Source organism: Podarcis tiliguerta (assembly GCF_965153285.1).
Source record: "Podarcis tiliguerta genome assembly, chromosome: 2".
NCBI classification, from domain to species: domain Eukaryota; kingdom Metazoa; phylum Chordata; class Lepidosauria; order Squamata; family Lacertidae; genus Podarcis; species Podarcis tiliguerta.
This window is the reverse complement of record NC_139535.1, coordinates 56,258,807-56,360,779: the sequence shown is the minus strand read 5'-3', so window position 1 is coordinate 56,360,779 and position 101,973 is coordinate 56,258,807. Positions and strand designations below refer to the sequence as shown.

General features: G+C 45.0%; 2 protein-coding genes and 1 long non-coding RNA gene across 10 annotated transcripts; 2 read left to right on the top strand and 1 right to left on the bottom strand.

Annotated features, from left to right (window-relative positions):
- The first annotated feature begins 5,124 nt into the window (after positions 1–5,124).
- On the top strand, positions 5,125–32,868 carry CDHR2 (cadherin related family member 2). 4 transcript variants are annotated; one of them, XR_014506969.1, is made up of 32 exons: positions 5,125–5,249; positions 8,568–8,632; positions 9,182–9,250; positions 10,318–10,457; positions 12,875–12,928; positions 13,443–13,532; positions 14,303–14,392; positions 15,118–15,243; positions 16,362–16,505; positions 18,458–18,533; positions 18,997–19,103; positions 19,205–19,438; positions 20,119–20,274; positions 20,782–20,949; positions 21,154–21,215; positions 21,344–21,584; positions 22,100–22,339; positions 22,827–22,896; positions 23,632–24,246; positions 25,311–25,382; positions 25,811–25,860; positions 26,351–26,502; positions 26,988–27,090; positions 27,185–27,273; positions 27,593–27,676; positions 28,120–28,197; positions 29,006–29,066; positions 29,529–29,595; positions 30,280–30,393; positions 31,011–31,085; positions 31,415–31,490; positions 32,355–32,868. XR_014506969.1 is itself a non-coding variant. In XM_083422542.1 (32 exons), exons 1-32 carry the CDS (start codon positions 5,140–5,142, stop codon positions 32,505–32,507), a joined length of 4,089 nt encoding a protein of 1,362 aa, XP_083278668.1. In that variant the 5' UTR covers positions 5,125–5,139; the 3' UTR covers positions 32,508–32,868. The 4 variants fall into 4 exon arrangements, 3 of the variants coding, with proteins under 3 accessions (XP_083278668.1, XP_083278667.1, XP_083278669.1); XM_083422542.1 differs by having other exon boundaries at positions 29,471–29,595; XM_083422541.1 differs by having other exon boundaries at positions 29,471–29,595; positions 32,352–32,868.
- Positions 32,869–34,549: 1,681 nt separating this feature from the next.
- GPRIN1 (G protein regulated inducer of neurite outgrowth 1) lies at positions 34,550–88,427 on the bottom strand. Of its 4 annotated transcripts, none has more exons than XM_083423225.1 (3): positions 88,074–88,427; positions 86,705–86,838; positions 34,550–39,954 (listed from the first exon to the last, which is right to left on the bottom strand). In XM_083423225.1, the coding sequence occupies exon 3, from the start codon at positions 39,901–39,903 to the stop codon at positions 38,140–38,142; it is 1,764 nt and encodes a 587-aa protein (XP_083279351.1). In that variant the 5' UTR covers positions 39,904–39,954; positions 86,705–86,838; positions 88,074–88,427; the 3' UTR covers positions 34,550–38,139. The 4 variants fall into 4 exon arrangements, with proteins under 4 accessions (XP_083279351.1, XP_083279352.1, XP_083279350.1 ...); XM_083423226.1 differs by lacking the exon at positions 88,074–88,427 and adding an exon at positions 87,922–88,066; XM_083423224.1 differs by lacking the exons at positions 86,705–86,838; positions 88,074–88,427 and adding an exon at positions 61,139–61,339.
- Positions 88,428–90,369: 1,942 nt separating this feature from the next.
- Positions 90,370–100,719, top strand: LOC310672455. Of its 2 annotated transcripts, XR_014508584.1 has the most exons (4): positions 90,370–90,422; positions 94,424–94,486; positions 94,694–94,780; positions 99,951–100,719. It is a non-coding gene; the product is annotated as an uncharacterized lncRNA (long non-coding RNA). The 2 variants fall into 2 exon arrangements; XR_014508585.1 differs by lacking the exon at positions 99,951–100,719 and having other exon boundaries at positions 94,694–95,081.
- The last annotated feature ends 1,254 nt before the right edge of the window (positions 100,720–101,973 follow it).

Genomic DNA, 101,973 nt, shown 5'->3' with positions numbered 1-101,973 from the left:
ATATTATATATTCCCCTTTTGAGTTAGAAGCCATGTGCTTTCTGAAAAGGATAAAGATACAGCTGATGCCTCAAAGAAGCCACTCTGAGCAGTTTGCCCAATACAATGAGCTGCCCAGCGCACATGCTATCCACTGCCACCATGTGCCCATGAGGGGACATTGCAGCACAGTTTTCCATCCCCAAGCAGAGGTTGCTTTGATCAGGGGTGAGTCTACTAGGAAGATCAGAACAAGATGAGATCAGAGGCTCTCATTGGTCAAGGTGTGAATAATGGGGCCAGTGTGGTCTGTCATATCAGATATCTTGTGTCACAACAGAGTAGCACCAGGTAAAAATAATACAGGCTAGTTCTGGAAAGTTACATTGAGTTAAACAGTTACAAATACCTAAAGAGTTACATTCCTAAACAGTACTACTTTAATTAATGTGGAAGCAAGTCCCACTTAAATAGATGGTATTTACTTTTGAGAATACATTTATTTAATAACTACTTTAAATATTTCTTACCCACCCTTCATAATAAGATCACAGGGTGTGCTACTACCATATCACCTTAAAATACAATCAAACAGTTCAAAGCAAACCAAATAATATACATCAGACAACAGCAGTGGTCCCACAAAAATCACAAACATCTTAACTATCCAAGACACACCTGCTGTTCGTTTCTGTTGTTCCTTTATTGCTGAAAGACAATTTGATGCAATTGCAGAGAGGCATGCCAAATCAAACATTTGACATGAATTGATTGATCCTGAGTGATTTTAATACTGATTTTATTGTTATTTTACTCTTTTTGTAAATTGCTCTGGGAATTGACTGAAGGCTTGTATCTAAATGTAGCAAAGGTATGTATGTATGTATGTATGTATGGGCAGGTATTTCAAATCAGACACCAGGGAAGGGCTACATGGGTGAGTGGCAGAGCTTTGCATACAGGTGGTCTTAGGTTCATTTCCTGCCATCTCCAATTAAAGGGACTTTATTTAGGTGACAGACTGAGAAAGACCTCTGCTAGAGATCATGATTACTGCTGCGTAGTAAATCACGGAGTCCAAAAGTTCAGAGAAGCTTCAGCATGTACAGAGGATACTAGTCCTTTTAGATGGGAGTGAAAATACTCTGCAACTAAAGGGCAGAAATCCCTCAAGTATGAAAACGACCACATGGCAGGAGTTCAGCAGGAAGCTCTTGAGGTTCCAGTGGAGAATTTCTTGTGACCATGACAGATTTCCCTTCGCAAATGAGAGCATAAAGCATAGCTGTATCACAGTCGAGATATAACAATGCCAATGTACATAACAGCATAAAACGTATCTCTGCCACGCACATGCACATGCATAAACGTTGGTGGCAAAACAGGTGATACAGACATGCTGCCACTAACCACTTATGCTCAGCTTACCACCTTACCACTAACCACTTATGCTCAGCTCTGCTCGTCCTAAAGTTGTTGCTGCCTCAGGCTGTGCACAAGAGATAGGTGGAGGAGGAGAAAGGGGATGTGCATAGGATGTACATGCCCTGTCTAGTTTTGGTAAGGAAAGGAATGTAGGGGAAGCTGCTCACAAAAACTGATGTCCGCAGATACACAATGGCTTTAAGGAGGGTGGAGAATAGTTACTGAAACAAGCAAAGTGGTATCTTTTGCTTAACAAGTAATCCAAAGGTGCTGCAGCACAAAGCCTCCAAATGTCTTCGATATCTATCTGACTGCAGTTTTGCCCCTGGCATATTTGAGCATCCTCTGGAAGCTCCAGCTTTCACTTGCCCCTTCTTCTATATCAGACCACTGAATCAGTCACTGACCCTTCTGTCTAGCCAGCAGATCCTGTGCTGAATCTCTAGGTGACAGTGCAACACCTAGGTGACAGTACATCACCCTTTATTGAGTTGAGGATTATTCCTAGGTAAGCATGCCTTGGACTGCAACCTTAGAATAGGTGCATTTGGCTTTGCTGGGGGGGGGGATGAAAACTGTCAATAAGGTCCGTCATGCACATAAATGACTTTGTCACCTTAGTTCAGGGATGGGGAGCCCCTGGTCCTGCAGATGTTGTTAGGCTGTACTCGTATCATCCCACACCACTGGTTATGCTCACAGGGCTGCTATCACTCAAAGACGGGTGTCACAAAATTCCACCATGTGGCTTCTACAACTTCTCCACCCGAAAAGGAGACCTCTGTGATACAAGTCATGCCCAGGGTCAGCCAGAAATAGAAGATTGAAGGTCATCAGTCTAATGTCAGTACCTTTTCACTTTTCAGGTGTACATTGTTTGAGAGAACTAGAGACAGCAGTAAGGTGAGTGTGGGGATTCAGAACAAAATCAGACTGCGAATTCAGACAATGTAATGCTTTGTATTCTAAATGTGTAAGTTTTGGCACATGAAAGGTCTCTGGGTCAGTACTCAGGAATTACTATTATGAGCTGACTTTCTAAGTCAGGCACCCCCAAACTCGGCTCTCCAGATGTGTTAGGAATACAATTCCTATCATCCTTGACCACTGGTCCTGTTAGCTGGGGATGATGGGAGTTGTAGTCCCAAAACATCTGGAGGGCTGAGTTTGGGGGTGCATCTTCTAAGTTAAAAAAACACCGCATTCTCCAGAACAAGAAATTATATTTCTAAAGACATACAAAAATTCTAAAGTGAGGTAGAAGTAATTGAGGCATTAGTTTTCAAGGTAATGAAACAACAGCTTATTATTTATTGTTTAGTTAAGATCAATCAGGTTTTGTTTTTGTAATAAATCATTCTATCTTGCATTCCTATTTTTGTTACTATATTTCATGCCTGGAATTTTAGTACAATTTTTAAATCTAATAACTAAATTTGACTTGATTGGTCTGGTTTTTTGTTTCATTTTTTAAAAGTAAGTAATATGCTGGGATCCTGCAGACTGAGAACTGGGAATGCTCTCTGCACCTAGAAAGCAGGAAGCTGTGAGAGGCCAAAGGCCCGCTTGCACCAGCAGTGAGCCTCATTGCCTGTCTCTTTGCCCTCCCCCACCACTGCTAAGGGTGCCCCTGCTGTGTCCTTGCTGGTCACAGCAACAGGAGTGACAGTACATTCACTAGCCCAAATAACACATCATCAGGCTGACACGCTTTCCTTCACTTCCTCCACCCTAACCCATCTTCTGCTTGAATGGAGATCGCACAATCCTCATTTGTTCCTGTAAGTAGGTCATGGGGGAGGCTGCAGCCACTCTCTCCCGCCTATGAACACACAGATGCCGGGACCCTGTCTGGTGAATCCTCTTGCTTGTCAGTTTCTTTCAGGCTGAAGTCAAAGGCATAGACCAGCAGCACCAGGAAAGGGGGTTCATCTGCCCTGCCAGAGCGCAGGCATCCCTGGTCCTATGCAGGGCTCCCAAATGCAAAACCTGAGTGTGGAAGGGACCATGAGGCAGGATCAAGCTCAGGAGCCTGGGGTAAGATGGTAGCTTTCTCCCTTGCCTGTCCCATGGGTATAGCTGTCGTCTTGATCTGCCTTGAACAGCTCCACAGCAGGTAGAAATCCAGCTGTTTCACTACATTCAAAAGCAATCATCAGGGAAGCTGGGGCTATTGAATTTCTGCCTGCTAGGCAGCTATGGAAAGGGAGAGGAGCCCAACCAGGAAATCAAACCCAACCAAGATGGTAGTCTTAGCAATGGTGACAGCAGCACTCACATCCTTCAGAAGTACCACAGGTGCGCATTTAAAAGAGCATACTGAGCCTGCACCTTTTTCTTACATCCTCTGCATGGGAAGGTCTTATGTGGTGAAGGGGAGGAGAGGGGCTCAAAGGTGGGCTGGTGACTCGGGGAAAGAGGGGTCTCTCCAGGAAGTCCCATCTCACAGGTTGGTGCTTTCATAGGTCACCTATAAATGTAGGGTTGCTGGGATGCCATATGGTAAAAGGTGATGTTCAGAAAAGCAGTTCACCTCCTCTCTGTGGTTCATCCCACACTTGGCCCTTCATTTCAGCAGCACGATAGATTAATACATCTCCCTCAAGTGATTCCCCGCCCAGTAGATCTTTCTACGTCCACTCTTCAGTGTGGCCTGGATGTCACACAGCAGCCAATGAAACAGATACTCCAACTGCTAATGAGTCATCATCATGCATAGGCAGCGGCTGGGCCATATAAAGTAGTCTGGACCAAAACCTCATACAGTAGTGGCAAGAATGGAAAAGCAGGCTTGTGTTTGTTTATTAAAGGCAGTGGTGGGGAATAAGGTGCCCTCTAGAGGTTGTTAGATGCCAACTCCCAACAGCACCAGCCAGCATGGCTAATGGGACCAGAATTACAAGAACTGTAGTCCCAACAGCACCCCGAGGGCCACAGATGTCCTCACCCTAATTTTATGTACAGTGGTACCTCTGGTTACGTACTTACTTTGTTCCGGAGGTCTGTTCTTAACCTGAAACTGTTCTTAACCTGAGACACCACTTTAGCTAATGGGGCCTCCTGCTGCTGCTGCGCTGCCGCCACACGATTTCTGTTCTCATCCTGAAGCAAAGTTCTTAACCTGAAGCACTATTTCTGGGTTAGCGGAGTCTGTAACCTGAAGCGTATGTAACCCGAGGTACCACTGTATTTATAAACAGTATTCCAGGCAGATCTCACAAAGTAAGTTTATAAAAGGTTATTACAAGCACTGAGAGACAATTTGTTTGTTTAGAATAATCTGTAGGCACTTCTTCTCCACTCCCCTTAGCAGTGGTGTCCAAACTTTTTTCAAAGAGGGCCAGACTTGATGGAGTGAAGGGCCGTGGGGACCGACCAAAGGGCCAACCAAAGTTGTTGAGCTTCTTTTAGGATTGAAGTTATTGAGGTTTTTTGGGATTTTACCCTAGGAAATAAACTGCCACAGGATTAGGCCCTTGAAACGGACTTTGGACATGCCTGCCTTAGAGTAAGGTGTTGGGAATGAGACCCCTCAGGGTGACAAGCTGTCAGTCATGTTGGATGTGGCCTGTGGCTGGGATATTTCCTTTCCAGAACACCCAGGAAGAATGACATCATGGACACCTTCTTGGGGGGAGGGGGGGACTGATGTCCAAGCCTCAAGCAAGATAGATGATTTGTGACGTTGAGATACCAGAAGGTTGGGCTGAACGCCTGATCCACTAATTTCAGTTAATGATTGATCAGCTAATTTGCAGCAGGAGCCAAAGTCTGAGCGAAGTACTCAGATCTCTGTCGCCTGCAGCAGAATTGAGCCGCTTTCTCATGGTCCTCCAGGAAACAAGGTAAGGGGAGGGGGCTGTTACGTGTAGCGTTAGTTGGCCATCAGTGCTGTGACCAGGGGAATTACAATGACATTAGGGAATTCTGCAGCACCATGTGCAAACATCCCTGGTCCACTGGAGAATGAGTGCTCTGCATAGATCAGCAGGTGCCAGGCCCTGCGAGCAGCTGTGGAGCCTGGAAAAGCCTTCTGCGTTAACAGGATGTGGTAACAATGAAAGCCAGAACTGAGGGTGAAAGGGCTGGATCATGGCTTCCTGCAGGCACCAGTGTAGACCGAAGGGCTGTTCATTTAGGCCACCCTAGAATGATGGCAAACAGTATATGGCTGCCCAAGCCTATATTTTGTAATGGCATCTTCTGTTTAAAGCAGATTCATAAGCTGTCAGTTTCCATCAGTTGTGCTGAAATAAGGCTTTCTGTGGCCTTTCAAGGGACGCAGGTGGTGCTGTGGGTTAAACCACTGAACCTAGGGCTTGCCGATCAGAAGGTCGACAGTTCGAATCCCCGTGACAGGATAAGCTCCTGTTGCTCGGTGCCTGCTCCTGCCAACCTAGCAGTTCGAAAGCACGTCAAAGTACAAGTAGATAAATAGGTACCGCTCCGGCAGGAAGGTAAACGGCATTTCCGTGCACTGCTCTGGTTCACCAGAAGCGGCTTAGTCATGCTGCCTACATGACCTGGAAGCTGTACGCCAGATCCCTCGGCCAGTAAAGCGAGATGGGCGCCGCAACCCCAGAGTCAGCCACGTCAGGAGTCAGGGGTCCCATTACCTTTACCTTTATGGCCTTTCAAACTGTGTGTCGGTACTGTTGTTTGTTACTAGGTTATGCATTTTTGTGTTTTTGTATTGTAAACTGCCCTGTAATCCTTGGATGATGGGCAGTATAGAAATTTAATAAATAATAACAACAAGAAGAACTTGCGGCTGAGCAGGCAGGGGAGATTTTGTAAATTGGAAGAGATTGAGGAGTTTTCTTCTTTTGGTGTCATTATGGAGCCATGTAGCACCTTGGAAAGCTCTATCTGAGCTCCTTGGGTGACATCTATGCCATACATTTATGCAACTTTAACATAGTCTGCCCGGTCATAACCTGTGGTGGTTATTGTGTGAGAACTCCTTCAAAAATCCAAATGTACCACCAGGCCCCAAAAGTTTGGCATCACTACCATACCATGTGTGTACAGTGAGGTTTGCTTAGTCCACTTGCGTACTTTTTTTAATACTTGGGATCCTTCAGGTCTTTAAACTTAAAGAACATAATTTCTTAAGTACATTTAAATGTCAGCATAGCAGCTTGTAGCATTATGAATGCTGGAATTATTATTATTATTATTATTATTATTATTATTACTATTATTATTTTGTGAGGATTATTTGGATGAACTTGAGCTAAAAATTGAACTGAAGTGAACCATGTGGGTTCATTTTTGTAAAGGGATGAACTGGAACAAGTTACTTTTTTGACAAGGCGAACTTGAAGTAGAACTAGTTACTTTTTAAAACGGACATTCCAAGCTCTGCCTAAAACTTTATGGGAGATGGTGAGACCAGCGTGTGTCTCCATAAATTATTGTGCGCAAAGCATTTTGGTGACATGTGGTGCATCTTTGGGAGGTTTTGGAAAGATGAGGTAGATTTACATGAGTGCGTAGAAATTCCACTCTCTAGCAAGTTCAGCATATCTCCCAGTACACAGTCAGTAAAGGAACTAGATTCCCGCAAGGCTCACAGGTTGGCAGCCCCATCCCTGTGGAGGAAGGATGTAATGCTTGACAGTCAAAGGGCCATCTATACAAAGTTATACAGTTCCTGTAATAGGTTCGTGGTAGGTCAGAGTCCAGCCCTAGCTGGGAAATAAAAATAGTGCCTTTATCTGGCCCCTAATCCAAAGAGCAATATTGTGGCTCAAAGTATGGTCTAAGATGGGGAACCTGTGGCCATCTATATATTGTCGGACTACAATTCCCATCATCCCTGACCATGGGCCATGCTTGCTGGGGCTGGTTTAAGGGAAGAGATGATAGATAGACTGACAGACAGATTTAATTCTATCAAAATTAATGGGTCTCTATAGACCTATTATTCTTAATGGAGATATAGTCCCATCTGCACTATACATGTAAAGCAGCATCATAACGCTTTAAATAGTTATGGCTTCCCCCAATTCCCAGAATGTTTAACAATCAATCCCTCTTCACAGGGAACTCTGGGAATTTAAGCTCTGTGAGGGGAATAGGGGTCTCCTAACAACACTCCGTACCCTTAAGGTTCTTTGTGGGAAGCCATGACTGTTTAAAAGTGGTATGGTACTGCTTTAAATGTCTAGTGCAGATGGGGTCATAAGGAGATGTGCAGCTCACAGAGTTCCCAGTCACTAAGAAATATCTTAACTTCCAGCTTCCACTGTTTGGTCCAGTGAGTACAAAGCCATCTGGCACATTTAAGCATTCTATTAACATTTCATTGTATCAAATACAGTCATTGAATATTGCACCGGCACACTATGCTTCACCACACCCTGGGGTCTCTGTACTTAGTCCAGCAATACATGGGCCCTCTCCTCAGCTTGCATGATGCACAGCGCCTGTCGTCAGTTTGGCTTGGTTATGCCATGTGATTTGATAAGAGGAGAAACTGAGTTCCTGGGATAAGCATAGACCTCCTCACTTGTTTATGAGTTGCTAAGATAACAAGAGATAGCAGGTTTCTGTTGCCACTTCCTGGATATGTTGCACTTTCTCGATCAATGCCACCTGCAGAACCAAGTCATTTATGGCACCCAAGAGGCCTAAATAAGCCTATAAAATGTGGTCAGTGAGGAAGTCCAGAGTATGAACAGTATTCTATTGGTATCCTCCCAGGCATGTTTTCCTCCCTGATGAGTGTTTGCAGTATGCACAGCACCATGTTTTCCAAGGGAAACCAAGCTCAACAGGCTTGTGGGACCATGCAGGCCACTAGGAACTTCAATTAAGAAACTCACTGCCACAAGAGGTAGTGATGACCACCAACTTGGATGGCTTTAAAAGAGAGTCAGACACATTCATGCAGTGTAAGGACATCAGTGGTTACTGGCCATCATGGCTCTGTTCTACCTCAACTCACAGAGGGTGTCTGTTTCTGAAGACCAGTTGCTGGGAATCACAGGTGAGGAGAGCACCATTGCTTTCAGACTTCCCACAGGCATCTGGTGAACCACAGTTGGGCTAGATGGACCTTTGGCCTGATCCAAGAAGGCTCTTCTTATGTTCAGTGATGGGGAGAAAGAAAGCATATTGTTACCAACAATTGATCCTTCTCTACGCTGTGTTTACAGGTCTGTTTGCCCTAGCAGGATGCTTTGGCTATCATGGGCGATACTCTCCATGTTTCTGGCAGTAGGTAAGATTTTCCATGTTGAGGGTTATCCATTTGCTATAAAGGCTTCCCTGCTCTCTGTGTGGAAACAGTGTGGTCTTGTGCCTAGTCATCAGGCCTCCCAACTTGGTGGTGGGTGGGATGACTACCTCAGAAGGCTAGGGCTGCACTCTTCAGTGCTGTAGCTTAAAACCAGTGGCATTTGCATACAAATTCATAGGACTGGGTTGTGGAGGTCTAGAACGGCACCTGTTTTGTCTACTGCTCATTAGTATTTGGGGGTGGAGATTCAGCTAGGTGGTACATTTTCCTAAGTCTTTTCCTAAGTTTTCCTAGTTAGGATTGGAGCATCGCTACTTGGGCTTCCTTTATTAAAGGAAATATTTTCCGACACTGAGTTCATTGGAAACCCAAACGGTTAGATTTTATGTAGTACGGGGAAAGTCAACAACAACAACAATGGCAGGAGATACTCCACAGAGATTGGGATGGGAACAAGGAAAGAGAAGACTGCAGAGGCTGTCTTTGGCTCTATGAAAAATGTTAATGTCCAGCCAACTGTTTTCCTTACAGCATCAGGGAACACAGCACCTCGCTTCGACATGAACAGAACCTTCTACTTGCCGGAGGACACACCTATAGGTGAGTAAAGGGAAGAATCCTCATCTGGAATGCAGGAAGTAAAGGGAAATGATAACACTTGTGAGAATGGTGGAAAGAGAAGTCCTTGGGTTTCCCTTTGCCTTACCTGCTCCTTGGCTTGGATGGGAAGATGAGAGATGGATCCTTGGATCCTTTTTACTGGGGAAGCTATCAGGTTTGGTGCTTGGAAGTAGTCCTGGATCTACTACTGTCACTAGAGGCACATGGGGCCTCCATAGCAAAGAATGCTTTTTACCAGCTTAGGTTGGTAACCTAGCTGCACCCCTTGGTGGATATAGATAACCTGGCATCACCATCACCAATCTATGTTCTGCTGCTCTCCCTCTTGGACTGAAGCAATGTGTTATATATACCCTTAGAAATGGTCTGGAAAGCCCAGCTAGTACAGAACATGGTAGTGAAGTTGCTAACATAGCCTGATTCAGTGGTGCTGATTTCAACTAATAAAAGCATTACTTTGGGACCTAAGTACCTGAAGGAACACTTCTTCCCATATGAATCTACCTGGGCTTGAAGATCCTCTATGGAGGGTATAGGTGTTTGCTGTCTTTTCTTTGCTGGTAGTTTAAGATGGTTCATTGGGATTATTATCCTCTGAATGGGGATCCTGTGGTTATTTGGTCTGTCTAAAGTGGGACCTCATTCTTGGTGTCTGCTTCGTGATGCTGATCACATGAAGCCAGATGGGCGGGAAATAAATAAATAAATAAATAAATTATTATTATTATTATTATTATTATTACCCATGGCATTGTCTGTTTTTGTTTCGATTGCAAATTTTCTAGAGGTGTCCTGCGTTAGGTGACACAAAATTTCAATAATAACAAATAATTCAAATATCCAGGCCAACGGATAGGAAGGGAAGAGGAGTGAAGGAAGCTAGAAAACATTCTGTTACTGGTTCTCCTTTGAAAGGTTTGTCCTTACAGGGATGAAGGTTCAGAGAAAAGAGGTTCTTGTTGTAATGATGTCATTCCGACCTGGGTGGTCTAGCAAATTCACCCTGCCTATCTCTCTCTACTTCTGGTACTCCTTTCTCATTGCAGATGCCTTTGTTTTAAGGCTGGTGGCTGTGGATGATGAAGGGGATGCTTTGACCTATAGCATAAGCGGCAGCGACGCCCACTACTTCAATCTTGACAGTAGATCAGGCAATGTGACGTTGAAGCAAAGAGTGAATTATGAGGTAAGAATGGGGCCAAGCAAATGAAGAAATTCAACAGGGAGAGACAGAGCAAGCAGGGAAAGCCAGTGAATTTCCCCCCATCTGAACATTTTGCAAATGAGCTCTTGTAAAGGTTGCATAGGTGTTAGTTAATGGTTGTTTACTGGAAGAAGGGCATGAACATATATCACTGGTTCTGGCCTTACCAAACTGGATGCTGATTTTGTTTCCTCACACAATTCGGAGTGCTGGCTTAGACCCCTAAAGCTTTATATGGCTGAGGAGGACCACTATACAGTACCTAAATGACCACCTTTCCCCATATGACTCTGTCTTGACAGTGTTTCAACACCAGCCAAATACTTTTTTTTTTTAATGGGCATTTGGGCAGCACCAATGCTATGATACTGTATTGTTAAATTTGTTTTTTTTATATGAATTTATTTTGTTTGTTCATTTGTTTGTTGGAAATTGGGAACTCTTTTAATGGGAAGTGATTCATCAGTTTAATAAACCTTAACCTTAACCTTCCTGTAGACCACAGAAACTGTTTGTTGTACAACAACTGCTGCTTGTTTTTCTACTACTTTTATCAGGCATAGGCAAACTTGGTCCTCCAGGTGCTTTGGGACTACAACTCCCATCATCCCTAGCTAACAGGACCAGTGGTCAGGGATGATGGGAATTGTAGTCTCAAACCATCTGGAGGGCTGAGTTTGCCTATGCCTGACTTATATGTCCCAGCAGTTTCCCCTCCCCTCCTGTACGAATGCTATGCCACGTTCTGTAACCTCCCAGCAGGTCTGATTGGGCAGAAAAAGAGATAATAGGGAAGGTATCCCATCAAGCATGGATGTGGGGATAAGACAGACAGATACTGACATGCATGCATGGGTCTTTAATATGACCATACCCAGAGTATAAGGCAAGGCTTCTTCAGCTGCTTCACCATTAGGTCAAGGAAAGCACCTATATCGTCCATGGAACTAAATTGCCTTAAACATCGTCTGCTGAAGATGTTCACCAAGCTAATATTCAAAAAAAGAGATGGGGGAAAAGGTGAGGGTAGCAGGAAGACTGGTGCTAGCAGAATCCTGTTGAGGAATGCTGATATTGTGTCAAGTGAACGTGGAATAAATGGACGTATGCAGTACATTTACACTGATATTTCCAAGACCAAAGAGCAGCCATGTTTCCTGAATGCAAGTCATTTTTTTTTGTAAGAGCAGACCTACAAGAACAAAAGCTTGTGTCCAGGCATTTGTTGCTCTGGTATAAGCAATGCATATATAACTAATTATTATAATTATTTAAATATTCTGATTTTGGTACTTCCTTGCAGACCAGACTCTGCAAGAATTTTGTAGATGAGTAATCACTACCACCTGGGCTCAAACCTACATATTAAATTAAATCTTTGCTGTAATCTGAAATGTAACCAAGGTGAGATATTCTCAAGAACACCTGGCCCATAAGCTTATCAGCTATATCTCAAAATAGAAGCTACCTTCCTTCCTACAAATGACATTATGGTTTTACCTTGGTTTTAGATTTCAGCGAGCAAAGATACTTGGTTTGTTCTCCAGCTCCCCATAAACAAAATGCCTTAATAATTTCTTTGACCCCTGAGAACCAATTGTATCTTGTCAAAATACAACAGTGATTTTAATATCCGCGTAAGTAATCTTCAACTATGACTTTCAAAATCTTCTCTTCTTTCCCCCCAGACTAACTTTTCCCCATGGTTTAACATTATCCATTTTGTAATGGAATATTCAGGCACACTAGCCAAGACCCATATATTATATAGTATATGTGTGTTTATGTGAGTATTTGTGCATTAGGGGTATATGTCAGATTTGGATAAGTTATGAATCAACCATGGGATAAAATGAGGCACTTCAGAAGGGATTTTGGTCTTGCATGGGCAAAGTGGAATCTGTACAAGGTTGCACAAGTCAAAGCAGGGACCCCTGAAGTGCTCTGTGATGCCTTGGTGATTCAGCTGATCAATATTTGCTAAAAGTGAAACTGAGTCTCTAAGCTTACCATTAGCCAACTTGGTTCCCCTCCAGATGTTGCAGGTCAGAACTCCCATCAGCTCCAGCAAGCATGGGCAGTATCCAGGAATGATAGGAGTTGTTGTCCAAAACATCTGAAGGGCACCACGTTGGCTCCTTCTCTAAATGGGGTGAACAAATTCCAGCATGGAGAGAGAGCAGAGGGAGCACTCCACTGTGATGGGCAGGTCAAGCTTGCAATTAACGGCAGTGATTTTATTCACCAGGTGGACCCCTTGCTTCAAGAATTCCCTGCCTCTTTCAGGCATGTAAGAAAGGAGGCATTCTGACTGTGGGGAAAAGTATATTAATAGGAAAGGTGGTGTTGTCATCATGCCTCTTTTCCAATCTGCTTCTGCTTTGCATTTTCCCTTCCAGGACACAAAAATTATGCTTCTGTATGCCCAAGTGACGGATGGGAAAAGTGTGCCGGTAAGTGAAGAAACATGCCGGGGAAAAGATAACACTGGTTCTAAGCAAGGAGCAGAGATCCATGTGGAATGGGATATGGAAGGTGGCTGCTGTCCCAGTTCTCAGGTGGTGGTGGTGGTGGTGGTGAGGAGGAGGAGCAACCACTGGACTAAACTGAGACTCACCAAGCAGCTTTCACTAAACCAATGTCTGCTGAGGTCTCATGCTCCTACTTACAAATGTAGGAAAAGCTCAGCACAACCCTGTGTCAGGTGACCAGAAGCAAAGGGGAACAGGACTCTTGTACCTTCAATAGTTGTGTAGAAGAGATGAACTTGTCTCCATGATGAGAGGTCCCTGATGAAGCTGCCTCTTCTACCCTACTATAGAAGGCTCAGGAGTCCCTGTCCTTCTTTGCATCTGGTAACCTTTTCCCTAACGCTCAGGTTTCCTCCATCCTTGTATGGAGTTCTTGAGTGCTGAAGCCCCCCTACCTTGTCTCTTCACATTACTGTCTTTTTTCTTCCTTCAACAGGTCGAAATGGGAATCACAATCATTGTAGAAGACCGGAACAACAATAAGCCAATATTCCAGAATGAACCCTATTTTACTGATGTCCCAGAGGTACCTTTGGCCACCTGAGCTCATGCCCAGACTTCTTTTCTTTGTGGTCCATGGCATTCCACAGCTGGCGGAAGACAGTGGAAGCAATTCAAATATCCCATCCGTTTTATAATTTAAGGAACCTGTCCTATCTGGGTGGATTTGCAGGGCAGCCCTCTCTGTGGTCATAAGGACAATTCACAAAGTGGCTCACTGCAACTGCATGCACCTAGTGGCACTTGGGAAACTACTTGGGAGGAGCAACTTCCCACCCAGTGTGGTTAATTTCAGCTGACCACAATCGTACTATTACCGCTTCCTAGGCCAGCATGCATGTACCAAGCTAACAGATCTGTATTTGTTTGGGTTATCCCTGTTTTAAGCAAGTGGGGTTCCAGGAACTGAAGTGCCAATAACTCATCTGATGGAAATGTCCACAGCAAAGGAGTTAAACTAAGGGATAAGGCAGAGGCGTTTGCTTTCCCCAATATTTAGGCTTGATCAGATTCCTCTGTGAATCAAAGCCAGAGTGTTCTAGCTCCTGCATAATGTTTGGTACTTTCACTAGTTCCTTCATCAAGTAGACTACAAGCAAACAAACTACTGAAGGTACCCAGTCTTGCCAGTAGTGTCAATAGTACTGTGTGACCAACTGAGACACCTCTCTGGTCAGGACAACCTAAGAATCAGGGAACCGCTGCAATTTGTGTCTGTGTGGAAACAGGAGCCGCAATCCTAGTACACAAGCACCAATTTATCTAAACAGAGTGGTCTGATGCTCTCTCTTTCAGAATACAGCAATTGGCTCCTCAATCTACACAGTCTTAGCTGTGGACATAGACAGTGGAAACTCTGGACGGGTATCCTATTCAATTGTGGAAGTGAGTGTCACATTGTAAATACAGATGTAAGGTAAAAGGAACTGCTTTACAAAGAATGAGCTGCCCCAGTGCTTTCTAGTCAGCCTAACAACATCTCCCCAGAGGCTCAGACAGAAATACTTTTTGCAGCCAGCTGCCTGAGATCAGTTGAAACCTGGGATTTTATACATGCAGATGCACTTACCTCATTTCTCTGTCCTGCTTGTAGTCCTCAGGTAAGCATCTGGTTGGCAACTGTGGGGAACAGGATGCTGGATTTGTACAGGCCTATAATCTGACGCAGCAAGACTCTCCTTATGTAATGGCTAAATGACAACTAAACATGTCGATTCCAGGGAAGGAGTCCTCCTTTCTGAGCAGGGTGAGGTATCCCACCTCAGGCAGCAGATTTAGGCTGCCATTAGAAGGCATCAAGTTTAAAATTTATTGAGGTTCCTCCTACATTTTTACCATCCCCGGAGAGAACCATTTGGATGGTCTTCCTTGTGCCTTCTGCTGAGTGTTCTTCCAACCACTCTGAGGATTTGTGTGTGTGTTGAAGCTGGGGTGTAAATGTACCAAATATATAAATAAAACCGTCACCACCTGATCTTTAACACTTGCAGGGATTTGCCACGAGGGGGAGGGTCCTGTGGGGGAGGGTCTGCTGTTTTGCTCTGGGAAAAGCTCCCCCCTTTTTTGTTCTCTCACACCTCACATTTTTATACTGCATTCGCTGTACACAGGTCAACCCAAACGATGCAGAGAATCACGACCTCTTCTACATCCACTACAATGGCACGGTGTTCCTGAATGGTTCATTGAGCTACAATAACAAGAGCACTTTCTACCGAATCAAGATCTTTGCCAGGGTGAGGCTGAGATTGTGACATGTTGGGAAGAAAAAGGGAGGAGAGGGGAGGGCAAACACCACCTTCTCTCTGTGGAGCATTTATCAGAAAAAGAGAAAGGCAGCTAGCTACCATGGGCAGAGCAGCCAGGCCCTACCATTAGGCAGAATGAGGTGGCTGCCTCAGGTGGCAGATTCTAGTAGGTGACGAGTGGCAGCAAAGTGTTGGAGGTTTGTGGAGGACACAGAGCCATCACCAGTGCTGAAGTAAGGAAGGTTCAGCTGGCAGTCCAGTGGGCAGGTGGTGGGATGCTGGTGGTGGCAGGAATCTTGTCCTTCGCCTCAGGCAGAAAAAGTGACAGGCCAATTTATATTTGTGGAGGCCCCATTAGCTGCTGGTTTTCAAGGCTTTGGGGATATGATTCCCCCTTTGAAAGCATACTTGGAGCCAATTCTTTTGTCATTCCAGTGCCAAGTAAAGGCTTACCTGTGGGTCAAGGCATTTTTTGTATGTTAGTGCAGTTCCAGCTTTTCAGATGCATGTGAGAAACATATCTTTTTGGTCTGGTACTCCCCATTTCTTAATGCTTGGTAATATTGTGCAGTATTTTGATATTTTTAGATGGTGATATTTGCATATACATTGTCTATCTTTGTCACGGTCCATAACTCCAGAAGTTCTACTCTGAGTAAAAATTAATTGAAACCCACCCAATGATTTGGCTAAAATTGGGAGGTGCTTTTCTGTTATTTCTTTCATAATCTAAGCACCAGTTGATCCAAAACCAGATTTTCAAGCAATGAAGAAAGATTACTAACAAACACTTCTGCATCAGCATGTGCTTTCCTCAGTATTTTCCATCCTCTTCCTTTGGTTGCTCTCCTTTTAAGATGCATTAGAAGACTTGGATATTTGTAGTACTGGTAGCAGTAGCAACAATTACATTTAAAGAAGTTGGAAGCAAATAAGAGTGTCTACCAGACAAGGGTGTTGTTTCTTTACTGTGCAATGAGCAGGAAGGGTTTACTAGGGACAAAACAGTATGTATTGCTGCAGAGAAGGGATACATTTTGGGTAGGTAGAAAGAACAGAGTTTAAGTGATCTTTCTATCTGTGTGTCTCTCCCTCTCCTTCTCTAGGATAATGGGGGATTATTGGATGGCCAGTTCATCTATCAGAACAACACAGCCTATCTGTCTGTGACAGTTGTTGATGTGGCTGACCTGGACCCTGTATTCTTGGGAGCACCATACTCAGGCTCTGTACCAGAGAATTGCCCTCTGGTAAGTGATGTCTTCAGCTCTCTAGTGTCCTCCTGACCCTCAAGTGATGAAATCCTGCAGCTTCTGTCATGGCTCTCTTTTGACATGAAAAAATTGGAGCCTTTTGGGGTTTCCCAGCCAATTGTACCTTGTTGCATCTGTCTGTCTGTCTGTCTGTCTGTCTGTCTGTCTGTCTGTGTTGGTCTAGGAGAAGCATATGAGTGTGGTAAATATGTGTGCTTAACCTTAGCATTTCAAGGGGAAACCGTGTCCTTCATGGCAGCAGTTCTCAACAAAGCAGCTTTTAAACTTGGCCAGAGCAAGAATGAAAGGAACATGGCATCAAGTGTGGAGTGAACACAGGTCACTTTTGCAACTCACTCAGGGACCAGACTAAGGCAGCTGGGCAGCCCCAATGGCTGATCCTTCTGCGCCTCTCCCAGCCTTTGGAGGGCAGAGCAGTGTGTGTGTGTGTCCCAGAGGCTGCCCTGCACCCTTTTAAGCCAGCCTGCTACATTCAGATGCAATGGAGGATGCTGCTGCATGACCACTGTTGAAGCTGAGTTGAAATGCCAGTCTAGTTGGCTTCTGTCCATAGAACTGGGTGGAAGTTGTGGTGGTGGCATCTTGTCCTTCGCTTTAGCTAGGCATAGGCAAACTCAGCCCTCCAGATGCTTTGGGACTACAACTCCCATCATCCCTGACCACTGGTCCTGTTGGATAGGGAGTTGTAATCCCAAAACATCTGGAGAGCCGAGTGTGCCTATGCCTGCTTCAGGCAAATTCCTTAAGGGGACCTTGAGTTCTTTTGGGGTCGTGAGTTGCCAAGCACTTGAAGTTGGCAAGCAGGAACTTCATACCCATCTAACATTTCTCCGATGAAAATAGGGACGTCCCATTCCATAATGATCATTTTACTATTTATACCCCACACATCTTATTGGGTTGCCCCAGCCACTCTGAGCAGCTTCCAACACATATAAAAACATAATAAATAATTCAACATTATATATAAAAAAACTTTGCTATTTGGGATTGCCTTCAGACAACTCGGTGGCTGGATAACTCCATACCCTCCAACATTTCTGCAATGAAAATAAGGACATCCTAAGGAAATATGGGACATTCAAAGATCAAATCAGAAACCAGAATGGCTTCTCTAAATCAGAGATGTCCCTGGAAAATAGGAACACTTGGGGAGTCTGGAACTTAGGAACACAGATAGCTGCCTTATATTGAGTCAGACCCACTGGTCCATCTAGCTCAGTATTGTCTGCACTGACTGACAGCAACTCTCCAGGCTTCCAGACATATGAGTCTCTCTCAGCCTTACCTGGAGATAGATAGATGATAGATAGATGATATATGATAGATGATAGATGATAGATGATGATAGATGATAGATGATGGATATATTTTTAAAACTATGTTTATATGCTGCTGTAATATAAAGATATAGCACAGCAGTTTATAGCAATATAAAAACATAAAATCAAGCAATAAAGTAATAAAAAGTTAAAAGCAAATATAAATTTGAAACAAACATCAATAGACCATTATGGGGAATGTATTCATAATTGCCTGCATAGGCCTGGTGGAGCAGAAAAATTTTCAGCAAGTGTTTAAAAGTTGGCACAGAAGGTGCCTGCTGAATCTCTTTTGCCAGGGTATTCACCAGGCTGATGAAATTAAAGGCTCAGTTTCTTGTCAAAGGAGCCTCCCCAACCCATTGAATGACCAAATATGGTCCTGCAGATAATCTCAGCGATTGCTCTGGAATACAAGGGTGCAGGCTATCCCTGAGGGACCCTGTACCCAAGTAGTTGAGATGTTGAGGACTGAATGTGGGGCCTTCTGCTTGCAAGCCAGATGCTCTGCCACTGAGCTTCGGACCTCAAGGCCTGTCCTTTCCCTCCTCACTGGGGGCTGGTACAAAGCAGGCCCAGCACTCACTGGCCATTTCCTCATCCTAGGGCACATCAGTGGTGAAGGTGCAGGCCATTGACCAGGACAAGAATGTGAATGACATCATCGATTACAGCATCATCAGTGAGTGATGGAAGGGTGGATCAGGGCATAATGGGCCATGAAGTGTGCAGTCGGTACTTAGAGTTCCTGAGATCCTGTATCTCTCTTTGTGTGTAGGTGGTTTATGTAATGGCGGGTGGTGCTGAGGAGGTGATTGATAGGGTACCAATAATGAGGGAGGGAAAGGCCAAAGAACGAACAGGCTCACAGCTCATAGCAAATGGTGAAAGGTCTGCACATCAGTTTAGATGGTCTTTCTGTTTCAGTGGATCACTCAAGCTCTTCCCACTGAGACTGACAGCATAAGCAGTCATAATGAGCTACCATGGGCTGGTAGCTACATCCATGGTACCACAACCCATCAGGTTGTGCTAGTGGTTTAAAGTTGTGTCTATGTAGAAAACAGCATGACTGGGGTTCCACTCGTGTGGTTGATGACGTGTGTCCCCACTCCCACCCCACCATTCTTTTCCCTCTGCCCTAGCTGCCACTAGCTTGTTCACAATCAACAATGCCACAGGAATCATCACTGTGAGCGGCCACCTGGACCGAGAGGGCATTCCAGGTGAAGAGGTGCAGCTGCAGGTTGTGGTGAGTAGCAGGCAGTTGTGGGAAGTGGTAGATCTCTCTGCCCTCTCTCCCCCTCGTCCAAGGCCTCAGTTTCTCTCTCCCTCTCTTGCTTCATTTCTCAGGCTCGGGAACGAAACCTCAACATTTACCAGCAGGTGGCGCAAGTGAACACTACTGTGACCATCCAGGTCACTGACATAAATGACAACAAACCTCAGTTCTATCTGTGTGAGGACTCCGCAACCTGTGACTTCACAGGCCCTCCAGAGGGTGACTTTTTCGGTGAGATTGAAGAACACGCTTCTTCCAGAACACCTGTGGCTGGCCTCAACATTGTGGCCTATGATCCTGACAAGGTGAGCAGGGGAGGAGAGTCTGTGAGGCTTCGTGTGGGTGGGATGCAAAGCTCAAAGGACAAGGAGATACCAGGGATGATTGATGCCAGTGCTATCCTGGGATGCTGCTCCCCTTTTCGCCTATAACTAGCATGTTAGCGTTGGGCCATTCATACCATGCAGTGGGAAGGTGGCTCCTTATGATTTTTGGCAAGCATCTGCATCGCTATAGAAGGAAAACAGGTGATGACAGAGTATAACTCAAAACATAAGCCAAAGGTCAATCTAAAATGTCTCATCCCATATTGTAAGATGTTAAATGTATATTCAGTAGTGTGCCACAGTCGGTCCAAGATCATTTGTAATGTTCTTCAATATGAAATTAATATTTAGAATATACTATGTCAACAACTGTAGTATTTTAGCTACTGGAAAATTCAACGGTTCTGTAGCTGCTATCTTCTATTTCTAGTCTAGGGCAAAAGACTGTAATATATCATTGTATGTGCCTCCGTGTGTGTATGTGTGTAGCGTACGTGTAGTCAGTATGTTCATTTGTGTGTGGTCTGTGTGGGTGCATGAGAGTGTGAGTGGGGGTGGGGGGACAATGGATGGTTACTTTTGCTTTGGCCATGCCCAGCACTGGGAGGCTGGCTATTCCTGTTTGATTATCTGAGCTCCCTGACTTCTTCCCTGAACAGGGCTCCAATGGCACCTTCCAGCTGTCCCTGCGGGGTCCAGATGCATTTGCATTTTCAGTCTCACCCCGGAAAATTGTGAATGAAGGCACCGTTCAGGTCCTCGTAAGCAATTCAAGTCTTGTGGACTACGAAAAGACACCTACTATGACTGTGGAGGTGAGTGAAACAAGGGTCAGGGAGAGTCCCATTCCCTTCCTGCCAAGAACTGGGATCTTAACTCAGCCATTTGTTCACTAAAAGTAACTGAATCTCCTTCTAGGCCATTTCAATGTAGAAGACCTAAGTGAGGATTATGATCAGACACCCCAGAAGGTAGCTTTAAAAGGACTTAATTCTGCTGTCTGCTCAGAGCCTGAAGCCGTCAGGCTGTGTGGGAACTGTGTGGTTAGCACTGTGTGACTGACCATCTTCTTGTAGAATCAAAGCATCCCCACCAGCTTTGGATTCTCATCAAGTATGAGCATCCTATTATACCTGGCTGGCTGCCAAGGAAATAGACCCACGATGTAGACAGCCTTTGAAGCCCAGTAGACCCTGTGTAGTTCCTTCCCACAAAAGGCGGCAGCATGGAGTTTAGTAAGAGTCACTCTGAAGCCACTTCTGCCCCCATGACCATGACCATGCTTGGGCTGAGGTTTACTTGGCTCCTTCTAATCCTGGCAGATTGTAGCAAATGACACTGGAAGGGACACCGATTGCTGCTCCTTTGCTATGGTCACCATCAATCTCACGGATATCAATGACCACAGACCTGAGTTCAACCAGAGCGAGTACAAACTTTACGTACTGGAGGAGAGTCCACCTGGTACCATTGTCTCCTCCAACATCACGGTAAGCAAGTTCCGCAGCTGCCTTGGGACCAGGAGGTGGGGGCAGAGAGCTCTCTGTCTGTGCGATCAGAAGGACCTGTTCTCTGTGATGTGGCCAGGTGCTTCATGGCTATGTTGAGAAGCAGGCATCTTGGGCTTCCTCCACATCCCCAATGGGGAAATCAATTAAAAATAACAGTCAATTTGATCCTTCTGCTTTCTGCAGGCTACTGATCCAGACAGTGGAAAGTATGGAGAGATCACCTACTATCTGCTTCCTCAGAGCATGTATGTACATGGGATTGCTAGAGAAACAGAGGGAGGAACAAGGAGAGCATTGTGGCGTAGGCCTCCATTTGCTGGGAGAGAATTAGAATATCTCAAAACTAAGGATGTGTCTTTTCTCTGTTACGCAGCCATTCCACGTTTACAGTGAATGCAACAAGCGGGGCAGTGCTAGTGGCGAATGGCTCTAATCTGGATTGGGGAAAGCGTGCTGTCTATTATGCCACCTTGCAGGCAGTGGATGGGGGCGGTCTGTCTGGATCCACACAGTTGGAGATCACAGTAGTTGACATCAACAACAACCCTCCAGTTGTGGTGGGCTCCTACAATGTCTTTGTCACGGAGGGCCAAGAAACCCGTGTCCAGATCCAGGTAATTTCAAGGCAACATTCCCCCCTTTATTGGACCTGGGCATTGGGCCTCTTTCCAAATTAGGCTGCTGTGCACTTTAAAGAAGTACCCTGGCGTGATTTACTCATAGGACAACAAGTAATTACTTACTCCTAGTACAGTGGTACCTCAGTTTAAGTACTTAATTCGTTCCGGAGGTCTGTACTTAACCTGAAACTGTTCTTAACCTGAAGCACCACTTTAGCTAAAGGGGCCCCCTGCTGCTGCTGCGCCGCCAGAGCACGATTTCTGTTCTCATCCTGAAGCAAAGTGCTTAACCTGAAGCACTATTTCTGGGTTAACAGAGTCTGTAACCTGAAGCGTATATAACCTGAAGATTATGTAACCTGAGGTACCACTGTACATGCACCTGAAAGTTTATGTGGCAGGAGACACCTTCACACTTAGGGCTCACCCACACTTCCCATTTGGCCGAAGCAAGCAGTATCTTACTTCTTCTCATTGTTGGCTGAAAATTCCCTCAACTCACTTCCCAGGCCACCGACCAGGACGATCCAGAGACCAATAATAGCCGCTTGCAGTTTGAGATTGTGCCTGGCGAATTCAGCAGCAACTTCACTATCGACCCGAACACAGGAGAGCTGAGCAGTGAAGGGCCCTTGGACCGAGAAGCCATCCCTGCAGAGCTGGAGGGCAAGATGGTGGTGGCAGTCCTTGTGCATGACTTGGGCATCCCTCAGTTGAACGACACAGTGGATGTCACCTTCATCGTGGAGGTAATGGTGCACCCTGTCAGGGCTCTGGAAAAAGGAGACTCATACATAAAGAGGCACCTTAGGCCCTGCTCAGGTAAGCTGAGCCAGGTTCCAGAGTGTCTGTCGGTGATGGAAACAGGCACCCTAAGAGTGTGTGTTTTGTGGCAGATGGCTAACCCATGGTATTGGGGTCTCAGAAACTGTGTCATCCCTGCTCTGTCATTGCTGTGAAGATGCCCTATATTATCTTGAGTACAGATGAAGCTGCCTTATACTGAATCAAATTATTGGTCCATTGAGCTCTGTGTGGTCTACACTGCCTGGCAGCAGCTCTCCAAGGGTTCAAGAAGGGTTCTCTCTCTCAACGCTCCTTGGAGATGCCAGGGAATTGAACCTGAGACCTTCTGCATGCAAGGCAAATAATCTACCATTGAGCTATAGCCATTCCCCTAAGTGGATGCTTGGATGTGGAATTGCCCCATTACCAGTTTTCCCCTTTTCTCTTTAGGACATAAATGACAACGCACCCAGATTCAACAGCTCCTTTTATGAATTTTCCGTTCCAGAGGGCTTGAAAGGTACGGTGAGCCAGTCATCTTTAGTCCAGAGTGGAAAGGAACTAGGATTAACCTGGGACAACAACATGATGCAACAAGGGAGTCTGGCAACAGTGGCGGACCTTGGGGTCTCAAATTTCAGTAGCCCCCAATGCATTGCCAAAATTTGGTCCCCTCCCTTCCATTCTACATCATAGTGCCCCCTGAGGCACTCTGAGGCCCTGCACTCAGTGCGCCCAAACCTGTCGCTCTCCCCTGAATCTGCCTCTGTTGACAAAAATAGTATGCACAACAAATAGGGGGACCCAACTTATATCTAAATAATACCTGCATTGTACTAATAGGTTTTCGACCATATACGAAAACATTATCTGTTTTGGCAAGCAGTCTTTTTCAAGTTCTTACAGATAAATGATAACTTCTGGTTCCTTTGGCAGGGTGGGATTTCCTTAGGAAATTATAAATTATCATTTATCTGTAGAAATTTGAAAACCAACCAATCCCTACTTGCTAAAACAGATGTTTTACCAGTGATCTGTAGTATTTATTGCATTGATTAGCAGTGGGGAACAGGAAGATGTGACAAGGCATTAAACAGGAAGCATATAATGGCATTTCCTAGTTAGGAGGTGTTGCTTTCCATGAGCATTAGAAGTGTAGAGAAGTGTAGAGGTTGCATTGCTTTTTAAGATCTGTGGGGCTGCGGCAATGTGATGAAAATGTTGTTATTCTTTCTAACTAACCTTCCATCTCTAGGAGTCTTTGTGGGGAGTGTGGAGGCTACCGATGCTGATCAAACAGTGATAAACAACCGTATCTCATTCTACATTGAAAGCAGCGCAGGTTCAAATAACTTTATGGTGCGTTCGAATCGCCTTGGCTCTGGCTGGTACCAGGGGATCTTGAATCTGGACTCCGATGTTGCTCTTGACTATGATCGGCTGCAGCAGAAGTTCTTCAATCTGACCGTGCAGGCGGAAAATTCAGACTTTGGGGGGACCGTGGATGTTGTCACCGCTGTGGTGAGGGTGAACGTGCTGGATGTCAACGACGAGTCCCCAACCATTGAGCCATCTCCACCACGAGACATTGAAGTTTTGGAGAACGTCACCCTGCATGAATTAGTTGTCACGCTAAATGCCACCGACATGGACACCAACCACTCGCTGGTATTCCAGGAGTTAGCTGTAGCCTGCTTCAATCGTTCAGTCAATGTGGGCAATGTGTGCCAGGAGTGGTTCCTTCTGGAGCCCAATGGCTCAATTTTTGTAAATAGTTCGGAGATAGACTATGAGGCCTGTGACCTGGTGGAGCTCACATTGCGTGTTAAGGATGAGTTCACTGAGAAGGGAAACCCCTTCAGTGGAAATGGTAAGACATTAGGGTGAAGACTTGGTTCTGCATCCCCTCTGAATCTTGAGCTTTACAGCTTCCTTCCTTTTCTCCATCGGTCCTACTTTCTCTTTGTGGCTAGGATGTAGCATTTGGTCCTAGCTGGAGATGCTTCAGGGAGCCATGCAGGACTGCTGCTTGGTGGGCATTGTAAATACCATATGCTCCAGTCCCAGCCTCCCCTCAGAGGCAGTGTGCATTGTATATAGAAAAGCTGCTGAAGGAAATGAGTCAGTGGAATAGAAAGTTGGTACCTGGGCAAACTTTCCAGAGTCTCATCTACCTTGTTGCACAGTTGACTTTAAAAAACATGTTGTCATTGCATGAGGAAGCAGCTAAGTGTGATGGTGGCACAACAACTCAACCTGTGTTCTGCTGGGTTTTTTAAAATAAAGCACAGGGTCCTAGACTGGGGAGATTGTGGAGGGGGAGGGGCTGAATTCCCACCACCTGCACTTCTCCTCCTCCCAACCCCAAATAATCTTTTATCTGCAGCCATTTTTCTCCCAGAAGGGGTTACTTGTGGTTTGGGAGGCCCACTGGGAGAAATATGGCTATAGAGAAGCTGTTTTAGAGGGGAAAGCATGGGTGAAAGGATCCCATTCACATTTTCTGTCCCCGCAAGCTATCTCTTTAAGTATCTGCCCTGATCCCCATTCTTTTAGATGGATTTAGTGACAAAGTGGTTGAACACTAGGTTCTGTCAGTGAAACGACTTAATTGCCATAAGCTTATTTTCTTATCTCTGTGGTTCTGCTGCTATTGCATCTACTTTGGATCTACTTTGTGGGAGGAATGTCATTGCTAATCTGGTCCCAGCATCTTCACAGCTGGAGGCTCCTTAGCATTGTAGAATGGAGGCAACAGAACAGTGAACTAATTTAGTAAGCTATGTGAATGGGCTGTTTGTTGAAGGACTTGAGAGACAAACCTTGATAGGTGATGCAGTATTGTGTTCCTCACTGGGAGCAGGGTGGAGTCTGCAGAGCCACTTCAGTCAGTAACTAGTGCCTCCTCTGTTGTGCCTTTTCTTCTTCCTGCAGAGACCCTGAGAATCTTAATCACGGATGTGAATGACAACCCACCGGAGTTTGTAGAAAGCACCACCACCTTTGGTGAGAGCAATATATGCAAGAGAAATGTGCTGCTACTGCCCCCTAATGGATAGATGGGGGTGTATGAGAGACTGCATCAAAGATTCTCCTCCAGCTTTGTCCTCTTTTGATAGAAATTCCTCTTGCCTGCTCTTTCGGGCTGAGATAATTGGAGCCCCCCCCCGAATGAATTAAAAGCAATCGTAGCTCTCAGAAAGCTCCTCCTTCCATAAGAAGGGTATCCTTTCCTCCTCCATTAGTGTCAAATAGCCGATCTTCCCCAGTCAATTGTTAAGGGAGGAGCAGCTGGTTGCCTTCCTGTCTAACATTAGCCAGGACAAAGGAGGCTGGAGCTAGAAGTGAGAGCAAGCTCCTAGGAAAGACCTCTGTCCAGCATGCCCTGCTCTTTGGCACCCATTCTTTGATCTGTATCTGGTGTTTTGTTGCAGTGATAATCCCAGAAGTCTCTTCTGTGAACCTGCAGGTGGCTGTAGTCAAGGTGAGAGAATGCAATGTTGGGGCACATGTGTGTATGGGTGTGTACTCATTTGGGTACACAGTGCTATGTATACTGTGGTCTGTATTTGCCTGAGCTTGAGTCTGGACTAAGGATTCTGAGCTCCTGTGTTCCGATTCAATACATTATGTCCAATCACAGAACATTTCAGGATTTGGGCCTCTGCCATTGGCCCTTGAACTCTGACTCGTGATTCGCAGCTTGAATGTTTAGACAGCCAGTCATGTTGGGAGTGGGAGTGGCCCAAGGTTTCAGGAATGTATATAAGCAGTTGCTTTGCACCTGTTTCCCAGTTATGTAGTTCAATAAAGGTTCTCGCTGTTATCACTGTGTCTTGCCTCGTGGGAACCTAACTACACTTCACACAGCTCCTTCCTTGTGGTGGGAACTGGCTCCTAGTTCCCACAAGCTATGTGATGTGGGGTAGTTCAAAGAAGCAGCAACAATAGTGTCCTCCTCCTCCTCCTTCCAGGCTAAAGACGCTGATTCGGGTGTGAACAGTGTGATTTCATTTGCCATCTCCAGGGTACTTTTCATCCCAGACAATGGACCTGAGCAGATCCGTGAAAATCTTTTCAAAGTGGAGACAACAACAGAGAAGGACCTCTACATTGGGAGCATCCAGTAATTGATGGGGTTTTGTTGTCTGGGAGCTTTGTGGAGACCACAAGGGTTGCCACTGTATTGACAGGGAGAGGAAATCCAGGAAGAATGGAAGCCAAGACGAAAGTGTAGCATTGCTAGTCATTTGATCTTGGGGAAATTCTGATAATAGCTTGAGCATGACCAATGCAGCTATACTCCTGGCATCCTATCTAGAAAGAGAGTGTTGCTTCTCAGCACAGACAGTGATAGCAAAATAGGTAGCTTAAATGTTAACACTAGCTTCTCACTTTCTCCTGTTCTGGGTCTAATACTTCACTATAAATTCCAGTTTAGTACATGTTTTATCTGGTGGTCTCCCTGTGATCTGTCCCCAAGCTTGGAGCAGTGTCCTAAGGGCCACATGCACAGACAGGGCATTGTGGAACTAAGGGCTGGTCTGTCCCTGTACAGACTCTGGGATCAGGAACTCAGTCCCTCTGATATCAATTCCTCTGTTTCTGCAGAGTTGCCAGCAGCCTTGACAGTTCATTGAAGGGTCAGTATCGGGTGACAGTGGAAGCCAAGGACCATGGGAACCCTCCACTGTATTCCTCAGTATCACTGGACGTAAGACAGCTTTCTGATCTACCCAGATTCCTTTCGCAATGCAGACATTCACCATGACTTTCTTCTGAGAACATTTGCCTCTCTCTTTCTCTAGATCTACACTGTCGACCAGAGCTACCGTGTCCGGCTGGTGTTTGATTCCTCCTTGCAGGACGTGCAGTCTAATTCGGATGAAATCAATGTGTATGGCATCTTTCCCTTCCATTCAGTGGTTTGATCCAGGGACATATTTATTGTATTGCAATTTGAATTCCATGGAAAATACAACTTAAGAAAGGAAAGAAGCACTGCAAATATAATTAAAAACTGAGGGCTTTGTGTGCACTAACAATTCCTATTCCGCTAATGGTTTCATATCTAAAGCCGGATTCTGAAACTTACTGGCACCATTACTATCTCATGCCCCAGGGTGCAGGGCAAGCCATGCACCACAGAGGAGCCGACCCCTGAACATGAAGTTAAAGAGACACTTAGAGACACTCATTTTCTGTGCTTTTTCCAGGGCTCTGACTATAGCTACCCAAGCAACTGTCCATGTAGCAAACATCAGGTCCATCGAGGATTCCGGGAGCTCCAGATCTGACAGGTGACTGGGACAGAACAAGATGAAAGGAAATGAGTGAAGCTAAAGGGAAGACAGTAGTGCCTGAGAAGCATGAACAAAGGGGGAAGTACTTGTGATGCTTACATCTATGGCTGGCCACAGGCATAGGAAGTATGCTGGTAGGAAGTATGTTTGAATGTCTGTAGAGTAAATGGAGAGGGGTAAAGAATATTTGCGGATTCATGTCCTCCTTGAGGTTCCAAGCACTGAGGTTGCATGTAACCAGTGTGACAGATGATGCTGTTGACTCTGTAGTGCTGATTCATCAGGGGTTGGCTGTGTTTGCAAAGCCAGTCAGGTTACCCAATAATTCCCTGGGGGTTGGCTCTTTGATCAGTAAAAGGTCTAGGAAGGGGCTTCTGGCAATACCCCTTTCCCATCCCCATACATGTCCATCTTACACATCACCATCTCAACTCCTCTAGGGCTGTGGTGAAGACAGCAATGGAGGCCTATTTCGTCTATAGCAATGGCACAGCTCTGATGTCCGGAGAAGTACGCACGTAAGTGATGCATCACGGTGGAGATGGGCTGGGCTGGGTTGAGGAGCCCAGGCAAAGGTCAGTGTGGCCTTCCCCAACCTGGTGCTCTCCAGATTAAAGCATTGTAGTCTAAAACATATCCCATCATCCCTGACCATTGACCAGGCTAGCTGGGGCTGATGGGAGTTGAAGTCCAAAATATCTGGAGAGTGCCAGGTTAGGGGAGGCTGAGCTTAAGAGCATGGGCAGGAGGAAAGAGGGGAGCATCAGAAAGGGGAAATGTGCATCTGCTCTGGCAGAAGTTTGCATGGCAAGGAAGTGTTTGAATTATGAGGGGAAAGGTAAGGATGGCTGATCCCCTGATTCAAACCCAGTTTGAATGAAATCATAGCCCTCCCCAGGTCTTCTAAAACCAGTAGTTAAGAGGCCAGGCTCCCTCTCCCCCCCCCCCCACTCCCAGTAATTTGAATCATGGGGAAAGTTTCCCCTTGGGGTGTAGTGGTGGCCACCAATTTGGGTGGCTTTAAAGAAGCACTAGCCAAGTTCATGGAGGTTAAGGCTATCAGTGGCTACTAGCCACCCCAATGGCTGTGTTCCATCTCCACTGTCAGATGCAACAGACCTCTTTATACCAGTTGCTAGGAATCCCAAGTGGGCAGGAGAGTCCTGTTGAACTCATTGTCATTCTCCTGCTTGTGGGTTTCTTATGAGCATCTGGTTGACCCCTGTGAGAACAGGATGCTGGACTAAATGGGCCTTTGGCCTGATTCAGCAGGGCTTCTTATATCCCAAGGAACACTTCATGGACACCTTTCTGTCTTCTTTCCAGACTCATCCAGAGAAACCCTGGGGAACTCTCTCGGTTGCTCAAGCTTGGCCTATCCATCATTGTGAGTGCACATTTCCTGCTCATACTCCCAAACACTGAGGAGCAGCTCTAGGGTCTCTTTGAAGTAAGGCGGCAGTGGTGGGATTTGTCAAAGCTCAAACAGGAGAGCTCTGTCGGAATGGGTGCATCGGTGGCTTGGTGTGTGCCCCTGGCAAGACAGCAAGCTCTACCTTGCCAAGGCAAGTGAGACGGCCATGGGAGAGATTGTGTGGCTGGAGCCAATGCTGGTGGAGAAACGGGCACCCTGGCAGAATGGCATGCTGGAAACCAATCTTGCACCACAGCTGGGACTGGCATAGAGAGAGGCTGTGTGCACTGAGGCTGTAGCCAGGGCATAACTGAAACATTATGTTGTAGACACATGCACTTGCTGAGCCAGTGTAGTGATACTCTTGTGTATCCCAGGGCCCAGTGGAGGTGACGCAGTCCAACAAGGAGAATGAGCTGTTCGCTGTCATTGCAGGGCTGGCTGTGGCTGCGCTTGTTATCCTCATCGTCATGATCCTGATAATCATAGGCATGAGGAAAAGGTACAAAAGTGCCCTTCCCCTTATTATGGCAGGTATACGAACGTCCTTGCTGCAGCTGGTTCAACGCTGCCTCTATTTGTTTCTGCACACTCAACAAAAAAGGGGCTGGTGTATTATTAAGGGCTTTTTGTGGGGGGGTGGACAGGTTTGTTGCTGTTACTGCTTTTTTTGTCTATTTCATGTTATGATTTGTGTGGAAATGGTTTGCTGTTTGATTGATGTGTTTGTTATGTAATTATGTATTTTTTCATGTTGTAAGCCACTCGAGCATGGTTTTAAATGTGGAAAGGCGGCATACAAATGAAATTCTATATGTATGTACACATGCTGCACTGCATCAGCACCTTCCCAAAAGCCAGCATAGCCTGCCTCCCTCACGTGGTTCCACCATTCTGCTATTCCACATGCTTGGTTTTGTGGCATTCTCGTGGTAGGGCAGCATGTTCCCTGGCCTGACCAATAGCCATGATGGCTAAGTACTACTTGCAGAGGGAGAGTGCCTCTGGCTACTAGCTGCTGGAGATCATGTGTGGTGGGAGTGTTGGCCATGCCCTACTTGAGGGCTTCCCATGGGCATCTGGTTGCCTATGGTGGGAACAGGATGCTGGGCTCAATAGGCCTTTGGTCTTCTCCAGCAGGGCTCTTCTCAGGTTGTTCACTCTTCTTTCTCATTTCTTTTTGCAGTTATGTGAGGAAGCTGAGGGCCTTAAAAGCCCTGAAGGTGGCTTCAAAGTTCTCACCTGGTGATGTGGTACAGGGGCCTGCTATCCCTGGGACCAACAGATACAACACAGAAGGGTATGCTTTTGGGGTGGGGCAAGGTTTGCCCTAGTAAAAGGGGTGTATCCTGGATTGACCCGTGGAGGGGCAAAATCAGGAAGAAACGTAAGCGTGTGCCTGCCTCCTAGTAGACCCCATGCCCTTTAGTTATTCAAATTTGTGTTGTTAAACTCCATGTGCTGAACTGGTTCTGTACTGAATTTGCAATATGATAGAAGTATGTCCAGCATCTCCAGACAAATTCAGAAAAGGATTGATCTGTGGCTATACAGTGAAAAGGATGGGATTTGATGCCCAGGTGGATATCCATATTTTTAGCCAGTTACTAGTGAATTTCCTTCTTTGAAGTGTCAAACTCTGCTGTACATGGGTAAGCAAAATTAAGGCGGAAGCTGCTAGCAGCCTTGACTTTGGTGATACACATTTTGTGCAACACAAGGCTGTTGCTGTGCTGTGTGCATCACACTGACAATTGTTATCAATTATGCATTGCATGTGATTTTGCTGCACTGAGTGGTCTTGTGGTTCCCTCCCCTGTCTGGCATTCTGTGCTGTCTAGTCAGCTGCATGATAAGATTCTGGTGGGCTGAATTTGTAGTGATTAAGAAACTCACCACTGGACTATTCTTCCTCAGAGCTAACCCTGTGCTTGGTTTCTCCTTGTACCCCTCCCTGGACCTGGAGGAAAACGCCAGCTCTGAAGTGGCCAGGTATGCCCATGAATCTTGTCTTTCAGTCTCACCTCCTGTGCATGAACCAGGTCATGATTGATTGAATGAAACTGACTTGCCCTCCAAAGGCCCTCTTTCATGCATTTCCCCAAAGGTCACATTTGCAATGGGGCTGCTGTCAAAGAACTGAGTTGACCACACACCCATTGTAATGTTTAGAATGACTAACCACGTAAGGCAGGGCCACCACTTTGCGAGCCCGTTCCCCTCACTTCACATCCCTGGCTCCCGCTGGTGGGGGCATGGAGACTGGCAGCTAGGGGTGACAAAGAGCTCCCTAATCAGCCCATGCTGCTTTCTCTTTACAGCCTGAACTCCCTTGATGAGAACATGGTTGATGCTCCAGAAGTTGCTCCAGAGGTTGCTCCAGCCGCTTACAAAAGGGTGAGGACCCTCAAACCTGTCACTCCCCACAGGACATTCTCCCAGCCAAAGCATGTTCCTGACATTTGATGATGACGATGACATACCTTTCAACTTTTTATGATGCAAAACCAGGATGCTCATCTTCCGGGGCACGCTCCCGGGCGAGTCATGTGACACATGCCCCTAAAAAGTGCCTCCCTTGTTTCATTTTTCCTTCTCTTTTGAAGAGCCCTGGACTGTTAATCCAAATGCCAGGCAGTGGCCCTTTATAACCACCATCAGGCCACACACCCTGTAGATGACCCAGTGTGACTTTGTCACAAGGCACATTCCAGTCAGGTAACCTATTACTGGTGAACCAGCCATACGTATGTCTTCAAGTTCAGCGAGGCTCTCATGGGGCGTCTCATCTTGCAGCACCACTGTTAGCAGGCCTCACAGGGGCCTTTCCAATCCACTGGGATGGGCAGTAAGAGGTATTGCGCAGGTATTCAGTGTACAGCCACGGAAAGTGCCTTCTGCACTACACTTCAAAGGTTTACTGCAATGTGCCTGGCTCTCTTCAAGTGTAATGATAGGCCTGGAAAGACCCACTACTATGCTGTAGTAGCCTAGCTGCAACGGAGCTAAGATCAAAGGTATGTCAGCAGACACACACCCCAGGCTACTTCTTCAAAGTGGATCTGCTCTCTTAGACCTGATATTCAGCTTTCACATGCAGAGGTTCAGGTTCCTGCACCACAGGAAATGACTCCTTATGTGGTCAACGCTGCAGTTCTTGGAGTGACAATCCACCCAATAATCCAAGGACACAATGGCAAATAGGACTTTACAACATAGATGGATCATATTCTAATCTCATACTCTCTTTCATCCCAGCAGGACAAAGCAGATGCTGTACACCAGGCAAATGGCCAGAATGAGCCACTGAAAGCTGCCTTAGAAAGCCACAAGAAAGACAAACCAGAGCAACCGGGACACACCAAGCAGTCTTTTGCCTTCGAGAACACCTCTTTGGACACCAGTGATCTCTGATCACACCCTGCTTCCTCCTGGCAGAGGAACAGACACTTATGAGCAGGACTTGTATAGCAACATTGGCTTGGAGACATTGCGTCAGCAACTGTAAAGAAACTCACTGGGAATCCTTTTTAATCCATGACTTATGATTGTCTGCAAGCCTGCATCCTAGGCAGAAATGAGCCTGGCCCAAACTAGAGAGATCACACTGAACAACAAGAAAGTGGAAGAGGTGGTAAGTGCCTACCATGCTAGGCAACACTAGTATTTTCATGTGTTCAAAAGGTACGATGCAAAATGGCTTGTGGGTTCGTTTTTTAAAAAAAAAACAATCAAGCAGAGTATAAATTTCATGAAATAAATAACATAATAAAAATTCCACCTCTCACTGGAAACAGGGCAGGGAGGGAATGGGGATTTAGAGTATTAGGTTGTATCCAACCGAACCTAGCACTAAGAGACGGTTTGTCAGCACAAGGATTTCTGCTTGCACACTGGGCTGTCCCCCCTCCCTGTGCATCCCCTAAATATGTTCACTCAACACTCTGGATAAGGTTTGGGAAGGGTGCAGGGTATGGGAGAAGGGGGCAAGTTTTGTTGCACAAGTGGAGATGCATGTATTGAATATCACCCAAAGCTACTAATCTCTGGGCATAGAACCTGTGCTGTGCAGTGCTACCACTATCCCTGCTAAGGTGATGTATCTTACCTTGTTTTTCAAGAAATCATGATAGACTGGTGGCCAGGTAGGACATTTAGCTTCCCATGTATCACCAGTGACAAAACAACAAGCCACTGTCCTGATTCAGCTCCTTGTATCCTGGGCTCACCTTTTCTTTTACTGGGATAATAATCCAAGCTTGAGTATTCCTCTGGAAAAGTGTATTGTGGGGTTCTAAGGATAAGGCCTATATAATCCTAGTTGCAACAGCTAAAGTCCTTCCTGATCACCAGCTAACTTGCAGCTGCTTTGCAGGTTATTTGCAGTGCCTTTGATATGTGGTTGGGTTCATGGAGAAGCAAATGGGGGGGAAACATTGCAGCAAGATCCAGGATCTGCCTAAGGTATCACCTCTTCACGACTGTAAGGAAGATGCTAGGTTAGGAGAAAAGTATATTGCCCAGGCAAATGGCAAACATATTAATGATTGCAAAACTAGAAGTGTGCCTCTCCTCTGCTTTTTGCTTGACGGGCACTGTGAGTCTGTTTGGTTAACAGATAAACCCTTTCCCCCACCCCTCAGCCCATAGTCAGTGCTTTCTGAAGTAGGCTTTGAATTGGTTTACCATTTGCATGGCTGTGTGAAGCATGTGTACCTTCCGAATATATATTCAGCAAATGAGGGAGCGTTTCCCTCACAGTCTGGAATTATTATAGTGGGAAACCGTAGTAAGATGCTGAAGCTGCTCAGACAAACAAACAGCATCCAGATGAACAGGTGAATGAATGAATGCATTCTAAGATATGCAAAGGTGTACAAAGCCATGGTCTCTGAGCTTTTATCACCATCCGCCATAAGCTGCCAGGACACAAGCATTTTCTTCAGCTGTGCCAACAGACTTACACCCACTTAAAGACACTGTTGAAGGCAATGCTTTTGAGGCAGCTATTCAGGGAACTGATTTTAGTTACTATGAAAGAGCAGCAAAATGTTATTTATTAAAACTTTACTTTTACTCCCATAGACAGACAGACACTTGTAGGGTTTTCTGCCTCAGGTGCCAAAATTACTTGGCTGGCTTTGGTCATTATGCACCTTGATGGGAAGAGGGCGCCACCTCAGGCAGCAAAAAGTCTTGAACTGTCCCTGATAAAAGAGCCAGCAAGCCTGAATAGGGGGAGGACCACAGATCTCAGCCCCTTTTACAAGCCGCCAAGATATAGCTTTGTGAAAGCCCATCCATGTAGCACTGCAGTGTAGTTCCCCACCCCACAGTAGAGCGAACCTGTTCTGAGCTGGCAACAGACTGTGAAGAAAACAATCCTTCTCCCCTCCAAAGCCCTTGACAAACACAAATAAAGCCCTCTTGGGCAGGGGGCATATTGAGGTGGTTGCTTTTTTTTTTGGAGAAAATTTTTATTATCCAACAGCCAGTTTTACAAGTTTGTACCCTAAACAAATAAAGAAAGGGAGGGGGATAGGAACCAAAAGGCAAAGTTACTGTCAACAACTCATCATTGCTTGGTACTATAGATCCATATGGCACGTGAACACCATACTGAGAACAGCACACAAGGCAGGGCATAGGAATGGGAAGGGTCCTCGGCAGTTCTGTGAATGGCCCCAGTAACCTGGGGTGGGGGTGGGGGTGGTACTGTCTACATGCTCAGCATCCTACATCCCAGGGATGCTGCCAGCAGTTGGATGCAGGTTTGGGTGCAGATGCCTGCACCTTGTGGCCTGACATTTCTCAGATGGGATGCCTCTTCCCAGCTCCTCACTTGCATGGTTCTAGATGTGCCTCTTGCAGCATAGCGCTGCAGAGTTGGCCAAGTCCCTCTTAAGAAGAATACTGGTGCCAGAAACTCAAGTTTCTCTGTGTGTAGACCTACTAGCATGCCAGATCCAAAAGGCACCTAAACTCTTACAGGGCTTGGCTCCCATGTCTTGCAACTGGAAGGCTACTTGTGAGCACTGGGCACTGTAGAAACCCCTCTATGGTCAGTTCCTGTACATGTCTACTTACTCCCAAAGGGGAATTGCAATAGACTAATTCAGAGCTAGGTTTGGGCAGGCAGAGCTCTTGCTAATACAATGACAGTATTGGACCAGTTCTTCCCCCTGTTCCATTTGTGGAAGTGCCTTGAACTGAATTTGGCACGAATGCTTGTGTCGGCCAAGTGAACCAGCACATTGATACCACTCATTGGAACCTGGTTGAGGTGGAGATTGTACAGTACACTCTCGAGAGAGAACAGCCGGAAGTCGTACCTCTTCTTGCAGACAGCAGACAAGTACACTCTGTCTCTTCTCCATCTGTATTGGTACACACAGGTCCTTTTAAAGAGCCAACAGTGTGGTTCTTTGTTTGTGGAGAAAAGTTCTCTCTCCCAAGATCTGCACATGATACCGCTGGCTTGTGCTGCCTAGGGGCAATCCAGATTTAAGGCAAGCCCTTCCCAGCTGAATGGGATGGCATTAGAAGGAAAAGCCCCACAGCCACCAGCTCCATCAGAACTTTCTAGCATGTTGGTCAGCTTCACCATGTTGGCCAATCTGCACTGCAAGAGCAGAATGCTAAACCTGTGTGCATCCAGCTGGCTTTGGACCTCATCTCCCATCAGGCCCATCCATCAAAGCCAATGGTCTAGGATGATGGGACATAGTCAAACAACACCTGGAGGGAAGCAGGGCCCTCATCCCAGATCTAAGAGAGCACTGAGGAGCAGTGAGATTCTTCGGGCCTAGATCCTCTCTTCACAGTGTTGCAGTTAGGATGCTGAATGTTGTCACCACTAAAAGGACATAAATTCTGCCCCTCTGTGGGGAAAAAGCCCCAAACTTCCTAGCACCTGCATTTATAGTAGGACTGCTTTTTTTTGTTTTGTTTTGTTTTTAAGTGGGGTTGTTCCTTGAGGAGGAAATTTGGCTGAAAACTCCCATCCTGCTTGCCTTAGATGCACACTGGGAAAAGCTGAACCCAAATGTCCTCCTTCTGGGCAATGGTTAAAGACACAGAAGCCCAGCCAGATAAAAAAAAACTTTGGGAACTATAATTCACAGAGAGGTGAGGAGACTTGTAAACAGAAATCAACACGAAGTCTTCTGGCAAAATCAGGGTAGTACTACAAACAGCAGAGGTGCTTTCCAACTCTATCAAAAGTGAGTGTGGGTGTCAGTTTTTGGCACTACATTTCACAACTGAAAACATCCTTGAAGGAGGTGTACCTAGTGCAGCTACTCTGGAGGAAGGAGCTCCCCTCCAAAAAACAAGTCTTGGTTTCCACCATGTAAGTGTCCCCTGCTCTCTTTTTACACAGTGTCAAATAATCTCTCATCTATGCCTTCACAGATTTCATTTCTTAGGGGTGAAAGCCACAAAACCCCCAAATCCCAATGCATAAAATATTGTTGGGAGGGGGCGGGGAATGGGGGAGGCAGGAAAAGGAAATCAGCATCTTCAAGACACCTTCAGAGAAACAAGAACCTGATTTAGAGTAAACACAACAGAGTAAAGAGTGTTTTGTAAAAGCCCCCATATTCCAACACATATGAATAAAATACCCCACCCCACCCCAGATCTCTTGAAAAAGTCAGGAACATAAAAATTAGCCACGTTTCTGATGGCAACAGGCCTCTTTGCTCCCGGGGGGCAGGGGAATAGCATTGACAGGAAAAGAGGCTATGACACGCACGCTCACATGCACACAAGCCAGAGCACGCATCGAGCCACACTCTCGCACACAAGACGCGGGACCTTCCAAATTATTAGTTTCTCAGGCAAGTTGGTCGGGTGGCGGCATCAGCCTGTAATGCAAGATGCCTCCACTGGGACTCAGCAGGGCCCTCTAGCAAAGGGAATGAAGGGCTCTGAGGGACCTGCCTTGAACAGACTTGCAGGGCTGCAGGCAAAGGTCGAGAGTGTAATTAAGAAGAGATTAAATATTTCATCCAAATTCTCTCTAGGATGAGCCTGGTTACTCTTATTGCACTTTTCTCCCAGCCCCTGCTTTCTCTTGAAATGGTCCTTTAGAATAGGGAAGGCAGTCTGGTGCTGGACTCAAAAGGCAGTGGACTCTCTCCTGTCAGGGATTATTTAGCTTTGACTCCTGCAACTGGGGGGGAGGTTGGACTAGATGCCCCTCAGGGGTCCCTTCCAACTCTACAATTCTATGATTCTATAATGCCCCAAACTCATTATATTCTGTGCAATGTAAACTATCAATCTCCACAGCAAGAACACTCAAGTTCTGTGGGCACCATAAAATTATGCAACTGAACAATATTAGGCAAACTTGCTTATGTTGTTCAATTGGATGGCTTTCTCAAGACCTGACACATGATCATTCAGCCAAAATCACCTTCAGAATGTTACCATGCTGCTGCCCCTAAGTTAAAATATATACTGTACTTCTGGAAATAATTGAAGATTTCAGATTGTTTCTTAACCTATTGGCACTGGGAGGAGGGAATCCCAAACTATGCATATGTTCTCTAAAAGCTGTGATCTGGCAGCCCCTACAAATAATCCATTCTAGACCCAAGATAGGATACTGCTAGTACAGTGATCTCCACAAACGCTACACCAAACTTTCCTAAACATGGCTCTCCAAAATATCTGAGAGCCGTTTCCAGTCTGTATCAAACAGACAAGTTGCTGAGAGCCCTGCATATAATCATCTGAGCTTGGCACTGTGAAAACTACATGTCCCAGGATGCAAAGCGGCACTGCCAAGCGTGTGTGGCAGTGTAAGCGCTGCTGGCTGAGACATGTCAAGTGCTTCAGAACTGGGCAAGGTGCTATTTGCTTGTAATATATAGGGTTTGGCCTGCATTTCCAGGAGACATCAGGGGTGTTGAGCGCCGTAATCCTGGGGACTCGAGATATTCAAAATGGACTGTCCCACACATTGCCTGAGAAACTACGTAACATTTGCACGTTCCAACTGCTATAAGAAAACCCTAGAGTTGGCCCGGGGCCCCCCTCACTCCACAGTAGGTCCTCCTCGGGAGCAACAGCGGGGCCGCCGCACATTCTGCAGGAGTGCCCTGAAGACACTGGGCTGCCTCTTGACCTCCCCCTTGGGGGGAGCCCCCTTGATGGAGCTGGCACGGGTGCTCTGAGGTGTCATCACCATTTGCCGGCCATGCTCTTCAATCTGCTTCTCCAGGTGCTTCTGGATGGCCATGCCCAGCACCTCCACCTCCATAGAGGCGCCGTACACTTCCCATGTCATGCCCTTCTCGTCCCAGCTGACCTCCCGCACCGGCTCGGGCGCCTCCTCCTGGGCCCCTTTCACGTGCACCTCAGGGTAGGACGCTTGGGGAGATTTGGTCACGGGAGTCATGGGCCCTGTGGCCACGGACCTGGTCTCCACCGGGATGGACACCTGCATCTCTGCATCTCTCTTGGCTGGCTTCTGCTCCGGGCCAGGGCTCTTCAGAGAGGAGGCCCCCAAGCCCCTTGTGTGGAAAGTGAAAGCCGAGGAGCCGTCGGGCGGGTTGATGGGGCTGACGGCCACCGACACCAAAGACACACGATTGTCAACTTGAGTCCCAGCATCGTGCTGGGGGGGAGTGACCTCAAGTGAGCAGGTTTGGGTGAGAAGTTCCACAGATCTCTTCTCGACGTCTGTTGTGCGCTCCTCACTCACAGCCACACTGGTCATTTCTGGTGTTTGTTGTTCCTGAGCTTGGTTTTGACACTTGGACTCAGAGGGTGTCACTTCTCTGAGCCCTTCCGCCTCCTTGGTGGCTTCACCTGGGGTTGTTTGTGACTCACCTGATGTGCCCTTGGCTTCATGAGGAACGGCAGCCACAGGGTTTCCTGGCACTCTGCTGGAGTTCTCAGCTGTGTTAGCCTCCGGAGCAGGGAACCTCACTTCCCTGCTATGGTCCCCCAACTGGTCTGTTTCTGTCGCTGGTCTGCTTGACTTCCCTGATGTGGCTTCAGCTGCCAAGGGGTCTTGAGTAAACTCCTTGGGAGCTTCTGGTGCGAGGGGACCTCCGTGTCCTTCACTCAAGTGGTCCGCTGCTTCACAGACATCACTGCTGAAGTGTGATATATCTCCCTTGGAGGCACCTGGCTGTCCTTGGCTTGTGTTTTTCAGGCACGTGGGAAGTGCAGGACCCCCCTCGGAATGTGCTGTTCCTGCTTGGATGCTCTCAGCCTCAGCGGTTTTTTTGGTTGGTTCAAGAAATGCCACATGTTTCAGGGAGGCTGGTGCACTGGAAGGGTCCTTGTTGGTTGCCTTTAGGCAGGGCTCTGCTAAGAGATGCGTACCGACATCTCCAGGAACAGCTTTACTTTCCAGAGGGTTGCAGGTATTGGATAAGCTACTGGGAAGATCCCTGCAGCTTGAGCCCTGCTTGCTGTTGTGCCGCAAGTCATGATGGGCTGCTCGTTCCCCGTCCTCTTCCAAGGTGGTTCCTCCAGTCATTGCATCTTTCAGAACCACGGTACCTGTATCAGTGACTAGTTCCATGGAAGGCTTTGTGGCTACAGCTGGCGCCTTCTCCTTCTGGTCTGGGTTGTCCACCATGGTGTCTTCTTGGCTGCCGTCTTTGGTGCCAAGGTCATTCACACAGCAGTTCCTCATGGTGAGATCTCCTCCGTCACATTGGGTGTGTTGGAGACAGCTGTCTTTCTCCTGACTGCAAGGTAAGCTGCTGCTGGGCTGGGGAGCATCTTCTGGAACTGCATCTTGCTTCAACAACTGCAATGCTTCTGGCTGCTTAGCACTGCCCATCTCGAGACGAAACTTCTGCCATGCTATTCCATGCACCTCTCTTGGAGGACTCTAAAAGGGGAGATAAAAAGGGGTGGGGGACACAAAGTAAAGTTATGCCTATGCTGGAAACTCACTCAAACACACCATCAACTCCAAGCTATTCATGTTTGGAGCCTTCTGTGTCTGAGGTGCCCTGGTATACTCTAGGTGTATCTGGCACATGTGTGGGCTTAAGACACAAGCACAGGATCTGGTAGCTGAAAAAGAATTTGGCATCCTGAAGATTCTCAGAAGGGTGTTAGGGGGTGTTTTTTAAAAAGCAAGTTTCTAGTCTTCATATCTGCAGAGAAAGAGCTTGGAAAACAGGCAGGCATTTGGGAACCAGGAAGATTTCCCCCCCCCCCTCAGATTAGGATATGGAGCAACAGGGCACTTTCAGAAAACCCATTTATTGAGCGTCTATTCTGATTTGTTTGCAGGGAGGTGATCTGCTATTTCTAGAGCATTCTCTCCATTTTGGGTGGGGATGTTACCAAGCACCATCCTCCACATTCCAGTACATTCCCATCACTTTTCTTACTGCCAAAACTTTTAAGGGAAGCAAATTTGTTGTGCCAGACTTCCCAATCAACTGGAAATGGGCAACCTGACTTTTTTGGTGAGTGATTTAATCCCACCTGAGAGCACAATAGTCTTGGAAGCACCCTTAGAATTGTGGATCTGGGCCCATCTCCCATGGCTACTGCTCCTTGTCCACAGACTTCCAATTCTCCACAACCATTTACCCCTCTATCCCTTCTTATTTCTCTTCCTCCCTTCCATGCCACCTTTGTGCTAAATCCAGGTAGTGCACAGTTTACTTGGTCAATTCATTATATACTCCTTTGAATAATAGCTGAACTACTTCTACAACTTCTGAGATTTTTAGGGTGGAGGTGCATCAAATAACAAAGAGAAGGCTCATTTTTGCCCTGTGTTCTCTAATGTGTTGCCTCTTGAATGTAAGGCCTCATCAGCACTGAATGTTTAAAGCAGTGTCATTTCACTTTAAACAGTTGTGGCTTCCCCCAAAGAATCCTGGGAACTATAGTTTGTTAAGTATGGTGAGAGTTGTTAGAGGAAACTCCCATTCCCCGCACAGAACTACAGTTCTCAGAATGGTTTAACAATCAGTCTCTCTTCCTGAGTAACTCAGGGTTTTGTAGTCATGTTCATTTATTTCCATGAGTCTGCTCTGAGTAAAATGTAGTTCAATACCACCCTAAGAACTTCATAGTTGGAAGCCCCCGCCCCCCAATGGCTTATTTAGTCCAACCCCCTGCAATGCAGGAATATGCAGGTGACCCATATGGGGATCGAACCTGCGTCCTTGGTGTTATCAGCACCATGCCCTAACCAACTGAGCTAACATACATTATTTCATCCACTAAGGTAGATCAGTACTGTTATCCCCATTTTACAGGTCGGAAGCTGAAGCTAAGAGAACATTAGTTCCCCTAAGGTCATATACTAAATACATGGCAGAGGCAGGATTTTGACTAGTGGTTTCCTCATTCACAATTCAGCCTTGTAGCCACATTACAACATTAGTCCCTAGACTGTAGCCACCTTTGCCTGAATGGTACAGAAAGTATCCATCACATATGGACAATCATATATTCAAAGGGTAGCAGCTGATTCATTCAGCTAATTGGGTGGGAGATTTGGTGGAGGAAGTTAAGAGATTTGAAAGCTGCTCAGCCATGTCACAATTCAATAAACTTGATTCCACATCCCCGCCAAAAAAATAGCCTTATAAGTGAATGAACAAGATCAGGTCTATAGTCATTCCAGTGACACAAGCAAATTGCATGCCTCTTAACTAAACTGCCAGCTGCTGTGATAATCTCCTGCAACATTTGCACACACGGGCTGGCCACATGATTTGTGCACATATATTCTGGCACCAAAGCCTGCAGAGATTCCATGGCGACAATGGAGAAGAGACATTTGGTTTGGAGGTGGTGTGTTAACAGCAAGCAAATAGTAGAAATCCCATTGTAACCACATATAATCAACTGCCGGCACCCACCCATTAGAAGATGCTGCAAACTCTATGGGAATACTTTTGAGATTGCTTAGAGCCTTGGCCATGGCAACTGCAGGAGTAAAACAGCCTGAAAATATAATATAAACAAAGACATATTATAACTTCAATTACACACCTCCCCAAAAAGAACAGAAAGGAAGAAAACAGAAAATACAAAAATTGTAGCAGAAGGTTCAACCTCAGTTCTCCAGCAGTGGGAATAGCAAGGCAACTCAAGACCACGTGCCACCTGAGATGACTTTCTTTGGCACCTTCTCTCCCTCTCAGGTGCACTCTCATCCCTATGGTTGTTCCTGATGCCAAAGCAGTAGCAGTGCCACGGCAGGTTGAAAGAAGATCTGCCAGCTGGGCTCATTATGTACCATCTGCATGGCTGGTGTGCGAAAATGTCAGCATGTGAAGGCGAAGTGAGGGGCAGGGTGGGTATGAATATAGGTGGCCATACAGAATCCTGACATATATGGGTGGGTCCCAACTACCTACTGCTGGAATTAGAGTACGGGGAGTGGAATCGAATCTGGAGATGGAGCCTGCCTAATTTCATTTGAGCCAGGAATGGGGAACTTGCAGCCCCCAATATGTTGCTGGACTTGACTCCCATCATGTTAAGGAAAATGAAAAAATTCTCCATGCGTCAGCAGAAATTGTACCCCACCCCATGCAGCTAAGGTAACTTGTGACTATCTTGTATGTGTTGCTGGGCAAACTAGCATGTAGCACCAGGTAGATAAGGGCTCAAGTTAAATCATCCGTTGTTGGGGAGTACAGGAAAATCTGCTGGAAAAGTGGAGACTGTTGGAAGAATCCTGTGAAAATGTGAAAGACTTTGCGAAGAGCCCATCTGAGGAAAGTTGGGCAACCTGCAAGACTTCTGGACTCAGAGAATTCGGGCAGTTGCAGGACTTTGTTAGCAACTGGACTTTGCACTTGCTGTGTGGACTTTGGTCTCATGAAGGACTTCATAAGCTGGAACTCTCTCTGGGCTCAGAGAGTGAAGACTTCTTGTAGCAACTGTGTGTTTACATAGCTCCTGTGGTGAGCCAAACTGCTCAACTGAACTTCCATGGTGCATATACAACACCCAACACACCATCCCTGACCACTGGCCATGCTGGCTAGTGATGATGGGAGTTGAGAGCCCAGCAACTTCTGGAGAGCCACAGGTCCTCCATTCCTGGTTTAAGCAGAAGATACTGTTTGGTTGGCCAGCTGCCTTTTATTTTTGCCAGCCTAGAAGCTCATACTACCCACTAGTCACAGGTCTACCACTGGCCTTTCTACGGCCAGCAAAAAAGAAAACAGTGCATGCCAAAAATGCAATTAAGACTTCAAACAACACTGAGTCTGAAGCAACTACTGAGCCATTGTTGTGAAGTCTAGCCCTACACATTCTCTCCCTTCATCATGCTACATTCATATAATAAAGGAAAGCACATGATCATTGGCTATAATCAAGAAGGTATGGAGTAAGAATAAACATCAAAATTCCACACCAAGGCAGCCTAAATTCACCAGAAACATTTTTGCACAATTCTCCACAAAGAGACACTCAGTTCTGCAACTGCATAAATTATATAAATTCCAACACATCCTCAAGCTTCTCTCTGCAGCCTCAAGGACTGGAAACTTGCTTTAAAAAAATGAAGCATGAGATTCTTAGGTCATTGGTTTCTGTGCCCAACTTCAAATTCCATAATTGCATAATCACAGAACACACACAGTCTTGTCTATGCAGGTGGAATATGTATTGTGTTGGTAGTAGCTAAATCTTTATAACAGAATCCAAACTGATTATTGTTTTGCCTTATAACATGCTGAGACTAAGAGGCCATGCACTCTCATTCTGACTCCATTTTAAATGGTTCCATATGGAGCTTGTCGCCATGTGGGGAGATATTTGTATGCTGCCATTCAGAATACTTTTCACAAAAAAATGGCAAAACCTAAGAGATCTGCCTGACTCTCGGTGGAAAGTTCCCTGTTTCATAACTATCTACACATTACTTGCAAAGCAGGAAAGACTTAGGGGAGGGATGTAGCAGAGAAACAGTTGATGGAGAAAGGATTAAAAACCTCCCCTTTTCTGCAGCTTCTCTGCTCTCATTTTTTCTTCCCCACCCCCCAAGGCGGATTTCAGTCTTCAAAATAGTGCTGCGTCTGGCTCAGTTAACATATAGCTTAGTCCCATCAGAGAACACTGGCAAAACCAGGGCCTGTTTTTTCAGCCAGAACTTGACTAAACTCCGTTCCAGCGCCTCTCAGGTGGGGGTCGCTGCTATTATAAGAGAACAAAGGAGGTGTTCATGGTTTGTTCCAGCACCTTTTTTTCTACAAAAATAGCACTGGGCAAAACAATTTCCTAGCTGTTTGGTTTTAAGATGGAATGGGTTCTTGGAAGAGGAAAGGGTTTTCAAGAAATCCAATTGGCAGGCACATTACCTACAGCCAAGTGTCTTCTACACACATAGGATAGACCATGGGTAGGCAAACTAAGGCCCAGGGGCCGGATATGGCCCAATTACCTTCTAAATCTGGCACGTGGACGGTCCGGGAATCAGTGTGTTTTTACATGAGTAGAATGTGTGCTTTTATTTAAAATGCATCTCTGGGTTATTTGGGGGGCATAGGAATTCGTTATTTTTTTCTTCTTCTTCAAAATATAGTCCAGCCCACCACAAGGTCTGAGGGACAGTGGACCGGCCACCTGCTGAAAAAGTTTGCTGACCCCTGGGATAGACAATCAAAGCAGACAGACTCTCATACCCACAGCCCTGTGCTGATGAGACACAACACAGCTCTCCACCCCAAACACATATTCCACTTAAAGCAGTGTTTGCCTAGGAGTTCCACTGGGCAACCTTTCTTGCTTTCCTGCTGATCCGGCAGTTATCCACAGCTGAAAGGCTCGTCTTCAGCTCAGTGAGTAAGCCTGCCTCTCTTATCACTTTATTAACTGTGGCACTCCTTCCCTGTACACTCCAGCAAGCGCTTATTCCCCAGGGTAGGGAGTCTGTAAGTCGGGAGAGGCACCTCATTCACCACTGCTTTGTCACACATGAGCTCCTTCTCTACAGCCCCACTCCAAGGGAGCCACATACTTGAATTTGAATCCAAGAAGATCTAGGAGAGATTCTTGGGCTACTTACATTTTTCCATGGGAGGATATCATCCACAGGGACCACTACATCCAGTTGCAGAACCATGTGAGTTAAGCACTTTGGCACAACAAGTTCTCCTATGTTTTATCTGCACGCATTCCTCCAAGCAATAAAAGCACTCTGTCAAGATCTGCCTCCGCTGTTGTCAACCTGGTGCCCTCCAGCTGTTTTGGACAACAATTCCATCAGCTGTGCAGACTATGCCTGATGGGAGTTGTTGTCCAAAACTGCTGGAAGACACCAGGTTAGGAAAGGATGATCCACCTTATATTCCAGTTAATGGTGGCGAATGCTCAAAGTTATGCTTCCATGTATCCAGAAACTTGTATTCGGAGTACTAGAGAGTATTCAAGTCTTATATGTCCCCACACCTGTGAATATAATACAAACATATTTCTCCTCCTACTTTTTTATTTTATTTACTTAATAAAATTTATATACTGCTTGACTGTAAAAAACCTCAAAGCCCCCCCCCCCTTAAAATCAAGAAAAAATTATACCCCTACTTACAACATACAAAAGCTGAAATACTAAAACAGATTAAAGTTACCTCAGCTTTCTAAACACCTGGGTAGGTTTGTCTAAACAAGAATGTTTTTAGCAGGCATCGAAAAGAGTACAGCGAAAGCGCCTGCTTGATCTCAACAGGCAGGGAGTCCCAAAGTGTAGATGCTTCCACACTAAATGATCAAGCTCTTAAAAATACGGAGCGGGAATCATGTGGCACCTATAGTAGTGCTAATTCCTCTGATCGAAGTGGTTGACCTTTTCTGCCAAAGCTTTTAGGATAAGCAAGTCTATCAATATTTGTACCAGGTTTGGGGAACCCTTGGTCCTCCAGATGTTGCTGAGCTACAACTTCCAGCAGTCCCGGCAATCGTGGCCAATGGCCAGGGATGATGGGAGTTGTAGTTCAGCCACATCTGGAAGACCAAAGGTTCCCCAAACTTAATCTAAAACTTCTCCTGCTAGTGGACATGTTATGAACCCTCCCTTCATCTCTCTGTGCATTAGTTATTTCCCTTCCATCCACATTTATTATGGGCAAAGGATAGGACTGGCATGCACGCTGCAAAAAAATATTATTATTTGGTGCCACTTTCTAGAAATAAGCACTAAGCCTTTGGACATCTCCTTTTCTGGCAGACCTATCTTCTTGGCTCCAGTAGTCTCTCTAGAGTTGGATATAACCCAAATACATGCAAACACAACTCAAGTACATGCAATTGCAACCCAAGTGGACATCCTTGCCTAAGAAAAATAGAGGCAGAGGCTCCAGTCCATCTAGAGAGACTGCCAGAGTAAGAGCAAAGGTCTGCCAATAAATGAAGCTCTCCAAAGGCATATTGCTACACTGGAACAGAATTACATTTTCAATTGCACTTAGAAAATATGGTTGGGAGGGGAGTTGCCAAAATATAAATGTGTGCTTCATCTGCATATTCATTTGCAAATTGTAGATGCTTGCATATATTTGCTTAGTCAAGTAATGTCTTCTGCTGATCATAAGGACAAGGAGCTATGTGGGATAATGAAAGCCCACTGCGAATACCAATGATCCGCTGGGAATACCCACTGGGAATACCAATGATCCACTTTCTGGCTTTTCCAATTTTACCAGGTGTTGCCCATGCACTTTCAAGTCTATCTTTGCAGCAGTGAGGACTATAAACTTACTTTAGGAAGGAAGAAAGGAAGATTGATTTTCAGGAATTTTGTAACCAGTACCATATTCCAATCACATGGAATAAGGTAAGGGTAAAGGTAAAGGACCCCTGGATGGTTAAGTCCAGTCAAAGGTGACTATGGGGTTGCAGCGCTCATCTCACTTTCAGACCGAGGGAGCCGGTGTTTGTCCACAGACAGCTTTCTGGGTCATGTGGCCAGCATGACTAAACCACTTCTGGTGCAACAGAACACTGTGACAGAAACCAGAGCCCATGGAAACACCTTTTACCTTCCTGCCACAGCAGTAACTATTTATCTACTTGCACTGGTATGTTTTCAAACTGCTAGGTTGGCAGAAGCTAGGATAGAACAATGGGAGATCACTCCATTGTGCAGATTCGAACCACCGACCTTCTGATCGCCAGCCCTGAATATAGTAGTACTGGAAGGGAAATTGTGAGACTGAGGCCACATTTACACCACACACTTAAAGCATTATGGTACACACACACACAACCACGGTATATACATACATTTCTTTGTGTGCTGCTTCTCCACAGATACCATTTGAAGCAGCCATGGCTTCCCTCTCAATAATTCTAGGAACTGTAGTTTTTAAGGGTGCTGAGAGTTATTAGGAGACCCCTATTCTCCGCTGAGTAACAATTCTCAGAATGGTTTAATGGACAATCCCTCTTCACAGGGAACTCTGCGAACTGTAGCTCTGGGAGAGGAATAGGGTTCTCCTAACACTGCTCAGCCCCTTTAACAAGCCACACTTCCCAGGATATTTTAGAGACAAGTGGGATCATAGTGTTTTAAATGTACTGTATGGTGTAAATGTGGCCTGAGTGAAAACATTCTAGCACACACTTAGATTTTCCTTCAGACTTGGCAAGAGTGAGACACAGTAGTTTGGCTTCCCCTTGCAAAAAGGAGAACCTGCTTGTTACCTTCTGGTTGTCTTTTACTTTCTCTAACAGCACACCTCTCCACAAGCAGTGACGGCACAGGTATGTGCAGATGTGCTTAATTTGCACAAGTGGATTTCTCTGCCATGTAGGCACCAATCCTAGACTTGGAAACAAAGGCTGTGTACAAACATGCATAATTTGAGGTACAACCTTGCTGTGTTTTGTTTAATTAAACCATCCTCCCTGCTGAATTGAGCTCTGAGGGAAGAGGTTCCAGGAGTTTGCCGCAGGAGACAGCTGTGCAGAGGGCTAAAAGGCTGACACTTGTCACGGAACAAACCCAGCTCTTCTATCCCCTTCCTGGACTAGTTTTCCAGCTTTTTAATTAAAAGATAACACCTTTAAAATTAATTAATTAATAGGAAGAATTATGCCTTTTTAATTGAAGAAATGAAGTTTTTTTGGGGGGGGAGCTGGACTGCCACCCTGGAAGATGGGAAATGATAATAGATTCATAGAGTTGTAGAGTTGGAAGGAACCCTAAAGGCCATCTAGTCCAACCCCCTAAAATGCAGGAATCGCAAGATGATGACAAAAATAGCATTTGAACTGCTGTTACATTTACACTTTTCATTTATTAAATTTCTATACCGCCCTTCATCTGAGGATTCCAGGGCAGTTTACAATATAAAAGCACAAACATAACATAGTAGCAAACAACACAATATTTACGAGGCTGTCCTAGAGATCCACCAGGAAAAAATAATTAAAACTTTGGATTTTACGCTGGCAGGGCTGTGAGGTACAAGGAATGAGGAACATACTAGCATATGTGGTGGGAAGTAATTATGTATACAAGTTCTGGAATCAGATTGTAATGGAGACTGGTATTATTATTATTATTATTATTATTAGCAAACAGGTCACCTTGGAGGCTAAACTACATCTCTTATTCAGTTTTGATGGTGCCAATGCTCATCTTATTTCTCAGCAATTAATTCTATATCTGTTGGCTGCCGCTTGTCTCTCAAGTGTGGAAGGACGCATCTTGTGATTTTATGGATTTGGATTTTGTGTGTCAGCAATCTGGAAGTCATTGACACGGCAGAGTGGGAAAAATCATTCCCTGTTAATAAGGAGATTCCCTATTGGCAATAAACCTTCAAAAATCTGGGGATATGGAGTTTCAAAGGACACTGGCACCATATGAGAGTGCTCCAGGAAGATTCCATACATGGTTTGCAAAGGCTCTCATAAAGATCATCTGCAGTGCCTCAGGCTTGACGTTTGGAAATAAGTCACTTTTGGAAAAGGTTTCAGCCTCACTTCCAGTTAGCAAGCCATTGTAGAAGTTTACAATGAAGTCATTCTCATTGGATCTTGGAAAGGTAGCTATCCATGTAAACTAGCCACTGTGGGATGGGTGTGTTTCTTTGGGGGAGGGGGTTTGCCAGCTGCGCTTGCTGGCTGCCTCCACTCGACCAAAAGGGGCCTGTCATACAAAGAGAAGCCTCTTCTTCAGCAGTTGTCCTGCGTTGCAGGGGTTGGACTAAATCACCCTTGGGGTCCCTTCCAACTCTAAAAATCCACAGTTCTATGAATAATAACAACAAATCCTGTTTCTAAGCTACACCCAAACAGTTAAGTGGCTTCTCAAAAGAACAACTACTTCACTGTAATGTGATCTTCCATGCGCAGGGTGAGTAAGTGTGGGTCAACGGCTTTGCCTTCAGGGCTACAATCTGGGAGTCAGAACAGATAAGAGGCCTTCATGAAGGAGAGAAAAAAAGTTGGTGCCTGTGTGTGTGTGCATGCGTGCGCACACATACAAGTTTAACTACATTTGGGGGTGGGGAACAATTAATCAGTTAACTTAAAGATAGCAGAAATACACAGAAAACACCATGGCAGGTGGGGGTGAGGATGGGGAAAGCTGAAGATATTACACCCCACTCTCTTTTGGCCAATGGCTTTGTAGGAATGCTGTTCTCCAGTGGTACCACTAAGCAAGTAGGCTGCCCCAAAAAGGTGGGCTTGCCAATGGATAGTGGAGTAAAAAGAGTTCAGACAGTCCTGGATCTAAAAAAACAAAACCCACTGCACATAAACATTCACCTTCTTAAAAGAACTATTTCCCCTCCTCCCTCTAGTCACATGGTAAGTGGAAGCTGAATCCATGCAGTGCGTATGTCTTCACCCTCAGGGGTTGTAGCTAAGGAACTCAGCTGGAGCTTTTCACTGCATTTCATTATATTTCCCAGGTCTGCAATCTTGCAGCAACTAGATGCTGCCACAAATCCCCCATGAAGAGCCATCAGGCAATCTATGCTCAGGCAGGCGAGGGAGGGTCATTGGCTTTGCAAGCACCGTTTGGTAAGCTTTTGATTGAGGAGTCAGAATCTGGCCCACGGGTGCCCTTGCCTAAGACAATGTGGCTGTTTTTACAAAAGCAGGCCGAGACTCCAACTCATCTGCAGCAGGGGTGGGCAGACTTCAGATTAGTTGGATCTACACTGTCGTTTTTACTAGAATCCCAAGATCTACCAACCAGAGCCAAAAGCACACAGATAAAATGAAAGAGCTGGGTGCCTCTGAGCACATTCTGAGCATAGGAATTTGTTTTGAAAACCAGAATTGAACAGAACTCATAGTCAAAGAATCATAGAATTGGAAGGCACTCTGAGGATCATCCAACCCCCTGCAATGCAGGAATACACAGCTGTCCCATATGGGGATCAAACCTGCAACCTTGGCACTATCAGCACCGTGCTCTAACTTACTGAGCTATCCAAGGCATTTTGCATCAAAGTCCTGGACTTTGAAGAAGCACAAACTCAGGACGAAAAGGAGAAATGGGCTAACGGGAAGGCACATTCGGCAAACCCTCACCATGATCAGCTCCCGGAAACCTATGTCCCCATTGTTGAAGGACGTGTGGATCCAGAACTGGCCTCCACAGTCACTTACAGGCTCACTGTTAAGACTGTGGTCATGGAAGACAATCTTACTCAGCTACGAGTGATAGCCGAAGAAGACATCAAAGTCCACTCCTAATTAGCTTTCTTCACTTCAGCAGCCTAATTTAGGCTTTTAATTGATAAACAAATGAGAGTCACAAATCCTTGGTTCTACTGAAAATCACCCAGTAAATCCCAATCTGCCTTCTGCCCACCTCAGATCTAGAGAGATTGCTAGGGCAAAGACACAGATGACAGATCTATCAGCAAGGGAGCTGTCCAAAGGAATAGTGCTGATTGCTAGACCAAAAAAAGGTTTGCTGTTAGATGAGAAAGATGCTGTAGCTCAGGAAGGCGTACAAGAGGATGGGAAAATCAGCAGCAGTGCCACAGTCATCGTGGCAATGCATTCTGGGACCCACATGCAATAACAGTAAAGTCCATTCTGTGGGCTTTTCTTGGCAGTGGTTGTGGCTGAGAAAGATCAGTGCATTTAGGCAACAGCATCAACAAATGTAACAAAATACACTGGAACTGAAATTCATGAATGTAAATTAATATAGTACATAAAAAGAGGTGGAGGGAAATCACAGGTGGTGCGCTTTCAGTTTTTCTGAAGTACTAATAACCCATTCCACAATTAATTTAGATGTTTGGATTGGGTAGCAAAGGGGTGAGTGAGGAATGGGAATTAGGATTTGTAGGTACCTATTGCATCTGGTTTGCAAAACAAGCTTAGTTCCGAGTATACATATATAAAATGCCAGGTGTGTGCAGAATGTTCCTAGTTTGCATTATATAGTCAGATGGCAGAATCTATTTTGGGAGGGGGGAGGGGGAAGAAGATGATGTACAGCAGGTATCTTCAACCTTTTCAGACCCAGGGTCCACTTTTAACGCAAACATGCATTTGAGGATCCATATCTTAATCTTTTACCATGGTGGTAGTGCTTCTGTTGCCACTCACATTGGATCAGGTCGCAACCCTCTAGTGGGTCTTACCCTACCAGTTGAAAACTAGTGCAGTATGGGATTTTTAGTGCAGAATTGCAGAAGCTCTAACATCTCTCACACAAATGAGTGTAACTCATTGTGGCAGGTCAGGATCTCCCATCAAATCAGGCCAGCTTCTATTACATCTGAGCAGTGACATGTTCTGCCATGTGTTCCCCCTCAGTGTCCATCCATGTTTGAATAATCTGTCTCTTCCAAGAACCAGGCAGCTGCCTGTCCATCTCAATCACCTTCTCTCATTCCACACAATGGCACCAAATTCTGCTTGAACTTCTACATTGTTTTGGCTCCAACACCACAGGGGTTACAGGTTTCCCATTGTCAATGAAATTCAAATCCTACCATTGCTAAGCACAAAAGAGAACTGCAATAGGGCAGCCTTGTAGGTAAGCCCACAAAAGTTGCTAGCCTGTGGGGTTGGGGTTGTTCCCTACTAGTATGGAAATGCAGTGTACTGGCCTCTTAGTAAGCTGGTAAAAGTTTGTCTTCCACCAAGTGGAATGGAAGAGAAAGGATGGACCTGAGAGACTGCATGGAAACCAAGTAGATTGGCAAAGAGAAGGCAGAGAGATCCATTCATGCTAGACCAGCCTGTTTACTCTCCTGCATGGATTTCCTTGTTGCTTAGAGCAGGGGGTTGGACTAGATGACCCTCAGGATCCCTTCCAATCCTACAATTCTATGCTTCTATTATTACTACTTGATTATTATTTATTCAACTTATCAGTCGCTTGCCACATAAGGAATCTCCAAGCAATTTACAAAATTTTAAAAGCATAAATGTTGGTGGTGTCAGGCAGACCTAACTGGAGAGAGCATGAGTGTGGAGTCACCACTGAAAAGTCCCTCTCCCTTGTTGCTCCCTTGGCTACCAGGCAAGTAGTTGAATACAAAGCTGGAATAGGCAGCTGTGAAAACTTCAGATCATGGCCAGATAGCAATATAGGCAAGTGGGCAGTAAACTGGAGTCCAGAATAATTATACCACTTTTCAATTATTTTTAATTATGCCTCCCTCAGCTACACAGGTTATGTATCAACGGCTGGCACCTTAGCAGTCATAACTCTGCCTTGATCTTAGAAGCCAGCTTTCAGTTGAATAGTAATAAGCTGGCATCTTCAAGGAGCCCGCAATTCTGTCCTCAAAACACCCCCCAGCAACAAATCCTCCCAATTCTGGGATAGGAATAAAGCATGCCTCACGAGTGCTTGCTCACAAAGCTGCTTAATTTGATGCAAAATTTGATGGGAAGGTTTTTGTGTGCATGCCCTGAGGAATTGTGTGAATGCTGTGCTTTAAAGAAATGGGGTGGGGTGGCTGAAACTCATTGGTGCTCATAAGCAAATGTGGTTGATGGGAAGGAAACCTGTCTCAAAAAATAGACATGAAGAAAGAGGAAAGAAAACTTGCTAAGTCAAGCAGAGGAGCGGAAGTAGAATCCCACATGCCAGGGCTGGCCCTATCATTAGCCAGAAGAAGACAGTTGCTTCAGGCTTCAGATTCTGGGGAGCAGCATTCCCCACCCCTTCCAAGCCCACCAATACCCCTCTGTTGGGAGGACAGGGCTATCTGTGCCCCACAGCCTGTCTCGCTTCCCTCTAAACTAGTCTATTTCCCTTTGTTGTGGTTGGGCTTGCTATCCCCTTGCCAGCGTTGGCTTCTGTAGATGGAATCAGTGGGCACTGTTTTCTCCTTTGCCTCAAGCAGATAAATGTCTTGAGCTGGCCTGCCAAAAGCTCACTGAAAGTGTTATCCAAGTCCTTTTGTTTTGGCCTCTCAGCCTTTAACATAGCCTTGTAAATTAGCCTATAAAGGACACTTGCTCACAGATTTTTTTTCTACCAACCCCCAAAGAGACTAATAGCCTGCTGCAGAGAATTCCTGGTGACCTATGTCTACCAGACAACTTGTTAACTATGTTGCTCTTCTAACTCTAGCTGCCAATCGTTCCATCAAAATTCTACCTAGCACTTCTTGGCAAGACACAGGTACATTCCCTTAGAGTGGGATGGTAAAGCTGTACCACCTCTGGATGTTGCTGGACTCCAACTCCCATCAGCCCCAGCCAACAGGGCCAATTATCAAGGATGATGGGATTTGCAGTCCAACAAAAATCTCTGAATAGCCATGGATTTCCAACCCCTGCTTTAGAGCCAAACAAAATGTGCAAGCAATCACATATGTATTTTAAGTAAACAGCAAGTGCAGCAGTGTTTATCTGGTTCAAGACGTCATCAGCAGGGCAAAGCATTAAAGCACTTAACACATCTCCACACACCTGAGTCCTAATATTTGTATTTTTATGTTGTGAATCACTTAGTGATCTTTGGATGAAGGGCAGGATACAAGTAAAATAAAATAATAAAATAAAATAAAATATAAAATAAAATAAAATAAAATAGGGATTGCCCTCAACCTTCTACTTACTCTAAAACAACAGCAACATTCAAAACCATTAACACCCTTTGTGTCCAGTTTTGGGTATAGTCCTTTTCTCTTGCTGTCTCTGGGCACTTTATACACTATTCCAATGTAGCCAAAATGTGACTCAAAGATATTTACTTGAGGAATCCATGGAAATGCCATTGGAAGACTTCAGATCATACGGTGTGTGTGAATGTGTGAGGGGGAGGTCTTCAGGCATATCCATTATCTCTAAAATGCTATCTTCCAGGGTCTAGATCCATGAGCTATGCCAACCAGGTGGTGATGGAGAAAAATGTTTGATGCCCATATAGGTGACGACAACAGCCATGGTTATTTTCTTTAAAAAGACTGTGTATAAATGTCAAAAAGAATAAGCAATTGTGCACGCTGTACATTATTTTTGCACACCTGGATGTATGTGTGTCTTTGTGTATAACACATTAATCACTTGGCAGTGTTTACAAAACAATGACAAAGATCCCTCAGCTCTTCCAGAATGCCTAATCAGTGATTCTCAGCCTTTACTGCAAGAGAGGCTGATGAGTGCAGATTATTAGTATGGGGTGTTAGAGGAGGGGCAGCATCTCTGGTAGGGGACAAGTTGTGCTCCTTCTGGGGTAGTTTGTCCACCTTTGGTCCCTACCCTGCACTCAGCTCTCACCTGTGGCTCCTAGAAGCTGTCAGAATGTGACAGCGGCCACACCCTGGGAATGGCTTTGACTGGCTGGCTAAACCAGGTGAGGGTAGTTGACGGTCTCAATCTCCCAGTTTGGTTAGAGACTTCCCCTGCCTGCAAAGACAGGCTCTGGCAGATTGTGCAGAAGAGACCAATAGTGGGTTCAATGGTCAAGAAGGTAGTTCTGCATGGGCTGTAAAGGGAAGTGAGGGGTAGATGGGACTCATTGATCTAGGAGAAGGAAAACTCTTGACACTAAACCTCTATTGCCTTGAGGGATATCTTTGGGAGAAGAAAAGGCTAAGGAGCAAACCCTACACAAATGCGGAGTGGAGTTCCTAAGATGGTTGGATGGTGCCTTGTACATCTCCTTCTGGCAACTCCTGCAGCCAAGCTGGAGCCAAACATATTGCTCTGCTTTCCTGTGGACCACATCAGCGAGGCCAAGAAGGGGGTCTTGTCATCTGGGCAGCCCAGGCCCTCCATACACACTGACCAGGCTTGTACCCTGGAGAGGTTGCCCCGGTACTGTTAATGAAGTGCACTCCATTATCTCTTGAGACAGATAGATGCCAACAACAACAACTTATACATCCCAGAGACCAAACAGCATTAGAAGGCCAGGGTACCACATAGGAGTTTCTTAAGGTTTCTCTGCCTGTGCTGACGAAAGACAAAAAGTGAGGAGGCACACTGCTATCTCTGAACAGAAGGGATCAGCAGTGCTTCTAAATGTGGCCCACGCTTTCATGGTGTGAAAGACACACACACACACCCCACTTTGCATAATCTCACTGTAACACATCAACCTTGCTTCTGACAGTGCTGCACAGTTGCTGGCTCCCCTTTGCTTTGAACATGAATTCAACTACCTAAAAGCACCCTTTTTTTTCCATGCCCCAGACCTCTAGTTCTCAACCACATGTTTCCCTGTTCCTTATATCATAAGCATTTCTAGGATACGGGCTGGCAATGAATTATTATTATTATTATTATTATTATTATTATTATTATCATGATCATCATCATCACCATTGCTAATGACCTGTTAACCAACGGTCTCCAAGCAACTTACACATTAAAAACATAATACTATATAAACAGAATGAACAACCCCCATAATAGCTACAAGAAATTTGGCAGTACACTAGTAACAAAATAAGATCATCTCGGTCTACCAAATGCCTGGGGGGTGGGAAATGTAAGTCTTTACCTGATGCTGGAAAGATGTCAACGAAGGTGCAAGGTGAACCTCACTAGGAAGTGATGGGGAGCCACAACAGAAAAGGCCCTCTCCTTTGTCACCAGCCTCCGAGCCTGAAGAAAGGCCTCAGAAGAAGAGGATTTGTGTAGGTTCATATCAGGAGAGGCATTCCAGAAGATTCTCCCCTTTCTAGAACTATGGTATAATTAAGTGCACCATGGTGGGGGGAAAGGTTTTGCTCCTGCCCTATCTTCTAGGACTTATACCTACACCATACCTGCCTGCTGCCTCTCTCAGATAGGAGAGTGTATGGAGAGAGACAGTTATTGTTGTAACTGTGCAGGGTTTTCAAGTCTGTTGCTGATGGAGGGGGATGCAAGGAAAGGCCATACCAAATAGGAGACAAGACTTACCTGCTTTGCCTGCTTAACTTGGCATGTTTGCTACACATACACACTTCATGCAATTGCCACATCAGGAATGGGGAACCTACAGTCCTCTAGTTGTTCCTGAACAACAACTTCCATCATCCCTGATCATAGGCCATGCTGGCTGGGCCAGATGGGATCTGGAGTCCCACATCGTCTGGAGAGCTACAGGACTGCCTGGGTCTCAATCAATATTTATTCCAGTTAATCTTTGGAGCCAAAGAATCATCACTTGCCCCGAGTTTCACTGCCAGGTTCCTACTGCTGTATTTGGGCAAAAACAAGTTGCTCACATTCGTGCTCAGACAAACCTGGGAGCAAGAGTACCATTTCACACTCAAGAGTGTTGGGCAAGCAAAGCTACAACTGGCCAAGCAAAGCTACTGCTTACATTTTAGCACAAACAGAAAAGCATTCAATGCAGCATTTACAAGGAAGCTGCATTTTTAATAGGCCCTAAATGCTACCCAGCTGTGTGCCAGTACTTATTTTTACTCTGTGCATCCCTGAGCTGCAATTGTGGTCCCTGCTTCCTTAAGCAGAATGCCATTCTGGTCGGGTCCTGTGGAAAGCAATTGCTGAAGCTTCACATTGTCTTTGTATAGTTGGCTTTGTCAGGATAAAATGTCTGAGGCAGCTTATAGAGAAAAGGCTTTGATATGGTTGGCTGAAAATTAGTTTCTTCCATCTTGCAAAACATCTGAGCAATGACATCAGTGATAAAAGTCTTTCGCTTAACAATGGAGAGAAGGGAATCATCACATGGCTTCCAGAAAATATAGTAAAAAATGTCACTTTTAAAATCCTTCAAGAAAATTCACAAACATGCTCAAAAATGCCTTCTAGGCCCCATAACCTTTTAGATACAGTACTTAAGTTTTGAACATGTCTTTCTTCTTTCAGAGATGCATTGTACAGTAGTGATCTACAGCAGGTTTCTGAACAACTTGGTCACCTATGATGAATGCAGAATTGCTCCCAGATGACCAGAAAGTTTTACAAAAGTGATTTCTGTTTCTCTTTCCTTTTAGGTGGCAACTAACTACCCCGGCTATGCATGGGCAAGTGGGTTTGTAGCTTTTGTGAATCTATTTTCAAAGCTGAACTACAATTAAATTGCTCATTGAGTACTATAACTCAGTCCAATAAATAAAAATAATAAGCCAATCCAAAGAGTTTGCAGCATTTCCCCATCCTCAGATATATTCGCCCACTACTCTCAGCATCAGTCAAACAGAAAGCTGCAAAGAATTCCCATTCGGAGGTATGCAAGAGTAACACTCCTGTCATTTAACCAATGCACAAGGTAAATACACACTTCCTGCACAGAACCTGTGTGAGCAGATATCATCCACCCAGATATCAGTTTCAATAAGGAAAATGTGTTATCTATGAACACAGAAGCTACGTGCAGGGCATAGATCCTGTAGGTTGATTGTCCTGAACAGGCATAGTCCATGCTGCAACCTTTTGTTGCAAATCCTGCTTGTGTAAATAAATAATAAAAAAGTAAGGGTCTCTGAGCACATGCACATTTTCCTTACATACATGTGAGTAGCTAGAACTAACACATATGGACTCCTAGTACAAGATCTGGCATTATGGCCGGTTTGAGCTGCACCGTCTCTTATACGAGAAATCAAGTTCTGCTATGGCCAAGTTCCCCTCTAAACAGATGCTGCTTTTGAATGTACAAAAGTTAGCAAGGCAGCTGAGCTTAGCTGCCTAAACACCTATTTAGTTCCAGAGTTCAGAGTCTGTAAAACTGTTTCCAGGCATTAGCTGCAGTCACTCCCCAATCCATATCCCAGCTGTTAAATGGCACATCTGCAATATCTTCCCTAAAGCGATCTGAGCTGCATAGCATCGCCATGGTAAGGCTGGGATCGCACCAGGAGCAGAAGTGAATTCAAAAACTCATTTTTAACTAGCTCTTTTTTTCTGCCTTGGCTTTATTTCCTATGATTGAGGCTCATTTCATTTCTTTCTCCACCAAGCTAGAGGCAGCAATGCAAGGGCTTCACAAAATCTCCAGGTTAGTTCCCTCTCGTCTGTGGGTAGGAAAAAGCAGCTCATTCAACAGGGCTGGCAGAAAGGCCTTTCTTACTGCACTAAGCTGGGCAGTGCAAGAGCAACCTGAAAGCTGGCCCTGGAAATCCATGGCATGTCAACGTGCCTGAGGACCCAGGCCAGGACTGACATCAGCAGCAGAACTTGAATGCTGCTTCCAAAGTGCTGCTGCCCCTGGGAGCTGCCTGTACTGTGGTCAAGCTAGCAATCTTTATGATAGGTGTGGGGAACCTTTGGCCTCCAGACGTTGAGGTATATGAAGGGGCCAAAGTTTCTTCACACCTCTGTTATGGAGCAGCATCTGTCTGAGGAAAATCACATCAGCCAGAAGCAAGCACATTCAAGCCCCTGGTTCAAATCTTGTTCCTTCCATGAACTTACTAGGCAGTCTTTGGCAAGCCATGAAGAAGCCATCCTATACTTTGTTGCCCCTTTGGTCCACTTAGCTCAGTATTGCCAACACTAGGGTGGGGACCCTTTTAGACTCTGAGGAGCACACTTCCTTGGGGCCAATAATCTGAGGGTCACATGCCAGTGGTGGGCGGGACCACAGGCAAAAGTGAGCAGGTCTATGGATGTGACTCTTACTTTTGTATAAAAGGCTATATTTCAATCACACAAAAGCCAGATGGTACTACACACACACACACACACACACACACACACACACACGTCCATCCAGGCAAGGAAGAGGCATTTTCACAGTTCAAAGGCACATTCCAGTCAGCCAAGAGTACTCAAGGAGGGCATGGAACATGGCCAATGAAGAATGATCTAATGAGAGTTTTGAGGGCCAGAGAAAGGCCTGGAGGGTCACATTCAGACCCAGGGCTTGCAATTCCCCATGCCTGGTCTACATACTTACTGGCAGCAGCACTCTGGAGTTTCAGAAAGGAGTTCTCTAGCCATACCTAGAGATCGTGGGATTGAATGTGGGACCCTTTGCAGGCAAAACATGTGCTCTGCCAGTGAGCTATGGCCCATTGTTACCCCCCACCTCCTCGTCTATGAAGGGAAAGGCAATGCGCTGTAGTGGTTAGTGTGTTGGGCGAGAACCTGGGAGATCACGGTTCAAATCCCCACTCTGCCATGAAGCTCACTTGGGCCAGTAACTGCCTCTCAGCCTAACCTACCTCACAGGGTTGTTGTGGGGGTTAAATGAGGAGGGGTGAATCATGTGTGCTCCTTGGAGAAAAAGGTGGGATATAAACGTATTAAACAAACACACACACCCTGTTGTTCTGAAGATTGCTTAGTTAATATCTCTACACCACTTCAAACACTCTAAGAGCCCTTTAAAATGTGAAGGGTTTACTATGAGCCTAAACTGGGAGTGGATTCCTTGCATCCACATTTAATATGCAACTCATCCCTCCCACTACAAACCCAAAGGTCCGTGGCCTCCAACTTAAATGCACAGCCAGTAAAAGCAAAGTCAGGCAAATGGAAGGAAGAGTTCAGTGAAGCGAAAGAGCTGAGAGTCAACGAAATCCCTGCCTAGAGAATGCTGGATCCAGAGTTGAGAAGCGAGAGAATCCCTAATAATCTGCAGCCCCAGGAGGGCAGACAGGGACTTTCTAGCTGGCTGGAGAGCGAAGATCTTGCCATAATGGCTTGTGTGCGGTAGGAAAGCAACCATGATTCACTGGGGAAGGGGAAGGCGAGCGGGCGGGGGGGTGGGAGGCGGTTGTCAGCAGAGACCAGTCGCCTCGGAAACCGAACGGGCGCTGTGGCTGTAAACTGATGAATGGATCCCGCGCCATGGAGGTGGGCAAAACTACGCTGGCCCTGATCGCACGGGAAAATGCACATCTTCACAACCCACCAGCAGGGGGCGGGCACGGGCACACGCTCCATCCGCGCGCACATACACAAGCACACACATAAACAGAGCGAGCGCATGCATGCACACAAACAGGCAAAGAACACTAACGCGGCTCCTTGCCCACACGCCTGCTTAACCGCGGCGGCGTGCGCGGAAAAAAACACACACACACACCCCATGGCCAAATGCGCGCGCACCTACCCGAGACAACAACACGCTTCACCTAGTACGCGTGGTCGCACACAATGAGGAGAGCGGGGTGTGGGGGGAAAGACCCGCAAAACACTGGGGTCAAATTTCATCTTTCATAACGGCACACACATGGAGAAGGCAGGCTGCTCGGAGGATGCCTTCGAGCAGCTTTGCCGGGGACGGCGAGCGCGCAGGGCACCTCCTCCTCTCCCGCTTGCAGCGCACGAGGGAACCCAGCGCGCACGACTCCCGCACCGCGCGCAAATGCAAGGCGACTTCACCCGGGATCTTCATCCCATGATCAGTAGGCGATGCCCACCCTCTGATCACCTGTAGGAGTGAGCGGCTGGAGCAGCGACTCTGCCCACCGCCCCCTGCCCCCGGTTAGGTTGAGGTGGCGCCGGAGCAACCTCCGAACAAAGCCAGCTCCGGCTCGCCAGGGCACGTGCTCCGCCAGCGCCGCTTCCTCCCCGGCGGGCAGAGCGCTCTAGACGCTCCCGAGGGTGAAAGGCGCCCCCATCTGGGACCCTAGCGGAGGGGATCTCCCCCTCCTCCTGGAGTCTGGCTTGGGCCTGGGCTCCGGCCTCGCGCTCCAGAGACTCCCCAAGCCGCGAGGGGTGCGTGCCGTTACCTGCTGGAGTCATGCGCTGCCCCGGGGTGCGGGAAAGGCGCCGCGGCTCGCCCTGCGCGGCTGCTCCGGGCGCTGCTGGCGACGAGAAAGTGCCGCTCGGAGCATGCGTGTGGGAGCCAGCCAGGCATCTGATGTCGGGGAGGGAGGGAGCGGGAGGAAGGCTGCCTGCCTGCCTGCCTAGGCACTTGGAGATGGAGAGAGAGAGAGAGAGAGAGGCAGCGCTCCCAGCAACGGGGGAGGAGAGTCTGGGCTCTGTCAGGGATGCAGCTCTTCAGGAACCTGCACAGGAGCGGGGGGTGGGAGAGAGTGGATCTCTCGCCTGAGCTGCGATTCTCGTGGCAATGCCATAGCAGAGCGGGTAGACTGGCCACAGATTGCCCTTGCTCTTGGTCCCGCCGCGAAAATACACAAAATGACTCTTCTTCTACACAGAGAGGGGTAGTCTCCTTAGTTTGTTGCAATAACAAGGGTCTACTGGCCGGGCACCTTCGAGAACGCTACGGCTGAGCTCCGATACACGTCCACCCGAAAATGTGCCAGTTTCCAGCGAAGCTTGCTCCCCAGGAAAGTGTTTCTAGCAGAGATTGGGTCCTTGTGGCCCTCCAGATACTGTGGGGCTCCAACTCTTGTCGCCCCTAATCACTGGCCATGGGTGGGGCTGATGGCAGTTGGAGTTCAACTACATCTGGAGAGCAACAGGTTCCTCGTCCCTGCCTTGCAACACAGTAGATGGTGCAAGTGCCAGGGCGCAGTAGCACTTACTTCCAAGTAGATGTGCACAGGATTGCCAAAAGCGTGGCTGCCAACATCAAGACAGCGTTTTCTCTTCTCTACTCTCTATTTTGATTACCATCCATCCTGATGTTCCTTGAGCTCAAGACTTGCTCACTATTCTGGTTTTAATACCAACACGGTTTCTTTCCGGGGTTTTCTGTAAATCGGTTCGTATTTGGCAATTCCCCCATTCTTCTGTTCCATCCATATCTCTTTGCCTTGGCTGTTAAACCTGTTACCCTTCCAAGCTTACACTTCTATGTTCTATATAGTGTCATAGCGCTTAGAATAATAGAATTGTAAAGTTGGAAGGGACACCGAGGGTCATCTAGTCCAACCCCCTGCAATGCAGGAATGACTGTTACTATGTGAAAAATGACCCAACAGCTACAGGTAGCAAGGAAATTCTATTCCTGTTTGTAATTTAATCATTTCTGAAAGCCTGGTCCTCACAACAATAAGATATATATGCAGCTGACACTGGAAGCAGTTAAATGTCACTTGTGTGCTTCTACAAAGTCACTTAAGAGTAGTTGTGCCAGCTTCCCAATTCTACTCAGATCACACTTTTAAATATATATATTATTCTTTTAATCTGCTGATGGTCCATAAACAGACACTAAAAGGTGCTGTAGTAGAATATATTTCTATTCAGTACAAGTGGGTAAGTGGTATCTAAACCATAAAACTTAAAACAACAAAAATCTCTACCTGTTTCTGCTAACTAATCTAACAAATAAATCTCACTATCAACCCCATTCTGCCACAAAAAGACTGCCTTTCTATTTTCAAATCTTGACTATCCCACAGAGTCAGGTTAGCATGACCATACGAGTCAAAGTGTAAAAAATAAAATTTCCACCCTTCCAAATCAGTAGCTGAAGAAGTCAATGAAATTGTGGGGCATTGTTAAAAGGGATCAGAACCTTGCCAAAGTTACACACCTTGTTTGTGTTCTTACCGTTGTTGATAAAGAATTAGAACAGGACACACAACTGGTGCCCTCCAGATGTTGTTGGACTCCAACTCCCATCAGCTCTAGCCAAAATGGTCTTTCATTAGAAGTAACGGAAGCTGGGTTCCAGGAAAATCTGGAGGGCATCACACTGGTGAGTCCCCCCCTGAGTTAAGAGGAATAATTCCACACTGGAATGTTATACTAGGAGAGCAGACAAGTTTTTAAACATGATTAAAAACAGTATTGGTAAAAAAAAATCATATAATAGTATGGGGGGCATAAAGTCTATCACTTGTCCATTGTGTGACCACGTACCATACAGTGCTAAATACACCATTTAGATGAGAAAGCGGAAAAGATTGCATTTCCGCAGTGACAAAAGTCATAGTTTGAGTGATATGACAACGATATATTTTGCAGTAGAAACATTTGGGTCAAACAACAGTGCAATTATTGCACAAAAACCATCTGGAAAGTTTTGGGTCAACCATAGATGGCTAGGGGAAATGGTGTTTGATTTTGCATCGGAGTCAGTAAAGTTGATTATGGACCACACATTCCTTCCAGCATCCTCTTTACAAGACCTCTCAATTCCCCACCCCTCTCCTGGAAAGTGAGCATTATGAAAAGCCAAGAAGCACCCTTTAACATCTGCAAGAAAGGCACAAATGAACTTCATCATCATCACTCTCCTCTTTCAACAGTGACCAGTTCCCTCTCTCCACTTCCTACATGCAACAAAACTGCCATCCTCTGCCCTGCCTTGATTACTAATATTGTCTGGGGAAAGGAGGGGGAAAGAATGAAAACCCACAAAGTGCAAATCCACCCACACCCTGAATCTACAATTGATGCCACCCACTCTGCCAACTCCATCAGAGAAGCCAACATGTGCTGCAGCCAGAAAAAAAGACAAGAGCCTAGATTCTCTGAGAGGGGGAGGAAGGTGAAGCACCCACTGCATGTTCGCCCCCTCCCATTTGCTTCATGCCCCCTTTTCTGCACTAAACGAAAAGGCATCTTTCTGGAGGATTTGTAGATGGGGTGATGGGAGGGGAAGAGAAATGTGTGGAAGGCTGAATATTGATGCTACCTGAGACAGAGCGGTTGGAAAGGAAAGCACTCCACACAGAGAGCACAGAAGCTCTGTTGCCGCTGCTTCCCAGCTCAGGCTTTGTCTAACAGCATCCTACGCACTCACTCTCGGCAGTGACGAGGAAACCACTTATACTCATCAGCGGCAGGTTCTTCTCCTCTTCCCACCCTGCTACACCCTCCCCCCCAGGTCCTGAAGGACTCTCTCCACCTCCTCGTTCTAGCTCAGACTTCAGCAGCTCAGCATTGCACAGTGCTTTGGTTGGTAGCAGGGTCACTTCAGCTTCAAAATAACAAGACAGAAGATTCAGGACCATGCACTGTGTAGAGTCACCTTACCCAATCCAGTGCCTTCCAGGTGTTTTAGACTACAGCTCCCTATTGGGACGTCTTAAAAAGGAAAGTTTAGAACTGTCCAGCGGCATGTGACTATAATACACATGGCACTCTCTGTTGCAACACACTGGTGCACATGCACTTGCCTTGCATGTGCCTATGTGTTTTCTTGCTCAATAGCATGGCATTTAGCAAATTTACACAGAGCAGGAGAATATCCCCAGGACTGGCAATCTGACTACACTAATGCAGAAGAATGCAACGTTTCCTTCATATTAGAAATACTGGTGAATACTCTGTGGGGAACAGCAGTGGCGTCTGCAGGGGTTGTCTTTGGCAGGAGAAAGAGAAATGGATATCCTTGATTATGGCCTGGGGCTCTAGAGGCGCTTGGACTACTCAGTTTACTTTTCACATTGTTATCAGTTGTTTTGAATCACCAAAGATAATGCAACTTTGGCAAGACTTGAATTTTTTTAACTGCCCAAATGTTCTTTTTGAACTGCCCACTTTCTCCTAAACTGCCCATTTGGGTCTGCCTGCCCACTGTTTCTCTTTAAAGCCCTGACTCTCCATTCGCCGTATTGGAGAGAGAATGTTCTAATCCTTCTCTTCTGTAAGCAATAGCCAAGGTCTACCCAGAAGCAGAAACTGTCTTGATGTGTACGGAACTGTACTAAAAGATAACTCCCATCCCTAAGCGGCTTGGGCACAGGGCTCCATGGAGTCTACCGTTACGCAATCACAGATAATTCATAGATGACTTCTTGCCTGAGGCGAAAGCATGAGGTGGAAAGGCAGTGCAGCTGTGAACATTAAACCTGTTTTAAAAAACCATTTAAAGCATGTAGTGTAAACATACTTGTCAAAGAACTGAAGCCAATTCCAAGCAAATAGCCATTTCCTCCTATTGAAAAGAGGCCACCACCTGTCCCCTTGCACCAGGATACTATGGGAATTGAAGGTCTACATATGGATTTTGGTATTCAATTTCCAGGAATGGTTCAGATTAATCAGGGAGACTGTCACTGACCCAGGGTGTCAATGCTCATGCTGCTCAGTTTGGTTTGGAGTAAGACTGATAGTGGAACAGTTTTAAGGCTCTCCTTTCCCCTGTCTGTTTCTCCTTCCATTGAGGTGGAATCTCAATCATGCTTCTTGGCTGTTGCTTTTTAGTTTTGGGAGGCCATGGCCCAGTGGCAGAGCAGGCCCCAGGTTCAATTCCTGTATCCTCAAGGTAGGGCTGGGAAAGACCTCAGTGTGAAACCTTAGAGAGCTACTACCAGTCAGCATAGACAATACTGAGCCAGAAGGACCAATGGTGTCCTAGTATAAGTTAGCTCCCTGTCTTAATATTAGAGCATGTGGATTTCCTTAACCAGACTGAGGCAGATGCTGGGGGAAACACACGAACGTAAGAACATCTCCGCTACCTCAGTCCAAAGACCCATCTAGGCCAGTAACCTGCTTCCCCCACTGGGGCAAACCAGCAGAACAAGAGGGCACCAGCACACCCCCTTTGCTGCAGCTCAGCAACTAGCATTCAGGGTTATGTTGCCTCTGACACTAGTGGCTCCATATAGCCGTTGTGAATAATTCTAAAGCTAGCAGTTAACTGATGAATGTGGAATGTTATGTAACCAAAGCAGCACCATTTACACACATGAGGAGGTACCAGCATGATTAGGGTAACACTATGTTTTATAGAAGTTGAGAAAGAGGAAAGAAAAATCAACACCCCCTCCCAAATCCCAGCTAGTCAGGACTGAGCATGTTTATCTGGAATAGAAAGGTAAGTGTGTATGAGAGAAAAAGTGCACACACGCACGAGCATGCACGCGCGCATGCGCGCGCACACACACACACACAGAGGAGGGCTGGTGGGGTGGGTAGGTGATGGCAGACAGCATGGCTGAGAGTAGTGGTGTGTGCGGCAGTGTAGAATTGCAGTCGCCCTCCTGACACCAGCATCACGGTTTGCCTGACTGTGACTAGGGTGGGTCATTGGTTAAGGTTGGGGCCATGCACGTGCACTGGGCAGGAGCACCAGATTGGCAGTCCCACCTGATGTACATGCATGGCCTCAAGAGACCCATGGGGTATGCCATCATACCCTAAACCCTTCCACATAAGCAGCAGTGATGCTGGTGTCAGAAGGTTGCTTCAGCAGGAGCAGTCCACATCGCAACGTTTTGTTGCAGGTCAAGTTGTCTCTTACATCTCTGAACAGACCAGAGGGTGGGGGGTGGGGATGTCCATTATCTGATTTGTTTCCTCATGCTGGACCACATTTCACTGTGCATGTGCTGTAAGCTGCACATGTGTAATGGCTGCCTGAGCCATACACACCTCAGTTTAACCACTGCTTCTGTTTTCTAATCAGATGGAACCTCATTTGAGGGAAAGCACATCAAACAGGAGCATTTCACGAGAAGCTACAAGACCCAGATGTATTGTGGCTAACATCATGTGTACTCAGCCTCAAACAATAGTGGTGCGTGTTGGAGCCAGACTAAGAGGCAGTGTGTATACAGCACTAGTTTCTATTGGTTCTAAAAGAAAGGGGTTTCACTTAGCAATTTAAAGAAAATAGGCTGATTAGAGGCTTGTGAAGCAAAATTAGACTATTGGAATGTAATCTAGGCTCCTTTAAAATAGATTAAAGTGAAATATTTCAACTGTAATAATCTATAGCTGATCACCACTAACAGGTAGGCAAGCCCCTGGGAGACCAGAGGGGAGTCTTTTCAAATTCCTTTTAGGATTTGCAGGACAAAATACAGGAATAATGATTAAAATAAGGTCATAATGATTAAGACTACCCCTGAAGGAAACAGAATGTACAGGTATACACTTAAAGGACTTACTACATTCTTGTACATACTCTACATTGTCTAAAGAAGGTAATAAATATTTTTCAAAGGCCAAAAACAAAATTCTTGAATAAAGTGAAAATACCAGCTAGCAGCCCATTTTGTCTCATTCTGGAAATCTGTGCCTGCTTCTAATATCACACCACAGATTTCCATGGTGAGGTGAGTTGTCAGACAAGCAAAAGACGCTAGATGGGTTATTTTTAATCCCTGTTCTTTTAAAATATAAACAGGGATTTAATATAAACATGTAGATTTCTGTTGCACATAGAGGTGATCCAACCATGATGCCTGGCGATGTGGCTGCCATGGATTTCAGGAGTCATTAAGCAAGGGGCTGTCCATCTTCTTGAGCCCATGGGGACATTTGCTGACAAGAGACACTGTGATGGCTAGCATGCAGGCATTGCAACAATGCACACATCTCGGCCTCCCCCCTCATGTGCTCATTCCCCCTGCCCCTTGCCAGCAATGAGGCTTGAAACAAGCATTCCATTTGCTGCAGAAGGCTTCATTCAAGCCAAACTTCAGTGGGGGAGTGGGGGGATGGTTGGGACCCCATGGGCATCTGGGAAGGCCTCTGTGAGCAACACAATGGCAACTGCTGGTTTGAGTCTTAGGGGGCAGCAGAGGTGTTGGGGGCAGGAGATATCTTTGAGGACGAGGATAACACTCTATGTTGTTTCCGTTTTGTTTCAACGAGATGGGTTGTGCTCCATGTTAGTTATAGGAAAGGAGGGTTTGTCTTTTGGATTTTCTGCCCCAAAATGCCTTGGGCCAGTCTGGGTCACCCCATTTCCTCATAGTTTAAAGTCATATTTAAACATGCAGTGAGACAATATAGCTTGATGATTATGCAGCTTCTCTGTTGGAGATGGGCTCGAGTGATTAATAAGTCAATAGGGGTTATTCTGAATGTTAAGAGTCCACTTACTGGTCAAGGATAGCTATTACAGCATATGGAAACCCTCTTATCACAAGGTCCTTTGATGCAATGGAGATATTATACTTCAAAGAAAGGAAATGAGCTTAGATCCTAGTGTGCTTGAAATGGACAATGGCAACAAAAGACTGAAACAAAACAAAAGACTGAAACCTTTTTAAACCTGGTCATTTAAGATGCAAGAATACCTTTGCAGTACAGTTAACACAGGTACCATGAATCTTAATGATACCATCACTGAAAATCTTTTACCAGCACAGTTCCCAAACCACTACTCTTATTTCCTATTCTACAATTCTTTCTAGAAAACAAAGAATAAAAAGCCCTGACATGACCTTTTTTGGTGGTGTTATCCCTGCCTTGAAACATAACACTTTGCTGCAGGACAAGGAATGCGATCTAGTATGTTAATACTGTATTTATGCGAATGTAATGCGTCATCAAATCCAATCCTCACCTCAATTTTCAAAAGCTTGATGCCAAAAAACTATTTGCTGATGAATGTAAATGTACCCTCAAATCTAATGCGCACCCTAATTTTCGCGACTTAATTTGGCCAAAAAAGGTATGCACTATATTTGAGTAAATACGCTATTTGTATACACACAGAGATTGGTTTGCTTCCACTTACCTTTCTTGATTTCTTGTTAATAGTTATCAAAAGGGCCCTTGCCCAAATAAACGTCATTGTCTATCATGTACATGTAAGTAAGGAGGGCTATTCTTACATTTCAGAGTGTCCGTTTGCAGGGCTGGTGTCATTATTTATAAAACTATGCTTTTAAATTATCATGTGTGATACAGACATGGCATGGGTGCTCTATTTCTCTGAGATACTGTAGCAGTAATCCAGGTCAAGCATCTGAGTTTGAGTCAGCATGTCCCAGACTGTTGATGGTGCCAAAACAGGGTAGATGAATTATAGGCTTTTCAGAGTAACTTGCATCAAGTACAGAGCACTGTACTTTGGGAGAGCGGTCAACGCAGCCATATTATGCTGGTAAATGGTGAAATGTAAATGGCGATACCAGAACGTCTCCCCCTTGATCTTCCTAGTCCTCCATGCAGCTACTACTGATATGCTTGTCATCACTGGGCTGTTATTTATAAAAATACAGTAACCATCTTTGCCCTGGTTTTTTGACATCTGTGATGTGCGTTCTTTAGATCCCACACTATTCCTATGATTATGATACGTCTTAACAGTTTTTAACGCTGTTTAAAACTGCTTCAGATCCTTATTCTCCACACAGAGCTACAATTCCCAGAGTTCCCTGGGAAGATGAATTGCCTGTTAAACCCCTCTGGGAACTGAAGTTCTATAGTGGGAATATGGGTCTCCTAACAACTCTCAGGGGACGCGGGTGGCGCTGTGGGTTAAACCACAAAGCCTAGGACTTGCCGATCAGAAGGTCGGCGGTTCGAATCCCCACGACGGGGTGAGCTCCCATTGCTCAGTCCCTGCTCCTGCCAACCTAGCAGTTCGAAAGCACATCAAAGTGCAAGTAGATAAATAGGTACCGCTCCGGCGGAAAGGTAAACGTCATTTCCGTGCGCTGCTCTGGTTCGGCAGAAGTGGCTTAGTCATGCTGGCCACATGACCCGGAAGCTGTACACCGGCTCCCTCGGCCAATAAAGCGAGATAAGCGCCGCAACCCCAGAGTTGGCCACGACTGGACCTAATGGTCAGGGGTCCCTTTACCTTTACCAACTCTCAGTACCCTTAACTACAGTTCCCAGGATTCTTTGAGGGAAGCCATGGCTGTTTAAAGTGGCATCATAGTGCTTTAAATGTATGGCACAGCTACAGTCCTGGTTTCATCTATCTGCAGCCTCTAATACATCTGCCTGAGGCAGGTCACTTCTCTCAGTTTCATAGCAGCTGTTACCATTGGCTACAGAATACTTGTGGTGTTACAAAAGTGTTGATGGCAAGGAAAAAACAGGTATAAAATGAGAATACCCTGTCGGGGGCAACAGCAGAGATTTAAAATCAGAGAATATGCAGCAAAGCAAAGTGTGGAAATATAGCCTGTTAGATCTTTTGAATATGCCCTTGTGAGTTCCTTCTAAAGTTTCCCTCTTCCTCTAGCACAGAAAAAGACCACACATTTGGTAAGTTAAAAATTGTTTGCTTACAAACTCTCCAAAGGTCAGATTCATGTGTTTTTCCATACAACATTCAGAAAACGTTTGGTGGGCAGTAAAACTTTGCTTAGTTACAGTGGTAAAAGTTCCTAAATTATGGTGGGGAAGGGGGGGGGTTCTTGCTTTGTGGTTGGGGGTTTTTTTGTTCTTGTTTTTATTATGTATTTTGTGTTTCGATCTTGTATTTTTATGTTGTGAACTGCCCTGAGATCTACAGATGGACAAATTTAATAAATAACAAATAACTATTGGTATAGGAACCCAAGAGGGTCTTGTTAGAGCTATGTGGTCTGAGCTGCAGCAACCAGCTCAAACTTCCTCACATGTTGAGCTTCACAGGTAGATAATAGTAGAACAAAGGCTTGATTACCTAGTCCCTCTCAAGGTGAGCTAAGCTTGGCAGAACAGCTTACTCTATGGTTTTAACACTTTCATGCATTAATTAGACCTAAGCATGTTGGTTATATGAGACTGGTTATCCCACAAGAATGCCATGGACCCCAATTAATCAGTGTGAATAGAAACCCATGCAAACCCTGTAGAATCCAAGGAACCCATCACTACATTTGCCCAGTATGAGCAATAGCAGAAAAGCCCTTAGGGGGAGGACTGTAGCTCAGTGGTAGAGCATCTCCCTAGAATGCAGAAGGTCCCAAGTTCAATTCCCAGCTTCTCCAGCAGGGGTTGGGAGAGATTCCTGCTTGAAACCTTGGAGAGCTACTGCCGACCAATAGCCTGACTCAGTTTAAGGCAGCATCCTATGTTCCTAAATAGAGTCATCTTGGCTAGTCTGGAATGTGTACTAGTCTAATAGCATGAATGCTAGATCTTACGGCCATATTATTCTGCTTACTATCACTCTCTTTGGGTAGGGAAAGCAAAGGAAGGATGCAAGGAGAGGGAACAGGACCCTCAGTACATAAAGGGAGCAAATTAGTGGCTGTATCCTGGCATTTGAAAGAGGCTAGTGTTGGGTGGGTGCCCTATAATTTGCCTGATGCCACCTGTGCTTTGTGCTGTGACTCACACATGAATCACTCTCCAGTTGCTAATTCACACATCAAAATCACTGTTCCTTTCTGCTGGGTGGGTGGAAGAGAAGAGGCCAGGGTGCGTAGGAAGGGGCCTAACCAGGATGCCCTTTCCCTGGGGAAGAGGAGCGAAAGGGATGCATGCACTGTGTCCTTATGACAAATTAAAACAACGCTGGCATGGCAATTCATCACCCCTCTTCACACAGCACTGCTTTGCCCAATAACTCTTCTGTTCCTCTATTATTGTGAAGAATGACAACACTGGGGTTTATCTTTAAGCAAGGCTAAAGCTTAAAAATGGCTCTTGCCCCTTCAGTTGGGTTTGTAATGCAAACATAAAATCTACATCAGCTTGCTTACATTACTAACATCCACTAGAATGATGTCCGGAGAATAATATCCCATAACTCCCCACAAGCATTATTCCACAATCTATTGCTGTACCCTGTGGAGCTCCCCACCTCCAATTGCTCTACCCTTTCTGATTTTCACCATAGAGAGTTCATGAGTTGCACATCTTAGAGTCTCCTCTAAGGAGACATGCATATTCCACCCTTGGAGAGCTGCCTTGCATGCCTGACACATGTACAGGGGAGATACACACATTCTTTCTTTGCACAAGACCCAGAAGCACAAGCCCTGGCTTCATGAGACTCAAGTGTTCTATGACCACATTTTAGAAGTCTTGTCCTGTTCAATCTACTATAAGCCTACTATACAGAGTCACAGCTGTTGCTCCATCCGATTTTGGTTCTGGCCCCGCCCTCCACTGACATGTGGCCTCAGGAAGGAAAAAACTTTCCATGAAACCTGGGAGAACCATTGATGAAATTGACTCCAGTCCAAGAAACCTTATGCCATAAATTTGTTAGCCTTAAATGTGCCATGGGACTCTTTGTTGTTATTGTAAGTCAGCACCAAGCTTCTGGGGCCAGTTGGATCTATGATGTTCAAAAATCACCTTGTTTATGGTCTTCTACTTTCAAAGCCAATTGGAGGACATTCCTGCCTTTGCTGGAGTGGGTACAGTACTGTGCCTGGTTCACTGTGAGTGCTGCTAGAAATAAATATGAAGCATGAATAAATTCATAGCTCTGTTGGACACTATCACATCACTGTGTTTTCAAGTGACTCTTGTAGACAGGGAAAAAAGATCACAATGAGCTCAGTTTGGTTCACTCACTGAAGGCATACAGGAGGATTCCTAGGGGGAAGTGATGAGTCTGGTTCACTCACTGAAGGCAAAAAGGATTCCCAGGGGGAAGTGATGCGCCTGCTCAGGAGGAAGAGCTTGTCTATTTCTCAGGAGCTTGCTTGTTTTGAAGAGCAAACTTCCTATTCCATGGTATCATCATGTTCTGTCCCTAGACAAGTATTTCTTCCTCCAACCCTGTTATGTATTCAGTGGTCTGTGTTTGCCCAAGCTTGAGTCTGGACTAAGATTTTTGAGCTCCTTTGTTCTGATTCGATACATGTTGTCCAATCACAGAACATTTCAGGATTTTGGCCTCTGCCACTGGCCCGTGATTTGCAGTTTGCAAGTGTAGACAGCCAATCACGTTGGGAGTGGGAGTGGCCCAGGCTTTCAGAAATGTATATAAGTAGTTGCTTTGCCTCTGCTTCCCAGTTATGTAGTTCAATAAAGGTTCTTGCTGTTATCACTGTGTCTTGCCTTGTGGGAACCCACCTACACTTCAACCCCCACCCCAAACATCATTAATTTCAGCAATGGGTGTGTTGAATCAGTTCAAAAAGTGAGACAGGTGGCTGATTAAAAATAAGATGATTCAAGTCAGGAAGAAATATTCCCCAGGGCACCTAATGGTATATCCACACTACAAGACTTACACATAGGATTTGTAGCTTGCTGAAGTGAAGACTTCTCTTAGAGGTGCTTAGCCCTGATAACAGAACTACAATTCCTATGTTCTTTGGGGAGAAAGGGAATGACCATTATATTACAGGCTTAAAACTGATTTAAACACATCTCTTCTCTTTGGTTTCTCTTGTAGTGTACAATGTCAATCGTTTCATTGATGTATATAACTATATTTAGTATATATTAAAATATCTGCACTTTTCTTCCTTTTTCCTTTGGCGGCCTATGGACCCAGCAGGGAAAAGTGAGTTGCTTGCAACCAAATATTGTATTGGAAGAAGGTAGCAAAACAAACAAAATATGCCAAAGATGCATTAGGTTTCTGTACAGTATTAGGTTTGTAAGAAATGATGTAAGTTTACAAACAACTCCCTATACAGTGGTACCTCGGGTTACATAAGCTTCAGGTTACATACACTTCAGGTTACACACTCTGCAAACCCAGAAAGTGCTTCAGGATAAGAACAGAAATCAGGCTCCGGCGGCGCGGCAGCAGCAGGAGGCCCCATTAGCTAAAGTGGTGCTTCAGGTTAAGAACAGTTTCAGGTTAAGAACGGACCTCCAGAACGAATTAAGTACTTAACCTGAGGTACCACTGTATAATCAAGGTAGGATCTTGCTCCAGATGGTCTACCTTAGGCATGCTGCAGAGCCTTCTTTGCAGTGGTACATCCTTTCCTTTTGAAGCCTGTGCAACTAGTTCCCTTCTGTCTTAAAAGTAAATAAAGCCAAACCCTTATTACTACTTTAACGAGAAGGGAGCAAGTGACCAGACATCTGAATTATAGCCTGCTCTTGGTTTCCTTGTTCTGCAGCTGTTTTCCCCCCTCTCTCCCTCTCTCCATATTCTATTGGCATTTTATCATTTTGCAAGTTGCCTCGAGGGCCCTCTGAGTTGAAAGGTGGGATAAAAACGGAAGCAAAACAATCACCATCATTTCCAGTGAGTCTGGGATCCTGCAATAATAACAGGTTGGGAAGACTAGGGCAAAGGTTGAGAGTAATGTTTTCTCAGCATGGAGGAAGAAAATAAGCTATCCCTAGGACGCAAAAGAAGGAATAGGAGATGTAAAGCAAGGCTGCAGCAGGCCACGGTACACTTCACCGAGAGCTGGTGATTGCCGCCAAGGACATGCCTAGCTTGAGTGAATCATGAGCCCAGAGAAGTACCAACATCTCCTGACTGGATGTTCTGTCACCCTGTCTTCCACAATCATCCCCTTTCCCCACCCACACTCCCCTTTCTATCTAGAATTGTATGGTGGGTCTATATGAAGAAGGGGGGGGGGAGGCACAATGCTTCTAGTGCTGGCTGAATGGCCTCAGCCAATTGGCATCTGCGGTGCACCTGGTTGCTAGGCAACACAGAGGATGCAGAGAAAGAAAATGCTCCTTCCAGTAAACAGTGAGGTAGGAACAAGGGAGGGGGAGGGGGAGAGAGAGAGACCTAAAAATAGGGAAGGAATAAAAATAAAGTTGATTAAAGCACCAGGATAGTGGGGTATCTACAGGATAAGGTGGGCTGGGGGAGACAAAGAATCCTAGTTTGCAGGACCAATGTGTGTGTGAATACTAATGTGCTGGGCTCTCAATCTCTCAACATAATAAGCAGCCCAACAGCTTTCACAGGACTGGATGTGTTCTATTTCATTTTTTATCCAACACACTATGACACTGAAGCCACCACCCTGGATTTCTGTGTATATGAGCATGCTGATTTCATCATATGTGTGCATAAAGGTTTGGATTTTGGGTGTGGGCATGCTATATTCTTTGGATTGGTATTTCACCAAAGAGGGTGGTTTATTGCACTAAACAATAGTTTCCAATAGTTTCTAACCATCTTCCAAACCACTGGGCTGTGTCAGTCGACACCACTAGCCAAAGTACTTTCCTCTCCTCTGGCACATCATAGATTTTCTAATCCACCATGCCAAACATGCTCCCAGCTTAGCCCTTGCTCTGAGAAGTCCCACTCCAACCCCAGTTATCTCTCACATTATTTCAACCACCTCTCATCTTCCTGTTTCCTAGCTCAGTTTTATTGTGGGTGCATTCTGTAGCATGTTGTTGACATTAGTGGTGGATTTATATGCAAGCGGGATGCTTCCCCAATGTTACCACATTATTGCTGTATGAAGGGGCACTCTTAGGTGAGCGGACAGGTGAGTAGTGAGTGCACAGAGGAAGAGGTGGGGGCGGCACTTTCTGTTTTGCCTATAGTGGCAAAATATCCTGGGTTGGCCCTGGATTTTGCTTTTTAGTTGAGAGCAACAGAAGAGCACATAGCGTTCACCTCATTTTATCAGCCAAGACCAGTGATGGTATCTTACTATCGTAAACCGCCTCAAACCCAGACTGCCATTCCCACCACTCCTGACCCCCCTTCCCTTTTACCTTGTTTTCCTCCTTGTCTAAATCTAGCTCTACGGCTCTGAAAGAGCTTCATATATACTTTCAAAAGAAAGCAACAGGTGCCTTGAGCCCACAATCACCATGACAACTGTGTGTTACACAAGAAGGATGTGAAATTATAAAGTGCCATATACCTCCTGGAGCTGCGAATAGCATCAGGAGATAGATAGACTGGGTTCTGGATAGGGCTCCCAGTCCATGACCTTAACTATCCCTTGCACATGTGTGCATGTGCAAGCAAGCACATGCGGTGGTGGTAGCAAAGGAGAACATTGGTATTTGGAGGGAACCTCCTCAATTAAACTATGTAACATTATTCTTCTCTTTTTGGAGCAGGTAACAAACTGCCTTGATTTATTTGTAAAAACATATATCCCTTGAGAATTAGTTCGCCTTGAATCACACAAAGTGTATGTTTTTCTATATGAGTGGTCCCCATGTCCAGGAAATGGGTCAGTTGCCTACCTTATACAGAACTGCACTCCCCCTGAAGGAGCAGGTATGCAGCCTTGGTGTGCTTCTGGATCCTGCTTTGATACTGGAGGCCCAGGTAGCCACACTGGCTAAAAGCACCTTCTGACAGCTGTGCTTAGTTATACAGGGGTCAGCAAACTCTTTCAGCAGTCCACTGTCCCTCAGACATTTGGGGGGGGGAGGAATGAACAAATTCCTATGCCCCACAAATAACCCAGAGATGCATTTTAAATAAAAGGACACATTCTACTCATGTAAAAACATGCTAATTCCCGGACCATCCACGTGCCGGATTGAGAAGGCTATTGGGCCGGCCGGATCCAGCCCCTGGGCCTTAGTTTGCCTACCCATGGCTTAGTACAACATCGACAACTGTTCCTGGACCAGAAGAACTTGACCACAGTAGTCTAGGCAATGGTGACTTCAAGACTGGATTACAGCAATGTATTCTATGTGAGGCTTCCCTTATGCTTGATGCAAAAATTGCAGCTACTGCAGAATGTTGCAGCATAGCTACTGACAGAAATGAGACACTGTCAGCATGTTAACACCTCTGCTCGGAGATCTGTACGGGTTGTAGATTTATTAACAGTCAAAATTCAAGGTGCTATTGGTATATAAAGCCCCTAACAGTTGGGGGCAGTTTACTTGGGAAATCTCTACTCCATATGCACCCTCTCAACTGCTTCAATCTATGGAGCTGACACTGTAACAGGTGCCACATAATAATTGTTCTACACTTTAAAAAAATTGGTCTGTTAGTGTGGCAGCTGTTACTTGTTGTCTATTGACATCAGGCAGGAGCCTTTACTGTACTCTTTTCAGCACCAGCTTAAAATGTTTTTGCTTAGCCAAGCCTATCCAGACACATAGATGTTGATGTCTTTTAATCTTTTTTGTCTACTATTTATTTTAGTTATCTTTTAAATGTTTTTAATTATGTGTTTTTAACTTGTTTTTATTGGTACTTTTAGTATTTCTTGTAAACTACTCAAAATTTTTATTACAATCAAGTAGTCTATAAACTTTGTTAAATAAAAATAAAATAAAATATACAGTTCTGTACAGAATCACATACAGGACATGCACAAAGCTGTCTACTTGCTTTTTCACAAGTGGCAAACAGCTCCCAGGTTGAGCACTTGAATGGCAAAACTCAAAAAGGCAAGAAAGCCCAAATTGACTGCCTCCATTTGAGGCTGCCTGTGTAATCCTCTTGACTTCTCTTTTGCCTTAAGGGCTAGCAGCCTGACATGGCAACCACGTCTTATGGTTCCTGGCAGATGGTGACAGGGAATCACTCTGAGGACACAGATGTCAATGGCACCTGTCACTTTGCCTAGACCACTGGGGTCAGGAAAGACAGCTGGGTCACACAATATCAGATGAAGTGGTAAAATTGGTCCCGGACTGTTAACAATTCCGACTACATGGGAAGGGACTTCATATATGAATGCTTCCCCATGAAAAAAGTTCCCTGCATATACCAAACTATGGTATATACATCCCTTGTGAAAGAGTTAGCAAATATGAAATTATGTTATAACTTTCCCATGATATCCTGTTGCCTCCACACGGGTAGTTTTATATATGACCCCTCACATGCAGTTCAGTACAGTCCAAGGTTGTTTCCACATTAGAGTGCTTTAGTATCCCTAAGCCATTGCTTTATGGTTAATTAGCTGGATGTGAAATGAAAGCAGAGGTTCCACGCAGAACTTACTATGTCATTACATTATCGTGCAAAGCATTTCCCTGTGATCAATATGTTTATTCACAAGAAAATCCCACTTAGCAAAGGTCCTTTCCTGCATTAATGAGGAATATCCCACCTGTTTTGGGGTTTTTGTTGTTGTTGTTGTTGTTGAGTTCAGCTATAGGATTCATGATGAAATGCCCCTAGTTACTCCTTTTGGTCTGGTCTCATCAGGTTCCAACAACACAGCATGCAGAATTATTGGGTTTGATGCATTCACCCCCACTTTGCATTTTTCAAACAGTAAAATAGCCTTGGCTGAAGCAAACCCCTTCAGCCTTGTTAGTAATCTTGTTGTTTCTGTACATAGGTCTTCATTCCTCAGTTACATGAGGAAAAACAGCTTTAACTAAAGGTGGGGTCCCCCCCCCCCCCCGGCTGAGGCAGCATGGGGCCTTGTACCAACAGCTGGTCCATCCTCCTTTCCCGGCTAAAAGAAGTAAGATTGGCAGGATAACAATAGGAGAAAGGGATGAGTAAGATGTTACTGATTGCCTTGGAAACGCATGCTCCCAGTCCCTGTGCCAGAGAAGGCTGGCAGCTCAAGAGGAATTGTATTCATCCCCCACCCCCTAGCCTCCCTTCTCCCTTGTACTGGAAGAAGCATGGAAACATATGCCCCCCCCCACTCGCCAACATTCTTCATTTATAGACATATGCCAGAGATCACACATAGTGCAACAGTTACACAGATTTTGCACACATGTCTTGCTCCAATTTACCCACAACTGCTGGGTTGTCAATCCTAACTATTCAAACATATGAGTGGGGACCCCCTGCCGAAAAGCTGAAATAATTGAATGATGAAAAAACTATTAGGATATCTTCTGAGAGGGGTTTGTGTGTTCGTGTTCTGGGTCTACAGCGAATGCTGTGCAAAGTTTGCTAGGTTTCTTTGTTTAAAAAATATCGTATTAGGATTTCAAAATGGGAGGCTTCAAAAGCATATTTCAAAACCATAAATCCACAAATGCAGTTCAGCTACCATGAGCACATGGGCTGCTTAATTTCCATACCACAGAAAAGCAGAACAGCCTGGATTCAACATAACTTCCATCTTTTACACACCATTCAAAGTACCCAAGGCCCATACCTAATGCCCTGTTTTAGCAATGTGAGCAGGGCACTTGTCAATGTTGGAGGGGGCTATTTTTGAATCCCCCACCCCACCCCAATGAATAAATGGGTGGGAAATTTCCTGTGCCAGGTCTGCGGCTGGTATAAATTGCGCTATTGACAGGACATGTGGCTGTAGATTTAAGGGGTTTAAAACAGAGCAGAAGTGTGGTTCACCCCCTCAGCTATCCATGTCCCTTCCATAGGTCCCTCCCATTTCAGCTATTTTGTCAGTGCACCCGAGGTGTTCTCTAGCAACATCTATCACGGTGGTGGTGTACCTGATGTTCTACCAAATCCAGGTCCCATTTTAACTCCTGAGGCGGAACAGGAATGTGCTACCTCCTGTCCCCACAAACCCTGCCCCCTACTACGCCACCCACTCCACCCTTTCAACCACCATGCCCCCCCCTCACAGAAACTTGGCAAAAAGAGGGTATTCCACAAGGCCTTGGTGCTTGTTTTCTCTGCTCAGGGTTAGGAAAGACAACACCACCCACTGGAACACCCACTGCTCTCACCAAACGGGGGGTGGGGGGAGAGAGACAAGCTTAAAACTGCATATATCACCCATGCAAATTTCAAACATTCATTCAGATTGGCCAAAAGGAAAGTAACTGTTCACGTCAAACTACCTTGCTACAAAATCTGCAGTAAAATGCTCTACCCCTCCCTCCTTTAACGACCAAAGGCACAAGGTAGAAATCTGCAGTTACAACAGATGTGGGGGAAACCCTTGGAAAGGAAAGGTGAGAAGCAAACAGAATAGACTTGGCAAGCCTGGAGTGACCTGCGGGACACACATCCGAAACTTGATTTGCTTGGCTGGCGTGGCATGGTGTTAGCACTGAGCATTCTCTCCTGTAGAAAGGCACAGAGATGCCTGAAGCTATGCTCCCCCACTCCACCCCCTTCTTTCACACATGGCTGCCTGCTTTATCTGCAAGAGTGCTCTGCCAATTCCTGCAGGCAGCCGAGCAGAAAGGCCAAGCTCCAAAGCAGATGTGGTGCTGACAGATGAAAAGCAAAGTCTTGACTTCAGGAAGAAGGGGTGGGCTGGACCAAGGAAGAAGGGTTATACACACATAGACACATACCCGTACCCAACTCCAGCTGCATAAATACTGCACATCTTTTTTGTGCACCAATGCAAATGGGGAGGCAAAGATTAAGGAAGCCCTGCTACTGAGAGTATAATTATCTCTATTTCGCACCCCATTGTCTCTCCCCATCTCCATTGATTTGACTATTAACAAATCTGCTCTCTAAGTCACTTGCCGCTAGGAATACCCTTGAGCTGTTGGGGTTGGGAAAAGTGATCCACTGAAAGGTCCATAGGCTAACAAGGCCCTTCTGGGGGTGGGGAAATGGCATTTTGCTCCCTCAGCAAACAAGGTAGGTTCAGCTCTGTGCACCCTCTAGGCTGCAGTTGCAGCCTGACTAAACTAGCCGAGACCACAGCCTGAACTGACTTCAGAGCTGATGGGGTGGGGAGGGCATACCTCAGGCTCAGATAAAGCCCTCACATCCAAGGCAAGTTCCTCAAGTCTGAAGAACTCATCTCATGGAGTAGCCACTGCTTCCAGCGGCCACCCCTTCCAGAAGCTGAGCACAAGCCTGTTTTTGACAACGTCTTCCGCCTCAGGCCCTTTTGAACCTTGATTGCTAGAGCACAACTGGACACAGACACACCCCAAACTGTAGCTGTCTCAGAGCTAGGTCCAGGCCTGACAGGGGTCTGCTCTTGAATATATTCAAGATTAAATTACCGTATTTTTTGCTCTATAAGACTCACCTTTTCCCTCCTAAAAAGTAAAGGGGAAATGTGTGTGCGTCTTATGGAGCAAATGCAGGCTGCACAGCTATCCCAGAAGCCAGAACAGCAAGAGGGATTGCTGCTTTCACTGCGCAGCGATCCCTCTTGCTGTTCTGGCTTCTGGAATTCAGAATATTTTTTTTCTTGTTTTCCTCCTCCAAAAACTAGGTGCGTCTTATGGTCTGGTGCGTCTTACAGACCGAAAAATTCGGTACGCACGCACACACAAGATGGCTAGGGGGTGGGGTGGGGGGAGAGAGGTAGCAGTACATTTTAAGGTCATTTGTTGTGGTTGCTTTGTATACAACATAATAAGCAGATGTATAGGTACTTCTGAAAAGTATTTTCTCTACTCGTGAAGTTGTGACTGCTTTCAAGCCATTCTGACAAGGAGCTCCCGAAGTCCCTGAAGTGACATTTCTCAGAAAGCAAGCACCACACAGAGCGCCTGGAGATCTCTCCTGCATCCCTATGGAATACAAAATATTCTGGCAACGTGTAAGCAAACACATCGGCCAGACCACATCATTAATTCCCTCCTGATCCCCTTTGAGACACCTCTCACTTCAGTTTCTTGGAGAACAGCTGCCCCAAAGGATTAACAGCACATCTTAAGGCTGGAACATGCAGCTATATTGAGAAGTAGTTTACACTTACTTTTTAAACACATTCTTCCTCAATTAAAACTTATTTACTCAGAAGGCTGAACAGAAAACATTTCCACTTAAGAAGAGGCCTGCTAGATCACATCCAAGGCCCATCTAGTCCGGCACCCTGTTCTCACAGGAGCCATCCAGATGTTTGTGGGAAACCCAAAAGCAGAACACAAACACACCTGGTATTCAAAGGCATACCTCATTCTGGCTAGTAGTCATTGTTAGCTTTATCCTCCATGAATTTGTCAATCCTCTTTTAAAGCCATCTAAATTGGTGGTCAGCACTGCATCACATGGCAGCAAATTCCATGTACTGTGTAAAGAAGTGCCGTATTTTTCGCCCTATAGGACACACTTTTCCCCTCCAAAAATGAAGGGGAAATGTGTGTGCATCCTATGGGGTGAATGCAGGCTTTCACTGAAGCCTGGAGAGCGAGAGGGGTCGGTGCGCACCGACCCCTCTCGCTCTCCAGGCTTCAGGAAGCTATGCGCAACCCTTGGGAGACCGGCGCGACTTTGCGCTGGGCTCCCAAGGGTCGCGCAGAGCTGCCTGCATTCCCAGGCTACGCGCAGCTCTGCGTGACCCTAGGGAGCCCGGTGTGAAGCCGTGCTGGGCTCCCAAAGGTTGCGCAGAGCTGCCTGCATTCTGAAGCCAGGGGTGCGCTGAAGAGTGCGCCCCGGGCTTCGCACAGCTCTCCGCAAGCCTGGGGAGACCGGCGCGGCTCCCTAGGCTTGCGGATAGCAGGCTGTTCTGGGGGCTGGGGTCGGGGGAAGCTCCAAAGTAGCAATGGATAGATACAAGACCTTGGACTACATGGATCATTAGTTTGGCATAAGTACTACTGTTATAATTAGGAGATTCTGACTACCTTGTTGGTCATGCTTGACCATCTAAATAATTGGGAACTAAAGGTCAGAAAAGCAATACTTCCCCCTTCGTTGGCAACAGATCTGACCCGAGACCTATGTTGTCACCCAGTACTAATATGCTCTGCATTAGCATTAGTCAGGCAAACAAATGTAACCGACTTTTACTACTCCTACTACATTTATTATTACCACTACTATATTTTCGTAAGCTTCCTAGAATTGTATTCACTAACATGCATAAACCCAATCAAAACTCTCTCTCCCGCCCTCCCGCCCTCCCTCTCCACTAGCTATCTTCTTTCATAAGATGTGGGAACTATAATACATTAAATATCTATAACTACCTTTTAAAATATATAAAAAATGAGTATTTATTGAACAGATCCTGCTATACATTTGAGTGACTGCAACAGAAAATAAAATGCTGCAGCATAAAAAAAGAGAATCACCTGCTTGAGGTTCATCAGGAGAATGGTGAAGCATTTTTGAACGATCTGAAAGTTACCAAGGGGATCTAAAAAATTTAAATGCCCTAAAAATGGCTTGCCCCTTAACAACAGATCTGATGTGGATACATTCATAATGGCCTTTTCAGTTTCTACTTGGGTTGCATAGTAGCCAGTTGCTCTTTGACTTCCTGAGTTCCCTTATCCCACAGATTGCAAGCTACAGCTGCTTGCAAAACACTGCTAGAATGACAAGTGGTGGCAACCAAGAGGCTATCAATGATGAAGTCATTGTTAAGAATAGAATGCCTTGCAGCATGGCTGCATTGTCTAAGTGACAAAGCTTGCACTAATACTGCTGAGAGCTGCTCATCCATCATGGAGTCTGTGGACATTATCTCACACTATAAACCCTACTTTCAGATGTGAAAAAAAGATGTTCTTGTGAGTCTATTCAAAAACATAGACTCTGCCAATAGCTGGTATAGTGCATGCATGCTGAATAAATACAATGAGAAACTGGTTGAGTGCCTGATTTTGAAATCATGTACATGGAATTTAAGCCAATTAAGCTATTATGTGAATGTAAAAGAATGTTCACATTAAACCATAATTTCAAAAGAGGAAACTGCAGCTGTATCTTCTAGATTTTCCTCCAGAATGTTTTCTGATGGGAAAAATATCTAGCTTTTTTCAGAGTGAGAAACGTTATAAAAATTGAAGATTCTCACACCTTGCAAAATGAGAACCTCCACATTCCTCTGCAATCATCATAATAAAAAAGGCGAGTTGATTAACATTAATATGTTCACTATGACAAAGGCACAGACTGATTCAAGATTTCCAGTGACTTAAACTCTGGGAATAGATCTGAGTGAATACCTTCTGTTTCCTGTATACTGTAAAACCAACAACAACAGGTAGAAGGGTGAGGGAAAGGCGAGAAACTGAACAAAATAGCCCCTTTGAGTTTCATCAAGATCTGCCCCAGGAATCTCAGCGCATGCTCCAATACCACCAGGTGTTTGGGGATTCCATCATTGTAGCTTAGATCAGCAGGTGATCAGGCCTTTATTGTGATAAACTTGTTGGTGTAGAGCTTATTTCTCTTATTAAAAGTAATTTTTATTCACAAAATAAACAAAAGAAAAAAGAGGGAAGAGGAAAAAATAAAGACAGTAAAATAAAAATAAAAATAGTATAGCAGCAAAAAAAAAAAAAGGAGAACACACACACACACACACACACGGCACTGGATTTGGGGTGGGGTACCCTAGACAGCATCTCAAAAAGCAGAAACATCACCTTGCCAACAAAGGTCCGTATAGTTAAAGCTATGGTTTTCCCAGTAGTGATGTATGGAAGTGAGAGCTGGAACATAAAGAAGGCTGATCGCCAAAGAATTGATGCTTTTGAATTCTGGTGCTGGAGGAGACTCTTGAGAGTCCCATGGACTGCAAGAAGTTCAAGCCTATCCATTCTTAAGGAAATCAGGCCTGAGTGCTCGCTGGAAGGACAGATCCTGAAGCTGAGGCTCCAATACTTTGGCCACCTCATGAGAAGAGAAGACTCCCTGGAAAAGACCCTGATGTTGGGAAAGATGGAGGGCACAAGAAGGGGATGACAGAGGACAAGATGGTGGACAGTGTTCTCGAAGCTACCAGCATGAGTTTGACCAAACTGCGGGAGGCAGTGGAAGACAGGAGTGACTGGCGTGCTCTGGTCCATGGGGTCATGAAGAGTTGGACATGACTAAACACCTGCCTGGATTAGGGACGTGGGTGGCGCTGTGGGTTAAACCACAGAGCCTGGGACTTGCTGATCAGAAGGTCGGTGGTTCGAATCCCCACGACGGGGTGAGCTCCCGTTGCTCAGTCCCTGCTCCTGCCCACCTAGCAGTTTGAAAGCACGTCAAAGTGCAAGTAGATAAATAGGTACCGCTCCATCGGGAAGGTAAATGGTGTTTCTGTGCACTGCTCTGGTTCGCCAGAAGTGGCTTAGTCATACTGGCCACATGACCCGGAAGCTGTACGCCGGCTCCCTCGACCAATAAAGCAAGATGAGTGCCGCAACCCCAGAGTCGGTCACGACTGGACCTAATGGTCAGGGGTCCCTTTACCTTTACCTTTACCTGCTTGGATTAAAATTCCAGTAAATCAAAATTCTAGTAAATTAACTAGGAGGATTTGAACCAGGCATTATCTCCCAGTCTAATCTCCCTTGAAGGGTTGTTGTGAGGATGAACTAATTGATTCAATGGCTTGGAGAAATGCAAATATGCTAATGAAGTGAATCATGGGAAATAATTTCCATAGGTAAAACTGAATGGTGTTTTTTTTCCTTTGTCCAGGAAATAAATCCTATTGTTTTGCATTGAGCCCAATGTTCAGCACTTAGTATTCCTAAGAGAAAGGAAGCATATAGTTTCTTGTTCTGACATCATTGCTCTTGTCATGTGGACTATGCACACTGTGCTCAGTCCACAATTCCATCTAGCTGGGGATCAGCATGACCTACAACAAGCACTATGCAGACAGCACCATGCAGACAAGCCCTTGGAGTACTGATGGTGAGAACCAGGAAAATGAGCAAATGTGGGATTTAGTACAGACAGCCGTTGTCATGCCAACTTTTGATTTACACAGAACAATTAACCAGGCACAATGCAAAAGTTGTTCAATCTCACAGAAATCTAACCAGGCACAATGCAAAAGTTACTCAATCTCACAGAAAGAGAGAAAGAGAGAAGTTTTACAAATATTTTAGCAAATATCTTTACAAAGTGGACTATCAAAATACATGAAAATTCTAAGATCCACATTCTCTGTTCAATGCAAAATATATTAACTAACACCTGGTTAACATATTACATCATATGTAAGCAGAAAGCTGCATAATTATTTCTTCAATGAAAAGGGATTTCAAATTTCATTATTGTATCCTGCATACCTTAGAATTAATACACATTCCATTATGACTTTTGGATAATTCTGTGCAACTAAAAAGCTTGAACATTTAATGCCAATATACAATATCACCTTACCATGTTTGTTTGTCTAACATGCACAAGATCATCTTCTTGTTTCTCTTAACATCCCATTGTTTATTATTATAAAACCAAGCAGCCTGAAATAATTATTTTTACACTAGAGTCTAGAGGGTTAACCCTTCTTTCCCCAGACAAGCCCCCACCCCCCAGCTTAGAATAAGAGCTTCTAATGGTACCCATAGTTTTATGAGGAGAGGGAGATCCTATTTGCAGTGGGTGGGGGTAGCAAGGTGTAGACTGGAGCCAGCTCAAGGGCCAGAAGTCTTTCCTACATCCTTGCTTTAGAATCTTTCAATATTTGCCTCTCTACAAATCACACCCTTTTCTTCCAAACAAACATTAGAATGATGTGCAACCCAATCCTATGAATATTTATCTTGACATAAATCCTATTTAAGTCAACAGAATTATCTCTCCATGTAAGAGTACATAATATCAAAACCTTAGGATCTAATGCTTAGATATTAAACTCAATAACCTAAAAAAACCCAACAATCAGTAATAGTGGAAATTCAAGGAAGAGGGAGGGTCCCCCCCCCCCCCAGGCTCCTAAAGGCTAGTATGTATTAACAGGAGAATAGGAATATTTAAATAAATAAAAAACCTCTCCAGCAAGTGTGATTAATTTCTTTGGGTTTAATATTCAGGGCTATAAAATATGCATAACCTACCCTACAGTGTTTGAGATTTGCCAGGTGAATGCCTCATTAAGCTGCTTTGGGAAGATGTGCTCTCAACTAGTGAGCTTAAATATTTTTGACAAATCTTAAAAAACAAAATGAAGTCATTTTATTTATTTTTAAATGTTTTATGATCAACTTAGCATCAAGGAGAGGTGTGCAAGCTGACAGTTCTGAAGAATGAAAGCTTCCCAATTATCACATTATGCTATCACTGCAGAGTAGGGCAAACTACTGCAAGCACTTACATGTCACGATGCCTTCCCAAAGGAGCTCTATATACTGATCTCAGCAGCGAGTGTAGTGTGTTCTGTCTCAGATATTTGACTAGGAAACTGCCAGTTGCATCAGTTCATATCCATTGACCCTCCACCCATGTCTTCTAGAACGATAAAGGAGAATACTGTAACTAGTAAATGCTGTTCATCGTTTAACCAAAACCTATCATAAAATGGCTGGCTTTTACAGAATGTATGTTTATATAGGCATTGTGCCTGCCTCCCTAAAGAGAAGGAAACCACATATACACTCTGGGTGCTCCAGATAGGCTTCCAGCAACAGAAACTTTGCATTGAGCAACCTTCTGAACCCAAGGAAACTGATTCAGTGGCTCTACACTGGAAAACCAGTTTTTGTGTACAAATTGTTCTCAGTAGATCAGATAGATGTCTCAGAAATTTATGTGAGTGACTGACTTGTCAAACATAATTTAACCAACAAATATGCCCATGGATAATTTCATTAAGAGAGTTTAGCGTAGACAGTTGGATATTACTGAATCTTGGTTAATCTAGCATCTTGATCATGGGCAGGGAGCCCTTTCCAACTCAAAGCCGCATTCACTTCGGGGCAATCATCCAGGAGCCACACACAAAGAATAGGCTTGGCCTTGGTCAAAGGCAAAACTGTGCAGAGCAGTAGGTGCAAAGCAGGCTAGTTTCTACAAGCTCCCACACCCCGCTCAGTCCTCCATCCAGGTAAGCAAGGAACATTATGACAATTCAAGGACACATTCCAGCCAAGGAAAGACACTCATGAAGGGCACCAGAGCCAGTGAGTGTTGTGGCCTGGGGAAATATAAAAAGCCAAGAGGGCCACATTTGGCCCCAAGCCCTAAGGCTCTCCACTGCTGATCCAGAGGAAGTAATGGAAAACATTTTTATTGATTTTTGTCAGTTGTGGATGCAGAATGCTGCACCTTCAATAACAAGCAAGCAAATAAACAAAATAGTTAACAATCCTGCTTCTGGAACATGAGTGAATCAGGAACATTCATCCTAAAACCTGCCCTCCCACTTTCCAGTCTGTACAACGCTGAATTAAGAATGGAATAAGCAAAGGAAACTGTTGAGGGTCCCAGATCTTTCGAAGCCTCACACCCCAACGCCTGTTTTCATAAGTAGAGCTACTAGCCCTCATGGCATATAGGAAACAGCATGGAAATGGGAGGACTTTGCATACTTACTCTCCTTCACCCGCTCGGTGAATGCAATCTCTGCCGCTGCACCCCGAATTGCATTTAAATCTAGTTAATCGATACCGCCTCCCCACCCACTTCAATTACACCCCTCAACAGAATTTCAACACCTTCTTCCACAAACTGTCCATAAGACCCACTCATTTCACGGCTCCCTCGTTTTCTTCTCCAATGGCCACGCTTTCCTCTCCCCGCCTTCTTTCCCCACTGGGCAAAATTCCTATCCAACGGGAAACCAATATGTTGGACTCCCGCCCTTTTTAATCCTCTTTCTAATGGCTAGGGTAGGCCGTGGTCGCCCGTCCTTTCCCCTCAGTTTAGGGCGCTGGTCCCTCGCGCCGGCTGGCGGATACCACGTCGGATTCTGACTCCCCCTGCTCGGAATGCGGTAGTTGTTAAGGGGTGTTAAGGTTTTGCCTTGGGAAGCGGCCTCCGTGGGGTAGACCACTCGCGGTACCAGCCCCAAGAGGCTTCTGACAAGGCTCCAGGGGCACCAGGCCTCGTTTCCATGGCGACCGCGAGAAGCCGCCGCCGCCTGCGGGAAAGCGCTCGTGCTGCGCAGGTGGAAGGAAGAACGCCGCTAAGGCGCGCGGGACAGAGAGCCCAGCTTGGGCATGGTCGAGATATTCTGCTGGTGAAGCGGCTCCACAGTCCCAAAGACTAGAATTGGCGGGAGCAGCGGATTCATGGGATCCTCAAGGCCATCCGGAGCTGCGGACTCCGGCCACTTCCTGGCGGTGGTCTTCCCTTTCCGCAGGGATTGCGGCAACTGGGAAGTGATCCAGGCCTGCCGGGCCCAGCACAGCCAGTACCGCTTACTCTGCAAAGGCAGTGGGAGCCTGGCTGCGCCTCTGTTGGCAAGGGTTTCAGAAGCAAACCTTCCCAAACAAAGCTAGCGGCATTTGAAAAGACCCTTGTGAAATCCCAAACGCGATTATTAGGAGTGAGCCTCACTGACCACCATGCAACTTAATTCGGAGCGCAGATGCATAAGATTGCACAGTTACTGTGGCATGAGTTCTAGCCCCACACGTCAGCAGATAGGTGAAGTGGCTCCCTTCAGTTATCCTGTATCTGATAAAGGAGGACTTTAGACCACAAAAGTTTATGCTGCAACAAATGTGTTTGTCTTTAAGGAGTCACAAGACTATTTGTGTCTGCGTTTGTGTTTGCTGTAACTGACTTGCGTTTGTTACAAGCAAAGGAAAAGGTCTGACAGACATGTTACCATCAGGCAAAACAGCCAACCAGCCACGAAAGGGTGGAACTGCAAAAAACATGAGAGGATTGATCAAGCACCTGGCAGGCCACAGGACTGGTGAACTGCATTTGTCTTTGCTTTTGCCGCTTATGGCAACAGCTCGACAAGATTCCTATCCTGCAAGAATGTGAATAAGTATGGTTCCAAGAGTAGAACTCCTTTGAACTGTGGTGTACATCCTGCTTCTTTTCTCTTACTTGGTTAATACTACCATCTAGCTCACTATAGAGGCACTACTATCAGTTGGGCTGTGCTTCCTAGTCTGTGGTCCTTAGCACGGTCTTAGTTTTTTTACACCCATCAATCCTATAAATTGCTCTTTTATAATCCAATCACAAAGTGATGGGTTGTTTTAGAAAGAAGGACTTGACAGAAGCTGACATCTGCTTTGAAACTAGCATTATAAAAACACTTCTGATTTTGGGAAGCCATGGGAACGGACCCCAGGGGTGGGGAGACAGAAATTTTGGATAAAACTGTAATATATGTAATAATGTCTGTCTTACCAGTCCTACAAACCAAATGATTACAAATATACCCAGTGTTAGAGATTGGCTTTTAAACCACTACACCATAAGATACATGAGTTTACCTTTGTTGCATGCTGACAAATAGCAGGTGTGTGTATGAAAATAGTAGGGAGGAATGTGTCCTTTGACACCTTTTTAAAAAGTCCAATCTCCCTGTCTCCCACCCCCCTTTTCATTAGATTATTCATCAATTAATCAGATCCCCCCATTAATCCTCAGTGTCCTATGAAAAGGGGAGCAGGATCAAATAAGGTCATCATTCCAAGGTGACTTTAGAAAAATTAACTCCTGTTAATTATTTTATTTTGTATTGCGATGACATGTGACTGGAACAAAGTATCTCCAGCTAACTCAGAAGTTACAATGGCCTGAGCTGCCTTATATTAATCTGATGACATCCTTCCAAACTAATTATGCCAACACTACAATCTCTTTTTTATAGTTAGAAATTCAGTGCCCACCATGAGCAGAAAATTGTCCATTTTTATATGTGCTGCTCAGAGCCCTTCGAACTGAAGTAGGTGGGGAGGACTATCAATGCAAATACATTGATACGTTTCTGTTGTACAGTCACTGACTACATGCCTGTTTGTTTCTCTTATCTTTCCCCAGGGATTCGTTACAGCAGTGCTGTTACTGCTGTACTGATGAAGTAAAGGCCTTGGCTGCTTTGATGACATACAAATGTGCTGTAGTGGGTAAGTTTGTACCAAATGTGAAAAATACTAGGATGGGCTCAACAGGCTAGGAGGTGGCACTACTGTAATACCGTATGGATGAGGTACGCAGAAGAGTTAATGCATATCTCAGAAAAACAGTATGCAGTGCTTCTCAGACACTTTGAACTGGGACCCCTCTACAACATATATATATATATATTATATTTCATATTTAATGGCAGTATAAATACGCAATGTGTATTTGAATAGAATTTACATATATTTTGGGAGGAAGGGAGGAAGCCTATCTCCAAAAGGGTTCATATAACTGTAATAGTGTGCTATCAGCCCAGTGAAAGAAAGTTATTTCTTGTATGACACACCCTGGAATATGCTGGGACCAACAGTTTTAGAAGCATTGTATTATGTACTTAAAGTACACGATAGAAGTGTCTTTGTTGGCATTGCTTGAATTGATGGAGTGGAGATGATGAAAACAGGACAGAATGAAATGGAGAGAAGATTGGAATGTTGGAGGAAATTACCTCTGGCTTCTATCTTTTGCGTTTCTCTGTTACACATTTTATTAAGTTTGTAGCCCACATGAGCATAAGAAGCTGCCATATACCAAGTCAGACTATTTCCCCAGTTCACTGAGTACTATCTGCTCTTAACTGGCAGAGCTCCCTAGGTGTCAGTCAGAGGTCTTTCCCATCTGTACCCAAGGAAAATAAAGTCCCAGGAACAAATACTCATGTCAACTTTGTCCCCATATCTATCTGAGCAATACCATCCTGGAGCTAACAATATCAGCCATACAATCAATGACTTATTCACATGCATGTGTTCTAACATAATGTACACTGGCATCTGCCAACAATGCCTTTTTGCCATCTACATAAGTCAAACAGGTCTGTTCTCAAGGCAAGAGGATAAAAGGATACAAATTGAATGTTCAGAATGGTAACTGGTATCCAATGTGAAGTCAGCAAAATGCTGGGAATCACTATAAAAGTTATTCAGGGCGTGTGCCTGGTTTCGTAACTTCATTAGACCTCTGACAAAGTGAGTTGTGGCCCATGAAAGCTTTTGTAACCAATAACTATATTTGTACTGTGTTTTTCTTCCAAGGAACTCAGGGCGGGATTCACTATTCCCCCACCCACCCACGTTTTACACTCGCAACAACTCAGTGAGGTAGGTTAGGCTGAAATACAGCAGGAAGCCAAGAGTCAGCCTGTGTGCTTTATAGCTGGCTGAAGAGGGGATTTGAACCTGATCACTGAAATCCTAGATCAATACCTGATTGCTATTCTATGTCTCGGGTGCTATAGCATTCTTGTTTATGCTGCAACAGACTAACATAGCTACCCCTCTGGACTCCACAAAATTATTTGTTGTTGTTGTTTGTGGCATCATTAAGTGAATAATACTAACATTTTGTTTGGTGGGCAGTGGACTCTTGGATACCAGCTTTTCATCAGAATGTGTATCCTGCTAACACATTTGTTTGTGCAGGTTTAGGAGATGGCAGCCTGCCAGTTTCCCTTCAATCCTGGAGAAATACGTTTGTCCCCTCAGCAATCCTTCCCTCAGGTTAAAAAACTTGGCTAGCTGTTCATGTACCAGGAACCGTGTCTAAGTCACCTCTATTGAATTAAGTTTGCTGAGCAATCCCCCAAGGAATACTTTGCTTACTCTAATTAACTTGCCAAGAAAATTAAACTAAGAGGGGAAGCCCTCTGGTCCTCGGGGAATGTTGTCTTTGTGAATTGTTTTTCCTTGCCCAATAAATCAAGTTTAAATTTTCCTCGAAGAAATCAGCTGAGGCAGGAGCTGAACTCTGAGCTCCAGGGGGAAGAACTCAGCTACTGTGTATGCATTCTGTATTCATCTTTCTCCTATTTATTCTTGGCAGTTAACCTGGAACGGGTTGTGCTGTCAATTTGGCTGTTGTCTTGACTATAGCTCTCATCCTAAGGGAACACTCTTACCAGAGTTGTCATGTTTGGTTTTCGGTGCTCCTGTGGATTTTTCCTTAGAAAAGTTTGTTCATACAACTGATATTTTGATGAAAGCAGGGGCAGACTTTGATAATCTTTTGCAATATGGTGCCCTGTGCGAGGCCAAAATTTAGTGCCCCCAAATGAATCTTCTCAAACTTCCACCCCCTTGGCTCAATGCCTGGGGGGGGGGGGAGCATCCACACTGCCCTAAATCCAGTGCTGGTGAAGAGAAAGTTAAAATGTTAGATGATACAAGTGGTTTAGATATGGGCCCTTCTGTAAACATTAATAGCAGAAAGGAAACACTGTCCACTTGTGGGACAAAGGACAAGCCTTTCTGAGCAATTCAAAGCTTATCATTTTGAGACATTGGTTCAGTGGAAGGTTAATCACTTTTTTCCTTCTGTTAGGCATCCCTAAAACTCCTGCCTTGGATGTCAGGCTAGACAAACTGAAGTGTGTTTCTCACTCCACAATCATGGCACTATAGTTGAATTTCGAAAAGCTTAAAAGCGTGAAAGCAGCATCCTCAAAGTGCCTTGCAATATCCTCATCTCGGCTACTATTGAGAAACAACTTACAATGGAGAATGCTCCTCGTTTGACCAGACTGATGTGCTTATATGCATTTATTAAGCATGCAGCAAGTGTATGTCAATATTCTGACTAGGTAGTAGCTGACTGATCAAATCCACTCTTTTTATATTGGGTGAGCTTCCGAACAGAAGCAGCTCACTGGGGCAGATAGGTCCTTGCTGCTCACCTGGAAGGACGCAGTGAGGTAGTAGAGAGGTTGGCATGATGCAAATGCGCCAGAAGAAGCACTGAATTGGCTCCGCTAGTATGTTTGCACAATGCAGCTCTGCAATTTCTCCCCTTTCCCTCCTGTGACCAACAGTGATGTGCTGGGAAGCTAGTTTACCAAGCAAGCCACTTCTGTTCCCAGTGCACAAAGCTGGCAAAAGGAGAAAAATTGTAGTGTGTTCAGGTTTGTAAGCAACCAGTTTTCCCTGTACAAAAATATCCCTAGCAACGGATCACAAGTGATTTATTCTGGAGGCTCTTGAAGCAATCTAATCAAGAGCTGCCAGAACTAGAACTGGAAATGCATGGATCTTTCTGTTAGAGATGCAATAAGTAACATGATGGGACTCTTCAGTTCTGGGACTGAGTCAAGCAGGAACATGTAGAATAGCTTTTTTTTTTACTTACTTTTTTCCTCATCTCAGCATTGTTTGCAACATTATGACAATAACAGTGAGTAAAAGATTAGGCTCTGCCCAATCCGTGTGCGGAGAGAAATGGGTTGCTAAACACTTTGAGTTCTTATCTATGCTGCGGAACATATGTGACAGCAGGTTACAGCTAATGAAAATGTGGCCCCATAATCATAGAAGATACAGTGGTACCTCAGGTTAAGTACTTAATTCGTTCCGGAGGTCCGTTCTTAACTGGAAACTGTTCTTAACCTGAGGTACCACTTTAGCTAATGGGGCCTCCCGGTGCCGCAGCACCACTGCCACACGATTTCTGTTCTCATCCTGAAGCAAAGTTCTTAACCCGAGGTACTATTTCTGGGTTAGTGGAGTCTGTAACCTGAAGCGTCTGTACCCTGAGGTACCACTGTATGTGGGCCCTACAAGGTCTCCCCTGTTTGAGACAATCTTGGAGTTTTGATGTGGATGTGTGTGTTGGGCATACTATTCTCCATGACATTCCTCCTCCATTTAAAATATGTAGTTCAGTGCAGTCTTCTGTATATAAATTTCACCTAGTCCTTAGAGCAGTGGTTCTCAAACTCCCCTGCCCAAACCATTTCCAAATTGCTGGGCATCTTGGCTTAATGATTTTTCTACCTCTTTTAGCATTTTTAATTTGCCGTGCTAGACACTGTATGGTTTTCAATTTTATTTTTACTGCTGATTTTATTACTTAGATATTGTATTGCAATTACAATAAAATAAAATACAATTGAAGAAATAAAAGCAATACAAATACAACTAAAAACCATACAGTGTTTTTTTTTTTCTTATAGGGTGCCTCAGAGAAAGGAATTGTACACTCAGGATTAGCTTTCACCGTGGAATGTTCAGCCAAGGTAGGTGTCTATTCACTCAATATTTTTCTCTTTTCACTATTTTCACAGGACAAGCCATCACTATCCTACAGATACCTCTGTAATATCCTTCTCTATTCTTCTATAACATTCATTATAATATCATCAGAATAGTGCTCATTGGCATTAATTCCTTGTAACCCACCATTTTTTAAGTTTTGACTTAGGACAAGATGTTTTATCTTCTAGAAAATCATGGGTGCAGCCACAAGGTATAACGTAGACTTGGACTGTTGCCTGTTACTGCACCGTTGAAAAAGTCTTTTAAGGTTTACAGTGAGTCAAGTTTCACTTCTTGAGACTACCATCCTATTGACCTTCTGTCTGTTGCCTGAAGAGGAAAAAGTGTGTGTTACCTGTGAGAAGTTAGAACGTCACAGTGAGCGAAGAGACCTGAGGTGTCGCTGTGAATTTCTGGAAGCTTTCCCTTCTGTTTACATCTTACTCCTCCCTTTCCTGTTCCCTATTTCCTTGATATTTATTTGGAGAGCTGTTCTTTTTTAGACCTGTAGATGGTGCCAGCCGTTTGGAGAAGCTGTTGATTTACTGAATTATACACTGTAGCTGTTCAAATTAACCATCTGTTAGAGTTTAATGTCTTATTCTTTTATTTCATGTGGCTTGCCTTTACCGCATGCTTGGAATGCCCTGATCTCCTTGTTTCAGGGTTATGTCCATATTGTAGCTAGCTCAATATTTGGTCCTAAACATTTAATTGCTTCTTGGACTGTGGTAATGGTGCTTTTCCGTCTGTTCAGTGGCTTCTCCTGCAGATGAGAACCATCTTTGCAAGTGAATCTACTTTATTTCTTCCTGCCATAGTGGAGAGATGCTGAGTTTGTGCACATATTTTATTGCAGGCTTGTCCTAGCAAGCATTATCTGCACTATACTCCCCATATACATACTCTATTTAAATGCCACAATAGAAAATGCACACTAATGTTTTCTGTTCTCTCTTGTTTTGCACCCTAGTTGTGGTGTGCCCTTCATTTGTATTCCTAGTACCTGAATCTCTTTTTTCCACAGCTATACTAAAGGCTTGCTGTTGCCTGAGTCACAGCATTTTCTCAGAATATGTTAGTGAATCTCCACATATTCTTGCTTGATACAAGATACTGAGCCTACCTTCCTGTTGTCAGAATCTCAATTAGAAAAATCAAGTTACTGTTCCTCACCCACTTCCAGCAGAGCTCCAGAATCAGTCACACCTTTGGTTTCAGCCTGTGTCCATCCTGATAGCTGACCAGAGGACATCTTACTGCATTTTTTGTCTTAACGGCATTTGAAGGGTTGGAGAGTTCTTGGTACAGGTTGTATGTATTGGTGCCCAAAGCTCTGGATAAGAAAACAAGATCTTAGCCTTGGGTATATGGGCATCAGTACACTTGTGTGGCTGTGGGGTCTTTAATGGCATATTCTTTACTGGTGAAGCTGCTCACTCAAAAGGATTTAATTTGTTGCAAGTATGCTTGCAAGGCTGAGTGAATTGGTACCAATGAAGTGTTTGTCCAGAAACAACATCACACATGTGTAGTCTAGTCAGCCTACTGAAGTTACTATTGTTTGTACAATGCTATCCAGTCAGTTTGCCTGTTGGCTGAAGGCTGCTTCTCATATTGCAGTAGGCTTAGGACACAGCAAAAGCCAGAGGCAGCTATGGCACCCTGTAACTGTGATTCAGGGAGGATGAATGACAAGAAAGAGGAACCTGCTGCTCCTAGACAATGGGGATTGGACGTTTGGAAAAGATTCACATTGTAACTGTGATATATTGTCTTTTGGTTTACCAGTGATGTGAAGATTATTGGCCCTATGGAACAGTTCAGCCTTTAAAACCTACTCTGAAAGATTGTCGTCCCAGTATTGCTGTTCTAACAAATGTATTGGCTGGAATTTTAACTCACTACTTGCTAATTACTTATGGTGTTTCTATTCATCCAGGTTGTTGGTTCAAGTTTAACATTGCTTCATACTGGATGGGCACTTCTCATCATCACAGTTGTAAATGGTGACTCAGAGGAATGCCAAATATGCCATAGGTAATGTCAAATTTGGGCCGTATCGCTTTGAGCTTTACTGTGCTGGACAGCTCCTCTTCTCTCCCAGCTGGCACATAGTTTTTCTGTACATTGTCACCTGCAGTTATCCAGCTTTAGCCTTACACGCTGGATTGAAGAACTGTTGTTTGTAGCAGATTAGCAATATCATATGCTCACTAGAGAGCGGGGTGGGTGTGTTATTTTTGAACTATGGAGCTAGTCTTGTGAGTGTTTTAGCATCTATGTTATGATTGCAGATTAGCATGATTTGGACAGGCTTGATTTCCCCCCCATATGGACTTAGGTTGGACTGGGCTGTGATTGGATTTATTGAATAATTCTGAAAACACTGGGATGCCCATAAAAATTCCATTGTGAGATAACTACAAGAATTCACTTCACTATGGAGGAATATGCTTGCATATGAATCCTTACTTCTGTACATCTATCCTCAGTTCTTTATTGAACCCTTTCCAATACATCTGCAATCTCTTTGGAATATGAACATAAGATTGAGTGGCTAGTGGAGACCTTAATATCAGTTTACTTCATGATTTTACTGAAATGAAGCATTCTGTTCTAATCTGAATTTCAGCAGATTTGGCTGGCTGATCACAAGCCTTGTCACGTTTTAGCAGCTTGGGGCCTATTTAATTGGTAGCAGGTGTGCCAGGTTCTGCTGCTTGCTGAAAAGGTTTGCGCTTGTCTGCTGCGTTTCTTATGGTAAAGCTGGAGGAAGGATCCTTTCCAGCAGATTCAGTGAATACATCACTGGAAAACAACCAGTGCTTCTGGTGACATGCACCCTCCATACAACTTGGAGTGTTGGGAAGAAGTGTTGTTTGCTGTCGCCCTGAGCTTAACTGCTCAGTCATGCTGCAGAAATCACCCCAGAAAGACATTGCAGTCAGCATGGCAAATGGCTTAGTGCAGGAGGAGGCACTGTCGACTGCCTCACTGCTGCTGGTTTGTGTGCTGGGAATGCACCACACTGGCCGATAAGAAGTTTTTGGCAAATTTGCCAGAACTGGAATCTGAATCCAGAGATGTTCCCTGCATGATTTGGACTAAGAACAGCTTTCATGGACTGGAGCCTCTTCATCTTGCTTAGGAACAATACTTTCTAGGATTATTCTCAGCTACCAGGCAGCTGTATTAATCGTTTTGGATATTGATATGCATAGTGAAGTGATATTTATTTATTTATACAGCAGCATAAGTAGTAGGATGCTTTAAGAGTAATGATCACAAGAGACCTGGAAATAATATTCCAAGACATGAATGTATGGAATTTCCATTGTTTGAAGTCTTCAAATGAAATATGAATCAATCTATTAATCTTAGGGATGTTTGCAAACCATCACTTTATTCACCTAGTCCCTGTAAAAACATTGGTTAGCTCTTTATGTATGTTTGCATTCTCTCTAATATAGTTCCTTGTTCAAACACCTTCACACTGGCCTTAAAAATCCAGAATTGCTTTTTGAGATGGACTCTGCATATAACCATAGTGAGGCTATACAGTGTGCCTTTTTTCCAGCCAAAAGCTTAGTAGGAAAGCAGACTTGGTAGACTCAACCCTCTTCCCACAATATACTAATACCGGCTTCATTGGTTCAGACTTTCCTCCTTTGCTTGTGACCTTGCTTTGCAATCTGGGCAGCTTGGCTCTGGTTGCTCTCCAACAGGGATTGCTTTTCTACTAATAGAAGCAAAGTATCAGGCCACTTTCAGTCTGATAGATCAGGCTGTTGTTGCTGATGTCAAATTAGTTAATGCCACTTGAATCTAAACTTTCTTTGGGCTGAAGAAGAAAGCAAACCCTTTCTTCCCTCCAAGTAGACTTCCTTCTAGCAGTGTCTTATCCCAGTTGCCTGTAGAATGGAAAAGGGGAAGCTGCTAGTGTCAGAATAGGCAAGATATGAGGTAGCTTCTCGGCTGTGCATTATGTGTGCCTAAATTTCTGCAATTCTGTGTGCTGGCCGTTCAGTGCACAGGGAGCCAGACTTATATGTAAGTTTGTGCATTCTGTAAGAGTTCTTAATAACTGTGGATTTTTACTGTGATTGAAGTCATCCATTGGCATGCTAGCAGTGTGCAGTATTAACATGTATTTGTATCTTAGAGCAATTTACAAATATACTCTATCAAGGCCACGAACTTACTGCCTGTTAGTTAAGAACTCTGCTAATGCTCTTCCTCCTTTCGTGGTACAATGAAATTGTACAGATACTCTTCTCTGCTGCTTTTTATCCAAGGGTGTTTTTTCTGAACACCTATAGGGCTCAGAAAAAACCCCCAGATCACGTAAATGGACTTGGAGCGGGAGTGGACAAGAAGGTTTTACCTCTGTAGCAATGTATCTGGCAGTGACTGCAACATTTTGTTAACATGCTCATTTTTGGCACTACTTGCAGTGTACATTTTTTGCTGAATGGCTGTAAGCTTGTCTAGACACTGTGCTTGTTACAAGGATTGGCATTCCCACAGCAACTTTCCCACTCTTATCGTTTAAATTAGAACAACTCACAGCATGAATCACCACCCTTCACATTGTGAGTTTTCCTACCCTGTGATCTACATCAATGGCCTTCACTGTGGGCGCCAATTTTTTCCAATTCTCAGAATGTAGTATTTCTGCTTCATTCCTCTTCCCATATTACATATTATGACCATTGTTAGCAAATCACTAATAAATGGAAAAATATAGGTATTATCAGCACAGATCCTGAATGAATAAAGGAAATTATATTTCTGGTCTCTTAGGAGTATTTTATTCAGTGATTTATCTGATGGTCTTAGAGAAAGATCTTAGGTTAGGGGTTGAGTTATGCAGATGAACTGACTTCATTTGAAAAAATGCATAAAATGCAGTAGTTCTAAGTGTGAAATTACACATTTGGAAATGTTTACTGGGGACATCACCCAGGTAGCTTGATATTAAATTTCTTTTATGTATGCATGTATGCCACCACTATGACCCTGGTGTATATGTATCAGACAAATTAGTGGGTGCTTTACTGAAAACCACAGTTAATAGCTGTGTACTGTTACACAGCACATGAAGCCAATAATCAACATAGCATGTTCTAAGTAAAGCCAGGCCTCATCAGCTGACTTGAGTGTTTGAAAGCTCTGAAAAAATGTGGACTGCTATATCTGCAGGTGCTGGTAAAATCAAAATAGGAGGTTGGAACATGGGCCGTGGTGGAAGAGACTTAGACATGTTTATCCAGAAGACCTTTGCTATTGATAAGGGGCATAGCATTAGCTTGCCTCTAATATTTGGGTGTGTTATATAAAAGGATTTTAATATATATGGCTAGAGATTTGTGCAATCTCTAATAAACCAAAACAATGCAAAAATTGTCTGCCTCCAGAAGCCTTTTCTAATATTTATTGTAGCAATGATACCAGTGTTGGCTGGGCAGTTTAGCAGAGATTAACCATCACGGAAGACAGCCCATACTTGAAAAGGTTGCATCCAATAAAACTGTGTTATATTAAACATCTTTCAATTTTCAGAAGCACAGAATTTATTCCCTCTGTTGCAGCCTGCCTGAACAACAGCTTTTGAGTGGGCATTTCACTTTCCCCAAATGTACAGAGAGGTACATTGAATACCTTACTCAGCAAGAGTTGTACGTCCTGTCTTCCCTCATCTGCTACATGGACAGCACTGCACTTGAACATGTAGTAATTAGTGCCTGAAACACTCTCAGCAGCTGCCTTAGTGTTAGGTTCACTAGATGTAAAGATTGAAAAGGTTCCTGTATCTTTTTAAGTACTGATGTGTAAGAGAGTAAATTATGGCAGGTGCAGCTTAACCTAAGAGCCTTGCAGGTGCAGGGCCTGAGGCAAATCACACTGTGTAGGCTCCCCTTCTGCCTTCATTTCCCAGTATCTCTGACACTCCTCCTCTTCATGGTGATGGTGCAGTGAGCTCTCCAGACGTACATTTTGCTGCTGCTGTAGCGGTGGCTGTGCCAGCGAGTTCATCTTCCACCTCCTACCTCCCAATGTTGCTCTTGGGAAGTGGGAGTCCTGGTCTAGGCAGTAGGCCTGGGAAGGTTGTCCTGGCCTTGAGACAGCTCTGCCTGGTGCATCAGACTAAAGGTTTATCTATCCAGTATCCTGCAACCTTCAGTGGCCAAGTAGACCCCTTGTGGGAACCTACAAGTACAGTGGTGCCCCGCAAGATGAATTCCTCGCAAGACGGAAAACCCGCTAGACGAAAGGGTTTTCCGTTTTGGAGGTGCTTCGCAAAACGAATTTGCTATGGGCTTGCTTCGCAAGACAAAAATGTCTTGCGATTCCTGGGGGGTTTTTTTCACTCCCCACCCCCTTTTTCTAAGGCACTAAGCTGCTAATAGCCTTTTAGCAGCTAATCCGCTAATCCCTTAAGCCTTTAATAGCCGCTAATAGCCGCTAAACCACTAATAGCGCTAATCCACTAATGGGCTTGCTTCGCAAGACGAAAAAACCGCTAGACGAAGAGACTCACAGAACGGATTCTTTTCGTCTTGCGAGGCACCACTGTAGTACACAAAGGCAATAACCCTCTCCCATAGTGGGTGGCGCCATGGGTTAAACCACAGAGCCTAGGGCTTGCTGATCAGAAGGTTTGCGGTTCGAATCCCTGTGACGGGGTGAGCTCCCGTTGTTCGGTCCCTGCTCCTGCCAACCTAGCAGTTCAAAAGCATGTCAAAGTGCAAGTAGATAAATAGGTACTGCTCTGGCGGGAAGGTAAATGGCATTTCTGTGCGCTGCTCCGGTTCGCCAGAAGCGGCTTAGTCATGCTGGCCACATGGCCCGGAAGCTGTACGCCGGCTCCCTCGGCCAGTAAAGCGAGATGAGCGCCGCAACCCCAGAGTCGTCCGTGAATAGACCTAATGGTCAGGGTTTTCTTTACCTTTTTATAGTTATTCCCTAACAACTGCTAATTCAAAGGTGTACACTTTCTGCAACTGGAGGTCACCATGGCTTATAGCCATTGATAAGACTTGTCCTCCACAAATCCCCATTTGAAGCTATAAAGCTAGTAGCCATCTCATCCTGTAGTAGCATATTTCATAAATTAACTATGCACTGTTTGAAGAAGCACATCCTTTTCCCATTCTAAAACTTTGTTGGGTGATCCTGGGTTCTAATGTTAGGAGAGGGAGAAAGTTTTGTCCGTTTTCTCCAAACTTTGCATAATTTGATAAATGTTGATCTCCCCTTACTTGCTTTTTTAAAAATAAAAACCCCTCCAATCTCCAAATGTAGCCTTTCCTTATAGGAGTTCCAGCCCCAGTTATTTCTGTTATGCTTTTCTGCCTGTTTTCTCACTTCACAATATCTTTTTTGAAATGTGTTGGCCCAAAGTGTACACAGTTTTCTAAGGGTGGTCACATCGTAGGTATCTATAAAAGCCTTTATAATACTA

Coding starts and splice junctions, on each gene's coding strand:
- GPRIN1 (XM_083423225.1), bottom strand. CDS start 39,903: ATGGGCAGTGCTAAGCAGCCAGAAGCATTGCAGTTGTTGAAGCAAGAT.
- CDHR2 (XM_083422541.1), top strand. CDS start 5,140: ATGATTGATCAGCTAATTTGCAGCAGGAGCCAAAGTCTGAGCGAAGTA. Junction 26,503..26,987: donor CTCTACATTGGGAGCATCCA/GTAATTGATGGG, acceptor CTGTTTCTGCAG/AGTTGCCAGCAGCCTTGACA. Junction 29,596..30,279: donor ATCATAGGCATGAGGAAAAG/GTACAAAAGTGC, acceptor TTCTTTTTGCAG/TTATGTGAGGAAGCTGAGGG.